The sequence below is a fragment of the Aricia agestis genome, chromosome 17 (assembly GCF_905147365.1).
Source record: "Aricia agestis chromosome 17, ilAriAges1.1, whole genome shotgun sequence".
Classification (NCBI taxonomy): Eukaryota; Metazoa; Arthropoda; class Insecta; order Lepidoptera; family Lycaenidae; genus Aricia; species Aricia agestis.
The window spans coordinates 12,752,778-12,887,703 of record NC_056422.1 but is presented as its reverse complement, the minus strand read 5'-3'; the positions used below and the strand labels follow the sequence as shown (position 1 = coordinate 12,887,703).

Sequence of the window (134,926 nt, the reverse complement as noted above, 5' to 3'; positions counted from 1 at the left end):
CTTTTTGAAATTATGTAATTTATTAAGTATTTATTGATGTAATAAGCTAAAAAAGCTATTTGTGCCTTTGATTGTGAAGAATTGATTGAAATTTTACAGATATTTAACATTATTTGTTTAGGAATGGCAAATAGTAGTATGTCTTAAGGTACCATTCCGATCCTCGAGGCAAGCGACCGCGACTGATAAAACTTCAAATAAAATAATAATAATACTTTTTTCTTCTTACCACAAAAGATCTAAACATTTATTGAACAGTTGTTTTGAGACCATTATGTACAGTTTTTTTCCAATCAACTGTTCAACAGATGTTTAAATCTTTTGTAGTAAGACCGTTTGTGTTTAAGGTACAGCTAGAAAAATGAAAATCTTTGAAGGTACAACACAAATTAATAAGCATGCACCCCCATGCTGATTAATTTAGCTCTGTTTCTAATTCTTATTCCTTTCGTCGATCGTCCTGAGATTTTGCCTTTTTTTGGTACTTATTAACTAGAAATGCGTAGGTACAGTGTAATTTTTTTTGGCCAGTAGGGCCACGATACACCAGTGCAGTGTGCCGCGGCACATTTTGCGGAACACTGCCGTAGAGCAAAATGTCGCTTGCCGCGTGGACCGGGAAGCCAGTATTAGGCTGGTATAAATAGTCAGTACTCAAGATGCATCTCGGTCTTAAGACACGGTTCAGGCTCTGTGATTGGTTGGCTGTCAAAATTTGATCCAGTCACAGAGCCGAACCGCGTCTTGAAACCGGGTCGCATCTTAAGTACTGACCAAAAATACGGGCCTTAGGATACAAAGGCAATATATTTATTTATTTATTACCACAAAACTTAAACCTTTATTTCATCTTTATTAGGTATACGGTAAAATAAACCTATTTAATAGTAATAAACTATCCCTTACTAATAAAAATATTTACAATTTCCACAGTGACTAACTATACAAAATCTTATTGTCTTTGTCGGGCTTATTGGAAAAGTTTCATGATAGACAGAGACGCAGCTATTCAATTGCTATATAGAATAGCTGCGTAAATGTTTATGGAGAGGAGGAGAGAATATAATATTTTATTTGCTAAAATTCCTTTGCTTATAATATGTGCGTAACATAATATTTTTTTGATTTTTAATTGTTATCAACTTCGAATAAAACTGTGAGCGGTTATGCTATGTCTTATTTGATAATGTTGCGTAGTTTTGTACTTGTATATAACGTGGTAACTGTATTTTTAGGCTGTGTTCGTTTGTGTAATAATTTTTTACGCTTTTTAAAAGCAATATAATAATTTAAAGATCAGAAGAATGGTACCGTAGAAATGTATTTTGTTTGCGACAGAGTAGAAACAAATAGAAAATTCAGAAACAACTGACATGACAAAGAAATATATCATTATTTATTATGTAATTTGACTTGGCATAATTTTACTCGTCCGAATAATAGAGAAGCATAATATTCAAGCTTACAAAGTATGCCAAACAACGAGAGACAAAGAATTTCGCGAAACGAATAAATATTAATTTCTTGTCATCGTGTCTATTCTACCGTAGAACCTACGAATAATAAAAACTAAGGAAACGTAACTCCCATACTTCAACCGTTTTAAATTTGGCTCCTTTTCGAACACTAAAATATGACAATTTAGATTTTCGCCAAGGTCGTATCCCAGGTAACGTATCATAATGTTGCGCGCCGGACGACATTCTGCGCGGTTATTGTCATTGTCATAGTTATGAAACAATTAATTGTCAAAAACGGATAGTATTATGCAGTATAATACACCAAGCACATCTACCTACTATCACGAAGAAACGAGCACATAATTATTATTTTAAAATCAAACATTTTCCTCTGATACTTAAGACATCGATAATAATAAAATATACAACTAGATCCATTTCTGTGTATACATGTAATAATTATGAACAAACCTTGTACGACTCGGGTGAATCTAAAACTGTCCGAGCACCTAGAGAAGATGTTATCAGATTACAAAAATCTATGTGCTAAATTATTACAGAATGAAATTAAAAACTTACTTATTTTGTAAGTACTTATAACTCACAATTAATATAATATTTTAATAACAGTTAGCAGTTTTTTATTTTTGTTCATTTACAATGTTAATGTTTGGAAATACTTATTTGTTTTTGTCGATTGAACGTAATTTATTACATTATGTTTTTTTGTTTTGTACTAAAAAATCCGTAAAGAAATATGAGAATACCCATATCATCTTATAACGCATTTAGTATAATGTCAGCCAGACCCTAAAATTACGTTTATGATTAAATTGTTAAGTACATCTTGCATAACACTGTCCATGGCGACATTGTAAAAATTTTGTGGTAATTATATTATTTTTTAATTATTGCACTTTTAGAATAACATGTAAATTTAATAAGACAAACACAAAGAGATCAGCTTAATTTTATGCAAATACCCTAGCATCCAACATAAATAAACCATCTTTTTTTGGGTTGACAAAAATACAAGAAATTTAAGCATAGGTAATTTTAAACAATTCACTTACAGATGAAAGGTTATTCCTGTATTAAAAGTCGTATCTGTATGATTTCTACACCATTTCACAAAGCATTTAGGCATTTTAACAACAGAAATATTATAAAAAGCTACGTAAAAAGTAAGTAAACAAACCTATGTAAACAAAATATTAAAATGAGTTAGACAAAATTGTCATGTCAACCTGGTTGAAGGTCACTCGAGTATATATACACGAAAAATGTGTACCGAACATGCATAAATATGCATGTATTCGGGTCACATTTTGTAGCCTTTTGGTGCACTTTTTTTGACGGCGTTACTCTTCCTTAGTTTTTATTATTCGTAGCGTAGAACGGAATAATTTCTACTGCAATGAAACTATAATTATGTCATGCATCCTTGACATAATTATAGTTTCTTTGTTATTGAAAAACTATAGATGGCGTTGTTTTTAAACAATTTTGTTAGAAGTAACTATTAAGCTTAGTTTGATTTGAATGTTCAAATCAAACTAAGTGCAAGACTAAAATAGAAGATCGTTTTATTTGGAGTGCATATAGTCCAAATGGACGGTCCGTGTATGGCTGGATTTATGTACTTGTAGTAGTTATTTAATCTTAGAAAAGCCACCGTTGATAATTTGATTCAAGTTTTTTTAATTATGGGTTGTATAGTTAAATTATGTTTTCTTATGGTTTTTGAAGTTCCATCTCCCATGATTTGGCTGGTATGAGGATTTGTATATAGGGATACATGAATATTGTTATAATTTATTTTACAACTGAGGCATGCTTTTACTTAATCTATGTCAAAAAGAAATTATTGTTCCTATAATACAATAACAATAATATAAATAAACAGTGGATTATCTTCATATTAGATCTTCCAAATTGAGTATACGCATACATAGTGTAGTTATAGACATCTTGAAGTAGCAAATGCAAGGTAACATCGCAAGCATAGTAAAAGGAGGGGAATTAAGTTATCTTCATACAATCTCGGCGGTACCAGCCTGTCAAACTCGCCGAGATTTCGTTGTGTGCCGTACGTGGCGACGCATTGATACTATGGCGCACACATACAAGCCGCGCGCGGTGCCTTTGTATGAAGATAACTTACTTCCCCTCCTTTTACTATGTCGCAAGCGTGTAAAACTTATCTCTGTGTTAAGCGAATTTGATTTCAAGGACATAGCTAAGTTAAACTACTATATATTTATACTGTGATACGATAATTCGGATTTTGTTATCCCTTTGAATATAAAAACAGCATTTACTTGAAAAGTGCGCCTCAGTTCTAAAAGTTGTTTCGTGGTTGATTTTGCGAAGCTGCTGTATTTGAAAATAAAGAAAGTAAAACTAAATTGCCTTTTTCTTACTAGTATAAATTTTTGAAGCGTTTATTTTTGTGTCTAGACTCTAGACCCGGTATCCCCAACCCGCGACCCGCGGGCCGCTTGCCGCCCGCCGGGACTTTGTGGCCCGTGTGATATTAAACATAAGGCAAAATAACGTAAAGTCTTTGAAGAATGTTATTTTTAATCCTAAAAATTTTTTTTTGCGGCCCGCGACACCAAGACCAAAACATGTTTGTGGCCCGCATGAAAAAATGGTTGGGGACCACTGCTCTAGACTCTAGAGGTGTGACATACAAAAACTTACGTGCTCTGTACGTTGGGCTGTGATGGAAAAAGCGATTATTATTAGGACGTGTAGAGGGGCATATTTGTCATTGTGTATGTGTCCATCATGGCCGAAATAGCTGAGACCCTTAATTGGTTGCTTTTAAGCATTTGTGTATTAGGCCATAAAAATTTGTTGAGTTATGAATGTAGTCTTGTTCTAAATCAGTGGTATTCAACCCTTTTTGCATACAGGTCATAAACACGTTTTGGTCTAGGTGTCGCGGGCCGCATACAAAAAGTTTTAGGGCTAAAAAAAACGTTCTTCGAAGTTAGCGATTTAAATGTGGAAAAATTTTCACGACTTTCACGACAATTTTGCACTATTTTAAAGCGAAGAAATTAAAAAGTGGCATCATCCCTTTCAAATCAATCTAAGAAAAAAGGGATGGCACTACGATGTTGCCACTTTTTAATTTCTTAACTTTTTTGACAGACTTTAAAGCTGTTCTAAATGATCTAAAGAACATGACTGCATTCATAACTCACTACGTATTTTTTTTGTGGGATCAACCCTTTGTTTTTACTCCGTGGATCATCCCACAAATTCTTAACAGCGTCCTCCGTATTTCATACTAATTAACAAATTGATAACAAAGTATATCTATCTACTGCATAATATCATTTTTACTGATAGATCCTCAAAACTATAAATAAAAATGGTCCACCTAAATATTTCATTCGTACTTTGGCAGGCGGCTTCAAGACCTCGATTTTAATCTATAATATTGGTAACACGATAAAAATTCTGGCATTTTCTTCAACCGTGCCGAAGCATCTGCATCTGTAAAGAAGGATTTTTTTAATAACCTAATTAAACCTAATTCTTAGTGTTGCAACTTGCGCCAAAATTTTGTTTGCAGGACGACTATTGCTTACAAACATTACAATCAGGCGATCTGCCTGCTCGATTGCAATATATTATTGTTACGGTACATGGTATACGGACACGTAGTGCCATCTAGCGACAAACCAGCGAAACTTACCGAGGGAACACAGGCAACCTAAATCCCCTACTCAATACTGGATGGAGTGAGATGCGCAAGAACATACCTTCTAGAAAAGTCCAACATTTGTTTACGTGTGTACCGGTTTATTTTGTTTATGTTTATTGTGGTACATGCTCGAGCCTCCTAGAAAGTTCCCATACTTGTTTACTTGTTTACGTGAATCGGGAACTTTCTGGAATTCGTCTCGCCATATAAAAAGCCGCAGGTAGACGGCCCGTCAGTTCAGTTCGGTTCGAGCGATCATCAAGGCGATTTCGGAGTGACAAGTGATCAATAGTGAGTGAACCAGTGAAACCTTCGACTTGGCTACGACCTAGGACAGTGATAGTGCTTATAGTGATTGGACCTAGTGATTAGTGTTTGGACTTAGTGTTAAGTGTTGTGACCTAGTGTGTGCTTGTGTGACCTAGACTCAGTGAATAAAGTCTTCAAGAGAGTCAGCAGGTCTTTCTCTCCAAATCCTTCGAACCCTAGCACGTAACATTATGTATATTTAAATCACGATTCTCGAAACAAAGATTTCTCTTGTGACTATAGAACTAGATTCTTATGAATAACTATAATAAATACTTAGAAAAATATAAAAAGTACCTTTTTTCTTCTCGAGTGCTTCTTGAGTCGGGGTTTTCTGTGGTTTTTCTTCTTCTTGTTTTTGTTCTTTGGTTTAGTCTTCTTGGGAAGCTTCGCGTAATCTCGCAGAACTTTCATTAAACCTGGTAACGTAAAAATGTGTTGCTGTGATCACTATGTTATATCTCAGTGTTATAAAATATAAATATACCATCCTCTCAAGCCCCAAGCGGTCGCATGCGACCGCGATAACAAGAATACCAATAGATTTCCAAGAATCCGCGACCGAGGGAGTCCAACCATAAGAAAGTTATCACAAATTAAAAATAAAACATTATATTGCAGTTGATATTAATATAATTTAAATGAATATAAGTAGGTACTTAGATTTGAGAAACTTTATACGTGGGAGAGCCATGCTTCGGCACGAATGGGCCGGCTCGACCGGAGAAATACCACGTTCTCTCAGAAAACCGGCGTGAAACAGCGCTTGCGCTGTGTTTCGCCGAGTGAGTGAGTTTACCGGAGGCCCAATCCCCTACCCTATTCCCTCCTTCCCTACCCTTCCGTATTCCCTTCCCTTCCCATCCCTACGCAGCCTGCGCTAGTACATCGTGCGCTAGTAGATACCGTTATTTCTGGTCAATTGGGATAAATCTCAACTTTATAGAGAGTTTGTGAATAATTTTGATAGAAAATAATAGGTATCTACCTAAAAAGGATTTCATTACTTGAGTCTTGTCAAAATCTTTAGAAATATAAAATAATGGAATAAATTATAAACATTGAGAATTATTCACAAAATACTAAAATATATGCAATCCCTTTTCACCCACAATTAGGGGTCATTGTGGACGCGATAAATGTTAATAGGGAAATCGCCTAGGGCTGTCCCATGTCTATAAATTGTAAATCTATAAATAATAGTACCTACCTACCTATATTTTATTGTATTTTTCGCCATTTAATTTATGTAATCTACCCCATAACTACCCCGCCAATAAAACTAGAGAATGACATAATATGGCATTAAGTCCGCCAATTGTACTTTAATTTTTGCAATAAAGAATAAATATATAAAATATAAATGTGAAAATAACTCATTTCTATCTAATCATTTAAAAAATATTTTAAATGATTAGTGCCAACTGCCAACCATACAGAGGCGTTCCTATAGCTGTCAGGACTCAGGACTCAGGAGTGGGAAAAAGCCGTTGAGATCGAAATAATACCAAATTGAGCCGCAAGTCGCAACACGATTTTGCGCTACTTAACTTACTTAAGTAATATTATTATGTCGGAACTCAGAAGTAGCAAAAGCTTTGAGATCGAGCTGATTTGATTCTTGACTCGATTCTGATTCTGTCGGGAGTAAGGATGCAGGTTAGCACAACTTTAATATCGCCACACAAACTACCTACCTAGGTACCTACTTATTTGCTTTATGAGGAGGTATTTTTAAAGATCTATTTGCATTTTGTCGGGCGGCATTGTCTATAATGAATCTGTCATATGCCACAAGTGTACGATGCATGCATCATGCATGCCATGACGCATGTTACATGACATGCACATAACATCTCGACTAGAGGAAAGCGTTACACTTTGCTGAATGTTAACGAGCGCTTTCTTTCACGCCTTTGACTTAACTGTTAACGGTAGCACAAATTGCGAATAAATTGTGGGAATTAACATAGACGCTTGTCTAAAGAAATTTTAATCTTATTGCTGTATGTATTTTTACAATGTTATACTTTGTTAAGGGCCTGTTTCACCACTTCCTGATAAGGTTATCCACCAATTAACTTGACAGATCAAGTATGGAGAATCTGTCAAAAAAGTTGTGAATAGCATATTAGGCAATTTATCAGAAAGTAGTGAAACAGACCCTAAGGCCGGTATAAATAGTCAGTGCTCAAGATGCATCTCGGTCTCAAGACACGGTTCAGGCTCTGTGATTGGTTGGCTGTCAAAATTTGGACCAATCACAGAGCTGAACCACGTCTTGTGACTAGGTCACATCTTAAGTACTGACTATTTATACCGGCCTAAGTCTACCGACCTATTTACATCAATTATAGTCATGCTCCAAAACTATTAAGTATAAAAGGTGTAAATAGCTAAATGATAACACCTTAGGCCCTAAAGGGTGTGTACATGTCCCAGGATTTTAGCTAGTTGCAGCATACTTGTTTCGAGAAGATCTGGTATATATCGAAACAAAAAATCATGAAAATTTACTTTTATTAATCTGACTCAAAATATATTTTGTTTTCAACACTTCATTTTGCGCAGAGTAGGTAACACGTTTTTAATTCCCACTTGCCAGGAAAATTGACGTTTATCTTCTAGGGTCGGCCGTAGCCCCCCCTGCCCCTACCTGGGTACGCCCATGGGTGTGTATATTATGTTCATTGTGTATGTAGAGTTCACTGTGAAAATTGCAGCGCTGAAAGAGTTAGGTACTTTAGACTTCAAATTTTCTAAAAAAGTTGTAGTAGATACTTACGATATAATTGCTTACTTACTTTGTTTTGGTACATCCTGTAAAAGGGCTAAGATAATATCAACAGAAAATAGCCCTTAAAAAGATTCCTATCATAACAAAAAAATAGTTATGTACTCGTACTTACACGTGTGAATTATCTGTTATCACTTATCGCAAGAAAAGTACCGAACAAAAATTTCGGGAAGTACGTGTGTATTCTATCTTTACATCAAGGACGTGGTATAGCCGGTAGCCCTTAAGATGCCCGGATACTGGAATACCGCTATTTAACCCTGGAAAGATAGTCTGCGTAAAATTTACGCATGCGTTTTCGAATAATTGCTCTATCTTTCTAATTAGCGCGAATCCATAGCTGTGCTTTTAGGACATCTCATTCGTCGCTGGGAGCTGCCCAGTGGCATACTTATCAATAAGGTAAGTGCCACCGATTTCGAAATATAACGACCGCGTGAGTCAAAATTACGCATGATTATCTTTATCGTGACTTTTATGATTATGGCTTATATGACAGTTTTATTGTGTTTCGTTACTTTTAATACTTTTTATCTTAACTAACATTACAATATTATTTTTATTGTTATTATATATAATATATATCACAATGGGGAGTACCAATTTAGATATTATACATGATATTCTGGCCGCTCTTATGCAAAGTGATGAAGAGCTTCCTTACGAGGACACCGACAGTGAAGTAGCGGACCACAAAAGTGAAGATGAAGTACAGAGTGACTAGAAATGATTATGTATTATAATCAAGCAAAAGTTGGCGTTGACACGCTAGATCAAATGTGTTCTCTAATGTCCTAGATAAGGTAGGACATCTGGCCTACGGCTTTATTTTATGGAATGATAAATATTGCCTGCATTAACGCATGTTATGTAATTTACAGTCATAATGTTAATTGTAAACGATTTCTCCTTTACAATTAACATCAATGTGGCTCTCTGAGTAGCATAACATTTATGAAAAATCTTAGCTTGGGACTGCCCTATATGTTTATGCGTAGACGCTTAGAAGCACCAACTTTGAAGAGATATTTGAGATACAATAACTCTTATATGTTGCCAATTGAAGTGCTTGATACATCCGAAGACCCTAATAATGAGTCAATAGCAAAAAAAAAAAAGGATTTATGGTTGTTTTTTCCCTTTTGAAAAAGGAGAAAGGCAAATGTGTCCTGCAAAAACTGTAAAAAAGTGAGCATATCTAATGTTGATATGTGCCAAAGCTGTTTGTAACTTACTTATATGTAACTTTATTTTCTAAAATTATAAAAAAAACTTACTGTTGATTTTCTACTTAAAAAAGATACAGATCATTAAAATAAAAAATAAGTCTTCATTAGAAAGAGTAAGTGTAATACTATTTTATTGATTTATAGAAGGAGTTTAAAGTTTTGATTTTTTTAAATACAAATAAAGGAGTTTTAAAAATTATGTGCAGTATTAATTATTCTAATATATATGTGTTTACGTGATAACATATAATTCATTAAAATAAATTAATAAACCTAGACCTACAACCAATTCAAATACATGCGTCAATTTTACGCATGATTATCTTTTCCGTATTGCAAAATATGATTATCTTTCTAGGGTTAAGATCTTTGTTAGCGCAAAAGTGTGCTCAAAAAAACTTTATCGACTTCTCCCACATTACAAAAGAATAGTAAGTGTGGATGAGCGCTACCCCGGCAAGTACGCCATAAATCATAATATATCTAGCTATAATTACTATGTCAACATACTGCTAAGTAATTGGAGAATTTATATCATCAGTATGGAGTTATAGCAATGTAAGTAGTACAATTATGAAGTTACAAAAATATTATAGCAGGAGACTGGTACCTACTGTAACTTGGTTAGTCTGTGTGTGAAAATTTCTTTGAACTGCCTATACTGTTCCTTCATGTTGAAAGAATTAAAATAGCAACCTAGGGGTTAGTTTTAATCTACGTGTTGTGAAAGTAGACCGGATGAGCTGCAATTCTCAATGTTAATGCAGGTAAAAGTTACAGAAGACCCTCAAAGTGTCTGACACCACAACCAAAATAAACAAACACCATGTTAAAATAAAAACTTTATTAAAAACGTTTTATTAAAAAAATAAATTATTAGTACATTGCCCAGATATTTACAATATCACATTAAAATTAATAATACTGATACATGCATCTAGAATGGTTTTTAGTAAGAAAAAAATACATCTTAAAAAAGTTGTAAAAAATTCACCAAGCATAAAAAATATGCATGAATATTTTGGCACACATCTAATTTGCAGTATTATTCAAAATGTACGTGTAAATGCCTGGTAAACTTCTTTAGGAGATAGAAAAACGTAACAGCTCTAATAGAACAAGATACCGAACAAGCTAAAAATTTACACAGTTAGAGACTTTGAAGGATCATTATTAGAAGCATAGATTGCATATTAACAAGTGGAACTACTATAAACCATCACCGTGATGCCCATTATTCGTTGTCCTTACCTTCATAATCAAAGTCGAGAGGAATGGGTATAGACTCCACTGGTATATACGAGCTTCTCTTTATGGAAATATCGCTGCAGGCGAGGAAGTTCTCCTGATCTCCACACCCTAGACCCTGGGTTCCATTCTTGCAGTCTCCCCAATTGTTTCCAGCGACGTACCTCCATTGCAGGACGCAGTGGTCGCAAATGAGATTTGAAGGTAAGCGGTAGTTGACGTTGAATTTTCCACCATTGGGTGGATAGTATTGGGTGCCTCCTTCTTCGAGTTCTATAGGATTAGCGTCAAAACAGTCCTGGTCTATGCTGTAAGGGTCTGGGCAGATCTTGAAGATCCAGTAGCCCTTGTGGTGGGCGGTGATCTCTACTGTGGTCGAGAATATCTGGCCGGCCTCGTATTCCGCGACTATGGTGCCCTGGCCGTATCTGCCGCCGAGCTCGTGGGTCCGCGGAGATTCCATGTCGTAGGGGTCCCCGCAGATGCCGCATCTGGAAAAGGTTTGGAGTTTTGGTATATGAATCGGTCTGGTAAATATGTAAGGCTGCGTTGTTCACGTTACTTGTACTATTATCTATTCTGTTACGTAGGCCCTATAAAATTTGTAGGCAATAGTCAATACAATTTCTTTACTAATAAGGAATAATCTAATATATAAAATTCTCGTGTCACAGTTTTCGTTGCCATACTCCTCCGAAACGGCTTGACCGATTCTCATGAAATTTTGTGAGCATATTGAGTAGGTCTGAGAATCGGCCAACATCTATTTTTCATACCAAAAATTATTTATATGGCAAAACAACGTTTGCCGGGACAGCTAGTATTATATAATATTATTCCTACTGAATTCATTAATAGTATACTTAGAATTAATTTTAGAGAAAGGAGCAAGACATGTTTTAAAGCAATTTCCCATAGTTGGTTATTAATGAGCCATACCTTGCTATTGTAGAGTTTGTACTCTACAATGTAAGCATGGGCAAGTCCCTTGAATTATAGACTATTCACTATAGAGTTCACTGTAGCATGTTTAAAACCCTTTCTCTGGCTCGAAAACTTACTTTCCCCCGTTGACACTGTACTGGTGGTAGAATCCTCCGCAGTTGAGGCCGTCATCATCGTAGTTGGGCTGCGTGGAGAAGCCGAACCGCCACATGGTGCCGCGCGCCGGCGGCTCCAGCACCCTACCGTGGCCAGAGACTGACACGGCGGTCGCCGCTAGCGCTAATACCTGCCACCACATCTGGGAACAAAGGGAATAGTCTAGATCACAGACATAGATCAAGATAGATACCGCATGCGGCATCCATAGAAAACGAGCGTGCCACTTTTTTACTACCTACTGTGACGTACCGATGATAAGAAACGTGTCCATTATCAAGACCAACGTTTCTATTTGAATTTCTACAGCTCAATACGGCATTTTTCGACACTTAGGCCTTTTTAAATTTCAGATTAACGTCCGATTCTGATAGCAGACTAAAGAAAAGACTTTCGAAAGACGAGCATTGCTCGTCGTTTGGGAACGCGATATATGCGGTATCTATCTTGCTCTAAGTCTGAGGTCTAGATTCTGGAACAATGTTTCCCAACCTTTTCAGCCACGGACCCCTAGGAAGTAGAAACTCAAGCACATGAATAATAAAAATTAAAATGAAAACCAAAAAAAGGGTTAATAATCTATGCCCAGAGATGACACCGCGGACCCCCAAATATCTGCTCGCGGACCACAGGTTGGGAAAAAGTCTAGAACAGCTATACTCAATCTGTGGCCCTCCGGGACTTTATCAGTGGCCCGCCCGCGTGTAGTTAAACCATTTCGAAATTCACACCCAGCAAAATAGAGGAAAGTCGTAGTGAAAATCGTAAAAAAAAACCACTTCAAAATCGCTTATTTTAAAGAACGTAATTTTTTAACCTTACGAGACCCAAACGTGTTTGTGGCCCGTATAAAAAAGGTTAGTACCTGGATGACCGACGGCGTTATTAAGTAACACGAAGTCAATGAGTGTTTGCTATACCGAGCAAAGCTCGGTCATCCAGGTACTTAATATAAAGATACAGTTAGAAAACTACAAAGTAACATAACGTAAGCGATCGTAACCCTTGCAGTGCTATATCGTGTGTTCCGAATTCCGATCCGATACACATTGGACACGCAACGGTTACGTTTTAAATTAATTATTATAAACAACATTTATTGTAAATGTAATAAGTCGGAAAGGGGAAACATACTTGATACTAGTCATAATATTATACTATAGCAGCCATGGGTGTATAAGGGAGGTGTCCTGGGGGTCCGGACCCCCCCCCCCCCTATTACTATCCATCTTACTTGTCCAATTTCCACAATAATATAATAAGTTGTGACAGTCGTCATAACAGCGAAACTATACGGAATATGGGGATGGGTGCTAAGAGGGAAAGACGCGTCTTGCAAGTCTGAATGCTTCTCCCAGCATTGCTTCCGCCAGCACTTGACGATAATGTTATCAGGGGCCTTCACAGGTTATAGGTAACTATTTTATAATAGTTTGTTTTATGCACTTTCGATAAAAATATAAAGTAGAGTTATTTAGCACACGGAGAGGAAGATTATTGGAGTTTACAAACACTCTCGGAAACTACTTCCTTTTGCATGTAGTGTCAGTCACGTTTATGTTTGACTAAATAAATGCTATTTGAAAATAACAGTGTGCACCATTTTTTCTGCATAAGTTAACTTGTTTAATCTGCTATAAAACTATCTTAAAATTGATATTAACAACATGATAGTAACCATAATATATGACAAAATAAAACGCAAGTCACATCAAATGTAGAGTCAGTCACATATGGAATTGCCCTATAGATATAGATATGTAAGAACTATTTTTAAAGTTGCAAAATGCAATATATTATGTTTTTCCGCAGGTAAAGAAATGTTAGTTTTAAATTGTAAGAGAGTCTTGTTATTCTATAGTATATAAGTAATTTGCCGTTTTCTACGCAATTGCAATTACTTTTTAGGATTCCGTACCCAAAGTTTAGTGCTAAGACTTCGATGTCTGTCTGTCCGTCGTCGGTCGTCTGTCTGTCTCCAGGCTGTAACTAAAAACCGCTATAGCTAGACTTCTGAAATTTGGACAGATTGCGAATTTAACAACAAATACTGACAATAAAATAAAATAAATATTTGAGAGGGGCTCCCATAAAACAAACGTGATTTTTTCGGCCTTTTTTGCTCTATATCAATAATGGCAACAGGCACGTACTTGAATTTTTCACAAAGTCCTTTATTATAATATGTGTACTTTAATATTAAATTATAATATTAAAACAAAATAAAAATTTAAGGGGGCTCCCATACAAAAACACAAGTTTTGGCCTATTTTTCCTCTATAACGGTACGAAACCCTTCGTGCGCGTGTCCGACTCGCACTTGGCCGATTATTTAATAAATAGGTTCTACATGTATAGTTTTAATAAAATTACCTTATACTTTGTAACTTGAAATCACTTTCGGAAGATGTTTTGTGCAAAAGTAACGGTGTTTCTCTGATCTCGGATTCGCGATGGTTTTATACACTAACAAGTTGTAAATCTTTATCTACCGATACACTATCTGAATCAAAGCAATAAGGGAGGATTATGTCTATTACTCAATTCGAGATTATATCGATTTCAAAAGAGTTCGCCGACGTACCTACGTCATTCAGCCCGCGTGTGGAACTTTCTCAGAAATAGTTTCGGGATTTTCCTGATTCCTATACTTAATCCTTTATTTTGATCAAAATGTTAATAAAAAATTTAAAGTCGATCGTGTGCGGGTGTCGATATTTAAACTTAAAGAAAATTATCTACGCAGTACGAACATATTATTTGTATATTAACTACTATATTATATAGGTATGTGACGTATAAAATACGTACAGGTGATTAATAAAATATAAGTAATAGATTATAGATTCCTATTGTCATAAGAAAGTTGCATCATTTCTAATCATTATGATTCAGAAATGGGAAGGAAACAAATATTAATATTGCTCCTTTTCTACAAACAATGAATCTAACGGAATTTCACATACTCAGTTTATATCTGGAATCAATTTTGCAATAAACTTTATGTTTCCGGCATGATATCTTATCTAATCTGACCGATTCAACATTTCATTGACCTGACGAACACGGTTCTAACGTGACTTAAAGCTTGTTCAAGAATCTGACATGTCACGAGAAAATAATAACGACTTACGATTTCCTCATGACATGTCAGACTTACAAAACGCGTCACGCTTATGCGAATGTCCAATTCCTTGATTGCGAATTTATAACGCTACAATAATTAAATTAACTAAAAACTAACAATAAAATATAAATTTAAAAGGGTTTAAATCATAAACATTTTAATAAAACGTAATACTTTGGCTGTAATTAATTTACAAACTCACCTCCAACAAAAATCTTTATCATCGAAACATAAGTATAAACTAGGATAACAAACATTTTATTTGAATAAATTGTTAGTGAATCTATATTAAAAAGGTCTGAACCGAACAATTTTGTTTCTTGATATTTATTTCCAAAGATATCTAAAAAACACATGAAAAATAACATAGAGATAAAATCCACCCCTCGAAACTACAATTTTATGCTAAGCTAAAATGAATCTTATTGCGATGTGTACACGACTTCGGTTGTGTGGTTATTGGTTTATAATAGGAAGATATAGGAATACGAAGTTCACTGGATCATCTAGATTCTAGTTAGATATTTAAACAGGCCTAGATTTAAGTATAATTATTGTCTTTAAACCTACTCTAGTCCTTTTACAAAAAAATAAAACTGAACTTATAGTTATAGGTACCTAACATTCAATCGCTATATTCATCCTCAGTGATATATTTGTTTGTTTGCCTTGTTGAATTTTCTAAGTGAGGTTATTCAAAAGATTCCAGGAAGGAATTAACTATTAAGTGAAGTGTTGATAAAGTATAGTGTTTGTAATAAACAATTTAAGTATTGTAAATGTTTTGTAGATAACAAATCACCTATGGATAAAAAATAATAAATAATAATCCATCAATAGCAATATCATAAATCCGAAAGATGTTACTTTTCCGAGCTTAAACGGCTGGAATGATTTTGATGAAATTTGGCGCAAGGTACTTTGAGTCTTGAGAGTTGAGAGGATATCGGATAAGTTTATCACGAGAAAGATTACGGTTTCTACGTGATAAGAAAGAACTTAAGCAAAGGGTATAATAATAATAATAATAATATAATAATAATAATAATATCTATAGACGCTTCACACCACGTCAGTCTGGCCCCGTGCTAAGTACCTAAAGGACTTGTGTTACAGGTACCAGACAACGGAAATATATTTAATACTTTATACTATACATATATTTAAGATTTTTATTATATCATACATATATTTAATACACATCCAGACCCGGGAACATTGAAAACTTTTTGTCCCGTCGGCGGGATTCGAACCCGTGACCCCCGGCTTGAGCTACCGACGCGCTCACCACTGAGCCACAGAGGTCGTCAAATGACAATATGACAACTAAAAGGCAGTTAACATTACAAATCTTTAAGATTTTTGTTGTATTTTGTGCTATACGAAAACATGTTTTTATCGATATCAATTCGTAGCGCGTCAACTGTACTAATGCAGTTTTGTCACGCATAATAAGTGGACCGAATAAAAGTAGATAAAATGTAATAGACGACTCATTTCCTTTAAATCGCCCGACACCATTAATTTAAATATAAGATGTTTTAATCCCTCTCACAACTTAGTTTACTACAAACTCATTTAAATCTCCCTCACGACTTAGTTTTATTTAGTTTAGTTCAGGTTTAGGCTCTAGCTAGAGACAAAATATATTTATATACTAGCTGTCCCGGTGAACTTTGTGTCACTTTAAAACCCTCCCTGGACTTCAAGGATTATTTTAAGACTAAAATTAGCAGAATCGGTTCAGCCGTTATTGAGTTATAGCGTTACTAACACAATTGGAAATCCATTTTTATATATATACTAGCTGTCCCGGTGAACTTCGTGTCACTTTAAAACCTTTCCTGGACTTCTACGAATATTTTAAGACTAAAATCAGCCCAATCCGTTCAGCCGTTTGCGAGTTTTAGCGCGACTAACACATTTGGAAATCCATTTTTATATCTAAGACTAGCTGTCCCGGTGAACTTCGTGTCACTTTAAAACCTTCCCTGGACCTCTACGAATGTTTTAAGACTAAAATCAGCCCAATCCGTTCAGCCGTTTTCGAGTTTTAGCGCGACTAACACATTTGAATATCCATTTTTATATATAAGAATATAGATAACATATTATGTTATTCATAAGCTTAACTTTAAGAAACGTATTAACTTATTGATTACTTACTGATTACTTATTGATTAGGGCCAAGATCTGTTTTAAAAGAATATTCAAATTGATCACAAATAACAATCTTTCTTATAACTAGATAAGATTTAGATACTATTATAGATGGAAAATTCTTTTTATAATTAACTGAACTAGAAAAGTTATGGGCAGTTTTTATGCTTACAGTAGGTTCCAGATTCTTACAACCTACGGTTCATATAAGTATCAAAAGATACACAGAATGCATGAATTGAAGACAACGCCAAAACAATGGTTCAAACCGCGAGTCAAGTACCAAAAGTTCATAACATCAAGATCTGTGATTCGTCTCATGATTTAAAATATAGTTTCGAAAATATCTTAAAATATTATTTGCCATAAATGGTCCTGATTTCACTTTATAGAACATGTCTGTATGTCACGTAGCTTTCTTTCGGTACCAAATTAATTGTCGCATCATTAAAAAACTCGAAAAACAACAACTTTCTTCTGTAGCTAGCGTATGAAACTTAATTCCTCTTATAGTAGGGGAGGGGAAGGTGCTAATCGTGTAGTCACTCGAGCGTCATGGAGACCTAGTAGGTTTTTTAAATTAGATAAAACTGATAAAAAAAAATAGCGGTGGGTTCAGAAACTGCAGCCATTTTAAAGTTTTGAAAAAGAAAATATATTCCGAAAATTGCTCATTTAGGTAAATTAATAAATATATTTTAGACAACAAGGACTAAATCATTTAGTTTAGTGCAAAATAAAATATCTGCGAAGCTTAGTTAAGAAAATATGAAGCTTTATTTTTTTATATTTTAAAATGTCCCTATAGTCTTACCTAAGCTTTGAATCGTCAGTACTTTATATAGAAGCTTCTTTGGGGTATACTAAACATAACCTATCTGACAGATCCAATATGACATTTCAATATTTAAAAAAAAAATTAACCCACCGCGTGAGAATTATCTGATTTCTATATACCATGATAATTAGACACATGTCGGAAGCCTATACAAGCTTAATCTGACACGCTCGAGCTTGTCCCGAAATCCCCTCTTCCCCTCCCCAACTAATAAATATATTTCATAACTAGACGACGCCCGCAACTCCGTTGCGCCAAAATTCGTTTATCGTGCGGGAACCGTACATTTTTAGGACATAAAAATTAATGGCGGCTATAATAATGCTACCAATTTAAATGTCACGTTGGGCCGATGATCAGAGAGTGTACATTTATTTGTAGTTTCACTAGATTATGTTTACACTTAGATCATACCTATTAAATTTTTGTACTAGATCAAACTTAATTAAAATACAGTATACTTACATTTGTGATATAAAACTAAATACGATATATATCAGATCTAATCTTGGCAAACTAAATAGACACCATAAACCGAATCTAATGTGTACTTATATAAAGATGCACCACATATGCCAGGGGTTGAAAACGGGGCAAACAAACGCGATAATTATAACATAACTCTCCTAGCAAAATTGGGTAATGTTTTACGTACGCCAGGTAATGGCTGAATGATTCTCAATGAAACTTTGAAGGTTTATAATTATTATCTACGACATACTAATCCCTTTGTACATTCGAATTAATCAATTTAGAGCATCTAGCTATTTGTAGTTATCAGCTGATGGTTAAGGCGCTATCACATTAGACCGACTTTACAGGTTTCTTGTTTGAAACTAAATTATAATAATAAATGCCTCTTACACCGGTTTCGGTACTAGCTATGCAGGATTAATTTTATATAGTGGCCAAGTGTGTGCGCAGAAACACTGAGCATTATCTGCTTTTACTCTCGTTACCTAATGGGACGGAAGACCGACACGACTGGCGAGAGATCAGGCGCAGAACTTTTTATGTGCCCATGGATCTTTCTTGTCAGACAATATTCAGGTGATCAGCGTGCAGTGTCAGAAAACAACATTTTTCGAACCCACCCACCCACTATCTCGAATTAAGAACCACTTTATCAATGTAAGTCACCCTTTAAAACTTACATTTATATACTATACTTACTAATCTGTCTGTCTGTCAGTTATCTCTACATGCTTAAGCTGCTAAGCCGACTTTAATGAAATGGTATACCTTGAGTCTCGGGAAAGGACGTGGACAGTGTTCATCTCGAAAAATGTTGGCGTAACGGAGTTACTGGAGTCATCTAGTTAAGAGGGTACACCAGGGGCTAGAGAAATGAAAAAAGTACGTGTAATCTCTATAGCTGTCTCCCTTACCTCAAGCCTATAGGTACCGCAGAACGCGATAGAGAACTGCAGAAAATCAACGATTCGCTGTCCCCTGATTCCTTCTCCAAAACTTAACCGATTTAAGTACTTTTTTCATTAAAGATTAAAGAAAGGCCAAGCTGTATTCCTAGGTTTTTTTTTGTATAATCTAGCCAAATCTGTTTTCTGGATGTTTGAACACAGCGGAAAATCTGGCCATTTTTTTGGGTTTTTGAACGTTCATATCTTATTTAATAATTAAATTATATTAAAAAAAAGAAAACATAGGGACATTGTATTAGTGGCCGTAGATATTCAGGAAAAAAATTATAACTCTAATAGCATTATCCAGGGAGGAAACAGGGGACAACGTTTGTATAAAAAAAAGGGCGGTGTGGACTCCTCTTAATACTGAAAACAAGAAACTCATGTGCAGTAGAGTTCTGTAAAACGGAAACAAAACATAAGTGCCAAAGACTTTAAAAGGATTGAAGTATTTTACTAGTACTAGTGATAAGTTTATCGAGCTAAAACATTTCATATAAATAGCAACTATCCTTGTTGTAACAATATAATCTAAACTATGTTTGATTTTATCTAGTCCATAAAAGTTGTAATCTTTGTTTGTATTTACTATTTTTTTTGTTTTCTAATTCAACTCTACATTCTTGCATCGATGCCGTGTGCTAAAATTTTAAAATCATATAAATATTTCAGTTACTAATTTTTATAGTTTATAAACTTTGAATAACATCACAACTTATTAGCATTATAGTTTAAAATTATAGAGCTACTTATACTCTATGTGTTATGGCATCTAGTGTTTTGTTCCTGTCACACAAGTGACATTTTTAATTGGATTTAAGAAGACAAAACACTGTATAACTATACTATTCAAAGCATATACAGCGTTTATTAGTAAGGGGGTTAGTTTATATGGTGAAGGAGTGCGTGGGGCTAATTTTATTTTCAAATTATGCTTTTACAAATAAAACATTACACACACTACTATGTGCACACTGCACACTACCATCTTTTTTAATGACAAGCCTATACATACGAATTTTGCTCTTTTGTTTATGGTTGAAGTCTGTTGTCAAATTAAAAATGGATTGTTGTTTTTTTTATTAAATCTGAAATAAGTAGTCAATACTTTAAACGGGGCGCCGAAAGAAGAAGATACTTAATTCGAATTTCGACCATTGCATTGGGCGATCTCTAGTAGGTACACTTTTATTCTCTACCCTACCAGGTACGCTATAATCTATTATTTATCAACATCTAAAAGTTTAAACTTACCGTTGGCGAAAATCATTCAAACTGATGACTAACTGTAGCCTTAAGCACTAATCAAACAATTAATAATAATTTATTTACTATCACAAACTATTAATTCACTAATACTCTATTTTATAACAAAACATAACTATTTAATTCAATAAAAACACTGTCATTTTTGTACCTGTACATTTTTATCACAATTTAACACTAGTAGATAGCTACACTACTATAAACTAAAACTAGGATATATTTTTTAAATTTAAACAGTATTAACACTGTTTATACAGTTTTTTAAAATATTAATCACAATTAAACACTCTTTCTCACAGTTTAACACTACAGCGGCGCGCGCAATTCTCGTCAGTAGTAGTGGCGCGGGCGGTCCAGAGCGAATTTTCTGAACGCCTTTCTATTTAATTTTGTGCCGTCGGCTTTCTCCAAAATCGATCTGATGAGCTCCGTGACTGCAGACCACAATCTAATTATAACTTTTGTTACAACCAACATAACAGTTGCGTATTCCATGACGTCTTCAACTGGGACCGGATGCTCCGAATGGAGGAGGTTCTTTCAGGTGACCTAGCTGCCTGCTAAATGCCTAGAACTCCACGCGAGTCTAGAACTAGCGAGTTTAAAATTGTAGTATATACTGGGTGTAACATTAGGGTGCGTGGAGTTCACTGTGAAAGTAGCAGCGCTGAAAGAGCATACTTTTTTATGATTTATATGGGCATCGTGCATCGCCCCCGCGTCTTGAATTTGCCCATACAAAAGTTTAAAAAAGTTCCTCTTACAGCGCTGCGACTTTCACAGTGACCTCGCTGCGACTCTAAACGGGGTACTGTAAGTTTCGCAGACTTTAAACGGGGTACTGTAAGTTTCGCAGACTTTAAACGGGGTACTGTAAGTTTCGCAGACTCTAAACGGGGTACTGTAAGTTTCGCAGACTTTAAACGGGGTACTATAAGTTTCGCAGACTTTAAACGGGGTACTGTAAGTTTCGCAGACTTTAAACGGGGTACTATAAGTTTCGCAGACTTTAAACGGGGTACTGTAAGTTTCGCAGACTTTAAACGGGGTACTATAAGTTTCGCAGACTTTAAACGGGGTAATGTAAGTTTCGCAGACTTTAAACGGGGTACTATAAGTTTCGCAGACTTTAAACGGGGTACTATAAGTTTCGCAGACTTTAAACGGGGTACTATAAGTTTCGCAGACTTTAAACGGGGTACTATAAGTTTCGCAGACTTTAAACGGGGTACTATAAGTTTCGCAGACTTTAAACGGGGTACTGTAAGTTTCGCAGACTTTAAACGGGGTACTGTAAGTTTCGCAGACTTTAAATGGGGTACTATAAGTTTCGCAGACTTTAAACGGGGTACTGTAAGATTCGCAGACTTTAAACGGGGTACTATAAGTTTCGCAGACTTTAAACGGGGTACTATAAGTTTCGCAGACTTTAAACGGGGTACTGTAAGTTTCACAGTGAACTCTTTATGTATAAGGGACCCATATGCACCCTAAAATATTATCACTTAGTTTTGTTACACCCTGTTTACTGACTTTTGAGTCTGTAATGATAAATGCTTGGGTTCCAGGATAGTCAAAACTTTAAATGTATAAGGGACCCATATGCACCCTAAAATATTATCACTTAGTTTTGTTACACCCTGTTTACTGACTTTTGAGTCTGTAATGATAAATGCTTGGGTTCCAGGATAGTCAAAACTTTAAAGAATTAAATGTCGTTTAATAGCTTATCATGTTTGATATTAATCCCCTCCTCCAGTCGTGTTCCTCATGTCTGAGGGTCGTGACCTCCCCCTTCCATGACCTTCCTTCTAATGGTCTTACGCCAGCTGTTCCTATCCTCGGCCACTCGAAGAGCGTCGTAGACGGTGGACTCAAGTGTGGTGCGGATTTGATCGGACCAACGCATGGGACTGCGACCTCGTGGTCTTTTTCCCTCAATCTTGCCAGTTACCATCAGTTTTTCAAGATTGTCTCCTTTTTTTCTGGCTATGTGTCCGAAATATTCTAAAATGCGTTTGAGGCAGATGGTAGAGAGTACTAGAGAGCCTTGTTTTTATATTTAGTTGAGCCAGAATGGATGCGTTGGTTCTGAATGCAGTCCTTGGAATTCGGAGCATTTTTCTCCAGCACCATATCTCGAAGGCGTCGATACGTCTGCGATTTGCAGACTTCAGAGTCCATGTCTCGGATCCATAAAGAAAGATGGAGAATATGAGCGTGTGCACAAGTTTCGTCTTGGTTCTTAGCGACATCTTCCTGTCACGCCAGGTTTTATGCATTTGAGACATGGCATTGATATTAATAAAGTTAATTAAAATAATTTTAAAACTGTACAGTGTTTTAAAACTGTACATTGTTTTATGCTACTTACATATAGCGCTAAAAGTTTTAGTTACCTATACCTTCTTCATTATTTCTTAAAAATCAAACTTGCCTTATGTTGCATGTATAGATAATATAATAATTGATCCCTAAAACAGAAGTAGTAGGTACACATAATATAATTATTATTATGTGACACAGTTACACAATTAGTTATTTAATAACAAACAGGGTGTAAACAAAAACGTGTGATTAGTGTTCAGGAAATGTTTTCCAGGCTAAGCTATCTTTTATCTAGATTATAACATTTGTTACACAGGGACAACACACATAGATCGAAATCAGTGCAGTCTGTCTGTATAATGTTCTTATCTCTGATAATATGTCGTTGCCGACGTTAAAAATAATGGTCGGTGATTGACCGCACCTTGCAGTCGACACCGACAGCAAAATGCGGTCGCAGCACGGCGATCTGCAGTTTTCATACTACGACAGCTGCAACTTGCGGTCCGTCTATTAGACCAGCCTGCCTAGCATACGCCAACGAGATATCTCACTTTCGAGATAATTAAAAACTACTCGACAAAACTCAATAAAAATGTGTTATTTCGATGATAGATCTACGCGAGAAAAAATATTTGTCATGCTAGGGTCAATAGAGATGAATAGACAAACCATCAAACACCGAGGAAACATGTAGAATGAGATATCTCGTTGGCGTATGCTAGGCAGGCAGGAACGCCACAGCGATGTGGCCAGCGACGTAGGCATAGCCATGGCGACGTCACTGGCCACATCGCCATGGCGCCGGTGAGGTATGGCTCTTAATAATTTGTAGTATGCAGCTTAAATGTCAAAAATTTCATTTAATTTACAGTTAAGTAATTAATATTCATTCCTGAGTGCGGGAGCTTTACTATTCGCACAAGTCATTCCTATACCAACCATCCTATACACTGGTCCACGACGGTCGAGCCGTGGACTACATCAGGAGCAAGACCCACTTCGTCTTGAGGGTCGAGGGTTTGGAGTCCCGCCACAAAGTCAATTTTAGCTCCTTTGTGGTGAGGGTCCCGATGCATCATCTACCGACCTTCGAGAAGGAGGAGTTCTGGCCGATTGGAGTCGTTTACAGGAGGTTCCGAGGACGACTTCCGAACACGCAGACAATACGTGTTTAGTGCTTAGAGTTAGTTTTAGTATAAATGTTATGTATGTTAGTCTATAAGGTATATATAATATGGGCCAAGATGCCTGATTTAAATAAATAAATAAAAAAAAAAAACTATAGTTTCTTTCATCAACTCTTTCAGCTCTACGCCTCATTAAGGATATAAAGGAAATATAAGTTGCAACTGCAACGCATATCATATAATTAAGTATATTATCGTGTTTAATACCTATGACTATGTTGTATGTCTTCCGTGTTCAGTAGCTGATTGACTGAACTCATGTAACAATGAAATATGTTATTACATAAAACAGTAAAACAAACGCGTATAATAAATATCTATATTATAACATTTCTTGTCATAATTTACAATATAATGAACACTTCGTAACTACATATAATTTATTTTATAATTTTAATCTGTAACATGAAAGACCTAAAACAGTAATTGAGCTATGTTGATGTTGCTATTTCAATTCTGCAGGCGTAGGTATGGTTGAAGTCAGACCTGTATTTTATGGTTAATTAGGTAGTTAGTTAGGTAGTTAATTAGGTTATATGTTTGTTTTAGTACTACTAATGAGAGCACTGCTATGTTATTAATTATCATTGAAAATTAATATAAAAATTCTAAAAAACACAATTGTAACAAATAGTAGACCTATAGGTCTACCAGAATCTGATGGCAAATTTTGACGGCAGATTTTCAAAAAATATCCTTGATCAATTAGATAAATTTTTAGATTTTCATGTTTCACACACAGAATCAGCCGCTTTAATGAAAAAAAGGATCAATTTTTTTTTATTCTAATTACCCCGGCATTGCTAGAGTCTAAGTTAATTTTCCAGAATCTGATGGCAAAAAGTTAATTTCTCACTTTTTGCCATCAGATTCTGGTAGACCTATAGTAAGTTCTATTGAATAGATAAATGGTATTCCAGTGCCCGTTTACATTGGATTATGGATAGGATCAGTGGATTGGAATGATGTAAACCGGCTATCAAACTGGAAATTACTTGTATTTATAGTCATTTATTACATAGTACGTATCATAAATTAAGCTCTTCAAACAATAATTTTTCTAAAGAATTTTCACGAATAACAAATAATAATCTACAAAAATGTAATTATTTATTAACGTTTCTTCTAAAAATAACCAGTATGCCACTACAAGAACGCAATACACTTTACCTAAGTCCTAAAATTAAAATCACAGTCAATGAACTAAACTTTACTAAGAATTATTTAGCTACTGTAAGAAATGCGGGAACCTAACGTGTTATAATTTTAAACACATTAACGAGATATTTTAATGAACCTTTTAGACACCTCCAAAGATTGAGCAACACAAGAAACAAAAGAACTCTAACGCTATAAGACAAGATCAAAAACGAATTTCCTAAGTTAAGCATTAAGTACACATTTAAGCCAAATGAACTAGAAAAAACTAAAACTATTAACGTAAAAAGAAAAATAAAAATACTACAAGCTAAAATTGAAGAAAATAAGTTTAAGTCAACATTTTACATTAGGGTAAATTTCATCAAAAAATCGGCAACTCCTAGCTTAAATCGATAAAATTAAGACTTAGTTCTGGTAACATCACTGACATTTACGATTCGTTGACTAGAGGTTTCTTACAAAACTATCGATGGAAACTTTGATAAGTATTTTTACAAGGTAGATTCACAATGGAGTACAGCTCCTAATCCATTTGAAAACGTGAGACAATTCCTAGCATTAAATAATAAAATTAAAAAGAAGTCCAAAAGCAACAAAGATTCTTCATAACTATTTGTATGATCAGTCACTTCACTGAGTTAATGTTATTTTGTATCTTCAGCAAACTTTACATTACTTGCATCCGTATTTTTATTACTTGACTTCTTAGTTTCTTTCTCACCACTGTAATTATGATCTTTGGAATCAGATTTTGTGTTAAATTCTTCGTTGAGAAGTTTCTCGAATTCAGATGAGACTTTGTAAATATTTTTCTTCATGGTTGGATCTGGACATGACTGAAATAATACGCATTTTATGATACGCTGCAAATCTACATAATACATAATATTATGTTATAACTTAGAAGTCATTTATTACCTTTAGGTACAGTCGAACATTATGGAAAATGCGTCTAAAATCTTGTACCACTTGCTCGTACTCGGTATAAGCAGCATTGTTGAGCTTGGTTATTATGTCATGCAGACTCATCGGCTGCTTTACTATTTCGTAAAATCTTGGCGCCTAAAACATCAAAATGATTATCAAGCTTGAGAATAACTTAACGATTTATCTAGGTAAGCAATTAAAAAAAACCTACGATTCGTATGTCCATGTCTTGTTGAATAAATGTTGTTTCGACGTTTTGCGATAAATTTGTTATGATCGTTTCAAATTTTTTTACCACAAACATTGATAGCGGTTGCTTCTTCTTTGCATGATACCATGTGCCAGGAGCTATCGTCTTAGTTTTTATGTTTTTCTTCTGGTTCGTATCTTTAATACAGTTCCCACATTGGTCAAAATTAGAACACCGTGTACTTGTTTTTCTTACTTTTTCGTCTTCTTTTATTTCATATTCACATTCTTCATTTTCACGTTCATCTTTTTTAGATATTTGAGAGATGTTATGTACAGACGCGCACCATATTTTCTGAGTATTTCTAGTCGTTACTATATTCGACGCCTCCATCAAATCATCATCTACAATTTCGAAGTTTGTTTTATAATTTTCATAAGATTTATCACTTCCGGCGAGTCCAAGTGCATTGTATAGCCTAGCAGTGTCAGACCTACTGTCTTCGTTTTTAGAGTCAATTAATTTTGGAGCAGACTGTTTTGCTGCTTCCCATGCTCTATCAGAAGTCATAGAGTTCTGAATGTCCATCTTTTGAACATCCAGATAAGAGGTTGAAATGTTAGTAAATTGAGCTTCGTTGAGTTCGTCTGATCTTTTTGGTACCAGGCACGGCCAGGATTCCAAATTATATTTTGGTTGAGGAGCTAACACGACCGGTGACAACAATGGTTTAGCGCTTTTATAATTTGAGTCGTCAACAAGATCAATCGGATCTTGTAGGGAGTTAGTGGCAAAAGGAGGCATGAGATCAGTCGACTTTATGGGCACTTTGTAACTGCCCGGTTTCATGTACACCTTTGATATTTCGTAGCACTCATCATGTTCGTTTTCAAAGTATTGTATGGGGCCAGCGATAGTGTTCGAGATGTTCAGAGTGTTATTAGGAACGTGGGCGTTGTGAGTGTGATGTGCTATAAACTCACTTCGTTCCTTCTGTATCATCTGACCCCACGTAGCAAAAAAATCAGTATCATCCTTCGTGTCACCGCAGCTGTTATTTTTTGGCATGTAACATCCTCTTATCTCCGTCGTAGCCATACTCGGTATTAAGGTTTTTTCAACATGACTCAACGGTATCATTTTGGCTTTAATTTCCATTTCGCGACTCAACATGCTATTGAAAATGGGTGGAATCGGTACCTTGCCAAGCTCAGCGTCCATTTTCTGTTTAAGTTGGGAGTAGAGTTCTCGTTGATCAGTTTGATATATACCTTCCATGGCTCGAAAATCAGCGTTCGTAATGGTCCAAGACTGTCGCGGCTTTGCTTCTCTGAAATTACTTACATCACATTTTGGTTGTGATTTTTGAAACGTTTCGTAATCATTCAAATCGTTTGATGAGTAAAACGATTGAGACGATGTCGTGAGTACTGGTATTTTTTTGTAACTCACTCCCGGTCGATTCGACCACTGAGTATCGGGAATATTCTGCGAGGTATTTGTCATTTGACTTTGCACCCAAGGAGGTTGCAGTGCATTGTAGGGAGCGGGGGAGGTACTGGCTGCGCGCGGTAAGCAAGTATGAGACTTGAATGTTGGAAATTTGTTCTGATTTTGATGCCGATTTGGTGTGGGGTTGGTGGCATAGTAATTTTGTGTAAAACTTTTTTGCTCCAATTTGAATCCATGATCTAGGCACTTAAATGTTTTGTAAATGTGTGCAAGCATTTCTTCTGTGACTGCTTGCCATTGAACAAAACATTCGCGTATATTTTCGCTGTAGTATTTGTTTTCAATTCTAGCGTAGGTGTCGTGTTTCTCACTCAGTAATTCCTTAACCCCTTTCCATCCGTCAAGTATTCTTACGAATGAAAATATAAAGTTCTTGATTACCCATGGTATGCCTTGAGAATGAAGATTAGCGACTGCACTGTCTGCTTTTTGGACGTTGGATCTAGTTTTGGCGCATATGGAATGAATATTTTTAAAACACGGTCTGTTGTGGTGTGAAATAGCAATATTTTCAGCATCAGTACAAGCTTCAATCGCTAGCTGAACAATTCTGTTGGGTATTTGGTCCAGAGAGTTGATTTTGTCGAGAGCTGTAAGAAAATAATCAGACGGGCCTGACGACTGTTCCCTTTCGTCGTTACTCAAACGTTTTTGAAAGGTACCTTCGTTTGCATCGGGTATCGTGCAAAGGTCCGATACCATTTTCTCTCCTTCGGCATAGTAATCGAGACTCGATGCAGATTCCGAGGAAAACTGAAGTCGCTTGGGACGATCGATGTCAACGTTTTCTTTACCTCGCTCATGAGCGCGGGTGCTAGAGTTGTAGAAATTCTGTTTATCTTGACTTTTAACAATTTTCTTCTTAGCGCCTGTACCTATAGGCTCTAAATGAGACCAGTTAGTTAGTTTGTCAGCATTCGAACGATCAGCCATCACACTTTCTTAATCGAACAGCGATGGCTGAAAAACTTGTCAAATTACAGTGTATCCTTTGGGCGATCCTTCACGTTGAATTTTGCTCGCCTCGATGTTCCTGAAATATTAAAATGTTTATATTGGGTATTATTCTTTGATCAATTGATCTTCAATAGGACTATATTTTGTTTAGTCATTAGGATACGAAATAAAAGTAAAACCCCATGATCCTGAGGCTTTTGGGATGACATTTGAAAATTTTTGTTTGACATTCAGAGATCACGGAATTGTAATCTAGATGGTATCCTTTTCTCAAATATTATTACTATTAGCTTTATTTCTGTTGTCTTCTAGTAGCGCTTTCTAGTTATTATTTGATATAAGGCTACTTACATGATGTAGCATTCTTTTTTCAGTTACCACAAGTCGTATATTTTGTAGAGCTGTTCCGAAAACTTAGAAATATCAAGAAATTTTTCTAATATAACTTAACAAGGCTAAGTCCTTGGTTTAGTTCCTTGGTTTTGGTTTGGTTTTTTCCTTCTGGATGTTTTCGATTGAGAATCCTATTGAGATACAAGATACTACTTGTCCAAAGCATATGATTTTCTTCAATTTTTTGTTGACGTATTGTCATTCGATTTTTGCTTTTCATCATTTGTCAATAAATTACTTTTTTGTCCATAAAGTATATAATATGCAAAATAGGTACTTGTAATTGATTTAAAATCAGCGTATTATTATTTTCCATTGTACTAAAACTAGGTATAGAAATCATAGACATAATATATACTGTCGTAATAGAAATAACCAAAATCCTACATTTCACTTATATACTTATGAATTTATTTTAGGTATTCCAATCTATACATTAAGTATTTTTTACTTTAAATGTTCTCTTCGTCGAATCACAACTTAACTTTAGGCTAATCATTATAATATTCTTTATAACTCTCTATAAAATCTTTCTTTCCCTCTCTACAAGACCAATGGTAGAAAATACTTTTAAAATGAACAAATTGAAAGTCTCTAACTCTTTAATTATCACTCTATTCATTCAGATTCAAGAGCAGCAGTATGTATCTTTATTGGACACGAAGAAAGCGATGATGGATATGATGATGAAGGCGATGTTGATGGTGGTCTGAGTGGAATTGTTGCAGAGGTTGGTGACGCACGAGCACACCTCTTGGTGACCGCCGTAGCCGGAGCGGTGGTAGCAGGAACCCTGGAAAAGGTTGGTGTAGTTTTTAGTGTATCAGCATGTTTAACTATAGGAGGTACTAGCAAAATTGCTTTGGTCGCCATGCCCAAAAGTGACTTAAGATCATATTCATCGTCAACATCAGTTAACTTTTCTTTTTATTTTAGTTATAGTATTCATTATAGTATGCTTTTTTGGCTTTAATTCTTCTCACCAGTTTGGTTGCCGAACTGGTAGAATGTTGTGTGGAATGATCTGTATTTTTTTTTTTATAAAACATTAGATTTTTTTACGGCGTGATTACTACATGAGTTTGATGTGTTGTTTTTAGCTTTGTTTCATGTTTTCATCTTATTCATCCAACTACTCATCTATAACTTACTTATAACTTACTCATTCAAATGTTTTTCTGCTAATACCTTATACTTGCTCTCATCCCATCCACAACTCCTAATGACTCTCGGTGTCGGGAGCTGTCCGTTGACCTCGTGGTCTACATGCTGGATGATCTTCCGGCACAGGGTGTGTGTGACGCCGCGGTCGTGCTCCGAACAGTTCCGCTTGAGGCTGTCCGGGAGAACTGCGTTTGCGCACATCGAGTTGAGCGCGCTGTTGCACTCGTAGCAGACTATCGCTGAACCTTGAGGAAGATTAGAATTTTTAATAGAAATGTTTAGTCAAGTTAAAAAAAAACTTGATATTCACCTTTTACTCTGTTTGATACGATATTTGTGTGTACTTTATACGGCCTCTCCATGATGGATTGATGGAAAGGAAAGGAATGGTTCGTGCTATAGACAACTTCACAATCATGGTTGCAATCACGAGCCAACGCGGAGATGACGTGGAGAGTCTTCACTTAGCCTTGTTAAGTCAATATTAAATATTCATGGAGAAATTTATACGTTTATGTCTTTTAAATTAAGACAGTGAGTTCCATTGCATTATTTTAATAGTGAGGAATTATGGGCTGAATACGAAGATTCTTAGGAAACTTTTGGAGGCTTTTTAATGTTACTTAAAGTTTTTAAATATATTCGAGACTAAAAGCAGCCAAACACTACTCATGTATACTTGTTGACAGTGACGGATTAAGACTACTTGATGCCCTAAGCATGCCTGCCCTCAATCTCAATCTGTATGTCAACTGGATTAGTTTTTTCCTAGAAACTTTTTTGGTGTTGTTTTTTTTGGTGACGTAAGAGTGAGATGTGATGCCCTAAGGACGGATGTTTTTTGTCCTTATTCTGGTGCCCCCTCAGATGCGATGCCCTAGGCAATTGCTTAATTTGATTAATGCTTAATTTGACTATTATAATGGCTTCAAAGATGTTCGAAGTGTCTTAATTATCGAAACAGCTGACTGTGTGTGTAGTCAATACTCAATAAGGACGCAAGGAGCCTTATTAGAACATAATGATATGATATGTGAAATGAAAGAAATGTATATGTGATTTGTTTACATATACATCAAAATGACTTGAAACGTTCACGTGAGAGAGCCATGCTTCGGCACGAATGGGCCGGCTCGCCCGGAGAAATACTACGTTCTCACAGAAAACCGGCGTGAAACAGCGCTTGCGCTGTGTTTCGCCGAGTGAGTGAGTTTACCGAAGGCCCAATCCCCTACCCTATTCCCTTCCCTACCCTTCCCTATTCCCTTCCCTTGCCATCCCTACCCTCACCTATTACCCTATTCCCTCTTAAAAGGCCGGCAACGCACCTGCAGCTCTTCTGATGCTGCGAGTGTCCATGGGCGACGGAAGTTGCTTTCCATCAGGTGACCCGTTTGCTCGCTTGCCCCCTTACTTATTTCATTAAAAAAACGGAGTATACTTTCACGTTAAAACAAATAGCTGCTTATGGTTCAGCTTTTGGAATAACTTCGTTTTTTTTTATCCGCTGAGGAACTTAAGTCATTGATTGCCATGAATATAGATTCCCATAGAGTTTATTGCCATGAATATAGGAGCTACGAAAAGCAATGTCCATTACAGGCGCGGCTGGCCTGTGTGCGACCGCTCCCTCTCACAATTAACCGCTCATATATTGACAGACAGACAGATCACTTATTATAATATGAATAACAAATAAAAAGTCAAAGTTTTGCTTATGCTTCATACTTAAGTAAGAGAGGTGCAAGAAAATAGTGCCAGGTCTAGCTTACTAAAAAGTAGGCAATGCATAAATGCTGTTATAAGTATGTAACAATAATTAAATGCTGTAATAAGTATACAATAATTAATGTGTAGTACCTATGGATCTTAAAAGTATTAGCTCTCAAACAGAAGCTAAGTAATCTATATGTGAATAGAAATCAATTTTGAATAACATTAAGTTTTTAAGTTCATTAATAAATAAAAAAAGAATCACTAACCATATTCGACTAGTCCGATGAATAGAAGAAGGCCATAAGAGTACATCTTGCCACGTCCAAGCCCGAACCGACCGGGGTCAAACGAGCCCAAACACTGAGTTGCCCCAGCTGTGTCATTCAGGAGATTGGCAATTGAATATATAACGGATGGTGTCAATTTGAGCTGATTAGGACCATCTAACCCGCATTAGGAAGGATATCATCTGTTGTTAGCATCGGTAAATTATAGCTAAAAAAAATTCGCTGTCAAAATTTGAATCGGGAATTCGAATTTTTAAAATTGCTTTTTTTAATAAATATTTTGTGACTATGAATAAAACAGTACAGATTTACTAAAAACGTTTAATAAATACTCACATTTTACAAACACAACAATAAATGTATTTTACAAAAACAATTTAACAAAAGCCAAAACTTTACATGAAACTCATTTTGCGCTTAAGATTTGCAATAAATATTTGTACATCAGTGGGATTGGTGGTCTTTAAGTGGTCTGAACAGCAATAAGTAAATCTTAGAAAAAAATACATTTACATGTGGTTCGTATATGATTAGGTTCTAATATTCTCTTTACTATACTAAGTTTCGTTGTAAACTACTTTCATTACTTTGTTAAACTAACAATTATTTTGTAAAACCTTATTAAAAGTACTTTACTGAATCGTGTGTGCTAAAATTATAATTACAAAATGTCATCTACATTTTCAATTTTCAGATATTTGAAAATAAACTTGTTACTAAGACCACGATTGACTATGACCACATATACTATATGACTATGTAAACAGGTGTAAGGGCAGTGTCATTATCATCTATTTACACATAACCACTAAACCTCTAACCGCCCTCATTCGCGCGGCCGTGTGACACACATACATACACACAATAAATATATTATTATATATAGTTTTTAGTGCACGTAGCTACTTCTTTCTACTCTTCGTGAACATTTAAATTGATCTGTCTACTGTAAACCTCGCTTTCGTTGATATGTTTTGCATTAAGTAGTACGATTATTACTATTAATTCTGTATTACATTACTATATATAATACATTTTATAAAGTACAAATTATTAATTTTAGATTTTCCAGGGAGACTAAGAAACATCCCTGGATGGAATCATTGCAAAGAAATGTACCTGTGTATCTTTATAAAAACATTGTATAAACTATAAGCTATTTTCAAATTTCATTTATAATACATTACTTATTACAACTCTCTAAATTTAATTTTCTATGCTTATCCCTTTAGTGTGTCAATTTCCAGCGAAAACTACCATCACCTATCAAAAGAAATAGCCGCGTGCATTCTACAACCTTCTAGAACCCCCCGAGAACCTTCTAGAACTTTCTGGAATCATCTAGAACCTCAGGATGGCCACGGTGAGCAGCATGAGCGCTGTGGCGGCGATGGGTACAGTGGCGGAGTTACACCCGTCTTCCAGGCACGAGCACACCTCCTGCCGCCCACCGAAACCGGATCTTTGGTAACACCGACCCTGGAAATATAACGTGTATTAGATATGTTTTTTTTATAATAATAATAATATCTATGGACGCTTCACACCACGTCAGTCTGGCCCCGTGCTGAGTACCTGAAGGACTTTTGTTATGGGTACCAGACAACGGTCAATTTATTGAATACATTTATATATGATACACATATTGTATGACCCAGGAACTTTGAAAATTTTTTGTTCCGTCGGCGGGATTCGAACCCGCGATCCCCCGGCTCGAGCTACCAACAGCCCACCAACTGAGCCACAGAGGTTTGTAAGGCGTATGTTTGGTATTCATACTCCTCTATTAAAATATGTTTGATGATCTTCAAATATATAAAATGTATTTCATGATCTACATTCTACAGGTTGACAGTCAAAAATTAAAAAAGAGTTAATTTTTGAGAATTTTGTGTGAGCATTTTCCATATAAACGTGGAAGTAAAAACTCTTTCAGCACTAGAACATACACATTATCCCTTTTTTTTACAACGTGCATATTAGACTCTGGAAATTAAGAAAAGCGGCGAGTGTATTAAGTGTGTGTGAAAGAGTAAGAAACATTTTCTTTCCTGCTTATTATTTAAGGTGAGGATAAACCCCAATTTGTTATTCCGCAACTTCCGGTTTACCTAGTTCCAATATAATAACGAAGTTTTAAAAAATATGAGGTATAAAGTACAATATTTAAAATACCTTAAACCATAAACATTTTAATAAAACTTAATACTTTGGCTGTAATTAATTTACAAACTCACCTCCGATAAAAATCTATTTCATCGAAATGTAAGTATTAACTAGGATAATTATACATTTTATATGAATAAATTGTTAGTAAATGTATATTAAAAATTCTTTAACCGATCAATTTTGTTTCTTAATGTTTATTTCCAAAGATATTTAAAAAAAACATGAAAAATAGAGAAGATCCGCTCGACTGACTACAGTTTTATGCTAAGCTAAAATGAATCTTATTGCGATGCGTATACGCTTGGTCTTTGGTTGTGTGCAAAGTTATCGTTTTGGATTGAGATTAATTATTATTATTCCTTGTTAAGGCTCCCCGCCTTAACAAGGAATAATAATTGGCATTTGGGAGTGCTCGTAGAGGCTCTACGGCGTAGCGGCTAGGTGTCATTCGGTTAGAAATGGCTCCCTTTGTTAATATAAAATGTTTAAGCAGGATTACAACCTTTATATACTAGAGGGACTCTAGTTATGTGGATGCGTAGTTATAGTAGCAGAGGCCGTAGCCAAAGTCCCTTTTGTTAAAACAATGACGAAATTCGTTATGAAAATGTATGGGTTTTTTGACATTAGTCTTCGCAAGTGAAATGTCATTTAGCGATGACTTATGTCATACCGCATACATTTTGATAGCGAATTTCATCATCGTTTTTAACGAAAGATACTTAGTCTTAGCGGCCAGTATGTTTATTGCTTTCCTTATCGTCAATAATTCATTACTGTACTTATAACTTTAAACCTAAACCTAACTAACTGTGGTGCTACGCATCATTTATACAATTAATGTTACAAATTATCAGGGCTATTATCTATTGATCATTTATAAAATCAGCTAAGATAATTAGGCGCTACGGTGCAGTGCCGCGGTGCAACAAATATAATATCATACATATTATATTACATAATAAAGACTATCTTAAATCATTCCTATTAGTTTACCATGAGTGGACTAGATCATCGAGGGCATGCCAATGCCTGGTATCCATGGCAACAACCCTGAACGCCTAGTATTTGTATTTCGATGGTAAATGTTTATTTTCGCTAGCATGAAATAGATCGGCAGATCATAACTTATATTTTTATACCGACATTGAACTAAAATTTAGCGCAAAAATATCTAGGCCCAAAACTCATAATATGTTTTGCCTTATAATAGGCAAAGAAAGCCAATCAAAATATCATAACATTGGTAATTAGCTTATATGGAATTGTAAGAATGTATACTCACAGCAATTAAAATGTTTTACGGATTATATTGTATTATAGTCACTAATTCCGATAAAATAAATTGATTAATGTTAGACTAGACGTGTCTTGAAATTCCGTTTGGACAGAAATAATTTATTGCACAAGAACCTCATATTTTTAGTAAAACTTTTCAGGGTCCAATCTCCAGATTTAATTTCATATATTAAATAGGAAAGCTAAACTTGTTACGTAATATAACTTTACGTTTTTGCTTAATTTAATGGTTAGTATGTACTAAGTAGTACATACTATCAGAGAAGTTGATTCCTAGGCAGATGGCGGACCTAAGTAATTTGGTCGCGTTAAGTCAAACCCATCCGACCGACCACAATTCACAGCTAACACTTAAGGCAACGCCTTGATAATTTGGCTGTAGCGATATCGATTTTTCTCAGCAATGACTATAGCTAAGAAATTAAAGTTCATTGTCAGTATTCATCATGTCTTTGTCTTTGAATTACCCATAGCATAACACGATTGGTCAACTTTTATAACAAAGAATAATTATTCAAAAAGACCTCTGTAAAAAAGGGATTCTAATTTTGCCAACAGAGGAGAGTGGTTCAAGCATACACTTTAATTTGCCCATAGCTTATATGAAATATATTTATGGTTTTTAAATTACGCGACAAAAACCATTTTGTCGCTTACGCACTTTCCATTTCTTGCTGTTCTATTTCTTGGCCGGCCCGGCCTCTCATAGAAAACAAGCATTCTAACACATATCCAACACGGTTTTTTACTTTAACGCGGCGTCACCTTAATTGACATAAGCCAACCAAACGACGTAGGTCCGTCAACTGCCTAGAAATCAATTACCTCGGGTATACAGAATATCAGAGAAGTTGAATCATAGACAGATGGCGAATTTATGCAATTAGGTCACGTTATATCAAACCCAGCTGACGGATCACGAATAATATTTTGTATTGACATAACCCGACCAAACAACGAAGGTCCACCATCTCTTTCTCACCTTATAGCTGGTCTCGTCCCACCCACAGCCCCTGATGACGCGGCTGTCCGGCGGCATGCCGTTCATCTCAAACTCCACGACCTGGGAGATTTTCCGGCACATGGTGTCCTTGGGCCCGCACGGCAGCCGCAGGGAATCCGGCAGCTTGTCCATCAGGCAGCGGGAGTCGTTGTGGCTGTTGCATTGGTAGCAGTTTATCGCCAGCCCTGAGGGAGAGGAATTAGAGTTTATTGCCAGCCCTGGGTAAAAGGAGTTAGTATTTATTGCCAGCCCTGGATGAGAGGAATTAGTGTTTGTTGCCAGCCCTGGAGGAGAGTAATTAGTGTTTGTTGTCAGCCCTGGAGGAGAGGAATTAGTGTTTGTTGCCAGCCCTGGGGGAGAGGCATTGGTGAGTATAACCCCAGAAATTAAGCAACCCTGGGGTAGAGGAGTCATTAGAGAAGAACACAACCGAAGTAAGAAGGCAACATTAAGAGTCCGTATACGAAATTTTGCCGAAATTTTGAAGAAAACGACAGAAATAATTAAAATTCTATCCAATTCGAGGAAAAAGAAAAAAAAAAACAAATTGTGCCAAAAAAACACGATTCAAAACAACCTAAATCTCACATTATATTACTCGCCGCAAGACTAATGTGAGGTTTAGGTTGTTTTGAATCGTGTTGTTTGGCACAACTTGCTTTTCTTTTTTTTTCTTTTTTCTCGAATGGGATAGAATTTTATCTATAGATTATTTCTGTCGTTTTCTTTTTATGAATTACAGCTCCAAGATGCCGAAATTAACAGCAATTCTTTGCCCATTTTCTCTAAAATTTTGCCGAGTTACATATTTTTTTACTCAACTATTGCATATTAAAGTGGTAAAAAGTAATTCCAACATTCTATAGACGACTTTCTCAACAGTACATGTATTTTTTTCATACCGTTAAGACGTCAATACAATCCATAAACAGGTGATACTCTAAACATTTTACAGCAAAAATCACAAAACTGTCGCGGGTTTGAGTTGGATTATTTAAAAATACTTAAAAAAACAAAAATCTAGCTCCAACATTAGATTATAATTGAAATGATCTTACATGTTGTGCATTAAAACTTATAGAAATATTGTATTTTAAATGTTAAATCACGTCTGTTAATCAGCGAAATCGGCAAGATTTCGTATACGGACTCGTAACAAGCTATTGTATACGGTATTTTTTTTAATTGCGGCGCGACCGCCCCGCTATTTTACATAATATAATTGCTGGTGTTACCTTTTTCTGTAGTAAAAAATTTTTTATAATCGCGATCTGAGCAATACAGCGTCTCATCTTGTTTGAATGTAAACATTTTAAGTTTGTTTTGTACAAGCCAGGAGAAATATGATTCACATAATATGTTTTGAAAAATCCTTGGGCAATTTAATTGCATCCTTATTAAGCGTTGTTCGGACAATCATGTTTGCAATCATGCGGCGGTTCATTCGGACAATGCATGCTAATTGCGGATTGTCTTTTAAACAGAATGATCCATCCTTAGTTAGTCGAAAGTTGCCTGGCCCTTTGTCTCTAGCCAATCTTCTCTTATAATTTATTAGTCCTACTAAATTACGAAAGTGAAATAATATGAAGGAAGAGGCTAAGGCCGGGTTTCCACTAACGCGGAGCGGGGCGGAGAGGAGCTTAGCGGTGCCCGAATTGACCAATCACTATGCTCGAAATCTCCGCTCCGCTTCAATGGAAACAGCCCGAGCGGGGTGGAGCAGAGCTGATGGCATATTCATAATGAAAATACAGCGAGGCGATGCGGTGCGGAGGACAAAGAGCATTGGGTTGCAGAGCGGAGGACAGCGGTGCGGTTCCATTTCCCTTTTTCCACTCCACTCCACTCCACTCCGCTTCAGTGAAAACACTGACCACTTTTCACCGCTCTTCACCGCTCCTCTCCGCCCAGCTCCGCGTCAGTGGAAACGCGGCCTAATCATGTATCCAGTACATAATGTTACGCTTTAACTAGAACACTTTAAGGCGAGGACAAACCCCATTTTGTTATTTATTGACTCCCGGTTTACCTAGTTCCAATATAATAACCAAATGTGAAAAAATATGAGATATAAAGCACAATATTTAAAAGGGTTTAAATCATGAACATTTTAATAAAACGTAATACTTTGGCTGTACTTAATTAATTTACAAACTCACCTCTGACAAACATCTTTATCATCGAAATAGTAAGTATTAACTAGGATAACATACACTTTATTTTAATAAATTGTTAGTCAATCTATATCAAAAAGTTCTGAACCGAACAATTTTTTTTCTTAATGTATTTATTTCCAAAGATATTTAAAAAACACATGAAAAATAACATAGAGAAGATCCGCCCTTCGAAACTACAATATAAAATTGTAGTTTCGAAGGGCGCTCAGCTAAAATGTTCTTATTGCGATGCGTTTAACGCCTCCGTGGTCTAGTGGTACAGAGCGCGGCTCATGACTCGGAGGTCGTGGGTTCGATTCCCGCGTTGGAAACATGTTATTTCCAAGTTTGGTTAGGACAATGCAGGCTGATCACCTGATTGTCTGATAAGTAAGATGATCCATGCGTCGGATGGGCATGTAAAAAGTCGGTCCTGCGCCTGATCTCTCGCCAGTCGTGTCGGTCTTCCGTCCCACTGGGTTATGAGAGTAAAGGAATAGAGAGTGCTCTTGTGTACTGCGCACACACTTGGGCACTATAAAATTACTCCTGCGTAGCTGGCCTGGTTTCAATGAAACCGGCCACCGTCACCGAAACCGGTGTGGGAGCTATTATTGCGATGCGTACACGACTTATGAAAGAAAGAAAGAAAAAAAATTATATAGACTTCGGTTGTGTGCAACATTATCGTTTTGGAATTGAGGTAAGTCCCCTCGCCTTCAAATATTTCCTGCGAATTCTAGTCCAATGAAATGACATGCCATCTAAATTTGTGTAGGACTGTTAGGACATATTATGGTATAGGCGGTATTTATGCTAAGCATGGTTTTGTGTTTGATGAATGGATTACGAGTTTTGATGAAGCTAGTTAATCCAGCTGGATTAACTAGTTATAGTTAGTTCTTAGTCCTATTCTTCAAAATACTAGCAGTATTTGTGTAATGAACTAGTTTTTACTCATCCTTTGCCTTGGTGTGCAGCATAATTTAGGCAGACAAATTGCTTGTATGCTTTTTATTAGGATTCCTTATATTCCCATGTTTTTGAATTTTCTTTAATTAGAATACAAACAAAATTATTATTTTAAAAGTTCCGAAAGAGTAAAAGGTGTGGTGCTAGTTACTTTAACTACTAATAATTTAATTTACAAAAGAACAAACAGCATCTTTAACTTTATGAAATGAAATAGTTTATTAAATCAAGTTACATAGACTCATTAGTTAGTAAAGGCTTATAAATTATGTTAGTAAAATTATCTTTATAAGTTTAAATAAATAATAATACCTATTTTGAGTACATTGTGCATCACCTCTGCTCCATACCGTTAGATATGGCACAGCAGTGACGCACATATGGACAATCGAGTCGACTAGCTATCATAGCAAGAATGCTGTTGGTACTCCCCCTCACTTTATGGTTTCTAAAATCCACATTTATAGTTATAACTTATAGTGCAAAAAAATATATGCTGTAGGTATGAGCCAGGATATTAATTAAAGAGCGAAAGGTATGCTGTAGTCGAAGGTATTGTAATGATTTTATTGTAAAAAACTGTTTCATATTGACACCCCATGAAAATATTCGTTATGAAAACTTTCAGTAAACTTTTAATTTCAAAAATCCTGCTCTAATCGCTTTCAGGATTAAACTTTGGCCTGAATTTCTCCATTTTGGCAACCAACATAGAAACATCCACACTTCAGAATTAATGAGAATGGATGATACACGTTCCACAAACCTTCGTGTAGTAAACTTAAAACCGCCAAAACCAGGAGCGCTGCCGCCATTTTGTCCATCTGTCAGTCCTGTGCACGCCGGTTCTCACTGCTCCGCACCGCGCGCGTGGCCACCGTCGACTGAATGGGCCGACGGGTTTAGATGTTTAGATATCTGATTCTTCTCTACTTATCCAATCGTATCGAATTAGCGTTAGGCATTTCATTGTCGTGGCTAACTGCCGGGAGCTGAGCGTGATCGGCTCGAGCGAAATAGGTCAGGTTGTACTAGTTCTTGTAGACTTCTTCTTTTTAACTTTGTCGTAACTTAACGTTTACTAACTAAAGAAATTTATATTAAATTATATTTAAAGTGAAATCTTATATTGAAGAAACTAATAAAATTCCATCTACACCAAAGGTAGAAGCTAGGTAGAGTTCTAGCCCTTTTCAGGAAAAGTTTTCACGGTAACAAGGCAACATTTTTTTACTTTTGTTTGAGATGTTTCGATGGAAAATAAAGTCACAACTTTCAATTTTTCAATAATACATTCGCAATGCACTACTTCTGTTGAGTTTTTTTGAGGCAAAACTCTACGATAGATTAAATAACTGCGAAAGTTATATCAAACCTTTTGCCATAGAGGCTACAGTGTTAATAATTATGGGTCATGTTAATAAATTTCTAAGTTAGCCTCTAAACACACTAGGTAGAAAATACGCGACCGAAGTTCGGCATAATTACGCCTTTAATCTTTTTTAAATTACCGATGACACACCATGCCGAAATCAACGATTCAATCGAAAATATCGAAAAAAAAATCTGACTGTACAGTCAATCGCTGTAGGCAATCTCTCATGGTTATAAGTTATAGCCAAATTCTACGGTTTCATGAAATCTCTACATTACAGTCAATCGTTTCAGACGAGTGGTTGTGTAACCACAAGGTGACCTGAAAGGTCCTAGTAACCGCCGGAGACACCACGCCTGCATTGGTACAGCTTCATATAAAGCTGTAAGCTAGGATATAGCTGGAGCTCATGAAATTATATTTAAATATATTTATATATTTAAATATATATTTAAATATAAAATTCTCATGTCACAATGTTAGTTATCGTACTCCTCCGAAATGGCTTTACTGATTTTCACTAAATTTTATATGCATATTCACTAGGTCTGAGAATCGGCTACTTTATATGGCAAAACAGCGTTTGCCGGGACAGCTAGTCTATATTATATTAATACTAGCTGTTGCCCGCGACTTCGTCCGCGTGGACTTTATTTATAGTTGTTCCCGTATATCGATTGAGTCGTTTACGCGCAAATCAGAAAAGTATATTGTGCAGTAACCGTACATTTTCCCGAGACTGAAAGTATTGCCATACCAAATTTCGTCAAAATAGATTGAACACTTTAGGCGATAATCATTAAAGTTTATTGCGCGGGAACCGTACATTTTCCGGGACAAAATTAGTATTCCTTGTCCGTTCCCAAGACTCAAAGTATCTCCATACCAAATTCCATCAAAATATATTGAATAATTTACGCGCTAATCATAAAAGTATATTGTGCAGTAACCGTACATTTTTCCGGGACAAAATGTATCCTATGTTCTTTTTCGAGACTCAAAGTATCTTTATACCAAATTTCAGCAAAACGGGTCCAGCCGTTTACGCGTGATGTCGTGACCACGCGAAATATAACGAAATTTAGATATATAGAGATATTTCACAGACAAATTAGTCTACAAATAACAGAGAAATTGCTCCAATAGTTCGTGAGATAAGCCCTTTCAAATAATTTCCCCCGTTTTTTTTTCCACATTTTGCTCTATTTCTTTGCTCCTATCAGTTAAGCGTGATGAAATATAGCCTATAGCCGTTCTCGATAAATAGGCTATCTAACACTGAAATAATTTTTCAAATCGGACCAGTAGTTCCTGAGATTAGCGCGTTCAAATAAGCCCTTTCAAATAATGTCCTTCATTTTTTCCACATTTTCCTCTATTTCTTCGGTCCTATTAGTCTTAGCGTAATAAGATATAGCCTATAACGTTCCTCGATAAATAGGCTATCTAACACTGAAATATTTTTTCAAATCGGACCAGTAGCTCCTGAGATTAGCGCGTTCAAATTAGCCCCATCAAATAATTTCCCCCGTTTTTTCAAAAGTTCAAACAAACAAACAAACTAACAATCTCTTCCGCTTTATAATACTAGTATTGATACGTATGTGAGCAAAAAACTTTGGACCAAGATGCCTGAATTAAATAAATAAATAAAATAATATTATCATCAATAAGTCACAGTAGGTAGGAAAAAAAATGACACGCTCGTTTTCATACAAATGGAGGGACATGCGGTATCTATCTTGATCTATGTTTTTTTTTATGAAATAAGGGGGCAAACGAGCAAGCGGGTCACCTGATGGAAAGCAACTTCCGTCGCCCATGGACACTCGCAGCATCAAAAGAGCTGCAGGTGCGTTGCCGGCCTTATAGGGGAGGGTAGGGAAGGGAATTGGGCCTGTGGTTGTCGAATTAAAAATGGATTGTTGTTTTTTTTATTATATCCAATTATATCATCTGAAATAGTCAATAATTTAAACGGGGAGCCAATATTTTGGGAATAGAATATTAATAGCATTGAAGGAGTTTTGCCGGGAATGTGAAAGAGTGCTGTTGTGTTTTTGTATTATTTTCCTAAAATTGTGTTAACTGGGTTTCTAATGTGTAATATTGGTGGAATATTAACCATTAGATATTCGTTATCGTGCACAAGTGTAGGCAAATGATGCAACTTCCAGAAACGTGTTTTTTTGTGTTCCCTCCAAAACTCTGTCCAAAGCTTCAGTAGTAAAGCGTCTACCACTTTACTGAATCGACCGACATGACTCCTTGACTGCTTTTACTTTAACTTAGACTTTGACTAGAATTTAGACATGACGATATAGTAAAACGATGAAGAAAATTATTATAGGTGGAATATGGTTTTCCCGCCATATTCCTGACCTTTTTACCTTGTCTGTGGCACACCGCACAACATACACATACTTTGTGTCAAGTTGCCAAAAAAGAAAGAAAAATAGTGAAACGTAAGTTTAAGGCCGAATTGGGACCATTGGGTGATCTCTAGTTGATTTAAAAAGCTGTAATCTAAGTAGATTTTAATCTAATTTAATCAGAGTCAGTTCAGCGGTTTTAGCGTCACAGTCAGACACATTTTCGCATATTTTATAATATAAATAGAACTAAAAATGTACTATAATAAGTAGCTCCTAACTTTTTCTATGGGCTTCCCTTTTGTCTGTCGAAATTACTTTACTAGTATCAAGGCCCTAAACAATAAGGTAATTCTCTCTGTATTTTACTATGTTATGTAAACATAAACAGACTCTTAATTGAGTATGCAAAGAATCACAATACAAAAATCTAGATCCCGCCAGCCCCAAGCCAGACAAGTGCAGGTGAATTAGGGACAGACTTCCTGCTGCCGCGCCGCTGTTCAGTTGCTGGCGCTAGTTGATTATATCTGCAATTTAATTACTACGTTAGTCCCACTTTTATTTAAATGAGCTGTCGTATTTATTATGAACTACATCCATCCATCCTAATATTGTGACGTGAAGTGTCTCTGTTACCTCTTGACGTTGACAACAGCTGAACGGATTTTGATGACCTTCGGTTTGTGGATGCTCTGAGTCCCAGGAAACGACATGAAATAGTTTTTGTTACGAAATTAATTCCTGCCCGAACATAGTTGCGAATTGCCAGCAACAGCTGTAGTTGTCAGTAGAAAACAAAGACCTATACCTAGTAGAAAATAAGTCTGCCCATCTCCCTATCTGTCTGTCAGTGACTGAGAAGTTTGATAGTCTAGCTAGGAGTCTAGTATGCAAATTGTTTCTAATAGAAGAAAGGCACCCAAAGCTTTTTTTAACAGGCTGGAAGTAGGCACCCATAATTATTCTAATTGAATTAAAATCAGAAAACTATTGGAGGGCCAATAGTTTTTTTCTGAATCATTGTAAAACTTGGTACACCTGATGCTGCTGATTGAACCACCAATTGGTGACGCCATCAACAACGAGCTCCATCCTGTTGTGCCGTAATTGGGCACGAGCACCAGGAACCAGCTGCTTTATCTTAGACACGGAAATTACACATTTATTTAACTACTAGCTTTTGCCCGCTTCAACCACGTAAGGATCCCATAGGGACAGTGTGAACCGGTGGTAGGCACCGTAGATCCGACGTTCAGAGAGTTTTTTTTATGAAATAAGGGGGCAAACGAGTAAACGGGTCACATGATGGAAAGCAACTACCGTCGCCCATGGACCCTCACTGCATCAGAAGAGCTGCAGGTGCGTTGCCGGCCTTTTAAGAGGATTCCACACCGCCCTTTTTTCCATACAAACGTTGTCCCCTGTTTCCTCCCTGGATAATGCTAGTAGAGTTATAATTTTTTTCCTGAATATCTACGGCCACTAATACAATGTCCCTATGTTTTCTTTTTTTTCATAATTTAATTATTAAATAAGATATGAACGTTCAAAAACCCAAAAAAATGGCCAGATTTTCCACTGTGTTCAAACGTCCAGAAAACAGATTTGGCTATATTATACAAAAAAAGCAAAACATAGGAACACAGCTCAAGCCTTTTTTTAATCTTATTGAAAAAAGTACTTAAATCGGTTAAGTTTTGGAGAAGGAATCAGGGGACAACGAATCGTTGATTTTCTGGATTTTCTGCAGTTGTCTCTATCGCGTTCTGCGGTATAGGCTTGAGGTAAGGGAGACAGCTATAGATATTACACGTACTTTTTTTTCATTTCTCTAGCCGCTGTTGTATCCTCTTAAGAAGGAATGCGCTCTCTTCTTGGAGATTTGCAGGTCGTATAGATCCGGAAATACTGCTGGTGACAGTTCGTTCCAGAGTTTTACGGTGCGCGGCAGAAAGTTACGTGAGAAACGCACGGTGGAAAACTGCCACTCATCAAAGTGATGAGGATGGTATATTTTTCGCGTTCCGAACAATTCTTCAGAGCACTCCCCGTGATACAAACGATAGAGGATGCAGAGTGAAGCTACATCTCGGCGGAATTCTAAGGAGTCCAAGCTGTTTGAAACACTATGTAGTTATGTCTATTGTGCTATCAACAATTCGAGCGGCCCTTCGTTGGATACGATCCAGAGGGAGCAGTTGGTATTTCGACGCCCCTGCCCAGAGATCAGAACAATCCTACTAGTCCTACTAATATTATAAAGGCGAAAGTTTGTTTGGATGTATAGATGTGTGGATGTATGGATGTTTGTTACTCTTTCACGCAAAAACTACTGAACGGATTTTAATGAAACTTTACAATAACATAGCTTATACATCAGAATAACACATAGGCTACAATTTTAACCGACTTTCAAAATGGGGGAGGTATTATGTTTGTTTTCTTATGTTCAACGATTACTCCGCCGTTTGTCAACAACCGATTTTTAAAATTTTTCTTTTGGTATATAGTGTATCATCCCAATTTGGTATTATATTCACAAAAGTGGTGATCTGATGAAGGATCCATAAGTAATCGAGGGAACTCCTCAAAATTTATAGGGAAACATGTGGTGACTTCGGTTTCGTGAGAAGTTTTCTAAGCATATGCTAACAACAAGTAAGATTTTGCACCGAGGTATACCTGGTATACCGTGGTTCGGAAGGTGCTGAGAGAACTCCTGATTCTTTATAGATACGAGTTTGGGAGTTTCAGCGTTGTTTTAAGAACGGAAAGCATAATATGCTACTATGCAAATTACATTCATCATCATCATCATCACTACCATATTATACCATGCATCCTCCCATGGTTATGACTCATGAGCCTGTAATGACCCTGTGGTACTTTCAGTCTTTTAGACCGAGACTCGAGTTTGAGAATTAAAAAAAAATCTATAAGTACCTACCTAATATTATAAACCTGAAGAGTATGTTTGCTTGAACGCGTTAATCTCAGGAACTACCGGTTCGATTTAAAAACTTATTTCAGTGTTAGATAGCTCATTTATCGAGGAAGACTATAGGCTATATATTATCAGGCTAAGACTAAAACGACCGAAGAAACTCAGGAAAATGTGAGTAAAACAGGGGAAATATTCGAAATTACGAACTACTGGAGCAATTTTTATGGCAATATTTGGCACAGAAAATAGTAGACCAAGTGAAGGGAGTAGGGACATAAGCTATTTTTAGGGAAAATCTACGGTTTCCGTAAAATTCCTAATATACGCGGGCGAAGCCGCGCGGGACATCTAGTATTCCATATGAGGCCGAACCTGCGCCTTGTAGAGTTGTAGGCGTTGGTACGGACTGAAGTACTTCTGTTTAGAACACCAAGCTTCTTCGAGGCTAACTTTTCCTTACCCTCTAGATGATAATATCGAAACTGGACTTCGCTTGAGAATGTTTGAAAAAAAGTATTCTTAATATAAAAAAATGCGTTTGAGTTTTTGTAATAATATACGAGGGCTGCTATTTATGTATCCGGAATTAAAAAAAGAAACAAACATATATCATTTAATATGGTTTTATTGCTTTTCAAAATATTCGCCGCGATGATCGACACACTTTTGCATACGCTGGAACCAATTTTCATAGCACTTTTTCTATTCTGATTGAGGTATCTCCAAAACGTGCATTTTGAACGCATCAACAGCCTCTTCGCGGCTCGAAAAACGTTGACCACGTAATTTGTTCTTCGCGTATGGAAATAAAAAGAAATCGTTAGGTGCCAAATCAGGGCTGTACGGCGGATGACCAGTCAATTCGATCTTTTGACCCTCCAAAAACTGAGTTGTTTCAGCTGAGGTGTGACAGCTAGCATTGTCGTGATGTAATATGATTCTGCGTTGTCGGTTGTCCTTTCTTATTTCTTCAAAGACTTCTGGTAAACAAATGGTCGTATACCATTCAGAATTAACCGTTTTACGATTCTCTAATGGCACTGTAGCCACATGTCCATTAATTCCAAAAAAACAGGCGACCATTTGCTTCAAAGTACTTTTTGCACGAGTAACTTTTGTTGGTTTCGGCTCATCTTGGAACACCCACACCGTTGACTGTTGTTTAGTTTCGGGGTCATATGCATAGATCCAAGATTCATCACCTGTGTAGATATTATAAACGGCTTTTGACATACCACGGTTGTATTTTTTTATCATTTTTTTGCACCAATCGACACGAGCCCGTTTTTGATCGATTGTCAAGTTGTGCGGAATCCAACGCGAACATATTTTTTTTACAGCCAAATGTTCGTGTAATATCTTATGTATGCTCGTCATACTTATGCCTAAGGACGCCTCTATCTCGCGATATGTAACATGACGATCACGCATTATTAGTTCCCGCACAGCATCTATATTTTGTGGGACAACAGCTGTTTTTGGGCGACCTTCTTTATTTTCATCCGTGAGCATAGACCGCCCACGATTAAACTCACTGTACCAGTGATAAACAGTGGTTTTTGATGGTGCTTCATCTCCAAAAGTTGCGAGAGATGAATAAAGCACTGTTGTTGATTTTGCCCACGCCGAAAATCGTAGTAAATCATTGCACGAAAATGTTCACGCGTTAAATCCATGGCAAATGAAGACACGCAATTTTCAAAATGACGCCACAATGGAAAAATAATTGACAGTCACATGAAACAAAATGTATTCTTCAACCAAAGAGTTCTATTTTCAAATGTTGTAATTACTTTTTAAATATTGTTCTTGTAAGTGGCCAGTTCCGGATACATAAATAGCAGCCCTCGTATATCTGTAATAATATTAGAAATGCGAAAGGTTGTCTGTCTATTACCACTTCACGCTTAAGAGGATACACCAGGAGCGAGAGAAATTGAAAATAGGTATTTGAAAATGTATTGCTGTCTCACCAATCTCAAGTCCCCACCGCAGAGCGCGATAGAGACAACACGACAAAAGTTCTAATAAAAGAACAGAAAATCTTCGATTCGTTGTCCGCTGATTCCTTCTCCAAAACTAAACTGATTTAAGTACTTTTTTCATTAAGAATTAAAGCAAGGCTTGAGCTGTGTTCCTATGTTTTATTTTTTTTGTATATTCTAGCCAGTTTTGTTTTCTGGGTGTTTGAACACAGAGGAAAATCTGGCCATTTTTTCGGGTTTTTGGACGTTCTTATCTTTTTTGATAATAAAATTATTAAAAAAAAGAAAACATAGAGACATGCTAATAGTGGCCATAGATATTCAGGCAAAAAATCATAACGGATAATGCCGGTAGGCATTATCCAGGGAGGTAACAGGGGACAGCGTTTGTATGGAAAAACGGCGGTGTGGACTCCTCTTAAGCGGCTCATCCGATTTAGATGAAATGGTATGTCGTATGGAGATACTTTGTGAGACGGTAAAAGGCAAAGGATAGTTGTTGACGCGAAAAAATTAATACAACGGAGTTGCGGGCATCATCTAGTTTTGAAATAAAAAGTAGTCTGATTCTTTGATTAGGCCAGTCCAGTCAGAGAATAAAAATATAGTAATAGAACCGTTTAGTTACGTCTTGTTTATTTCAGTAACAACCAGAAATACTAATATTTCAGCCTTTACGTAGATATAATTATTTAGATACAATGTAATATTGATAATATTGTTTGAAAAAATTTAATCCAGGCGCAAGATTATATAATATAACTCTACTATAAGAAAATTCATCACGATCTGTTGAATACTTTTTGTGTCAAAGATTAACAAACTTGCACATTTGAGATTTAGTAGTAAGTATATTAATATAGTCTTACTAGCTGTCCCGGTGAACTTCGTGTTACTTAAAAACCTTCCCTGGACTTCAAGGATTATTTTAAGACTAAAATTAGGAGAATCGGTTCAGCCGTTATCGAGTTATAGCGTTACTAAAATTGGAAATATCTTTTTAGGGTTCCGTACCCAAAGGGTAAAAACGGGACCCTAGTATTAAGACTTCGATGTCTGTCTGTCTCCAGGCTGTATCTCAGGAACGGCTGACTTCTAAAAAAAAATTCCAGATGGCCTGACGGTTCATGCCCAAGAAATGCCTTATCAACGTCAACAAAGTGACCTATGTTATTCCTCGTGGTAGTTCGTGAGCTTTTTTTGAGGTTAAACAAACGACAAACTCTTTATATGATCGAATTCTACGATCTGGATTTAACATCACCGTAGTTATATAAGGTACAGTCCCCCGATGTTATATTTAGACTGATTGGCGGACAGCGGACGCCCACTTCCCTTCCCGCTGTGCAGGTAGCTGTTGTCAGGTAGTTTCAGTATTTATTGCACAACTGTAGTCAAGTAGGTGCTTGCTAATACTTTTACCACACTACTTTAAGTAACTTATAGGAAAATGATTCTGGTATAAAGTATTAAGGCGCACATTCAATTCGTTCGACCACAAGTTACAACAAATGTACCAGCTAATTTTATCGTGAGTTCAGTCAATGTCAGAATACCTGAAGCTTTTGGGACTGGTACCGACTTCAAAGTAATGAAGGCTGTAGTATGTACAGAAATAGTTGAGATTTAGATGAATTCTGAAAAAGGCACTATTATAGAGTAAGAGTTATTTAATACTTTTTAGTTCATATTATTATTGTCTTTGCCTTGGAAGTCGGTTTTAATTTTTTGTTAAAAATAATGAGAGTATTTGTTTCCATACAAATTTCAAGGAGTCCCCTCGATTCCTCCTGGATCCCATCATCAGATCACCACTTTTGTGAACATGGTACCAAATTCGAGTTAAACCCTATACAGCACAAAAAGAATTTTTGAAAATCGGATCACAAACGGCTGAGTTATCGTTGAACATACAAAAAAAAAACATACAACCGAACGTATAACCTCCTCCTTTTTGAAAGTCGGTAAAAAGTCAAAACATCTAAAAAATTTACCCTGTACAGTAAATTATTTAATTACTTAATGTTGAATAACTGAAATAAAAATAAAATTTATAACAGTCTATTAGATTTTCGTATTCCAGTACAGTACATTTACTGGATTACTATATAATATACTAATAACTAGCTGACCCGGCAAACGTTGTTTTACCATATAAATTATTTCTAGTATCAATATAAAAAGAAGCAGTAGCATCGAGGAAGTTGATTCCTATGCAATTGACAGACCATCGTTATTTGGTCGAATATGTCAATTCAATGTTAATTGTGATCTGTCAGCTGGGTTTGACGTAACGCAACCAAACTACTTAGGTCCCCTATTTGCATAGGAATCAACTTCTCTGATAGTACTATCAGAGAAGTTGATTACTAGGCAGATTAGGGACCTACATAGTTTGGTCGAGAGATCATCAAAAGATCACAACTAACATTAAATTGACATGATCCGACCAAATGACGTTGGTCTGTCAAGGAATCAATTTCCTCGATGGTACCAAAATTTCATTATTCATTTCTCGGTTGAGCCGTTTTGGAGGAGTTCGCGCACAAACACGAAAATTTTATATACTTAGTTAGATAGTAATGATCCTATGAACCTTCCAACCCTCAGCATCATTGTCGTGGGAGAGCCATGCTTCGGCACGAATGGGCCGGCTCGACCGGAGAGATATCACGTCCTCACAGAAAACCGGCGTGAAACAGCGCTTCCGCTGTGTTTCGCCGAGTAAGTGAGTTTACCGGAGGCCCAATCCCCTACCCTTTTCCTTTCCCTACCCTCCCCTATTTGCTTCCCTACCCTCCCCTATTTCCTTCCCTACCCGCCCCTATTACCCTATTCCCTCTTAAAAGACCGGCAACGCACCTGCAGCTCGACCGATGCTGCGAGTGTCCATGGGCGACGGAAGTTGCTTTCCATCAGGTGACCCGTTTGCTCGTTTACCCCCTTTATTTTATTTCAATAAAAAAACTGTACTCAGTCGTAATTTATGAACATAAAGGTACTGAACATAATTTTATGAATAGGCCCTAGGGCTGAAGCTTTGGAAGGACCCTACCGACAACTTCTTACATAAGCCACCTCAATTATTGAAAGTCCACCTACTTTTAACACCGCTCCTGAAATGAGAACTCGGTGGAAGCATTCAGTTAGGAAACAGCGATCTCCGGGCCCAGCGGTTCCTGTCTAGTCGCTTGATGGAAAGTGCCCTAACCCAATTCTATCACTTAACTCTGGAATCCACTCAGACAAACAGGACACACGTCTTATTAATGTTTCCTCTCCAGATCCGATGAAAACCAAATGATCCCTTTGTTACTTTTAACACACTACACTGCGCGTCAATGCAGCTATAAGACCAGTTATGCTGTACCCATCGCCAGTCCGCCTCTAGCTGTAGTCGTTAATACTAATAGTAAATTAAATTTGTAAATAAATTAATAGTAAACGAAGAAATTGCAACATATGTAATGTGTTATAAAAAAGTAGCTGTTTGTGAAAGAAAAAATAAAGCGCCTGAAAAAATTGCATAGCAAAAACGAGTAAACGTGAAATATAAAAATAGAGGAGGAGGTTAAAATTGAACAGGCGTATAAAATGGTTTTAAGGAGTAAAATTACGCTTCCCTGGTTGTGTTCTTCGCTATGTACATCAGATCATGCAAGTACTTTTATTATTTACTTGATACTTAAAAGTAAACCTTACATTGTTAAGCTACAACAAATATAACAAAAGGAAACATTTTTAAAATATTTTTTCCCACCAAATTTCCTTAATTTGTTTAAAACAACGGTTTTCCCAGCTATTTTTGGACGTTGTTTTGTAATTGTTTACATTTCTTAAATAACTTGATAGGAAAAACAGTGGTATTGTTGATTTACATTCATACAGTAGCTAGCGCCAGTAACGCTGCACTGGATTCGGCGCTGCGTTTTATCTATTGGCGGACCAATTAGTGCTACAATCTTGCAGCGCACTTATAATATAGTATGTAGTGTGTCCCTTACATAGAGTTTACTATGAAAGTAGCGGCGTTAAAAGAGCGGTTTTTTTGTTATTTGTATGGGCAAGCGCCCCAGCCAATTTTTCCATACAAAAGTGAAAAAAGTAACTCTTTTAGCGCTGCTTCTGTCACAGCGAGCTCTGAGGCCATACCCTAAAGTAATGATTACTTAGTTTTGATACACCACGTATAGGACAGCTAAACTGCATATATACCTACCATTTCGTTCGCTGAAACTGGGAGATCCTTTGGGACCTCTACACATAATATACGATTACGAATATGTGGTATGTGCTTCACGTGACCCACCTTCAGCATATGAATTGCATTCGACGACCTATGTCACCAGGGAACTAAAGTTTTCAAAGTTCCTGGGTCATAGATGTGTGTGGGTTATATAACTCTGATAGTAAATCGCCCAGAAGCCCCATGTCCAGCCCCATGTCCAGCCCCATGTCCAGCCCCATGTCCAGCATCCATGGCTCCTACTGTATACAATGCAAGCCAGTTACTGTCCCAATGTCAGTCAACAAGTGTTATTGACAACAAGCGGCTTATTCCGGAACATGAGTCTGTAATTAAACACGAATTAAACACTTGTTGGGGTCAAGAGCACTTGGCCGCGGCACTATCAAACGCTCTTATTATAAATGCGAGGACTTATTCTGGATGAAAATGTATTTTACTACATACGTTTTCGCATAAATTAGTTTATTGCAAGAGAGCTCTTTAATTTTCGACAATGAAACTTCCTGTACATTTCTACAGAATAGTTTTCATGGACGCAACTTATCGTGAAGATTGTACTTATTTAATTCTAAATAACTCGACAAAAACAGAGGGGTGTAATTATAAGTTTGACGTGTCTGTCTGTCTATGTGTTTGTTTGAAAGCTTACATGAGGCACTGCAGTTGTTATAAATAATTCATCATCGTCAGAATGATGCTCACTGTTGAAAAAATAAAACTAAGGAAACTCGATCCCCCAATCAAGTGCTGAACGTTTTTACGGAAGCTCTAAAGAGTCCTAATGGCTTAATAACGTTTGTTAAACTTGACTATTGAGTCATATGATACTTAATTAGAGATAGAATATTTTATAAAATGGTTACTTTTTTAAACACAATTAGATTGTTAATAAAAATATGAATTTCTATTTGGTAAGCAATAAAGAACATTCTGTGCGTTTGTAAGAAACAAATTCACAGTTATATTTCAGTGTAGTGTAGTTGTCCTATAGTATTTCCACGATATCCCTTCCCTGTGTCGTGTTGACATGGGTAACTATCAATAAGTAGGTAAGGGTAGGGTAATAACAATATAAACTTCACTTATATGATAGGAATCCATATGACAATAAGCTCTCCAAAAATCTCCTGGACAACCTCTCTACGATCTCTCCCGATTTTCTGGTTGCTACCCAACCACAGCCCTACGCAAGTTCAACAAACTACAACAATGTACCCGATGTATTGTGTCAGAATAAGGATGTTGTAGTGGACACAGCATCGCCACTCGGGGCGCGCGGCGACATGTTGCAATACGCGGTATTCGTCGTTCTCGCGATCCATGTTAGATTTGGTGAGTTTATTAATGAATCGTCAATGATAAATTATAAAAATAAAGGCGGTCTTAAAGCTGCTAGTTAATCTGTGCAAAGAATATTGAAATTTATAATAAATTAATAAGAAATTCAATTTAATTCGGTTTTAGTTTCCACTTCACTATCACTTACTGTTTAAATTACAATCTAATAAATTCCCCCTTAAACCCCGACTGTTAACTAAAAAATCTAAATTCTAGGGGATGATTTTAAAATAAATATTTTTTTCTTCCGGTCACTTGTTTAAGGAAATATTATCGTTTGCTTATTTACATAACAGTTATGGCGTTTCAAAACTCGATAGTTAAAAATTAGAATTAAGGGAAATATAGGGGTTTGTATAAATAAGCTACAGTGAGCAATAGTATACTGCAACTTCTAAGACAGAGAGCCTACCGTCCAGACACTTCTAAGCAACTAGTGGCTAGCTGGTCTGGACGGTGACCTAGGGCGTAATTTTTTAGTGAAACGCATCTCTATATTTATTTGAAAACTTTAATAATTAGGTTCTCCGTTACCACTAAGGAAGATAATTTCTCCCAGGCTGTAGACCCACAGCTCCCCACAACAGCATCATCCCTTCGTCATCATAAACAACTACTCTTCCTCAGGTGCATCAATCCGCTGCTACGATTGCAACAGCGCCAACAACAGCATGTGCCTGGACCCCACTATCTACGACACAGAGAGCGTACAGAAGTACCTGCGACTCGCCGACTGCGAGAAGAACCTGGTCGCCGCGCCCAGAGCTGGCCAGAACATGTTCTGCCGGAAGATTATACAGACCAGTGAGTAGTAGAAGCAAAACGTGGTAAAGTTCGATCTGCAGGAATTGTGTGTGTGTTATTTATGTGTTGTAACAAAATACCAAATACCAACTCACTTCTATAAGTGAGACGTACAAGTAAACAAATTCAAAACCCTGTACCGAAAATCCTGCAAATCATTATTCTACGGATGACTTGTCAATAGAAGAAGGTAACATTTAGCAATATAATTAGATTTTTTTATACATAAAATACCTGTACCTATAGGTATTTCATAATTATTACAATCTAGCCTAACTAAGACTAATAGCAGAGACCAGTATATATTTAATTCCTCTTTGCTAATAGGTAATTTTACGTTAACTTAATCTGCTAAGTAGAGTATTTATTTGTTTCTTGCGCTGGTTCTTCTCGCCAAGGTATTTTCCGAACCGGTGGTAGGTATCGTGTGGACAATTCTAAAAGAGTTGGTTTCTAAGCAATTTGAAAACGGTGAAAATTCAATGAATACGTTATTTAAATGTGTTTCACTTACCAACAACATCCCTAGCAGAGAGTCAACAAGACAGCCCCTCACCAATCGCAATGAATAAACTTCGTCTTAACTTTTGGATTTTAAAAATAAAGTAAACAAGTGTATGTACTGTTTAAAGTAAATCAGTGACTATTATTACTCATATTATCTGGGGTTATGCTTATCACGCGGAAGATAAACACCGTTTATTATGTTTACAAACAAAACAACTTAACGATCATTACTTTACTTACTAGTCATTAACATCAAGAACTTGGATTGCAGTCTATTATAATTATTTTACTAAAAATAAAAATTATATAAAGTCCAAATAACCATCAGTATATAAATAAGTCTATGCAAATAACTAATTATATCTCTCTTTTTCTTTCTCTTTTTAACGACTTCAAAAAAAGGAGGTTATCAATTCGACGCGTATGTATGTAATATATTACCAGAACTGCCCAGTTTTCGTATATGTTAGTCTATATTAGCGTCTGAACAAATGTGCCAAATTTTAAAAGTGTATGTATGTATGTATGTTTTTATGTTTGTGTTCGCATATCTCTGGAACCACCATTACGATTTCAGTAATTCTTTTTTGTTGTACTAGGTTTTGTTCAACTTAGAGAATAGTGCAAGTTTCTTCAAAATCGGTTCAGTAGTTTTGGAGATAGGTAGTTTTAATTCTCAATTACGTACAATTTTGAAGTCGGTTTTATCTTTTTAAAATACAGTTATTATCTATGTCTTTTTCTCCTAATAATCACAAAACAAAAAACTATTAATACAATAATATGTAAAATTTTAAATGTCTCAGCTTGTAAACTTCTACGACCTACGTTCCCGTAATATTCCCGTACCACCTCTACGAAGTGCGACGGGTTCCCTGCTACGCGCCGCCGCGGCGTAGCAAGCTGGACTTGCAAGGGAATTCGGGACTTTAAAGTTTTACTTGTTGTTTGTTTGCTATAAAAAGGCATTCTTTACGTCTACCTTTGGGGGGTGTTGTTAATTTCCACATGAATTCAAGACGAAAACGAAAATCAAGCACGAAAGTATTCTTTGCAACGCGGGGTGCTGTTACGGTTGACAGATTCACTTGCTGTTTTCTTTAATAATGCCCTAATTTTGACTTCCGATACATTCAAGCAACTTTAATTCATCTACAAAGGCCACAAACTCAATTAATTCTGTCCTCCACTTGTCCACAATGGCCAGGAACGCCTAAATAATCAGAAATCCAAGCCACCTTCCCACTCTCTTTTAATGTTCTCCACGAAGGCCATTTAACCCACTCTCTCTTCCAGTCCACCACAAAGGCCACAAGTCCAAGCCACTCAAACTCTCTCTCTTGCAGTCCTCCGCAAAGGCCACGAGCCGGAAGTCCGCGTGACGCGGGGCTGCGGCTGGGTGAAGCACCACCGCGCCTGTTACAAGGCCGACAATGAAGACCACCTGGAGACCGTCTGCCAGTGCTTCACGGACCACTGCAACGCCGCGCCGCGTCACGTGGCGGCGGTGGCGACGACTGCAGCGCTGATGATCAGTTTGATGTGTTATTAAAGTTGTGTATTTAATTTGGTCTTTTATTTAATATCTGCTAGTCTCATTTCAATCACACAATCGAAAGATGACCCAGATAGTTATACTGCGCCGAGCACTAATGTTTTCTTGCTCTTGTGAAACAGACAGGCAGTTTTAGGCAGTTTTACTGAAATACTTTACTCTCTCCATCCTGCAATCGACCTTTTATACCTAAATACTTACTCCCTTACTAATAAACGCTGTATAAGCTTTGAATAGTTATACAGTGTTTTGTCTTCTTCAATCCAATTAAAAATGTCACTTGTGTGACAGGAACAAAAATATTCAAAGCTTATACAACGTTTATTAGTAAGGGGGTTAGTTTAGAGTGGTCTTGCCTGTGAGTAGGGATTATTGATGCTCAGAAAATAATGGGACACACTTCAATGGACTATAAAAGCAAGATATTGAAATATTTCTCTCCTGCAGAATCTATGATGTGAATATGATTATGAATTATGATATTAAAGCCGAGAATGACGTGGATGGGATGACGATGACCACCTGACACCTGGAGTCCGTCTGTAAGTGCTTCACGTACCACTGCAACGCCGCGCCGCGTCACGTGGCGGCATTAGCAACGATGATTATGATGATATAGCTTGATTGATTATTGTGTGTTTAATCTGAGGGTTTTTTTGTCTCTGTCATTCATGCATTCAAAATTTACTGAGATAGTGAGACTGAATGACAGGCCTCTTTCTCATGCACGTAAAAATATTGACCCAGATATTAGTGGGACATATTATATAGTTCGGTTAACGGATGACTCAAAAGAGGATAGAGATTGCTTGAGCGGGAATCTAAGCGATTTCTGCTGGAACTTATTCAGGGTGATTAGGGACAAAACATACTAAAAGTCCTCATGTCTAGGAGGTGAGCCATAGGAAGGGGGGGCCACAAAGGTCTAAAGGGCATTGAGTAACTTTGTATGGACCTGTGGCGTCATTTTTTTTTTCCAGCGGCCAGGGATAAAACCAATATCATTTTGTAGCACTACGTTAGAGAAACATATATTAGTAATAAAAATTGTTCTAAGTAATATCGGAGCTGAGCTACGATTATTTTTGAATATAAGTATTTTTGCGCATTATTTTCACAAAATCATAAGTAATTAACGTTACTTTATGGAGCTATCCTTAACAAACAGGTGTAGAAAGGGTTTATTAATCTGTTGGATATATATTTCTCACTAGCTATTGCCCACGACTTCGTCCGCGTCATACATATTTTCACACTGGGTTTAACTCTCGTCCGACTAAAATATAGCCAGACTTGAGATTATATTAAAATTTCATTAGACAGTGGTTTTCAAAGGGCCGGATGCAATATTTGGCAATTATAATAATTGTTCTTGTGTATTAATGTGTTGTGGGTAAAATGACTCTAGGGTGTTGTTCCCATAATATAATGTGGATTATTTCCACTATTTGGCGAATTTCGGCCATATGCAGTATGAGTTATGACGCCGGACGCCACCTTTCGGCAGAATTTTCAGTCTAGCTTTTAATCTACTTCCCGGCTCATTATAGAAGTTGGTACGTAAAAGTTGCCGATTTGGTGAGTGGCTGCTAGATTTGAAAATGACGCCAATATTACCCAAACCCCTTTTTGGTTTTTCGTGAATAACTAAAAAACTATGCGTTGTAACAAAAAATATATGATGACATTAAAGCTTATTAAATTCTCTATAATTTAGATTCTATACAGTTTTTCCAAATTCTCATCAGTTTTCGAACTACACGCTCAGGAAAAGTGAAAATTTAAAAAAGCATCATAAGTAGACCGTATAGGCCGCGGCCTATATGGCCTACTTATAAATCCGGAGCTGGTTCAGCGGCTTGGGCGTGAAGAGGTATTAGACAGACCTACAGTAACTATGTTAGTCTTTTAAAGACTCATGGACTATAATGGGTTTGATAAATATGATACGTGCTTAACTGTGTTACTAATACTATGAGCTACTTATATATTACCACAATACAATTAATCACAATATGCGTATCATAATGAGAGGTTTGACGAACAATGTTCGAACAAAGTAAGGGAAACGCATTGTATGTGACAAGCCACCGCGCTTCCGTAGTGGGTAATCTAGGTGAATCTGTAAGCGAAGGACATCTAAATAAGTATTATTCTAGTAGATCAATCTAGGAAGCGTTTTAAGAGGTTTAGAAGGTGTAAAGATCGTGATCATGTCGATTGGATTGGCTGTAGAGCGTTAATGAATATAAATGTATATGTGTTATATTATATGTTATGTATTATAATCTAATATTTAATTAATAAAACTTTTTCAAGCAATTATTGAAAATTAAAATAAAAGCAATATTAATTTAGAAATTATTAGCGCCATCTGTTGTAAACAATATAAACTGTTTAGTGAAGCACTTCATAGGGTTTCATATTAGTACGTGCTTATTCTAATAGATGGCGAAATGTGCGAGGTTCAAAGAAACTCATTGCATCATTGATTTTCCAAATTGGCCATAAATTTTTCAATATAGCAAATTTAGCTTGTTTTCTATCTCAGTAATCTAATTCACAATAAAGTTTTGTTTTATGGTGATAAAAGAGTTGAATTTTTAATAATCTGATTTCTAATTTCGCTTTCAACGTTAAGTCAGGTTGGCCGAGTGGTCTAAGGCGCCAGATTTAAGCTCTGGTTCCCGAGAGGGAGCGTGGGTTCGAACCCCACACCTGACAAACGTGTGTTCACTTTTTGTCTTTTACTTCTTCAAGTTTTGGAATGAGAGATAAATATGTATTATTTTTCGCAAATAACTTTTGCAATGGTGTCATAATATTTATGAATAAAAAAAAGTACTTACCTAATTTAAATTTTTACCTGATTAAAGTAAATAATCTAAGCTTATAAATCTATATCCTACTAATATTATAAAGGCGAAAGTTTGTTTGGATGTATGGATGTATGGATGTGTGGATGTATGGATGTTTGTTACTCTTTCACGCAAAAACTACTGAACGGATTTTAATGAAACTTTACAATAATATAGCTTATATATACATCAGAATAACACATAGGCTCCAATTTTAACCGACTTTCAAAATGGGGGAGGTGTTATGTTCGTTTTTTTATGTTCAACGATTACTCCGCCGTTTGTTAACCGATTTTCAAAACTTTTCTTTTGGCATATGGGGTATCATCCCAATTTGGTATTATAATCACAAAAGTGGTGATCTGATGAAGGATCCATAAGTAATCGAGGGAACTCCTCAAAATTTATAGGGAAACATGTGGTGACTTCGGTTTCGTGAGAAGTATTCTAAGCATATGCTACCAATAAGTAAGATTTTGCACCGAAATATGAACACCGAGAACTCCAGATTCTTTATAGATACAAGTTTGGGAGTTTCGGCGTTGTTTTAAGAATGGAAAGCATAATATGCTACTATGCAAATTACATTCATCATCATCATCACTTGGTAGTGATGACCATATTACACCATGCATCGTCCCATGATTATGAGCCTATTATGACCCTGTTATTGTTACTTTTCATAGTCTTTTAGATCGAGACTTGAGTTTGTTAAGTGATAATTTAACTAACAAAAAAATCTACACTTAATATTATAAACCTGAAGAGTATGTTTGCTTGAACGCGCTAATCTCAGGAACTAATGGTCCGATTTTAAAACTTATTTCAGTGTTAGATAGCTCATTTATCGAGTAAGGCTACAGCCTACAGGCTATATATTATCACGCTAAGACTAATACGACCGAAGAAACTCAGGAAAATGTGTGAAAAACGGGGGAAATATTAGAAAGGGACGAACTCTCCGAGGGACGAAAATCTCACGAACTACTGGAGCAATTTTTATGGCAATATTTGGCACAGATAAGTATAGAGTAGACCACGTGAAGGAAGTATAGCTATTTTCATGGGAAAATGTACGGTTTCCGTATAATTCGTAATTTACGCGGGCGAAGCCGCGCGGGACTTCTAGTAAGTATATTATATTAATACGTGAGCCAAAAACTTTGTATCCCTTTTGACGAAGACTGGGGAAACGTAGGTGAATTAAATTTTGCACAGTTATAGTTTATATGGTGAAGGAGTGCATCGAGGTAATATTATTTTGAAATTATGCTTTTATCATACATATTTTTAACAAATAAAATATTTCACACACACTACAACACACACACTAGGAAAATGACAGATTTTTGAGTGACAAGCGAAGACATACGAATTATACTCATTTATTTATGGTTGAAGTCTGTTGACAACAAGGTAACAAATTGAAAATGGATTAAGTATAGTTTTTTTTTTAATCTTAGACACTATTAGACTATTTACACGGTCAGTCTGGGTCCTGGGATCAGCTGAGTAGCAGAGACATGAGTTGAAAAAAATATGATAGTCAATATTTTTTACAAAATATAGGTAGTAAGTCCTAATGTCGTTGAAACTAAGGTCGAATTTCGACCATTGGGCGATCTCTAGTACCATTAAATACTAAATATATTAAGGACCACTCATGGACCCACACAGTGTGTGTTAAATTAAAGGTAATGCTTATTGCTTAGTTATGAACTTTGTTTTAGCTTCGTGGTTATGAATAACAGAATAACGTTTCTTCAATCTTCTCGATCTGCATTTGTTATGGGAAATTTAAGGAACTGTTACGAACCCTTAATCCTTTCAGCCTCGCCCTTGATTTTATCAAATCAGTATTGACTATTGACTATATGATAAAGTATAAGCATTATAAACAAAGCTTATATCAGTGATAATAAAATACCGTAGATAAACAATACTAATACATCAATCATAATAAATATTGCGATTTGCGACCATGATGTCAATTTGTTATGTAAACGACGCGATGTTATAATTGATGTTATGTTTTTGTTATTTTCTAGAAGTTATACACAGCGAAACTGGTAAGTAAAAGTGTTGGATTCAAAATTCTCATAACTTTATTTTTTTTTATAAAATTCGGGGGCAAACGAGTACGGGTCACCTGTATGAAAGCTATTGACGTCACCCATGGTTACAGGCAACATAATATTTAGAAGAGCTGCAGATGCGTTGCCGGCCTTTCAAAAGGGAATACGCTCTCTTCTTGAAAGTTAATGAAGGTTTGCAGGTCGTATTGATCCGGAAATACTGCTGGTGACAGTTCGTAGTGCGTGCGTTTGACAAATTGAAAGTTCCATGTGATTCATGTTCCAATGAACTTGTAAGAGTTGTAAGTAACCGCAACGCAACCGAAACTTCGTTGCTACTCGCTGATCGTTCTTACCTCTATAATAGAGGTCGTATACAGGAAAACTTTCAGCTTTTATGAAATTACGAATGTCTGGCTTTCGCTGGCACTTACTCTCTTAGTAAATAAAAAGAGACAAACCATAGTAAAATGGACAAACACCTAAAGGCCAGTGCCAAATTAATATTTTGAGAGTAGGCCATTTTATATCCGATGTCCTATGTAGGTATTACGTAATCTCAATTCTGTAGGGTCTATACTATATATGGACGCTGCCACCCATAGGCCGTGGCCGGTGGCCTATAACGGCCTATTTATAAATTCAGGGCTGCTAAAGACTATACATAGACTGCCAAAACCATTATTCTTTTGACTTGATAATGAAATAGAAAGTGATAAACTCAATCAAAATAAGATAATAATTAATAACGATCAATACAATTTTTTTCATCTATCGAGCATCGACAAGCAAACTGCGCAGTTACCACGGAAAACTACTAACATTTTATCTTCCGACTGTACGATAAACATTTGACTTGTAACTTTATGTCAATACTCATAAAGTTCTAATTAAACAGAGAAAGAGTTGTCGCCAGCAGTGTACATGTGCGTCAAGCGATTATGTACTTTAGTACCTTACGACAGGAGCGATAGCCGCATGATGGCCAGTGTATGTATGTACAGACATATTTTTGTTTTTGCCCCAAATATTGCACACACACAACTACAGTGTAATAAACAACGCACATCTCGGAGTTGTTTACTTTCGTTGGTATTTCCAAATTATTTTTAATTTCATTTCTGGTGAATTTGTATGATGATTGACGTCGCAACAGGTGTTTCTATGACGTCATAATATTAGATGATGAAGCTTCTTTAGGATCCAAACAATCCCTATGGCAAGATGTTGTTATAGCCACTTCCGGTCTTACCACAAAAGATTTAAACATCTACTGAACAATTGTTTTGAGGCCATTTTGTACTGATTTTTTTTCTAAGCAACTGCTCAGCAGGTGTTTAAATATTTTGTAGTAAGACCGTTCATGTTTAACCAGAGACTAGAATATGGTTTATTAACTATCTTCAACTGCCCTATATTATTAACTAGCTGCCCCGGTGAACTTCGTGTCACTTAAAAGCCTTCCCTGGGCTTCTACGAATATTTTAAGACCAAAATCAGCCCAATCCGTTCAGCCATTTTCGAGTTTTAGCGCGACTAACACATTTGAAAATCCATTTTTATATAGTATTATATAGATATTAATTAACCTTTTAAAGCTACTTTTAACGTTGGGCTTTGGCCCATGATGGATAACTAAAAACCAGGATTTAACCATTGTGATTGCGAAGCTGTCTATTACATGGACGGTGGACCAGCATACAGCAGCATTAAATTATTGACTTGAAATAACCGACGCATTAACATAGGTCAGCCACCTACTACATAAAATTTTCTGATGTTCCATTAGGTGACGATTTTGGGCAAACTTTGACGGATATGCTTTACGTTGGTAATCGCTTGTCCATCACGATTCAGGGCCCAAGTTGGGGAGGTTTCAAACTGGATGTTAACGTATTTAGTGTATGTCATAAACAGCGCCCGATCCAGCTATTTCGCCGCTCCGGGCAAAATAAGTTGGACTCGCGTACAAAGGCCACCGACGCGACGCGACACCGCGCCGCTCTCAATTTGCCGCCCCTCATTTTTGCCGCCCCGGGCAATTGCCCGGTTTGCCCCCCCCCTAGATCGGGCCCTGGTCATAAAAGGCTTCTAGTTTCTACATCTATTTTTAAACGAATCCAATACAGTTACATAAGACACGCAGTGCGTCAGAAACCAGTTACCGCCTCACGCCCCTGTGAGTTCTGTGACTCATGTCACTTACCACGTCATTTGTGGGTTAACGGTTCCCCCAAGGTCATATTATAATGACGTGTTTGCCAGTTACCTGGTAGTATAGTCAGAGACTAGACATACTTACAGTTTTCTTTATGGTATATTATAATATCGACGAGTATCGGTCTAGTTAAATTTTAGAAAAGCTAAGCTTACGGCTGCACTTTTGGCTGCACTCAGGTCTCAGAGACATATCAATTTAATTAAGAGTTTGAGTCATATTGGCAGTTGGCACCATTTCCCTCGTTTTTACATACAAAAAGTTCATTCAACCTATTAATGTAAAGAACGCGGTGTAGACAAACGAAAAACATTTTCATGCCAAATGCCTAGACGAAAAATTGTATTTAAATACGACAAAATGTTCGTACTAAAAATTAATTAATTCCCTAGAGTCTTGAGAGTAGAGTTAAGGTAATGACTTAATGAGTAATGACTAATGACTAATGAGTTAAGGACTCTACAAGACCTAAATCTAAATAGCCGAACTTTACAACTATGAACTAACACACGATCTTTCTTCTATTTAGTCGGTAAATTATTCACTATAATAGAAAGCTATTTACTAGACTCCATAATAAGTCCAAAAATCGCCCAAGTGCGAGTCGGACTCGCGCACGTAGGGTTCCGTACCATTATAGAGCAAAACTAGGCCAAAAATTGTGTTCTTTGTATGAGAGCCCCCTTAATTTTTTATTTTATTTAAATATTATTATTAAATATTAAAGTACACATATGTATAATAAAGGACTTTGAGAAAAATTCAAGTACCTACCTGTTGCCATTATTGATATCAAATCAAATCATTTATTTGCAGAATAAATAGGTGAAAAGATGTTACAGATTTATAATACAGGAGGTGCAACTTATTCTAACCTATATGAGGCATGCAAATTATTATTATTGTCAAAGTTCAATTACATTATTATATTATATTTCTAAGTTACTGGTAAAATATTTCATTGAGTATCTATGTCAAATATTATAATTTATATATTATTATTATTTATTATTATCAAAGTATATTACATAATATATTATATTTCAAAATTACAAATATTTCATAGTGTATTTATATCGAAATTATAATGTTATTTAATAATAATGTATAAATTTTATTCTATGTTCATATTTTTTCAAATCATTTAATATTACAATCTAATAAAAATTTATTAATACTATAGTATGCTTTTTTAATTAATATTTATTTTACTCGCTTTTTAAATATAAGTATGTATAGTCTCTATTTCTACAATGTCTTTTGGAAATTTATTATATAGGTAATTTAATTGATGTTCCAAGGTAGTTTTTGCTCAGTAAAGCTAATTTTGCTGATGGATAGCAAATTCGATGTTTATTTCTGATACTTGTAAATCTTTCATAGTCATTTAAATTACGTTTTACAAACATTACTGTTTCAAGAATGTACAAGCAGGGGAGAGTAAGTATTTCCAGATTTATAAAGTGGGGCTTACAGCTATCTGTTCTCTTTATTTTGCATATGGCTCGTAGACATTTCTTTTGGCTTTTAAATACCAAGTCTTTATCTGCCGAGTTTCCCCAGAACATAATACCATAGCCAATGATGAAAGACTCAAAGCAGATATGTTACTACCGCGCGCGTTGTGAAGATTCAAATACGGCCCAATTGGGCCGTCTGTTGTTTAGTCTGCATCGAGCACAGTCAGGAACGTGCCGCGTCTTGTCTTACCTAAATAAATTGAAAATGACGTCGTGTGTGTTTCGAAAATGTACCAATTAGGACTTGAAAGTAAACAAAACACATGTAATCTCTTACCACATGTCTTGATTGCAATAAATACCTCGATTATTTACATTTTCAATTATTTTTTCGAACAATCTGTAAAAAATCGAATTTTCGTCATAGCTCAGGCGAAGAAAGAGACAGCGATATATTCGACGTTTAAAAATAGAACTGTCTCTTTTATGTTAATGGTTTTTCGTATCTTTTGTTTCACTTATCTGTCAAATTTGTCAATGTTTGCAATTTTGAATTTGAAAATTGTTCGGAAGAGATTTAAGCCGGAAAATAGTATGGACGTAACATATCTGTATAAGTAGAATATTATTGACCATAGCGCAGTACCGATTCAACTTGAGCGTGATATGCAGTGACTAAGGTAGGTATGCTTACAACTTTTTGCAACATATAAATTGCATACGACAATTTGTTTACCTTGCTACAGATATAACTGCAATGGTCTTTCCAATGTAATTGGCTATCTACTACTAGACCTAAAAATTTTGCAACATTCACCTGTTCCATTTTTGTATTCATGTAAGTTAAATTTAAAATTTTATTTTCTTGCTTGTTCGTTCTAAAGTACATTAGATGGGTCTTCTCGAGATTAATTTTTAGATTATTTTTATTAAGCCATTCTATTATTTTGTCCAATGATTTGATTATTTCTGAATTCAAGTTGTCATTATTTAGTCCCGGGAAAAGTGCCGTGCTGTCGTCAGCAAATAGTACTATTTGTTGTTCAATTGCTTTAGGCAAGTCATTTATGTAGATAATGAATAAACCCGGTCCTAATACGCTACCTTGTGGTATACCGATCGTCACTATTTGTGTTTGTGATGTGTAATATTTTTCCTTCTTAGTAGTAGGACATATTCTTTTAATTTTTGTGACTTGTTTCCTATTATGAAGGAATGATTTAATTAATTTAAGTGTATTTCCTCCTATTCCATAGCCGTATAGTTTGTCAATTAAAATATCATGATTTACGTAGTCAAACGCCTTTGTTAGGTCCATATATAAGGCACATGTGTTGGTTTATCGATTTGTTTCTTACAAATCCTATTTGTTCCTTACATATAATATTAAATTTATAAAAATAGTTGTACAAATTTTCGTTTATTAATTTTTCATAAATTTTAGAGAACACTGATACTAAAGCTATTTGTCTATAATTTTTAATAACTTCTGGATCTCCTTTTTTAAAAATCGGGGTAATTATTGTGGTTTTTAGTCGTTCTGGATAGACCCCGTTTTCAATAGATAGGTTATAGAGATGACATAAGACAGGTGATATGATAGATGAAACTTTTTTAATAATTTTTGTAGATACACCATCATACCCGTACATACATATGGAGTATCCTAATTTCATTACATACGAAAAATATTGTTTGCAGATGGTAGATTTTGAATATTATGACTGTTAGTATTTTGGGTGTTGCTTGTAATCGGTTCTGTTTGCGTGCATTTTTCAGAGGTGAGATATAGAGCAAAAAGGGCAAAAATATCACATTTGTTGTATAGGAGCCCCCCCTAAATATTAATTTTATTTTGTTGGAGTTACAGCCTGGAGAGACAGACAGACAGACAGACAGAAGGACAGACAACGAAGTCTTAGTAATAGGGTCCCGTTTTTACCCTTTGGGTACGGAACCCTAAAAATGATAATAATGATAGAAATCAGCACAGTTTATCGGCTATATTAGGTAGCAACAGATGTTGCTAATATCACTCTTAACTACGACAGTATATTATATGTCTATGCAGTATGCTCTTAACAGGACAGCACAGGTGTTGTCGATAATTAGCTAAGTTAATTAGCGTTACTAACAAGAAACTTATACCGCGCTGACACACTGTTACTTGTTAGCACAGTGTATCATAAAACCTACTTACTACTTAGTAACTCTAATGACGCAGGCTTTATTACTTTAGTTCTTTGATTATATACTACACTAGATAGAACCTAAGTCGCGCGATTCCGTCGAAAAAAATTGTGCCCAACTGTTGGACACAACGCCGCGATTCGCCCGTCAGTGCTACACATAGTCGTACACACGAATCAATCCCGATCGATTTATCCTATTTATCGGGAGGTATGTTAATAGGTGGCAGCATTTTGCACACACATATAGACATATTGAATGACATAACGCGAGTGTAAAACAAAGCGGTCACGCACACAAGCATAGAAGCTGGCCTGTTTTTGCGAGCGTATTTCTTAGGCGACGCTCTATCTAGTGTAGTATATAATCAAAGACTTTAGTTATAACTTATAGATGGTTATAGTAATCTATATACAGTATACCAGGGGTATAAGTTTATGCCAGGGGTCACCAATTAGTTTCACTCGGGGTACATTATCAGGATTGAACCTGACCTTCGCGGTCCGCACATTTAAAAAAAATATATTTATTAAGCAAAAGTAAGTAATTACGGAAATTACAAAGATGATGTTTGAAGTGAAACTTGTGCAAGCTATTGATATTAAGTAAATCCTGAAGATGTTTATCAGTAAGTCGAGACCGAAATTTATTTTTAACGAAGTCCATCTTCGAAAGTGCTCGGTCCGCACACAAAGGTTCGGCGGTCCGGATGCGGACGGCGGTCCGCCATTTGGTGACCCCTGCAGTATACTATCAGCAATCAGCATAATACAGGGTTAGATACACCCTGTGTTTTGTATTTGTTATAACAAAGCATAGTGAATAGTGATAATACTTTACGGTGTGTATGTGTTCCTAAAATAGCGTTCATTGTAAAAGTGGCAGCGCTGAAAGGGCTTATTTTTTTTGTAATTTGCATTGGCAAGCGCTCCAGCATGAATTTTCGGTCGGATTATTTTACTGTATGTGATAGTAAGGCTGCCGCGCGGCTCGTTTTAGTATAGAAGTCACGCCAAAGAATAGATACATACAAGTGTCAAGTAGTCGCGCGGCTGCCGCACTACTCGCGACTTAATGTGAAGGCAGCCTAACGCCCTCTGCTGACTGCTCCTTTGCGTAATATTCCCTATTACATTCGCCCATGAACCTACATCTAGGAAGTCGCAACTTCTGCTTGTTTATGTCATAAAATACCAATTTCTTATTACAAGGTGCTTCCTTAATTATACCTAACTGGATAAATATGTATGTAGGTATTTTTTATTGTTTCATATCAGACGACATGTCAGAGGTTATTTAACTAATCGTCGCTCTTTTTAATTGGTAAAGACCTTAAAAAATGAAAGCCAAAATAATATTTACAACTAGGTATATCTAAATTCTGAAATTCTGAAACTGTCGGCTTCAAAAGTCAAAACACAACTCGAATTAAGAAGTTCTGCCCAAATTCGGTAATTCTTGAATCTTTAGATATATCCAAAGTTTCTTAGAACTGAAACTTTAAAACGGAATCCAAATAAAAATTACACAATAGGTATGCCGAATGAAGATATTCTGCCCAAAAAAAACCGGCCAAGTGCGTGTCGGACTCGCGCACGAAGGGTTCGGTACCGTTGACGTAGACCAAAAAGTAAGCCACAAATTGTGTTTTTGTATGGGAACCCCGCTAATTTTTATTTTATTTTAATATTATTATTAATTATTAAAGTACACATATTATAATAAGTATAGGATTTTAATAAAGGAAAATTTCAAGTGTCTAATTAATTGTTACCATTATTGAAATCGAGCAAAAAAGGCCAAAAAAATCACGATTCTTGTATGGAAGCCCCCCATTCATTATTAATTTTATTTTGTTTTTAGTATTTGTTGTTATAGCGGCAACAGAAATACACAATCTGTGAAAATTTCAGAAGTCTGGCTATAGCGGTTTTTGACATACAGCCTGCTGAGTGCTGACAGACAGACGGACAGAAAGACAACGAAGTCTTAGTAATAGGGTCCCGTTTTTACCCTTTGGGTACGGAACGGCGGAACCCTAAAAAGCAGTGTCCCCAATCCCTAAGTGCCGTCATCCCGGTCTGTCCGGACACCGGAACTGCCCAATCTCGTCCGATTGTGACTGACAATGGCAGCTGGTGGTGCCATTGCAGCATTGTGTAAATTAAATGGACTGCCCCTCTATCACGAGCTCTTAAAGCCAGCCAGAATACTGACTGGCTCGCATTTTGGTACCATGACCTCTATTTTCCAGCCAGTTAGTGGTCACGTGATACAAAACTCACTTCTCCATTGTTAACTGAGTAATAATTTCGTATCATTTGGTATCATGACAACACTTCTGACATAAGCTCGCTTGCTTTTACGTCAAATACAGCAATTCAATAAACACCAACCAACGAGTAGCTTTTACTGAATAGTTTACATTTTAGTAATTTTATTAAGTACATACTTTTTAGTCTTAAATTATATTGCTATTTAGTTGGTTAGTTACTTAATAAGTTATATTTTAGTCTATAGCATATATTTTAGTGAAAATAATTCGTTATTAAAACCAAAAAACTAAACATTCGAAGTGTCCAAATTTTTGGAAAACGATTAAGTATTCTCAAGTTAATCACGAAGTGATACATAAGTAAAGACGTAGAGACCTTAGTAATCCATTTAGTGTTAGTGAGGTTTCAGAATAATAACATAAGTGAGGTGTAGTATATTAGTACAATATACCTATATGTCTAGTCAACAATAAGGTTTGCATTTGTGCGATGAGCTAAGACTGCATTGATTTAGTACACAAGAAACACATACAAGGTATAAGGAACACAAGTGTTGTGTATAATTACTTTAAAACAAGTAAGTATGAATTTTCACCAAAAACCTACAGGTACAATCTTATAGTTGCATTGTAGGTTTTTGTGTTATTTCACAAACTATTTCCTTGTAAACCTGAAGTATTTTGGTATATGCATGATAAACACTGCACCAAAGAGGTAAATTCAATATTAAGTACTTACTTTTAACAAGAATTTTCAGAACACAACCTTTTAAACTTTAGATGTATGTATAACATGCTCCGGATAAACATTGACACACCTAAACTAATAGAAAAGTTAAATAATTGATAATATCATAGAATCCCAATTAGCTAAATTCTCATATGAGCACTTTTTCATTTATAACTTCTTCTCTTGACTACAATATGGTATTACTTATATGATGGGAATAGTGTAAATCACTAAATTTTACTCAAAAACAAAAACCTACATTATAGTACTTTTCCAAAAAAGACTTACTTAATAAGAATTGCATAACAAACATATGGAACTTATTGTTCATAAAACATAATATTATCATAGGAACATATATTATTATGTATTACCAAAAATACTTTTGTACTTACCTCAATAATAATAATAAGTAAGTATTAGTTTTATATTAAATTAAAACTTAAAATACATGAGGACTTACTATGTACTTCTTAGGAACCTATCTTAGGAGCATTTCGTACAATCTTTTGATTGCAGTAGGTCTTTGTGTTATTTCACAAACTATTTCCTTGTAAACCATGCATGATAAACGCTGCACCAAAGAGGTAAATTCAAAGGTATTACTTTCTCAATAACAAGAATTTTGAGAACACAACCTTTGAAACTTTAGATTCATGTATATTCACGAATAAATATTAACACACACACATACACCTAAACTACTAGAAAAGTTAAATCATTGATAATATAAAATCCAAATTAGCTAAATTCTCATATGCACTTTTTCATTTATAACTTCTCTTGACTACAATATGATATAATATACAATGGGAATAGTCACTAAAACTCAAAAATATAATCCTACATTACTTATAGTACTTTTTCCAAAAAGACATAACAAAAATTGCATAACAAACATACTTATTGTTCATAAAACATAATATTTTCATTGGAACTTATATTATTATTACCAAAAATACTTTTGTACCTCAATAATAATAATATTAGTTTTATATTATTACATTAAAATTTAAAATACATGAGGACTTTAGTAAGTCCTCATGTATTATACATTTAAATTTAAAATACATGAGGACTTTAGTAAGTCCTCATGTATTATACATTTTAAAAAGATGTGGTCGTTTTAGGGACCTATCAGACAGAGTGGTCATGCGTTGAAGCATTTGCGTTGGTGACTGAGGAGCAATTCTGACACATTCAGAACTCCTCCTGTGTGAGTATATAGAGATACTCACACGGGAGGCATTCTACAACATAATACAACACAAAGAACACAAAACCCTTGACCGCTCTCTGTCTGAGATATCCCAGGCAATTTCCCATAGTTGCAACTTGCAATGCAGTTTCTAATTGTTATTGGTTTGCCAAATAAAAGTCTGAAATTATAATATTGTTTTTATCTTTCATCAAAAGTTTGTATTTGAACTCCTTTAATAATAATAAATTAATATTTACACAAGGGATATTTGATTCATCTTCTTTGATTTTAAGTGACAAGACCTTGTTTAAGATTTCCGCTGTATAAATATTTTTATAAGTATAATATAAAAGAGATTTACCACTTGCCTATCTGATACTAGGTTGATAATAAGATGTAAGACAAATATAGTACCTATTGATGAAAGCTGTGTATGAATATGTATCTAAGGTAGGTATATTTAAGTGAGAAAATAAATGAAAAAACATTTAAAAACGAGTATTTATTAAATTTCTTTTAATTAAAGCTTTTGAGTGAATATATATTATCTTCCTAGGACTTTGTCATCATTACACTTGCAATTCTTTATTATAAAATGTAGTACTTATAGTATCTCAGTGTTAGCAATCATCCTTTATCCTGAAAAATATTTGGTTCAGCGTACACAATACTAATAATGTAAAATGCCTTACAAGGCACGAAAAGGGGATTATTAAACTTATAAATTGCCTGTTTATGTTACAATAATACCTATTTGAAAGCTCAAAAAAACGTAGGTGTTCAAGAATGAGTTCAAGTTCAACAAACTATGTTCAACTCATGACATCAACTCTGTTGTAATGCATGTAATTGTAATCCACAAGTTTGATGCATTTCTAAGACTTTTTTATGGTAGATTATTTAGCGTAGGTATCAAATAGGTATAGGATATAATAAACTTATCAATTTCTTGCATATAACATAATCTCTATAAACTTAATAACAATATCTAATTATCTTTTTTTTTGTCTCCTTCTTCTTCTTTTTTTTAATTGCCGACTCAGTTAGTTGCCAATGTCAGAGAATTCTTTCTCCTCTAGATCGCCATGCTTGTGATAATATAAACATGGAGTGTTATTTTCTCAGTGTTTTCATAAAGGGCTTATAAAATACCAAAAAAATATAAATAAAACCATTTACACATTTATAATAATTACCTTTAAATACAATAAATCGGTGCAAAAGTAACTATTCCTACATTGACCACGTTATATATTAGAAAATAGTATATTTTATAATAAAAAATATCAATTTTTTTTAAACTATATTTTCATCTTGATTTACAATTTTTCCGTTAGTAGTTATGGCTAAGCCATTTCAATTCCTAAAAAAAAAAACAATTCCGTGAGTCAAATTTGACGTTTGTGTTTGACATTTCTTAATCCAGTTCAGAGACAATTATTACAGGTTACAACTTACAACCATTCAGAAGTAAAAGTTGTTATGATGCGAAAAAAGAACAATTTACTTTACAAGTGTTTTCTGAGCTGCGCGGATTAGCTCAGGTTTTGACAAAGTTAATGATCAGGCCCCAGGGAATGCATTAAGACATCGTAAAATGTTAAATAAATTACCATATTCTGCACTGATAAGTACACAAAACATGTGCTGTTTTGCATTTTCGACTACTAGTCTATACTTAATATTATAATTGGGAAGAGTTTGTTTGTTTGTTTGAACGCGCTGGTCCGATTTGAAAAATTATTTCAGTGTTAGATAGCCCATTTATCGAGAAAGGCTATAGGCTATATTTTATCGCGCTAAACTAATAGGAGCGAAGAAATAGAGGAAAGTGTGGAAAAAACGGGAGAAAGTATTTGAAATGGCTTATTTGAACGTACTGGAGCAATTTTTTATGTTATTTGGCACACATGAAGAATAGACCACGTGAAAGGACATAGGTTTCTTTATTTTGCGCAGAAATGTACGGTTTCCGTTACATTTATAAATTACGCGGGCGAATTCGCGCGGAACATCTAATTGGTACAAAAGCCTTGGTCCCTTCACCCTTGAGATCCCAACTAGCCAGGTTTCAATGTACATAGATATTAGCTACCTGTCCTTCTCTGCTGGCAAGAACTTTTGAGGCGTTCAATAACTCCTAGTCCGTTACGTAGATGTTGAAAACTGAAAAGAATGGAAAACCCATATTGTGTGTAATGATGTATTCCAGTCAGAGCATCTGTGCACAGGCAAAGTTAGTGATGCAAATTTTAGTTAAAACTTCGTGGTAGAATATGCTGCTTGGAGTGTCGCATGACGGTTTCTGTAATTAGTAAATACATTGTCGTAATTTGCTCGACTGAACTTGTCTCGCTTTAAAACATTGCATCATTCTTTATTACCTACTAATAGTAAATTGCTTATGTTATTATATTATGTTGTCCTCATTGTATGCGGTTAAAACCGCATTCATCATTAGCATAGCCACATTTTAATGGTTATACTTATAATACAAGTAAATAAAAATATATAAGTAAGTTTGTTTCCAAGTACAAAAATAAAAAACATTGTTTCTAAATAGGTTCTGTAGACACTGATCCCACCAAACACATTTTCATGTAAAAATGTTGCCAAGATGAGAACAATATAGTTCGTGGTGTCAAAAAGTAGTGAGATCTCATGTAGAGCCAAGTTTCTAACATTACATACTCAGCCCTAAATCTAAAAACCTTAATTGTACACTAAAGCGCGGCAAAATATTTGATAATAATATAATGTGTCAGCCGTACGAGAAGAATCTAAAAACTCTACACATTAGTCAATACCGGTGGCCTGGCCATTTTAAAATAAAAGTTATTAAGTACAACAGAAAAGTAATATATATTAAATTCAAAGCCCATAGCATGACGAATAACAAAATGGCCAAGACACCGATTTTGACTAATGTGTAGAGTTTTTAGATTTTCCAAAGAAAATAATTTCATTCATACATTGACCTTATAAACGAGAATTACATCTACTGACTGTCATACAATCCAACACGTTCATCTCACGAAATCTAACCACGGGGAGAGGGGGGATCAGAAAATTTGTAAAAACACCTTACGTAATTTGTGGACGCCCCCTTGCTGCTTTAGCATCAAATAAGTACTAAAAACAAAATAAATTGAATATTTTGGGGGGCTCTCATACAACAATTTTTTGCAATTTTTTTCTATTGATAATAATAGATGTCGCTGCTGGTCGTCTACATCGCGATATAGCTAGCATGAATAGTTTCATATTACCTACTTGTTAATGTACTCTAGTCAATAAAAGATGTCACTGTTGGGTATCTGCATTTTTACATCGCACTATTGTTTGACGCGAAGATGTTTGATAATATAGCCGTTTAACTTTTAGGTACAGATTTCATATTTGAACTAACCGAAGTCGGATGTAAGACGTTGTTAACATCCTAAAAATTAAATATTCGCAAAGAATTATTGCTGAGGCCTGAGGACTTCTCACTACGACTATAGTTTGAACTTACATATTTTTAGGACGATTTAAGGCCTAGAGTCTACAAAGTGAAGTAATTATGAATATAAGGAACATAATATTATAATAATAATTATAATATAATAACTATTATTTATTTAAAAGAGTTACAGAATTATTCTGTACTTAATAAAAATTACCACATGCGTTTTTATGAAATTAAGGTGCAAACGAGGATGTACACTCGCAATATTAGAAAAGTTGCAAGTGTCTTGTCAGGATCGGTTATATAAAATTAGGGGACAAACGAGCAACAGGTCACCTGATGGAAAGTAACTATTGTCCCCGAGTTGCCGTCTATTTAGAGAGAAAAGTTCTCTTTCCGTTTTTAGGGTTCCGTACCCAAAGGGTAAAAACGAGACCCTATTACTAAGACTTCAATGTCTGTCCGTCGGTCCGTCAGTCTGCCTGTGTGTCTCCAGGCTGTAACTCAAAAACCGCTATAGCTAAATTTCTGAAATTTTCACAGATTGTGTATATCTTCAAAATAAAATTAATATTTAACGGGGGCTCCCATACAACAAACGTAATTTTTTGCTCGATATCAATAACTGCAACACATAGGCACTTGAAATCTTGATGAAATACTCAGTTATATTTGTGATTTAATAATCAATAATAAAATTTAAATAAATTAAATAATTAAGGGGGGCTCCTATACAAAAAAAACACAACTTTCAGCCTATTTTTGCTCGATTGAGGTACGGAACCCTTCGTGCGCGAGTTTAAGAGGATACAACAGCGGCTAGAGAAATGAAAAAAAAGTACGTGTAATATCTATAGCTGTCTCCCTTAGCTCAAGCCTATACCGCAGAACGCGATAGAGACAACTGCAGAAAATCCAGAAAATCAACGATTCGTTGTCCCCTGATTCCTTCTCCAAAACTTAACCGATTTAAGTACTTTTTTCATTAAAGATTAAAAAAAGGCTTGAGCTATGTTCCTATGTTTTGCTTTTTTTGTATAATCTAGCCAAATCTGTTTTCTGGACGTTTGAACACAGTGGAAAATCTGGCCATTTTTTTGGGTTTTTGAACGTTCATATCTTATTTAATAATTAAATTATGAAAAAAAAGAAAACATAGGGACATTGTATTAGTGGCCGTAGATATTCAGGAAAAAAATTATAACTCTACTAGCATTATCCAGGGAGGAAACAGGGGACAACGTTTGTATGGAAAAAATGGCGGTGTGGAATCCTCTTAAGTGCCAACCCACACGTACCACAACCACACGACATCGCAACGACAAAATGTCGTCGAGCTGTGGTTACGTGTGAATGGTGTCGCTGCAGCATTTTGTGGTTGCGTTGTGGTACCGATAAAATGACGTTGCGAATTGCGATGTGGTTGCAACGTGGTTGCGACGTGGTTGTGATGTGGTTGCGACGTGGTTGCGTCATGTGCAAGTCGAACTATTGTAGTTCGACTCCGTCTTTTATAGCGGAAACACGTCTTGCCCAAAGTCATGGATTTCGAAGAGGACACTTAAGTGTTGCTATCCTTGCTATATGTATTATTGATGTTGATTGTTGATGTATGATTGATGTTTGTTGTATGTAAATATTAAATATTAATTTTGATTTGTCCCCTTAAATATTAAATTTATTTTGTTTTTAGTATTTGTTGTTATAGCGGCAACAAATATACACAATCTGTGAAAATTTCAGAAGTCTAGCTATAGCGGTTCTTGAGATACAACCTGGAGACAGACTGACAGACGGACAGACAAAAGTCTTAGTAATAGGGTCCCGTTTTTACCCCTTGGGTACGGAACCCTAAAAAAAGATTATAATAATATTATTATTATATTTAAAAAAAACATGAAATAAAAAATATATGGCAACGAAAAATGCGAATAACGAAACGCATTCGTGAGTAACGTTTCGTACTAGATGGCGAACCCGTTACTCAGTACCAACTTTTGCTTTGGAAGAGCGCGGGCGGCGTGTCGTTGCATCGACGCAACATTGTGGTTGCGATGTGGTTGCGACGTGGTTGCGATGTGGTCGGTATTTTACAAGTGGTCGACAACGACTGCAAATTGTGGTACGTGTCAATGGTCCAGTTCATTTACAATACGAAATATACGCCCGACCACGTCGTGTGTTTGTCGTGTGGTTGCGGTTGTCGTGTGGTGGTACGTGTGGGTTGGCCCTAACATGCACTTGGCCCATTTTTTATGAAATTGGGGAACAAACAAGCAGACGGGCCACCTGACGGAAAGCAACTGCCATCGTCCATGCGGTCCATGGACACTGTAACATTAGAAGAGTTGCAAGTGCGTTTTCGCCCTTTTTATGAAGGAATAGGCTAAGGGAATAAGCAGAAGAGAACAGGGATAGGGAATAAGGTATAGTTCAGTTGGGCTTCCGGTCTCCGCTTAACTCGCTAGAAGAAACACAGCGCAAGCGCTGTTTTACACCGGTTTTCTGTGAGAGCGCTGTTTGACGTCGGTTTTCTGTGAGTCTGTGGTCTCACATGGCTAACACGTATTTTTTTATTTGACACAAGAAGTATTTTATACTCTATTTTTAATTTTGTATTTAGCACAAGAAATAACTTATATTATCTCATACTAACATCCCCCCTCTATATCAAGGGGATGGGATAGGTTAGGTTGGGTTTGATAATTTTTTTGTTGTTTCTGTACTAATAGTAGGTTACATACCAAATTTCAGCTTTCTTACACTTCAGGAAGTACCCTAACAATTTTGATGATCGGTGAGTCAGTGCCAGAAATTTGGGTGTTTGGACACCTATAAAATCTAAAGTATAATAGTAACAATATTCAAACTTTGCGAATTTAATTATTTTACTCATGTCAATATATCTTGAAAATTTCAACTATCTGGCATTATCCAAACCAAAGTTAAGAGGGTTCAAAAATACGACGAAACGTTTCGAGAAAAGGTAGGTAGTGCCCATGCGCGCTTCCCTTGGCTCATCTTGGCGGGGGCACTTCCGTGCACCCAGATTTAATTCAAAACCACGAGAGAAGACACAAAACATCACATAAAAGTTTTCTAAATCGTTATTCGACCCAATTTCAAACTACCTAAATATAAATTCCAAATGGGTACAATCACTAACCACTAATACTCAGAACATTTTACCGTGTAAGTATTAAAGGACACTCCCACCACTTCCACTAATTTCGAGCGATAAAGGGCTGGAAATATACGCCTCACCTTGCGAGGTCAGAGGGCAAGGAAGGTCACGAATTCACGATCGATCCCTGATATATTGTCTTGATAACAAAAGTACACGCTGGTTTCCGAGAACCACCCTAAGCCGGTTACTGAGAGCGATCAATAGTGTTAACCTTGAGATTGTGGAAATAGAATTCGCTAGAAGAATCTTGCATTTGCGACGTACATTATCTACTTATCTATTGTAAGCATAGTAATTACTATTTAGGCTTCAGGTTTTGAGAACTACCTTTAGCCGGTTACTGAGAACGATCAATAGTGTTAGCCTTGACATTGAGGAAATAGAATTTGCTAGAAGAATCGTGCATTTGCGACGTACTTACTTACATTATCTTCTTACGTATTTATTGTTAGCTTAGGCTTGAGGTTTTGAGAACTACCTTATACCTAAGGTAAAAGCACTAATGGCAGACGCTTTAAGGAAACATAAAACATTTGAATGTTATAAAATATATATTTAAGAAAATAGAGGATTGATAACTTCTTCCATGTCTTCAGTAACTCTTACAAAATAAAACTATTATACTTAATTATTCTCTGACAAATCAATAAAAAATATATTATATTATTGGTCTTTTTGTAAACTTAGTCATAACAACTAATAGATGACATCACAGAAAACGAACATCACTAATAGTAGACACCAATATGAACTAATAGTTGACATAGAACATTACATTACATTTTGCATTTTTCCTATTATTAGGTCTTTATTTGCCGTTTTTTTTTAAGATTTCATTTACTTCATCATAGTAACTACATGCATATGAAATATTATCCACGTTGTCTCCAGATTCTATCCATTCTTCTTCCATGCTGAAACTATCTTTCCTCTTATTTTTATTTTTCATATTTTTTTCCTAGTAAATTTATTTTCAGTCTTTAGTCTCCATGCTTCTCTTGCCTCTTCTTTTTTCTTCTTTCTTTTCTCAGCTCTCTTTTTACTGCTAAAAAACTAAAGCAATCGAATTTTAGATCACTAGAAGGTCTAATATGTCCATTTTTAGGTACAGTAGTTCTAATTTGTTAGTTTGTTAATAGAATTATATTTTCAGAGAATAGTGGTGATATTTGCAGTAGAATAAACTACAAAATAACTTTAGTATGTATTGCAAAACTAAAAGATGAGATCTATGTCATCTATTAGGTTTTTTAAATTTTCAAGAACTAATAGTAGACATCCTTTACTTATATTGTTAGGGAAAATGGAAAAATATCATAAATAAACATTAATTAGTGTATACAACATGACCATTAATCCAATGGAATCAATAGTAATTACAGAAAATCAAATAAATGTATTCAAAACTTACGTGCAAAATTTCGCCTTCCTTAACCTATTTGCTAAGAAATTGCCGAGCGCGTGTAGATGTGGTCACATTATTTACGAAAACTAATCCCATTTTAAAATTTTGTTCCCGAAGGCGTCCCAAATATATTTTTTCACATCAACAGATAGCTTGAGAAGCTTATAAAATTTATAGTGTTGAGAAAAATTAGAGTAATTCTTATTTTTATGGTATTTTTGTCGTAAGTGTCATCTATTAGTTCCGAGTCTACTATTAGTGCTTTTACCTTATATTGTTTAGCTGCTTCGATTTAAAAAATTATCGTAGGAGAATCATTTACGCACAATATGAACACATAGCAAGAACGAACGGTCTTTGGACGGTTTTATGTGCGATAGCAATTATCATATATTGTCTAGGTTTCTAGAATATTTACGTTTACCTAGTTACCCATTTGAAATTATGGTAGGTAGAGCTCCAGATTCGTGCAATTGCAAAATTTCATTGCAAACGTTAGACATGAGTCATGGTTATTCCCATCTTCTAATTGCCTAGCAGCAGACGATCACAGTAAAATATGAAAATATGTGCATAAAAAATCGGCCAAGTGCTAGTTGGACTTGCGCACGAAAGGTTCCGTACCGTTATAGAAACAAGGCCAAAAATTTGTATGAGAGCCTCCTTAAATTTTAAATTTATTTTAATTTAAATATTAATTATTGAAGTACACATGTATGATGTTAAGTTACTTAAGTACATCATACATGTGTACTTCAATAATTAATATTTAAATTAAAATAAATTAAAAATTGAAGATTTCGTAAAAATTTCAAGTGCCTATCTGTTGCCATTATTGATTACGAGCAAAAAAGGCCAAAAAAATCACGTTTGTTGTATGGGAGCCCCCTTAAATATTAATTTTATTTGTTTTTAGTATTTGTTGTTATGACGGCAACAGATATACACAATCTGTGAAAATTTCAGAAGTCTAGCTATAGCGGTTATTAAGACGGACGGACAAACAGACAGACAGACGGACCGATAGACAGACAGACGGACAGGCATCGAAGTTTTAGTAATAGGGTCCCGTTTTTACCCTTTGGGTACGGAATCCCAAAAAATGAATGACTACCATCGTCACACTCGATCATGATGTGGGATGGTGTTATGCTATCAATAGACAGCAGTACGCACGTTCCGTCGCTGCACGTGCGCGCTGCGCCTGTGTGCGCGTCACATGTTTGTCGCCAGACCTTGCGCACACACGCACGCCTGCACGTGTGTGCTTGTTTTGACGCTGGATGTAGCGGTGCGGTTACGGTGATGAGCGGAGCGAACTGAATGTCAGCAGCGTAATGTGATTAATATTATTGCAGTTTTTATTTAATAAAATAATATATTATTTTATATCTTTATTTATTAAACATCGACGAAAGAAAATCTTCATATAGCTTCTCTGGAGACGTATCGTTGAAAAGCGACTCAGGCAGGCTTGCTTATTACAGCTTTATAGCATCTGTTTTCTGGTTCATATAAAAATAACATAATTTATGGAATATCATTTTCATCGTATAAAGTATTCTACACTATTAGTTATTTACTTACTGAATAACGAAATATTTTTAAAATACTTGTAATTAATACGCACATACTATATTGTTGCCATATTATGTTGTACAATTTAAAAATTTGACAAAAATATAACAGCCAAGGAATAAACGAAGTCAATATGACTGCGTTTAGCGTTTGAGGAACGAGCATTCTGCACTCCCTACCCCTAGGTCGTAAGCTCAACATCGCTTTCTGCTACGCTCAACGCGCACCTCAACAGCGTGAACGTTCTGGAAATTACGCGAAACGCACACAGACTTACCTCACTCACTCACTCAAAATCAATTGAATGACGTCCGCGGGGAGAGGGGGGGGGCGAAACAAAATGAACGTTTATATAAACCGCGTCGACGCCAACACAGCCAGTTTCTGTTACGACACAAACGCACCAAGACTTTTCTGAAGACAGTTCTACCAGCAGACCGGCGATAGCCAATCAATGGGTGAGTAACCTTGAATACCGGCTTTAACATAAACAAATGTTACGAAATAGGGCCAATGCCCATGTTTCTAAAGTTTTCTAGTGTTTATCCAAGAAACTCTATGCATTAGCGCATTTCATTGGCTAACAATCACGGTTAACCAATCAACAACGCTGTTAAAAACAAAAAAGGTAAATTCCTGACTCCTGTCAAAAATCCTAAGAAACGAGGCATATGTTCTTATTGTAGCCTATAGGTATTGTACATCACTTCGAGGGCTGTTTTTACTAAATAGTTATTACTAGGAATGATGTATCACACTCCTGACCTTCTTCTTTAGCCATACCTTCTTCCCTCTCAATCGAGAGGCAGACGATTACTTCTTTAGTTTTCGGGCAGATTTTAATGTACTAAAGCCTCATATTTTGTTTTTCTAGTTTTGGCATATTTTGTATATAAGTACATCTTTTTTCCCTCTTAATCTAAAGACTTATGTACAGTTTAACAATTTACAGAAAGTCATTCTTTTGACTAAAACCTTAGTCTGAATATTGATGTCCTAGTTTTGTAAATTGGTTTACCCTCTTTGTTTTCATTGATCGTGTTTTATCTTTATGCGTCAGCAGCAAAATATACTCACTCATAACATAAAGTAGTATAGATGTATTCAAGTTCGTCGTTTATCTAACTAGGTTATTCCTAGCATAGCTAAAAAAACATCCTTTAGAATAGAATGAAACTAAAAGATAATTATTACTTATTATCTTTTAGTTTCATTCTATTCTAAAGGATAATTCTGATGTTTTGCAACCGTTTAAGCGTTTGGTGCGAAGAATAAGAAAATTTTTGCTTTTAGATGTTTTTCTACTCCAATTATGAATAGAAAATAATAAATTCTGGAATTAAAATAAGTGTTTGCGTATACGATTTTCCTTTTCGGTATTTTTGGCCGTCAGCCAGTCTGCCGGAAACTACATTTGGCCCAAAATCTATATTTAGATCGCGTGAGCACATTTCATGTTGAAAGTGCGTCATTCATGAAGCCTTATACTTTGGTACAGCTATTGATTTAATCTAAATTTAAACGATATCTTTTTAATAAATTAATAACAGATTGCCTAGGTTCTGTAGAATGCATCTACATAGCTAGCATTTTGCAATTTAACACGACGTGTGTTTAATAAACGCTATCCGCGATAACCTCAAATAAGTTTGCGACCTTATTGTACATACTTATAATTTATTTTTTATTTTCTTTGATAATTTAAATTAATTTCTAATTATTAAATATTCACTCTGTAAAAATAAAATAGAATAACAAACATTCAAATGTGGATAGGAAAGTATTGTCTATGTAAAAGTTGTGTATTGTGGACTTCACGTAATTTATTCCAAACAAATGCGGTATAAATGACATCATAATGTGGTGCAATAGTTGAGGAAATGTAGCCATTGCCTAAACATACAGCCTAAAATTACTATGAGTGTGAGTCACGGTTACGTACGCGTTAGAGAAGAGAATTAGGTTCTAGGGTTTTATTTGGTCTGAGTAGGTAAAGTAAATATTACTATCGGTCGGTAAAAACAGCATGTTTAGTAAAAAAATACTTAAGCCACGCTTAACTTTCTTTGAAAGAGGGTATTGTCCCAAATATATTTGGTACCAGTCGGCCCTATTATGCGTCAGGCTTTGACTCACAATGTTGCTCGATGAAAAAGGTCGAGGTATTTGTACCTGGGTCTCGTTTGCCCTTTGTCTACATACGAAGCCCAAGGGACTTGACAGGCTTCTAAAGCCCTTTTGTATTGAAACAAATCAATAGAATCAAGGACAAGGTTTTGTTAGGAGTTTAAGCACCCTGCACCTTTAGATGTTTACCTGGAAATAAGTACTAATTGTCGTTTTGTTTGGTTTCAGATACGTTAAATATAAAACCGTTAAGTAAGGATTATGAGCGGTCTCAGGGGGCAGTGGGCGAGACCGCTCGGGAGGTCCAGGCAGCTCCCCTGGACATCCCCTCCACCTCAAGCGAGGAGCGCGCCATCCGCCGCGTCATGGGCCGCTGGGGAGCCGAGTGGTTGAGCTGACTCGGCTCCGAGACCCAGAAACCGGTCGGCATCCAATGGCCGGCCACCCACCCCCTGCCGCCGCCGCGTTGGGGGGCGCCGCGCCCGGCCCTGAGCCTGTCCTTGCACCAGTACGAGGAGCTGGTCGCCAAGGCCGAGGCGCTGCTGAGCCGACTCGTCATCGCGGAGAACTACGACTCCGTTAACAACTTCATGACCCTCTACGACGCGTACATGGCCTCGCCGGACCAGTCCCTGGAGGAGTTCTTCCCGAAGTACAACCCGCCCATCAGGGCCCACAAGCATACGTGCGTGGGTCTCGGCATGGAGGTGATGAAGCGCCTGAAGGTCCTAGAGAACGATTTTCCTGGAATCACCAAGTCCATGATGTTAGTCTCGTGCGACGAGAACATCCAAGATCTGCTGGACTACACCACGTCGTTCCCCGGGCCCCAGGGCTTCCTGATCGAGACGGAGAAGGACCACGTCATGTTGGCCATCCAAGTGAAGGTGGCCGGCAGACCGGGTGTGTTCCTGTCGGACTTGGGCTACCACATCTCCCGAGTCGTCACCGTCATGGCTGACCGTTGTTACCCACATACCGGTAAGACTTCTTTTATTCACCCTATCTCTTAGCCTCAAAATTACTTTCGGTGATCGTAATTTACAAAGAATTACCTCAATTAGCGGTTGGCGTTATTCCGAAATGCCATTGGCCAGATAGTTATTTCTTCAATTTGCTAACAAATCCTCTACCTTTCAGGCTGGTTCACCCAATCGGACGAACCGCACTGCCGCAAGGAATACAACTACCAGTTCAACATCCACAACAGCAGCTACGTCGAGTGGCACGAGAGAGAGACGAGAGGAGAGACGGTGAAGGAGCGGTTGTCGCTGGTGTACGTCGCGCGACCATACCTCACCGCGGTCAGCGTTACTGAGAAGAGAAACCTGGTCTGGGACTTAAGGTTAGTAGCATCCAAATAAAGAAAGGATCTACATAAATCTGGGTCCGAAACTACGTCTACTACATATGGAAGCAGTCAAATAGGTTTATGAATAAGTTTTATGGACAGCTTGATTCTTTAAGATTCTGGTTCTTTGCTAATAATTAGTAATTACATACAGTTTACACCAAGCTTTACACAAGGAACACAGAATTAATTGTATTTCTTCCATTACAGGAGTCTTCTGGCCAGGAACGCTAAAGGCCACCTCACAGCGGGTATTTACTTCCCGCTGAAACTGAAAGACCAGCAGTTCACCATGTTCCTTGATGGTACCAACGGAAAGACAAGGAAGAAGTTGAAGTTTGAAACCTTCTTAGAATTACAAAAGGTAAGAATCTACCCGTCGATCTAGCCTATAAAAATCTTTGAGATAGTAAAGAAATACTTATTTTAAAGTTTAAAGCAATTAGCAGAGTAATAGTAGATACATTTACCTCTTAGTAACTCATAAAATCTATAAAAAAAACACATTGCAGCACATGTGCCCGATAAAACAGAATCTCTCTGTAAACAAAATTTGATAACGCGAACTGTAAATAAAATTACAGTCGTGATAAAAGATATAAACTATAAAGAGTAATGCCCATCCATCAACTTTCGTCCTTGATGAAAATACTGCAGATAAGCAAAGTAATTATTGAACACACAAAAATAAAATAAAAGCCACAGCAGATCCATAAACATAGAAGCTCTTCCATTAAAAGTAAAAGTATTTGGTTATATGTATAAATAGGTTCTAAATTATTCCTTCTTTCCAGATCCCAGATGAAGTAGTAGACGAAGTGGAGCAGTGCAATGACCAACTGCATTTGAGAGATGGAGAACTCCTCTCTATCCTGAAGAAGTTGGCAACCATCATGGCCGACGAGGAGTACATGTCTGAACTCCAAGATGTCAACCAGAAGATCGTTGAACTCTCTGCTGGGAACTAAACCGGGCGAGGTTATCTGCCATTAGGACTAGCATCATCCCATCTTTGAAATTACTGGAGCCTTTCTTGAAAAGAAAGTTCCTATTTTGACTATAATATTATGTATTTTGACAAATCCATTTATTCATATACTGTATACATAAGATTTTTGACATATTTATATACTTGCATGTTGGGATAAAGTAGTAGATGTAGTTTGATATTTGTAATATCATTTCTCTGACGAGTATCGGCTCAGGCAATAGGGGAATAAAAATTTAAAAAATATTTGGTGCTTTTAATTTCCAACTCCTTTGCATACATACTTGTTTTGTTTTATTTATTTCTTATTCAAGCTCTCCTTCAAAAACGCTTTTACATTAGAAAAACAAAAATTATATTTCAAAGAAAATATTAGCTTTCTCATGTTTTTAGGAACAGAAACTTATATTTACTTACCTATTTTATTCGAAATCCATATACTTATTAAGTTTGTCTCCATTCGAACAAACTCGTAGTATCTTCCATTTTACTTGCTGTGAATGGCTCTCATTTTATTCTTATTATATACTTAAAGGATGTCTGGCATAATACCTACATAGATTTCCTTTATTGTGTTTTTAAGTTTAGTTTAGTTTCAAGTTGTACAAATAAATGATTTTCTATCTATCTATCTATCTTACTGGCTCCATAAGCACTTACAGCAGGCTTAGCATGGCCACTGTAGAAATGCGACAAACTGACAGATTCCCTAATTAATCCATCACTTTGTCTCCTTTACCCTAAGAATAGACCTTTCTATGGTGGCTATTCCTGCTGATGTGTCATAAAAACAGAATGTATATTTTTTCTAAAGGCTGGTTTTACAGTCACGCGTTTCGGCAGCGCCGTCGGAGCGCCGCGCGTTCGAAGATGTATGGGGGTAGTAGTAGCGTTTTAAAGTCGCGCGCTTGAGCAGCGCCGTTCGTCCATACGTTTGTTACAGCTTTGAACGCGCGCGCTCCAACGGCGCTGCGAAACGCATAACTATAAAACCAGCCAAAGAGTTAATAGATGGCGCTTTTAAATCACAGAAACAAAATTGAGTAAAGCAAAATGTTAACCGTTAAATTTTGCTATTAACGTCATTCAGGCGCTTTTAACAGAAAATAACAAGAATACAAGGCTATCATGAGCTACAAGACTAACCGACGTATTTAGAGACATTTAATTATGAGTTTTACAGATAATGTTTAGGTCAAAATTTTAAATTAACTAGAGATCGCCCAATGGTCGAAATTCGACCTTAGGAAGCGATAGCGGAAGAGGATTTATTTATTTTTGAGGATGAGGATGAGGAACGGGTGAGGAACCTAAAATATTGCGGAACTTCCTCATTATGAGGAAGCGGAAGAGGAATCCTCAGCAACCCTAGCCCCTATGCATAATCCGATGACGTAGGTCCATCAACTGACTATGAAATAATTTCTTAGTTGGTACATAACATCAGCCTGAAGTTCCTGAACTGCAGGGCTAAAATGGTCGCTTTGAAGTATCATGATATGAATCATAATATGATTCATTTTTCTAAAATCGCAAAATGCAACTTTGCTTGCAATTCATTTCTGTATTTTTGTACTGATTTGACATTTGTCAGTTTCACAGTTTTGACAATTCATTTGCTGAATTGATTGAGAGGAATTGCTAAATGTGGCCATTTCAGCCCTGCTGAACATTTTACATGCGTCAAATGCTGTATAAATATAATATTTAAGTATATCACGTATCACAGGTGTTTCAAAACTAGCATGTTAATAAAATTAACTACACTTTACACTTGTGTGACGTGCTTCCTCGTTTCATATTGATTCTATGAGCATCTCTGTCTTCACTGCATACTATAAACATTATAATTATTATTTATATCTACAGCATTTACCCATTATGTTATTTTTTAAATGTTTTAAAATTGATTTGGTAACAATAGCTTAGCAGAGAAATTCATATTTTATAGGCAGTGGGAGGACCAACATTATTGGCAAAGTTAGACGATAATTATATTCTGTCTGTTTGATGTTACAACCCAACCAAATACATTAGATACGCTTTTTGTCGGTGAATCAATTTCTCTGATAGTGTAATCTATTTGACGAGTATTTGACTCTAGCTGTTGGACTTTAGTTTATATAGTAATTAATAATAATAATAATCTTTATTTAAAACTTTTAGCATCTGATACAATGTGTAGTTATAATATGACCTAGGAGTACAATACAGTTGTATATGAACTTACGAAGACAATAAATAACAGACTTTACACATATTGTATAACTTTGGCGCCTGCACTAGGCTGATGAGCCTGTCCTGCAGATCACCAATATATTTTCCTTCTTTTAGACATATAGTTTAGTTAAGATTTAAGTTTAAAAAACAGGTATAATATTTAAAAAACAAATAAAAGAGCCTCTCATTAAAGATTTTAAGTTTTAAGTGCGCGCTATGTGTGTGTGTGTGTGTGTGTGTGTGTGTGTGTGTGGCTGTGTCTGTGTACTCGTACGTAGCAATTGTTCTTTTTCTTGATAATCTAGAGTTTTGAGCCAGTTTTTAACTTTTCTTTTTACTTCTATTAATGAACTATCTTCTAGGACGCATTCGTTGTTCCCGTACATCCATTCAATAGTTTACGCGCAAATTATACAAGTTTATTGTGCGGGAAAAGTATTTTTTCCGGGACAAAAATTATCACTTGCATTTCCCGAGACTCAAAAATCAAAATAGATTGAATAGTTTAGGCGAAAATTATAGAAGTTTGCTGTGCAGTAACCGTACATTTTTCCGGGACAAAATGTATCCTATGTTCTCTTTCGGGACTCAAAGTATCTCTATACCAAATTTCAGCAAAATCGGTCCAGCAGTTTACGCGTGATGCCGTGACCACGCGAAATATATGGATTCATTTTTAGGGTTCCGTAGTCAACAAGGAACCCTTATAGTTTCGGTCTATCCGTCAGTCCGTCTATCTGTCCGCGGTTTTGCTCAGAGACTATAGGACCTATAAAGCTGTAATTTGGCATGAATACACACAATATTAATGATGCCGATGAAATGGTACTTACTTACATAAAATCTTTAAAAAAAAATCATGGTACCCTGCCCTACATATCAAGCGGCAGCGGAATGAATATTTTTTTTCGCGCCCGACCCATCGTGTGGGGTGTCGTGTGGGGTAGTCTCTCAAACTGCGGACAGACAGACGGACGGACAGACCAAAACTATAAGGGTTCCTTGTTGACTACGGAACCCTAAAAAGGGGAAATGCCTCATAAAAATATCAGTTATCCCTAAAGAAAACTATATTAGTTCCATCACATGCCAAAAGATGGCGCTACAAACCGCATTTTCTAAGTTATTCGAACTTAATCGATTAGGCGTAGAGGCAGTAAAGGTTACAAAGACGCGTAATTATATACGTCGTTATGCGACATCACTTACGCTTGCCAAACGTGGACCTTTGACTTTAAAACACGTAACAGAATCGAGACCACCCTAAGACATATTGGAGAGAAGCCTTTTAGGAATAAAAATAAAAGACAAAGTGAAAAATAGCGATATTCGTAACAGAACAAAAGTTAATGACGCTCTACTATTTTCACTGAGACAAAAATTTACTTGGGCCGGCCACATTGCTAGATACACGGATGACAGGTGGACCAAAAGGGTAATAGAGTGGACTGGACCGCAAGGTAAAAGAGCCAGAGGCCGTCCGTGTGCTAGATGGGCAGATGAGATAGTCGCGACAGCGGGACCAAGATAGTTAACAACCGCCATGGACAGAGATGAGTGGCATTCTTTGGAGGAGGCTTTTACCCAAAGGGGGTCCGTACAAGCCTAAATTTAAATCCTTTATTTTGTTGTCCTTAAAAATTCATTAAATAAATCTCTATTATTATTATTATTATTATGCGACAGCACTATCCAGATTTCAGTCACGCATTATTAAATTAAATACTTAAATGTGTAAGAATTGGCGAATACGAGGCGCAAAAAGTCCGGCGCACAAAAATTCCGTGTATAATCGGGCAGACCGCACTGCGCTCAGCGCCACGTGGGGCGCGTGGCGTCGCGCCGCCGCACAAAAAGTGTGCCAAAAAAATTGAACGTTTGCTTCAACGCGCGCTCGCAGACGGCTCACGGCGCACACTTTTAGTCTGCGATCTGCATTTGTAGTGACGTAACGTACGCGATCTATTACCATGGCGCCAGAGATCGATATAACCATGTTAATTCAAGAAATACGAAACAGACCAGGAATTTATGATACTTCTAAGGCAGAATATCGTAATAAACATTTAAAATCAAAATTGTGGGAAGAAGTGTGCTGTAATATATATTCAGCTCCTGTTTGGACATCGTTGACGTCTAAAGAAAAAACAAAATACAGTAAGTTTAAGTTTTTATTAGACTACTATACTGCCAGGGTACACTTCACATAGTAGCAGTGAAGTAGTTCGTTAAATACTTTCTCGTTTCTATTCACTGACATCTATAATACACTGGATCGGCAATCGCTATCAATAAAATGTTCTTTGAAGGTCGCCATATTGGCGCTGATTGCTATAGTGTTAGCAGTAGTGAGTGTACTTGGAACTACTATTTTGCAAATGGCCGTTGCAATTTGCTATGTAATTAGTTCACAGTACGCTCACCGGTGGCGCTTCAAATCGGCAGTAAAAATACCTGTCATTTTGTACGGCATAGCCAGTCCAGTGTACTATAGAGGTCAGTGTTTCTATTCCATTATCTGTCCCTCTCACACCAATATTGTTTATATTATTATCTTCGAAAGGGCAGTTGTACAACGTGTCTTCAAAACAAATACCGTCTCTTTTTCTTATAAAATTGTGAAGAATGCACCCTGCTTTTTTATGGCTAGTGGTATATTTACGTCTAAACCCCTTTGAAATATTCTTATCTCCATTTACTACATAAAATTCCAAAGGCTTCCTACCATTCTTCGTGCTCTAGACAACCGGTAATTAAAAACCGGCCAAGTGCGTGTCGGGCCGCGCAATATAGGGTTCCGTAGTACCGCTAGTGCAGTGCCAAATGGCAAAAAACGGAACCCTTAACACGTTCAGACCGGGGTGTACCATCGGTGGAGCACGGAGTACTCGCTGACAGGGCGGGGTGTACCACCGGTGGCCACATCACACCTGACTTTTAATGTACTAAGAAATTCGTGCCGCCTTGAAAGAGAGTATTGTAATTACCGTTCCCGCCCTGTAAAATCGACAAAGTTTCTTAGTGTATCTCAGGAGATGGATATAATTTCGGGAAGTCAAAAAAAAAACAGGATTGAAAAATTGTACCTATTTATTAGGAACAAAATATGACAAAATCACGATAAATGGTACGAAATGCAAATTCTTTATGCTGGATGAAAAAATGTTCATTTACAGGAAAACTAAATCAAACATGAAAAAAAATACAAAGACACTAGCTGTTGCCCGCGACTTCGTCCGCGTGGACTTTACAGTCGTTCCCGTACATCGATTGAGTCGCTTACGCGCATATCAGAAAAGTATATTGTGTGGGAATCGCACATTTTTGCGGGACAAAAAACATTCCTTGTCCCAAATTCAAATTAGTATCTCCAATCTCCATGCCAAATTAAATCAAAATAGATTAAATAGTTTAGGCGAGAATCATAAAAGTTTATTGTGCGGGAACCGTATATTTTCCGGGATAAAAATAATTCCTTGTCTTGTACCGAGACTGAAAGTATTGCCATACCAAATTTGATCAAAATAGATTGAATAGTTTAGACTTTAGGCGATAATCATAAAAGTTTATTGTGCGGGAACCGTATATTTTCAGGAACAAAATTAGTATTCCTTGTCCTTTCTCGAGACTTAAAGTATTTCCATACCAAATTCCATCAAAATAGATTGAATGGTTTACGCGCAAATAATAAAAGTGTATTGTGCAGTAAACAGTTATTTTTCCGGGACAAAATGTATCCTATGTTATTTTTTGGGACTCAAAGTATCTTTTAAATAACAAATTTCAGCAAAATGGGTCCAGCCGTTTACGCGTGATGTCGTGACCACGCGAAATATAACGTTCCGCGCAGCTTCGCCCGCGTATTATATATTTCACAGACAAATTAGTCCACAAAAAATAGCCTATGATTCTTCACGTGGTCTACTTCTTAGCTGTACCAAATAACAGAAAAAATTTCCAGTAGTTCATGAGAATAATTTGCCCTGTTTTTTTTTTTCACATTTTCCTCTATTTCTTCGCTGCTTTTAGTCTGAGCGTAATAAAATATAGCTTATAGCCTTTCTCGATAAATGGGCTATCTAAGACTCAAAGAATTTTTCAAATCGGACCAGTAGTTAATGAGATAAGCGCGTTCAAATAAGCCATTTCAAATAATTTCTCCCGTTTTTTACACACTTTACTCTATTTCTTCTCCCTTATTAGTCTTAGCGCAATAAAATATAGCTTATAGCCTCTATCGATAAATAGGCTATCTAACACTGAAAGAATTTTTCAAATCGGACCAGTAGTTTCTGAGATTAGCGCGTTCAAATAAGCCCTTTTAAACAATTTCCTCCCGTTTTTTCCACACTTTCCTCTATTTCTTCGATCCTATTAGTATTAGCGTGATAAAATATAGCCTATAGCCTTCCTCGATAAATGGGCTATCTAACACTGAAAGAATTTTTCAAATCGGACCAGTACTTCCTGAGATTAGCGCGTTCAAACAAACAAACAAACAAACTCTGCAGAATTATAGTATAGATATAGATAGTATAGATTGATGGTACAGAACGAAAATTATTTTTGATGAATCGTGTTGAAACAATCCAAACACATTGGTTTGTTGTCACATGCAGAGCAAAAAGTATTCACGCGTTTTGATTTTTTTTTCTAGCCATTGCCGCAGATTCGGTTGTTGTAATACGGTCATGACAAGGGCCTGTATCTCTTTCGGGTATTTCTAAGCATTCCTTCGGTTTTCGCTTACTTATGTTTTGGCTTCCGTTGAACAATCGGCTCACCTTCCTCTTCGGCGTCATCGGATTGATTATCATTGCTAGACTTGCTAATCATCTCTTTTATAATTTGTTCCCGGAATTCTAAAATAAGTACTTATTTTCTTTCCTTCTCAAAATTTCTGGTGAATAACCTAAGCATTTACTTACATTGTGCCACAAACAATCTCGATGATACGTTTGCGGTACCACTTTAGGGTTTTTCTAAGGCTGATATAATACTAAGCCATCTGATCTGTTACATCCACGCGTGATGAGTGATGAGACAAAACAATAATTGACCTATTATAGGATTATTAGATCGTTAGAAAGAGAGAGAATGCATAATCGTTGGCCATGGCCACCGGTGGCGCACCCCGCCCGGCAGGTCTTTTGGTTTATGGGGCGGTGATGTACCACCGGTGGCCATGTGAAGATTTGGCCCGTTTGGATACCACAACAGTTCATGAAGTCCCGGTCTGAACGTGTTAAGTACCCCGTACACGGTAATTCAGCATGACCATTCATTTACGTGAATTACATGCTGCATGATGAACGCGCTGTTGGACGCTCAAATGGCGGTCAGGAAAAGGCCTGATTATGTGTGATGAAACTGCAAAGGCTTCATCTCCCAAAAAAACAAACGGCATTGGTGGGAAGTTTTAGTTTATTCGGAAGAGTTACTTTACCATCCACAATTTCTTTCTCAAGTGTGGAGTTTTTAAATACGTTTGAGACACTGAATTTTCATTGTACACAATAAATGTAAAACTGTAATCGGCATCAACAACTGCCATCAATACTGTAGAAAAGTATGACTTGTAGTTGTGTTATTTATTATTACAACCCGAATTTGGCGGCATCTGACGTATGTGCTTTCCATCTACCGCTCCCTACGAATAATAAAAACTTATTATTCGTAGACCGCTCCTAAACAATTATTAGGAAATTGAGTCGTGGAATTGTTTCGCAATCTCTAGCCATCTCTGCACCGTGAAAGCAGGAAAGCATTGATTATTACATAGATCCCAAATTGATGTACAGGTTTCGTTAATTATAGAACGAATAGTAGATGCGCCGATCAGATACCTAATCTTCTTCGAGTTCGATGAACGACGATCCTCGTCCTAAATACTTACCTGCAAAAAAAATTAAATTAGTTCAAAAAATATAATGAATACTTACCTAACTTTTAATAACCTACATACTATATTATAATTATTATTTTTTTTTTTATAGGGAATGATATACAGTTGAAGTGGAACTCTTTGAGAAGTTGCTTCCGAAGGGACCTTAGTGCTCAAAAGAATACTCCTTCTGGAAGCGGAAGAAAAAAGAAGAGAAAATATATTTACTTTGATTTACTGCTATTTTTATTGCCATTTACTGCGGTGGAGAATAATGAACCTTCTATCGAAATCGAACAAAGTGCGGAATCATTATACATCACCGTGCAGAATTCACACACTGAATCAACTGATTTTAAACGACCAAAGACGCAACCGAAGAGTAGGACCAATTCTGACGATGAGGAGTATTTAGAAACACTAAGAGAAGGCAATCAACTGAACAACAACTTGCATAATTCAGAAAACAGAACAATCTTAGGCGATATCGATGAGGATGAATCATTTCTGCGGTCGCTTCTGCCTTACGTCAAACAATTTTCTCCAGACCAAAAGTTGCAATTAAGAATACAATTATTACAAACAGTTTTAAATTTTAAAAACTCCTTAAGCAGTTCAGAGTTTAGTCACAATCAGATACAGCAAGTGTTGGATGTACCAAATGAACATAGAATAGCTGTAACCGATTCATTGATGGACTCAAATATGTCTAACCAAAATGACACTGCTGAGAGACCGAATAGAGCCTTCTAACTACAGGACATTGCAGAAGATTCGGAATACGTTCCTAGACCAATCTTGTTACAACAGTCAAGCGACTCGTCATAATATACGGGTTCACCTGTTCATAGAGATTACGTATCAATAATTTCTTCCGAAAATGAATCGGTCTTTTCTCTTGGCGACGACGACGTTGGCGAGGTGTAAATTAACTACATATTATTATGAAAATATAAATAAAAAATTAAATAAAGCCTGATTGTAATTTTAGAAAATTAGTTAATCCTTAATTTTACACTAAAGCGCGGCAAAATACTTGATAATAATATAATGTGTCAGCCGTACGAAAAGAATCTAAAAACTCTACACATTAGTCAAAATTGGTGGCCTGGCCATTTTAAAATAAAAGTTATTACTTATTAAGTACAACAGAAAAGTAATATAATTATTAAGTTCAAAGCCAACGAATAACAAAATAGCCAGGACACCGATTTTGACTAATGTGTAGAGTTTTTAGATTCTTCTCTTTGAATTGATTCTTCTCGTATGGCTGACACATTATATTATTATCAAGTTTTTTGCCGCGCTTTAGTGTATATTTAAGGTTTTTAGATTAAGGGCTGAGTGTGTAAGGTTAGAAACTTGGCTTTACATGATATCTCACTACTTTTTGACACCACGAACTTGTTCTCATCTTGGCAACATTTTTACAAGAAAATGTTTTTGGTGGGATTTCATTTCTTTTTGTAAGATTGTTTATGTTGTTTTTTCTTTTAGTTCATTTTTTCTATTTTTCTTTGGGTGTATTTCTTTTGGTTTCCGTACCCAGAGGGTAGAAACGGGTCCCTATTACTTAGACTTCGTTGTCTGTCTGTCTGTCTCCAGGCTGTAACTCAAGAACGGTAATAGCTAGAGAGTTGGAATATTCATAGATTATGTATATCTGTTGCCGCTTTAATAACAAATACTAAAAACAAAATAAAACTAATATTTAATATAATAATTATGGGGGCTCCCATACAACAAACGTGATTTTGCCTTTTTTGCTCTATATCAATAATGGCAACAGGTAGGTACTTAAATTTTTCTCAAGGTCCTTAGTTAATAAGGGCTCCCATACAAAAAAAAAACACAATTTTTTGCCTAATTTTGCTCAATTAAGGAGATGGGATAGGTTAGGTTGGGTTTGATAATTTTTTTGTTGTTTCTGTAATCTGTACTAATAGTATGTTACATACCAAATTTCAGCTTTCTCAGACTTTAGGAAGTACCCTAACAGTTTTGATGATCGGTGAGTCAGTGCCAAAATTGTGAGTTTTTGGACACCTATAAAATCTAAATTATAATAGTAACAATATTCAAACTTTTCGTATTTAATTATAATTATTATACTCATGTCATAATATCTTGAAAATTTCAACTATCTGGCATTAACCAAACCAAAGTTACGAGGGTTCAAAAATACGACGAAACGTTTCGAGAAAAGGTAGGTAGTGCCGTTGCGCGCTTCGCTTGGCTATCTTGGCGGGGGCACTCCTGTGCCCCCAGATTTAAAAAAAAAAAACCATTTTACGTAGTTGCAACAACCACTGCACCTTAAGTCCCGAAAGGATAATAATAATATCAAAATTTTTAATTGTCATTTAGTAATTAAGCTCCCAATTGTGATTTAGTAATACATAGATAAGTATATTATTTTTCGTTTTCGCCAGACAAATTATTTTAGATTCTTGCTTAAGATGATTGTCTGAGTTCATGGTTAAAGTTTTCGGGTCGATTATATGGGAGAATAAGATATAAAATAGAATAATACAGGGTGTAAACTGTAAAAGACAGTCCCCCGAAAACTTTAACCATGAACTCAGACTATTATCCTAAGCAAGATTAATTTATTTACAGTGGTAGCGCTAGTTAGGCTTTTTTTAGAGAAAACAATAAGTACAAAATTTTTTTTCGTAAAAATTTTTTTTGACGTTCCTTACGTGACTGACAACGTTTTGTATGGAAAGACGATTTATTTTTATTTCTCAGAAAAGAAAATCCCTCAGTACCCTTGCTCCAGAATAAGCTTATGTTAGACGTTCATGGTTAAAGTTTTGACTGACTTGCTTGCATGGTTCAGTTTAACCGTCGCGTCGCGTCGGCGCGGCGTCGTTAGTCGTACTACTTGTCTCGCTTCCACGTATAGCTCCGTTTCGTTTTTGCGACGTTGCCGCTTCACAGCAAACGCTTTTATATGTATATGCACGATTTTACGGCAACCATTGATCTATAAAACTGTATATAGATCAACAAAATGTCACCCAGTGTAAGAAAAAAAAACGTTACAAGATCAACAAAAGCCGTGTCTGCCGACTGCGCGCTAGAGACTGCTGCAGATTCAGGCGGTGCGCCTGAATCTGCAGCAGTCTTAGAGCGCGCAGTGTCGCAAGGAGGTGAAAAAGTATATCGCACTCTCAACACACGTTATATTGAAAAAGTAAAAAAAAAGTTATAAGGGGGTAAAGGTGGATCAATGTATCACTAGATATTTTTAGTAAGAATACACGGTAATGAACAAGAATATTCGGCATCTACCGGGATTTCGTGATATCCCTGATATCCTCTTTTCCCTGCGACATAATAATATTATATTATATAGGGTGTACCGTGATCTAAGTGATAATACTTTAGGGTGTGTATGTGTTCCTTGTAGAGTGTTCACTGTGAAAGTAGCAGCGCTGAAAGACCACATTTTTTTCACTTTTGTATAGGCAAGCGCCCAGGCGTAACGAGTTTCCCCATACAAAAGTGAAAAAAAAATTGGTCTTTCAGCGCTGCTACTTTCACAGTGAACTCTTTATAAGGAACACATACACACCCTAAAGTATTATTACTGTAGTTTTGTTACACCCTGTATAAAGGTACTTGGCTATTATCATGATAGGTCTTCATCGTAAAGTGCTGGTTCAAGAATCAAGACAGTGGCGTGGGAAGACGGGCGAGGAGAGAATAGTAAGTACGAAATAATACAACCTTAGAATCTCTCTGTTACAGGGGTCACCAAATGGCGGACCGCGGTCACAAACCGGACCGCCGCGCGACCCATTGTGTGCGGACCAAGTCCGTCCGTCCGTCCAAGACCAATAATCCAATCTCATAATCTAGAAACATTGTCAGCTGTTAAGATGAAATCAAAGATAGAAGTTATCTGAAACTACTTGTAACTGTCCGGTTTCGACATCTATCTGAAATCTGTCTAGATAAAGATCGAAATACTATAGAATCATGTTTCCCGGAAACCACAATAGAATCTGAACTGATATTGTGAAATTTCACGTCAACATTAGATCTAACATGATCTAACAGAAATGTTGACATTGCACAAAGCCAGTAATGCCAGAGTAGACAGAATTATAGAGTATACTGACTTAGAACTGATGTTGAAATTTTTAAATTTGACGTATTATGACGAAAATCGTCGCTAGGGTTGTTAAATTGTTACCTACGAATTTAAAACTATGACATATTCGCTGGACGTGTTCCTCTTCGGTCGTATTGTTGTTTGTGTTTTGACACATGCGATTAAAATTGTCAGAATCCAATTTTGAAATCTTTATTTTAAATATTTAAAAATAGATTATATCAGCCAGCGCGAGGCACATTCCGTTCATAATCCTAGTGAAACCCGACGAATTTGACAGATATTGAAACCTGTCCGTCTCTTTGCAGTCGAACTACTGGTCGTTATGTCTATTGTGGTAATGCGGTATTATAAACACTTCAATGTTTTGATATCAACTATAAACTGTATTTTATAGTGTTAGATGTTATGTTTTGTGCAATTATGTGCTATTTTTACGACAGTCATAAGTCATGACATAGACTAGGAAGTAGGAACTCGATTAACGGGGTTAATTTTAATATTGTCGTTAGACATTCGGATATTCGAAAATCCGGATAATTTAATTTTGAAGAAAAGCGGTTTCGATGTAATGTACAGTTATATAATATTATGACGTTTTTGTTGAAAATAACACAGAAAATCAATGTTTATTAAGAAAATATACTATTTCCGGTAAATCACGATTCACGAATCCGGGTATAGGTATTAGGTACAGGCTATCTAATATATAAAATTCTCGTGTCACAGTTTTCGTTGCCATACTCCTCCGAAACGGCTTGACCGATTCTCATGAAATTTTGTGAGCATATTGAGTAGGTCTGAGAATCGGCCAACATCTATTTTTCATACCAAAAATTATTTATATGGCAAAACAACGTTTGCCGGGACAGCTAGTATACTATAAATTTACTGAGGGCCTAATAATCGAGTTTTTATTTATTCATATAGCATCTTCAATGAAGTGTGGATCTACAGCGATCACCAACCACAAAACCTTTTGACACTATTAGAGGAGTGTCTAGGGGAAAATAGCCTTATTTTATGTAAACTGTAATGCTTGGTGCCCACAACCTAAAAAAATGTAAAAGGAATAGGAAATTACTTCTACAAAAAATGAAAACACTATTTTTGACGCAGTACTAGACTTAATTAAGAAGATGAAAATAAAGTCGATTTCAGCAAATGTTTACTGGTATTTCCCAATGTCCTATTTTATAGTCTTCAAACGTACGTGAGAAGATAGAGTCTACATTATGACTTACATACTAAGTAAACTTACAATATCATTTAATATAATGAAGAAATAGCAATCCGGGGATTCCCTGATTAAACGATTTTTTAACAGTGATTGTCCTTATGCCTTATCCTCTACTTGAAGCGAGATTATTATCATCTTTTGTAAGAAGTTTGCACAAGTTTTTACTAGACCTGAATAATTTTATTGCAACGATTTGCAGTACAATTTTTTGGTGTTGCATTGATATTTGAAAAGCGTTTAAGATTAGATAATAATAAAAATCAAATTGTAAAGTCCCTGGCCGAAGAGCCAGCGACAGTCTTTCGTCATTTTATAAAAGTTGAAAGTTCTTCTGTACGTGCCCTAGGCTAGGAACGAGTGGAACGGCCGACTATGGAGTTTTGGTTGAAGTTACTTTAGGTGGTATCAAGTTGCAAAGCTACAAAATAGTACCTAACTTTCGTTAAAGTCCAATCTTTTTAAAAATAAATAATGTGAAAAAGACATGACAAAACATAATCCAGTTCGGACTAGTGCTAATCGTTTATCGCTGTCAAAATATTTAGCTTTATAAAAAATATTTAATCCAAGATTAATTTTAACCCAGAGTGCCGAGTTGCCTGGGATAAATCTCTCTTAGCTTATCCCACAAGACGGTGAACTTTAAGCCTTATAGTGCCACGTGCTGATAAGGAGTCCAAACTGTGCAATGTCAAACACGAGTCATGATTGACTCGTATGACCGTTGTTTATTTTGCTACTAGGTCATACAATACGTCTTTGAAGTTACATTATAGATATCTAATCAGGTACGCCCAAAAATTGGATAAATAGGATTCTCTAAAGGCACTTGGCATTAGATAATCAAAGGTGAAAAATGAGTTTCACAGGTGACAGGAAAATAATTTTACATAAGCGCAGGAACATTTTTCCGGGATATCATTTGTCTTTGGGACTCAAAGTAAATCCATACCAAATTTCAGCAAAGTTTGTTTAGCATTTGAGTGTGAAAACGCAACAGACAGACAGACAGAAAGACAGAGACAGTTTCACATTTGTATTAGTATGGAAAACATATTTTTGCGGTTTAATATTCATCATAGAGTCTGCAATTCAGATTTTTAGGATTCTATCATCTTTCATTTAACGTTAAGAAAAATTCTTTAGACAAAAGCGAGACCACTTAAATTTTTTAGAGATCCGTAGGTACTATGTATATGTATGTATTAGCATTAATTCAAACATTTGCACTAAACCGTGCCGACAGTAAAGGTTTTTCATTTCACTTGTTAACCTTGCATTGAGGTCAGATCAAAGATTTGTTTTATTTTAATTATAGCTCTACAATTAAATCGATATCATTCAAATCGATCTAGGATTTTAGTAACTAGAATAATTAGTTTAACGAGTTCCTTAAATTTTTAATTACAAGAAGGGACGAAAATGATGAAACGCTACATCAAGTCATCTGAAACATCAAGAAGCGAATACAACTTTTTACTTAAGCCAGTTTTTCCTTTTTGTATTTTTTAGTTTATTTATTTTTTAGTTGTGATATTTCATAATATTTTATCCTTATGTGAAATGAGCAGCCTGCAAGTGACATTAAAATGAGAATTGCAAAATTATAACAACTTAAGAACAAAAATTTTAATAAGTTTTGGGTAAATAAAATATGTAGTTCAATTTTATATAGAAGTGTGTAATGTGTAAGTATATCATATATTATGGGATATAACTATGTAATTTACTAATGAGATTGTAGGTCTTAAAGCTAATTAATAAATAGATAATTGATCATTTCCTAATTAAAAAACCCTGACGCTCACTAGCTAGCCAGAAGCCATTAACAAAGTGCAAACAATGAACAACATTCTTAGAATTTAACATTTTTCATCGCTTTCGAGTCTAGACGTATCGATTACACAAACGCAAAAAAAAAAATACAGAAAACATTAAACAATCGTCAAAATAAATACATGAAAATATCAAGTGTCGATCGTAAAATGTCGAAACTCGTGTTCGTTATCGTCACCGATAGGATCACGTTGTATGTAAACGTGCTAGTATTTCGCCTGATTGTTTACTAGAGTCATTCACAGCTTCCGTATGCTCGTATGGCGACAGAGGAGTCAGCTGTGAGGGGAACGACCCCAAACGCCATGCGCGGTTTAGATACGGCAAACTTATTCGATTCAAGTATCGATTCTACAACGTGGAATTGATTATAAAAATGCTAAGACCGAGAATGAAATAAGAAATGTAGTAAAATATGCATTTGACTTTAGATTACAAGGATACGTTTAGTAAAACAGAGGACTTAGGATACTACCCTGCGGTACACACAAATTTTGTTAGAAAATAACAATTTGATTTCGTTAAAATTATTTTAAAAAACAAATTTAGTACGCGATTTAAAAGTTATGAAAGATTCGATAAAGATTTTTAGCTTTTTTCTCTTATTGGACACGCATATTAATATCAAATGCTTTCTATAGGTACGCGTAATTTAGTATGAAAAACTATGGTACGTAATTGCCAACCTTGAATTATGAAATAAGAACCTTGTGTTAATTAAGATTCTAGCTTCGCCAAAATGACAAAAATATACTTAGTCCCGAACTCTATATTTTTATTAAACGTTTCGAGATACAAAACGAATAAGGGAGAAAATCACAAATAATCCCATATTCAGCACTTTCTTGACTTGACAATTTTGGATTAATTGAAAATTGAAATGAAAATATTAAAATTACCTAGAGTTGTTGCTCTACAATTTGCGTAGCACAAAATGAATTCCTTATATGGGCAATTTCTAAGCGATTATAATCGATTATTCGGCACATCACTATAATCGTTAGTATAATAACGCTGGCAAAATAACATCGAGCGCTCAGTTCGCCTGAAGTCGCGGAGAGAGCACAGTGTGGATAGAGCGCGCCCGAAAGCAGCGTCTGTTTTTCTTTTTTATTTGGCTTCTAGCCGTTGTATGGGTGAGTTTTGTTGCATTTATGTAAACAAAACTAGTTTAAGTTGCTACTGTGACGCTGTTTTTCGAATCCGTCGTGTACCTTCGATATAAACAGCGCTTTCCGCGAAATGAGTGTCGTGCATTGTATTTTGTGTTTATCTAAATTAGAATCGATTGTTTGGGAATTCCTCTACTAAATTCTCTGGAATTTCGGTATCTACGTGTAAGGCTGCTTTATGTTTTGAAGATTTTGGTAAATATACCAAATGACGTGCGTCATGTTTCGAATATATTTTAAAACAACATTTTTGTACTCAATGAAAAATGAAAAAGAAATGTATTTATAAAGGAAAAAGACGAAAGTAAATAAAAATTTAGAATTGCGTATGACACAGTGTTATCACAAAATGGGTGAATACTTTCAAAAGACAATGCAATTATTTGTTTAGTTCCTCAAACAAAACAAAGTAAATGAAAGGTCGAAGATCAAAAACATGAAAAATTAATTCACATTGTTTTAAGCGTGTACAGCTGATATTTAGATAACTAATGATAGAGAATAGATAATATTTTGTGATACAGTAAAGATCATTATTTAATGATAAACTAAATATTTGCGTAATTATTACAGACAATGAGAGTGAAAGTGTTTAAATAATTACCCATTTCACTATCTGAAAAACGTAATTTTATATTTTTCATACTAAATATGCGTAACAAAGACAAAGTTTAAAGTAGTGGAAAAAAAAACTCCAGTACAGGAGTTGCGCAATATTTTTTAACATTAAACCGTATTTAACTACGTAATGTTATGTAGAATACCGTGACTCGTGAGTCCGAGACAAAACATTTAACAATCGTGATGTAGTTTTACTGATAGTGTCAATATCAGAATACGCAAAACATATTGACAAAAAAACGGACAGTTTATTCCTAAAATCTATCAGTTTTTCTAATATCTATAATATAAAATTGAGTCGCTGAATGCTAAGCGCAAAACTCGAGAACGGCTGAACGGATTGGGCTAATTTTAGTCTTAAAATATTCGTAGAAGTCCAGGGAAGGTTTTTAAGTGACACGAAGTTCACCGGGACAGCTAGTTTTTAATAAAAATAATCAGTAATCACTAATCACGCTTTTGATTTAAAATGACATGACTGTACAAGTAAGTGTACATCAAAATGAACAAGAATTTCCTATAACAAGTATTTCACTCGAAATAAATCGATTCGCAAAAGTTCAGCGCTTATTGGAATGCGGATTGTGGAGTAATCGACAAATATTTGACTGACATCCACGTGGGTAACACCCACGGTTGTAACACCCACATAGGGTTGCCAACTTTTTTCACGAGAAATGAAGTACATTATAAAAAAAAATTAAAACTCATTTATATACTTATTTATTCTTTTAAGTACACTTTTAGAACTTCTCGCAAAACTTCGTCGTCGTTTAAGTTTAATACTTCCAAAGGGTTCACATTAATAATTATGATGATGAAAATATTATTTGGTATACTTAATACTTTATACTCATTTAAAAGTAAACAGTATAATTTAGTGAATAACAGTATGAAACAGTATAGTTGGCAACCCTTAACACCCACATGGGTGTACACCCACAATAAAACATAATGTCACGGGTAACTCCCGAGACCTTTCCCCCACCGGGACTTACCCTGAAACATGAAACTTTTAATGTTGTACATTTTAATTTCGTGTAAATGAGTTTTACAAATTAATTACTGTATGTCATAAAATATATATTTTTTTATCCATATATAAGTACTTATATAATATCAATAATTTTCTTTTTTTAATTTTCTTAGCCTCTTTAAAACTCGAGAACGAATGTAAATATTTTTATTGCTAAAGGGGTGTCCTGGGTAGTACAACATCAACAATAATATACCTATTTTGTTAACAAAAACGATACGCAGAAAATCAAGAGCATCGCCATTTTAGTTTGTTCGGTGTCTTTACAAAGAACTAGGAAGTTAGAAGCTAGTATTCTTGCTTAATACTGGATATTATTACCATCAATTATTACAATTCAATAACCTTGCCTGTATCATCATTAATTTAAATTATTTTATGATTAGAGCCTCATTTAAAGTGTCCATAATCCATAGTTACAATTTAATCTTTATCATAATACTAGCTGTCCCGGTGAACTTCGTGTCACTTTAAAACGGAAGGTTTTAAAGTGACACGAAGCTGGACTTCTACGAATATTTTAAGACTAAAATTAGCCCAATCCGTTCAGCCGTTATCGAGTTTTAGCGTTACTAACACAATTGAATATCCATTTTTATATATAGATTTGAATGAAGACCTCATGTCAATTCAGTATCAAGTTCATATAGTTTATCCAGACATTGTAATTTGCACCCGTTTATTGGGAACAGCTGACTGGGCCGAAGTGGTTTACTCCGGTAGCTGTTATCATATGACATATCTGTGTCACTGTCAAACCACTTGCCTGACAACAAGATAGTTCACACTTCACAAAATATTTTAACAATGACTGATAGTAACTTTGTAGAGCAAGGTTTATTAGGTGAAAAAATTATTGGCATTCGTAACATATCTAGGTTAGACTTTTGAAGCAGTCTGGGCTGTTACTAACCGTGTATGAAATATCGTGCCTTCTGATTCATATTTACAAACAAAGAAAGAGTCAACATCAAACCAAAGATTAAGTTCAAACTCTTCTTCTATTCTCTTGCGCATTTTGATTGGCGCGAACGTCTGTTATATCGTCAATTAACCAATCAACAAACGCTATTGGAAATAACTCAAAAACCCTACGTACGGCCATATAATAACTCCCACACCGTTTCGGTTTCGATGACGGTGGCCGGTTTCATTGAAACCAGGCCAGGTACGCAGGAGTAATTTTATAGTGCCCAGGTGTGTGCGCAGTACACAAGAGCACTCTCTATTCGTTTAGTATCATAACCCAGTGGGACGGACGACCGCCACGACTGGCGAGAGATCAGGCGCAGGACCGACCTTTACATGGCCATCCGACGCATGGATCATCTTACTTGTCAGACAATCAGGTGATCAGCCTGCGTTGTCCTAACCAAACTTGGAAATAACAAGTTTCCAACGCGGGAATCGAACCCACGATATCAGTCAATAGCGACGCTCTTAACCACTGGGCCACCGAGGCGTTACGGCCATAGTACACATGACGTCACTAAAAATGGAAAGTCCGATGACACGGAGTCACATGTCACGTGCAAGCTCTACACGTGACACGTGTGTGAATGTCAGCGGTTTTCCCTTTACTGACCAAGGTTGCATACAAGTTAGACAGTTTGTCCACCGCCGCCGTCAACGGGACGTCGCCGACAGAAATTCAAATAAAATGTCACTTTATGACCTAGTATATGGTTTCATATTGCTCTACGCCACAGGCCGACGCAGGGCCCGTACTAGTGGATAAACAGTGAAGCCAAACGAGCGTAATTTTGTGAGTCGTGAGTCGCAGAATTTCGGTCGCGTAAACATCTTTTCATACAAATTATGACTCACAAATTTACGCTCGTGCGAATCAAACAGGACTTTTGTATGAAACTGAATGCAACAGAATTTCTGCCTGCCGAAATTCTGCGACTCACAACTCACAAATTACGCTCGTTTGGCCCTTAGGCTCAAGAGTTGTACAAGCAATCCATACTAGTATAAATGCGATGTATATGTCTGTTATCTCTTCAGTCTTCACGCTTAGACCGATTTTATTTCGATGTAACTTGGTATGGAGATGCTAAAAATCTCGGTAAGTAGTATAACATGATTATTTCCATGAAAAGATGTACTGTCCCCGAGCGATAAATGCATTTCCCCGCGAACGAGGTGTCGAGCATCTAAGACGCCAGACAAATGCCGTTATAATAACTGTTTAGTTGCTTATTATACAAAAAAACTAAAGACAATTATTATTTTTAACAAAAAATTAAAACCGACTTCCAAGGGAAAAACAATAATAATATGAACAAAAAGTATAAATAACTCTTACTCTATATTAGTGCCTTTTTCAGAATTCGTCTAAATCTCAACTATTTCTGTACATACTACAGTCTTCATTACTTTGAAGTCGGTACCAGCTAATTTTATCGTGAGTTCAGTCAATGTCAGAATATCTGAAGCTTTTGGGACTGGTACCGACTTAAAAGTAATGAAGGCTGTAGTATGTACAGAAATAGTTGAGATTTAGACGAATTCTGAAAAAGGAACTAATATAGAGTAAGAGTTATTTAATACTTTTTGTTCATATTATTTTTGTTTTTACATTGGAAGTCGGTTTTAATTTTTTGTTAAAAATAATAATTTCACTCTTTTTAGTTACCTATCTACAAGATAAGACTTTATGCGTAAATAAGCACTACGAATGTTAACTATTCACATTATGTTACTGTAAGCGAAATTGTGTTAAATGCTTGCAGTTATCTAAGCGATGCTGCAATTTAAAAACTTTTATCTTTAAATGTTCAGGAGTTCTGTTCAGTGCCTTTGGACCAAGAGACACCTTCATATGAACTTTCTCTTATTCGTAACATATGTTTAAGTTACTAGAAACAACATTTTAACCGCTATGAGTCTTTTGATAAATTTCAAGGGTTTCCCTCGATTGCTCATAGATCCCATCATCAGCTCACCACCGAACGTGTTACCTCCTCCTTTTTGGAAGTCGGTAAAAAGTAAATTAGACACAAAAGACAAATATTTACGTATAAGAGGATAAGATATGAACAATGAAACCTGTAGACGAGATAAAATATGCAAGAAAGGTAAAACGCAAAAAGGAATAATGAACTGACACAACATTAAAGACATACAAAGGTACATTTACCTTTAGGTGGCTCGGGTAACGACACAGGGTTAATGACTTTACTCGCCCATAATGGAAAACATTTTAGGGTTGATTGAAAGGCAAAATGCCTAGGTATATCAGAGTGATCAAATTCTTTCGATTAAGGTTCAAAATCCTTTTCCATTATAGTTCGTCAAGACACTTCTAGATTTGACTCTTTCACTCGGGTTAACTTGGCGCTAGCGGTCGTTGACTCCCTGTCAAAAACTTGTCATTTTCCATATAAACCGCGATTGACAATGAAGTGTCAGATATTGTCAATCGTGGGTTTATATGGAAAATGACAAGTTTTTGACAATGAGTCAATGACCGCTAGCGACAAGTTAGCCCTAGTGGAGTATAGATGACGTCTGCAAATTCGTCGCATCAAAATACGTTTCCGAAAAATGTATCCTTTCCCGAAACTCAAAGCATCTCCATACCAAATCTCAGCAAAATCGGTTCAGCGGTTACAGGTAACAGACAGACACACTTTCGCATCTATATTAAGTAATATTATAAAGCGGAAGAGTTTGTTTGTTTGAACGCACTAATCTCAGGAACTACTGGTCCGATTTGAAAAAAATTTTCAGTGTTAGACAGTCCATTTATCGAAGAAGGCTTATAAGCCTTCCTATAGGCTATAGACTATATTTTATCACGCTAAGACTAATAGGAGCGAAGCAATAGAGAAAAATCTGGAAAGACGGAGAAAATTATTTGAAATTGCTTATTATCTTAACTACTGGATATTTTTTTATGTTATTTGGCACGCATGAAGAATATACCACGTGAAAGGACATAGGCTATTTTTTTGCGGAAAAATGTACGGTTATTTCGTTTAATCCGTGAAATTCCTAAATTACGCGGGCGTAGCCGCGCGGAACATCTAGTTTAAAATATTAGTATGGATTTGTAAAGAAAAAAAAAACAATACGAGTTACTTTCGTCTCAAAACAAAGGTTTTCTTTTAACCGACTTTTGTTGTACCAACCGTAGCTTGTCTGGAGATTGCGAGTAAACCTTGGATTGCTCGCCCTACTTACCTACAAGAACATCTTGATCGATGTAGAGTCAGCAAAAATAGTTCAAGGAAATACTTTTTGGCCAGATTTGTTACATAAAATTATGTCTAAGGACTTTATTTGCTTATCCTGTAGGTCTAAAGGTCTTCACAATGGTCCATGCTGAGCCACTACAAGTTATCGCCATTGTGTAGACGAGGTAATGGTGTATGATGGCGGACGATGGCCAGTGGATTGCCAGGCAGTAATGAGCCATGCGCCATAGTGTTTAACACCAAGTGATCGTGGTCTACAGTTCACGAAGGCCTGCAACGTGGGCCACAATTAGACAACTTGTATTTTTCATCGTCGAAATAACGTTGTAGCTTGCAGCATGCTAAACGCAGCCGGCAACAGAGCCATGGCTTTTTTTTAATCAAATTAGCATACAGTATATGGCAATAAAAGCGTTTGCCGGATCAGCAAGTTGTAACACATGACCTTTAAATTCCCAATCGTCTCAAATTTTTTTTTGTTATCCAACGTAGAGCATTGTCATATTTTATCGTGGTATATTACGGTGAAATGTGAATGGAAACGTAAATTACCTTGCAGGTAGATAGAACATGTTAAAATATTCTGAAGGTTGACAAGCAAGGCCATTTCAGTACCGCTCAAAACGATGCAATTTTCGAAATTCATTTAACTTAGGAGCTGTACCTAACCATTAGTTACCTATTAGTTAGCTACGTCGAGTACCTTTACTTAAACCATGGAGTAAATATAATCATGTATAATCCGTCTATGCTTAAACCTATCCTCTTGACATAGTTTCATTGATCTTTAATAATTAACATTCTGTCTGTATATTGTAAAAGAGGCTGCTGAAACACCAAAAGATTAACAAGGATTTTTACCAATTATTCTTTTAAAATCTTTTGACCGTGATCCCTATGCCAAAAAGTCTTTTCGGAAGAAAAAAGAAATCGACACAATTTATTATACTTGCGCGTGGCTACCACATTCCTACAAGATGTTGAATTAAAATCGATAATTCTTTGGCCAGTAGTTTTGGCAATGGCCTCGCCCATCTTGGCACCTACATACACTAACTGTGGACTAAAAACTAGGTCAGGTTTTAAGCTAACCGCCTGCCAAGTTTATACCGCCATATTTTTATAGTGGCATTATAATATTTTATTACACAGAAAAGGTTGTGGGCCTTGCGGCCTGTTTCGCCATTTTAGTAATTTTGAAAATAGAACTCAAATAATATTATGGTCGCTCTCGCTTTCATCTTTCGAACTAATCAAGGGATTTTGCTGCAGTTTTCTCAATAGACAGAGTATGTTATTAAAGCGAAAGAAATATACAGGAAGTAGTCGATTTTAATCCTAAAAGAAAGGATTATTTGGTTAATTTATTTAGTTATTAAGGATTGCCTAAAGCTCTGGTTTCCTCCAAAAGCGGCGCCGTCATGCAGCGGCCGCACTACAGCGGTGAATGACGTCACTGGAACGTTGTCCATGTAAGCAATATGGCGCGGTTTCCTATAGAACGATAATAATTGACACCGTTCTCTAGGAAACCGCGCCATACCGCCCACATAGATAACGTCATTCACCGCTGCATCACGGCCGCAACACGATGGCACCGCTCTTGGAGGAAACCTGGGGCCGTACCACGAAACCGTTTTGAGACTCAAACAATCGGACGAGAATGCCGCGTCCTGCTCTAACAAACGTGAAATGACGTTGTAAGAGCAGCGGGGCTAAAATGGTCGCTTTGAAGAATCACATTAAGAACCATAATATGTTTTTTTTTTTAAATCGCAAAATGCAAGTCTGCTTGCAATTCATGTCTACAACTCGACAAGTCTTTAAATGAACGTGTCGAAAAAAGGAACTAATGCTGCCATCATACAAAAACGTAATTTTTGACAGTTCTCCTTTACGAGCAACGCCACCGCCCACGTTCATATTTAACCTTGTCACACTGTAGTAATTCGTACTAATTTGACATTTATCAGTTTGACAGTTTTGACAATTCATTTGCTGAAATGATTGAGAGGAATTGCTAAATGTGACCATTTTAGCCCCGCAGGACGCGGCATTCTCATTCGATCTTGAGAGTCTCAAAATGTTTTCGTAGTAGACCTACAGAGCTTTAGTAATTAAGGGTAGATAGAATTTGCCGTCGTGAATAGATTAACATTCAGCCACTATAAAAATAGCTGTTACTAAAGCACGTGGCAAATACCTACCGTAAACAACGTATTTAAAACGTAATAAATGTTTGGCAATTAATTCGATATGATATGGCTTCTGCAAGTTGGCTCAAGATGGAAAAATAAAGGCAATAATGAACGCCTACAATATCAAAGTTGATTTTGCGTAGGTACTGTAGAAAACTCTACAAACACTATAGCAGGGGCAACCAAATGGCGGACCAAGCATTTTTGAAGATGAACTTCGTTAAAAATAAATTTCGGTCTCGACTTACTGATAAACATCTCCAGGATTTAATGTCAATAGCTTGCACCAATTTCACTCCTAACAAGCAACAAAAATTTACACTTTTCTCATTGATATGTTTAAAAAAATACCTTTGTAATTTCTGTAATTAAGGACCTAAGTACCTTTGTTTAATTTTTTTTATATATAAAATGTGTGGACCGCGAAGGTAATTTCATTTTTTAAAATGGACCCCGAGCGAAACTAATAATTGGTCACTCCTGCGGGCTAAAATGGTCGCTTTGAAGAATCATATTATGAATCATGTTATGATTCATTCTTTTAAAATCGCAAAATGCAAGTCTGCTTGCAATTCATATCTTATTATTATTATATCTTTAAACGAGCAATTCTTGTATATATATTTATATATAATTGGAATCTCGGAATCGGCTCCAAAGATTTTCATGAAATTTAGTATATAGGGGGTTTCGGGGGCGATAAATCGATCTAGCTAGGAATCATTTCTAGAAAATGTCATTTTAATTGGATACCGAGCAAAGCTCGGTCAAACTGCTAGTTATCTAGTAATACGTACTAATTTGACATTTGTCACTTTGACAGTTTTAACAATTCATTTGCTGAATTGATTGAGAGGAATTTGCCATACTTGACACTGGCAGAATGTTGCTAAAAAGCGATTGTTTGCCATTAATAAAAGAAGAAGAAGAAGAAGAGAGGAATTGCTAAATGTGACCATTTTAGCCCCGCTGCTCTAAAGTATTCACATGTCTAATTGTCTACACAGACCGCTCATGTTGGTGGATTTTGTTCGCAATCGTGGACAACCAATATTGCAAATGAAGTGAAAAATCGATAACTCAACGTTTCTTTAATTTTATAAGAGATTACTATAAAACTAGACGCTATGCTAAACGTAATAAATTATAAATGCAAATAAATTACGTAAAACTTTGCAAAATCTAATGGTGAACTAAGAAGTAAAAGTAGGACATTTCGTAACTTCTAACGTCTCAGTAACTTTTGTACTTACTATGTAATAGCTCCTTTTAATATTTAAAGCCCTTCTAATTATGCTAGGTCACGTTTGTGCAGCAAAATAGGTCAAGAAACGATAAGAAGCTCGATTCTCGTACCTCGAAAGTTCGATGGCTGGATGTCTAAGAGACATACATATAAGAATCGGGCCCTCGACTTTGACTGAGAATTGAGAGAGAAATTATTATTGGAATTAAATTAATTAACTCTCTTTGATTGAACTTTGCAGGAACAAACAAAAAAGTGTTTAGTATTACTATGCAGAATAATTATACTAGATCTAACTATCCTTTAAAAGCCATTTCGACGATCATTTAGTTTGCTGGGAATATTGTAAGGGTGTGAACTATGCACTCTACATAATATTATGACGTCATAATGACCTTTACAAGTTGATTTAACAATCAAAAAGCTCGCCCTACTAAAAACAGAAATCAAGGAAAAATTATTACAATAGCAAAATTGGCACTTAAGCCAGGCTGAAATAAAAATTATCCACAATAATACCTTTTAGAATTTAGACGCTTCAGGCCACGCCGTAAATACTAGGCTACATTAGGCACTAGGAAGTAATTTAAGGGCTTAGCCCAAATGGCCTGAATGTAACCACTTGAACTGGCGCGGTAATTGTCGGCTCACGTGCTAGTTGTTGGCACAGTAACCTACATACCTAGAACACAGACTAAAGGACGCCCGGTACTAACTGTGAGGTTATTTCGTTAAATAAGTAGATAGCTCATTGTTTAGATATTTTAAATGTATATTTGAGTATAAATGGAATTTGATTGTATGTTTATGTGCTACGAAAAGCAATAAAATACTTGTTATACCGATTTTCAATTAAATTTAGATATGTAGAGTTAGGCCAAGGTAAAAGAAATTGAAGCGATATGTACGGTTTCTAAAGGTTTTCTTTATGAGCAAAGAAACAGACAATTAAATACAGAAAACCCCTAAATATAAACTTTTCCTTATTAAAATCTTGTGGAGCAAGGAAAAATTTGGGTCTACCCAAGAAGTAGAGTTTAATGTCTTGGACCGGAATGTCCGTATTGCAATTTTAACCGCTTACCGTGCGATATTTAGGTCATGTTTCACGACTTCCTGATAAGTAACGAATAAGCTATCCAGCAATTAACTTGACAGATCAAGTATGGAAAATCTGTCAAAAAGGTTATGAATAGCCTATTCGGCACTTTATCAGAAAGTTGTGAATCAGGCCCTTATTCTCGCGAATTTATTCATATATTTTTTATCGGTAATGCGAATACTCCCTAAAAGATTCTATGTTACAGATTTGCGCAAAAAGTCCGCGCGGTTAAAGTTCGCAGTGAGGCAGGCCCTTATTATTAGGCCTAAAAAACCACAAAGATCAGTTAAACCGTCAATATTAGTAAAACTCAAATATTCGATCTTGAACCTGCAGTTCTAAAATAGCGGTGAACTAAACTATGTAGTGAATAGTGATGTTGCGTGAACGTTAGTTTCATTCTCTATTATTAGTTTTTCCGCGAAGTTATATTAGCATTACTGGAACGTGAATCAGACAGTTCAAGTATGACGTAGGGCAAAGGGCGTTATAATTTGCACTATTGGTAGTTATTCCAAGGTCGTATGTTTGTTCGTTTAGACTAGTATATTGTGTTCCTATTGTTTTTTATGATTCGTATTTAAGCACTCCTTAACGCTGTGAGGCCTATCTAACATCTCTATTAAATGTTTTTAAAGAATTTATTGAAATCTGAAGAAATAACCCTAGTCTTCTACTCCCTAGTCTCTTTACTAGTTCTTTAGAACTTAGATCACTATTCACGCGTTGGATCAACTAACATTCGAATTTTGATACGACTTAGGACAAAGACTACCATGGAAGATGATCCCATCGAATGGGTACATAAAAAGATAAAAAGGCGACCCTGCCTATCGATCGTCGGATTTTCGCTGGCTTACAGATTAGGGAACAGATAGTATAGCAAACAGACTTGGAGCCCATAAAAATGACTCTACCGATTTGAGGCTACGTAGTTATGATGCGAACGTTCAAGTCAGAGAGCGGTCACGCGGTCAAGCGTTTAAGCGGTAAGTTTTGCGTCCTTTGTGTTACATAGATATACTCACAGAGGAGGCGTTCTGACCGCGTCAGAATTGCTCCTGTGTCGCTCGAACGTAGAACGCGAACGCAGAACGCTTGAACGCATGACCGCTCTCTGTCTGATAGGTTTACGACTTTGGTAAATAGGACTTTGTAGGTACGTCAGACCATCTGGTGATTATGCCGTCAGCTGTACACAACAATACCCATTGTTTCCTTTGATATAACTGTGGTTTTATTTTTAGTTTTTACTCGCGAGTCGTGACGTCATATTTTACCAGACACAAAAATGTTTGGCCAAAACTGTTTACTTATATATGAGTTTAGTACTTAATCATATTTTTATGGTATTGGATTTCGAAAATAAAGTACGACAGGCATTATGCATTTTTTATTAAATTAGGGATCAAAAAGGCTATGAAATTAAATGATGTTTAATCTTATTTATAACGATAAGTAACTACGTAATTCAGTCATAATATCTTTAGATTATGCAGATAATTCTCACTTGAAATCTGAACAAGGCCGCAGAGATAAAAGTGTCAGATTATCCCGATAACGTCTAAAAGTTGACTGTTACGACCTGTTACTACTTACGACAGTTTTCATCGCGAATTTATTTTCTTTTGAACTTTGATATTAAAGCAATTTACCTACCTAATCTACTAAGTATTAGAATTGTTCAGGTGTGAGATATTGTACTGTAAAGTAGCTTCGAATCGTCAAAATTGAAAATAAACCTCGCATCAAAAACGCCCATTTAATCAGGGCCTGCTAGCTCTGAAATAGAGAAATAGGAATAGGTACGTGACATATTATAAAAGTACAATGCACGAACAAGTCCAGTTGAGAAACAGCGTTACAGCAACAAAAAATGATAAATAAGTTGCGTTATAAATTAGTTATAACGCATATTTTTATGTAGCATTATGTGGGAGAGCCATGCTTCGGCACGAATGGGCCGGCCCGACAGGAGAAATACCACGTTCTCACAGAAAACCGGCGTGAAACAGCGCTTGCGCTGTGTTTCGCCGAGTGAGTGAGTTTACCGGAGGCCCAATCCCCTACCCTATTCCCTTCCCTACCCTCCCCTATTCCCTTACCTTCCCATCCTTACCTTCCCCTATTACCCTGTTCCCTCTTAAAAGGCCGGCAACGCACTTGCAGCTCTTCTGATGCTGCGAGTGTCCATGGGCGACGAAAGTTGCTTTCCATCAGGTGACCCGTTAGCTCGTTTGCCCCCTTATTTCATTAAAAAAAAAAGCAATAATTGAGTAATTACTAATTAGTAAGATAAACCAATATTACAAAACAATTATCTTGGAAAGTAACACGGAGGCAGCATCGCTTAGATCATAATACCTATGTCTTATTTCAGAGCGTGAAAAACCAACAGTAGTGTTGTTGGAGTGTAGTTCGTCGCTCGCTCGCTGTGAGCGCGACGAGCGGGCGCGCGATGACGACGGGCCGGCGACGGACGCGGCCGCCCCCGCGGTCGGCCGCTGGGGCGCCGAGTGGCCGAGTTGACTCGTTTCGGTGCTGGGCGACCGCGAGCCGCCGGACCCGACCCCGTTGCCGCGCCCGCGATGGGCGCCGCCACGCGCGCCGCTGCGCCTGACCGCCGCCGCGCACTGCGACCTCGCCGCCGCCGCCGAGGCCGCGCTGCGGGCGCTGCTCGGCGCGCACAACTACGACTCCGTCGCCAACTTCGTCGCGCTGCACGACGAGTGGGAGCGGCGCGGGGAGGCGCTGGCGCCGTGGTTCAGGGAGTACGCGCCGCCGGTCCGCAGCGGGCGGAGCACGTGCGTGGGGCTGGCCATCGAGCTGGTGCGCACGTGGCGGGAGCTGGAGCGCCAGTTCCCGGGCTTCGCGTCGGCCACGGGGCTGGCGTCGTGCGAGGAGGCGGTGGCGGCCGTGGGGGACTACGTGACGCAGGGCGAGAGCCCCGAGGCGGTGGACAACGCGGAGAAGGAGCACGTGATGGTGGCGGTGCGCGTGGTGGTGGACGGCCGCGCCGGCGTGCTGCTCGCCGACCCCGGCTACCACGTGCCGCGCGTCATCACCGTCATGGCCGACAGACAGTACCCGCACACCGGTTAGTATACACACATCAACTACAACACAAGTAGCAATTTTACGATTACTCGTCGCTAAATATCCTTGTTCCTTCAACTTTAGTCAACCTGCTTAGTGATTAGGTTAGAAGATAAATTTCACCATAATCTTACAACTACCCCTACCCCTCCAACCTCCCAACCATTACTAACTGACCAAAATTTCAGGCTGGTTCACCCAATCCGACGAGCCGCACTGCCGCAAGGAGTACAGCTACAGCTTCAGCCCGCTGAACCCCGGCTACGTGGAGTGGCACGAGAGGGAGACCCGGGGCGCCGTCGTCAAGACCCAGACGTCGCTGGTCTACGTCGCCCGACCGTACATAGACGCCGTCAACGTCACGGAACGCCGCAATCTCGTTTACAACTTCAGGTTGGTTGTGCAACTTCATGTTGTAACGATGGTTCTTCCAGATCCAAAATCAGAACTATCGCTTCTTGCAGAATGTCGTTGAGAGATGGTTAATTAGGCCTTGTAGAAGATAATAAATGGACTCCTGAAAGTTAATTCGTGGAAAATTCGCTCATTAAAACCTCCCAGTATCATCGTAAAACTATGACCAAGCCAAACTTGGCAACAAACATACAAGGATCAATGCCTCCGCTACCATATGTCCAATGTGTGTAATGCACACGGGCGCCATCCTCTAGGGGCGCCAAATCGCCATCTTTAGGGGCGCCAAAACCAAGGACCCAAAAAATTTGCCTAAAGGGGCGCCAAAATCCTTTTTTTGCACACAGGCGCCAGTAGCCCTTTTAGGGGCCCTGACAAGGATCATAATATCTTCTGCGTCAGCAGGGTTTGCAATTATTTTTCGTTGAGCTTTCGGGAACACCTAACCTGAAAATGACCAAGGAAAGGTGTCCCACAAAAGAAACAACTGCCTGACAATCGGCAGCTAAATCCCTGCAATCTCTAAGCATTCTCTGCCATTTCCAGGAGTCTTCTATCACGGGACCAGAAGGGCCACCTGGTGGCCGGGCTATACTTCCCCGTGACGAGCCGCAAGGACGCCAGCTTCACGCTGTTCTATGACGCCGGCGGCGAGAAGCCCAAGACCAAGTACAAGTTCAGCGCCTTCCACGATCCTAAGAACGTAAGGAACTTGACTCAAACAGGCCATTTTTTGGGCTGCATGCACCAAAAAGATGACGTCATTGTCCCGTTACGCTCATTGTCGCGTTCCGCTAGCAAGAGCGCGGCACGAACGAGAGAGAGGCATGATCGGCTCGAGCAATCGGCTCAGTTCGTAATTGTCATGTCAAACAACCGTCCGTAAACGGACTTTACAGACAACCATTTTTTAGGGTTCCATACCCAAAGGGTAAAAACGGGACCCTATTACTAAGACTTCGATGTCTGTCCGTCTGTCTGTCTGTCTCCAGGCTGTAACTCAAGAACGATAATAGCTAAAGAGTTGAAATTTTCACAGATTATGTATATCTGTTGCCGCTATAACAACTAATACTAAAAACAAAATAAAATTTATATTTAAGGGGGGCTCTTTGTCAAGGCCATCAGGCCATATTGCATGTGGCAGTATAGACTGTAAAATCAGATAAAAAGCGTAGAAAATGCATTATTCACGATATAATGCGTTAAACAAACAAAATATTGTATCATGGTGTACCTAATTTGCATAGCTAAATGATCATTAAATATTAAGTAGGACAGACAATTCCTTTGTTAAATATTAGAGTCAACTTTCTAATGACTACCAATTTCGTTTGGAGACGTGTAATTTGACAGTTCTGCAATTTGTCTTCCATTGTTTTGCAGCTATTATGCATAATGGCATGTTACCGTATAAAGTATATGTTTGCCATTATGTTATGTCATAACTCTACGATACTTAGCTATTACTATGAAGATAATAAAACGACCCACAGGCCACACTTTAATACCTAACAAAATATGAACTCTTTTATTAACCGACTTTCAAGAAAAGGAAGAGACGACATACTGGGTCTTTAATTTCGCAATTTTTATCCTTCTAATCCTTTAAGCACGCATTTATTAGCTTAGGCTGTATGTATGTAACGGAATCTTTGAGCACAATTTTTACCTATCTCCATTAGTCTAATAGCTAATTCATTCGAAACTTTGCAAACTTACGTATGATGCAATAATTTTTTAAAAACGCGTTTTTTTTAGTTTATTTTTTAACTATTATTATATTATTTCAGATCCCGCCCTCACTGCTGGAAGAAGTTGAAATATGCAACTCGCAGATGAACTACAAGGAGGGGGAACTACTGAACATCATATTTAAGTTGTCCAAAGTAATGTCCTCCCAGCCATTCATAGACCAAGTGCTCGAGATCAACGACGACATCTGCCGCATGTGCCTGTAATGGCGACGACAAAATGGCGGCGATCACAAAATGGCGACGATCACGAAATGGCGGACAACATAGCCGACGGGAACGACATCTTCCCGCATTTATTTTATGTTTTAGATTTAATCCTAATTCCTACCATATTTTAAATTTTTAACCTACATATTTTATCTCGGTGATGGAGAATATATAACCCTATTAAATTATCATTTTGAAAATTTTCTAGCGTGTAAATTTTGTTTTACATTCTTATGACCCTATTATTTTGAAATATAACATATTTATGTTGATTCGGAAAAGTTGTTTTATTTCCTTATATTATAGTAAGTACTAAATGTTATGTTGATGAGGAATGAAAAGCAACATTGACTTAACCCTTTATTAAAAGTATGAATGTGTTTCCTGACACTTGTGCTTAAGTGGATACACTAACCTTAAATATTTCTAGATACTAAATACATTTTATAACGAAAATTACTCGAATTCAGTTATAATTAATCATTTGCATCGCAATTTCACTGCTCGAAATCTCGATTTTACTTTTAAATAAATGAGAAAAAGTTTAAATTCATTTAAACCACATTGATCCAAACAAAATATACTAAGCAATACGAGTTATTTCTAAAAATCTCACTTACCTATGATGAAAAACTACTTTATCTACCAATATTTACACATCTATTAGTAATATAATATTTAGCTTAAAGGCTAGATGATCGCATAAAGTTAATATACCTAACGGAATAGAGCAACAATCTCGAGCTGTCAAACGAAACCGAAATTGATTTACGTCTGTGTGTAAAAATTTGTTTACGTATACACTTACGCAAGCATCTTTCTAAGAGATTAAAATGTCAACGTGCCGATAAGTGCCAACGGGACGTCAAACAGATGAAAAATATTGGTTCTGCTGTCATGTATCTCGCGTCTCTTTTTACCACGCGGTGTTACTGATAGTGACATCTCGCTTGCTCAGACCTTTGTTCCTCTATTCCGCTAGGTATATTAACTTTATAGATGATCGCTAAGCAATAGGCATACCTACACGTCAGCAGCTAGCGGTGAGACGCTTCCCTATTTTAGGGCGCTTTTCCTGTCATGCGTGCTATCACCCGCGCGCGGATCTAGTCCGCATGCTGGTGACAACAAGATGTGTGTCTAAACACACCATGCCGAAGATACGTGGCCGATATTACGTTCCGACGCATTCGGATGATATGAAACACGATAAGAGCCGAAATTACGCGGCGGAAATTCAGTTGCGTAACTTTGTCCGAGTATTCAGTATCGCGAACGCCGCCGAATTGACGCCGAAAAAAACATTACCGCCGAATCGCTGCCGAACTTACGCTCGACCGAAGTTCGGCTGTACGCTATAACGCGTAGTAATTTCGGCATGGTGTATCATCGGTAATTTAAAATACATTGCAGGCGTATTCTTGCCGAACTTGGGCCGCGTATCTTCGGCATGGTGTGTTTAGACACCCGTAAGAAAAACATCAGGACGCTGTTAGCATTCGTGTACTAGCCCACAAAAAATTACGTATTGAGTTATGAATGCAGTTATGTTCTTTAGATGATTTAGAACAAGACTGCATCAACAACAAAAAATGTGGGTTAGGACACTAATGCTTAACAGCGACCATCTACAATAATTCTATAAATTACTAGCTGTCCCGGTGAACTTCGTGTCACTTAAAAACCTTCCCTGGACTTCTACGAATATTTTAAGACTAAAATTAGCCCAATCCATTCAGCCGTTCTCGAGTTTTGCGCTTAGCAACACATTCAGCGACTTATTTTTATATTATAGACTAGCTGTCCCGGCAAACGTTTCTTTGCCATATTATTTTATTGAAGTGACTAAATAAGTACCTATGTCACCATGGCATCGTCCATCGCTATCCCGTCACACAAACAATGGTCGCCGTCAGTCTCGAGTTGCAATAATTTACTATTATTTATTCAACAAATGCACTTATCATTATAATAAGTAGCCGATTCTCAGACCCACTGAATATGCATATAAAATTTGGTTAAAATCAGTAAAGCCGTTTCGGAGGAGGACGCGGCCTAACATTGTGACACGAGAATTTTATATTTGTGATAAAATGATAGGATGCGGGCAGCTAACATGCGGACCATCCGCGCGCGAACGGTAACACGCATGACAGGAAAAGGGCTCTTATTTTATTTCTTTATATTGAGAAATGTCTACAAACCAACTTTCAACTTCTTAAATTAAATACTGCTTATTATTTATCTTTTATACATCACCCGATCATTAAAAGAGCCCGTAGGGCTACTACGAAACTGTTTTGAGACTCAAACAATCGGACGAGATTGCCGCGTCCTGCTCTAACAACGTCATTTCATGTTTGTTAGAATAGGACGCGGCATTCTCGTCCGATTATTTGAGTCTCATAACAGTTTCATGGTACAAGGCCTGTTTCATAATCTAAATGACAGATAGCTTATCCAGAAGTTTCGTAGCTGCTTACTTTATACTGAGTGCAAGAAACAAAACATCAGAATAAGCAATATTATGAAACTATGATTTACAAACAGGTCCTTAATAATATAAACATAACTAATGCTACCACTACATACACAAGGACTTAAATTATCATTCAAATGACTAACTATATACTATAATGGGATTTATGTCTAAATTATATTTTACTTAACTACACTCATATGTCGGAAGTACTATAGGGGAATCTTATACATAAGCAGGTAAAGTGGTCTTATAATTTTTTTGTATTATAAATTATAATAAAGGCAAGCTAGCAAATGACATGTCATATTATCTCACATTTTTTTCAACCGAGACAATCTTATATGTAAGGGTGGCCATACACGGGACAATTATCGTAACGATTTATCTCCTCGATGTTAAAATCGAAAGACAAATTGTACGTGTGTAGCAATATCGCAAACGATTTTACGTTCAAAAGATCGATTGGACGATTTTCTTGACGATCGATCGAAACGACAATTTTTTTTTTTTAGGAGAATAGGGTAGGGGATCGGGCCTCCGGTAAACTCACTCACTCGACGAAACACAGCGCAAGCGCTGTTTCACGCCGGTTTTCTGTGAGAACGTGGTATTTCTCCGGTCGAGCCGGCCCATTCGTGCCGAAGCATGGCTCTCCCACGTATAAAAAATTGTCCCGTGTATGGGCACCTTAACTTATGCGTAAGGCTCAATTCACACCGGAATGGCAGAAGCGCGGCGAGCAGTTTCAGTGTCATATGATTTTAAACTTTATCTTCATTATTGTAATACATAGTATCGCTTGAGAAATCGTCGCCGCCGGCGGCCGCAAAAGGCCACGAGCGGCCACGAGCGGCCACGAGCGTCCACGAGCGTCCACGGGCGGCCGTAGATTTCTCAAGCGATACTACTTATTACAATAAGTAGGATAAAGTTTAAAATCATATGACACTGAAACTGCTCGCCTCGCCTCTGCCATTCCGGAGTGAATTGAGTCTAACAGTCTCTCGGTAGCGAACTAAGTAACTTAGTACTAAGGAGATTTCGATGAAGAAAAAAGCGATCGAGCTAGGTGTTATTCTTGGGTAACCCACACATTTTTTTGTTATTATTTACGTAATCACAAACAAAGCTCTTAAATTTTTATATTATGAACAGATTAAATACACTACTAACAGGCTTATGAATAAACAATCCCTCACAGTACTCAGGTAATAATAAGAGTAAGAAATACTTTTTCATACTTTATTGTTGGATTTAACAGTTCACAAGTTTATTAAAAGTGTCAATTTGAATGAGGATAGCCATTAGCCATATTTGTGAGTATAATGACAAGGATTTAAAAACTATTTTATAGAACTACCCCCTTGGCCCTTACTAATAAAAATTTACGCAGCGTATAACTATTCAAGGTAAAATGTATTTTTATATAAAATTACGGGGCAAACGAGCAACCTGATGGAAAACAACTACCATCGTTTTCCATCAGGTGACCCGTGACATCAGAAGTTTGTCCGTGACGTTTTCAAAATGTCACACAGATGCAAGCATACCTTTTATTTGTTGTGTAAATATAATTAGTAAGGGACTAAGTATATAAAGATTATTAAATATACCGAAATAAATAGAAACGAAAAGATATCTTACAAATAAATAGATATTTTGTCCAAGAAAAAAGTTAAAAAACGCAAAAATGGAGAAACAGAAGAGAGATAACAATTTTCAAACATTCTGTTTATCTTAGTAAGTAGAAAAGATACGTTCGTAGATTTTTTTATCATATCACATAATATGAATTTTAATTTGTAGATCACGAACTTTTTATGCATCGCAAGTCGCAACAGAATATGTCAAAGCCAGTTGAAAATCTTTCCTATTACAATACATCTACTATGAGATTTCTTTTATTGTTTTCCGTACGGGCACAGCCCAAAGTCATATTATTGTTAGATCACTTATTGTTGCGAGTGTTTTCTAGCTTATAGGTAGGACAAGGAACCTAAGATTTACTATACCACAAAAAAACACTATCGAGAAAAAGTATCCTAGACAAACGTCAAATCAACGCTATACGCTTAAACACTTTCAATATTTTAGTACTAAAAGGTTTTGTCCAAACAAGTCGAAATATCTTTTTGTACGCGCAAAATACATTCCGTCTTTGCAAAATCATAGAATGGTAAACAAACAATCCGTATTATACACTAAGATAACTTAGATACAGCAATAAATTATTCTGCGCTATGATTGGTCAACATTTTGTCACAAGTCAATGTTGACCAATAACAGAAGAGTAAATTTTCTAATCGAGTCAAACGAAAATTGTGAATACGTCAGGAGGTAATTTAATTCATTGTAACATTCCGAGGTTATCTAAGGTCTACTTGCGTTAGTCTGGGTTCAAGTTAATCGTGCATTCTCTTTCATTCATCGTATATTGTATGAAAGAGAAAGCATGATTAGCCATAACCCAAACTTACACAATAAAAGAAAATGGGTAATGCTCACTGCAATCTTGCTATAGTCTAGGAGCCACAAAGTAGTCTAGGAGCCGCAGAGTAGACTAGGGACTAGGAGCTAGTGAGTAGTCTATGATTCTCAGTTTGTAGTCTAGGAGCCGATGAGTAGTCTAAGAGCCGATGAGTAGTCTAGGAGCCGATGAGTAGTCTAGTAGTCACGGAGCTATAGTGTAGGAGATCAGTGGGTGCGATGAGAGCGATGACGGGGCTTCTGCCTTTGGGGGTGAGCGCCTCCGTACACTTCGCGAACCCCAGAGCTGAAATCATATAACAATAATAACTCTTTTGTTTAACAGTCGGGTAAATAAACGAATGGCTTTGGAAGGCATACACAATGAATAATTGAAGCAAGCTTCTGTTTTGAAAACTTTAAAATTATATCGATGGGGTATTTACAGATGTTGTAGCCTTGATGAATAGTAAAAATAACATTTTTTAATATACTTTCAAACATCTTTTTTTAGGTTTTCGTTTAAGGTCTTAGGAGAAACTTTTTTTTGTGTTAAAGAAGGCAGGTCGCTGTAGCCCTGACGTCACTGCGACCCATGAGGATCTATTGTGACTCATAGGAGAAGCTTGACTTTCTATTATTACAAATACAGAACAATACAAATTAACGACTAAAACATATCAAGCTTGTTATAAAAGCAAATAAATTACATAGTATATATCCGAATATTTTTTTGAATGCCAAGTAATTCCAAGAATAAAATATGCATGCTGCAGGCAACTACACTACATATCATAGCGAAACATATGTACAGCATAGTAGATATAATATTACTATGTATATTAATAGTAGTAGCGCCTTCGCCAGGATCTGAAAGAGTTTAATTTATTAATCTTAAAATTACCACTTTGTGAATTGAAAAAAAAAAACTGCATTTGTCAATTTGTCACAAACGAATGCAATGTTTCAGAGAAGATTGTTGTATCAATAAAATATACAGTGTGTAACAAAAATAAGTGATAATACTTTAGGGTGTGTATTGGTCTTTTAGCGCTGCTACTTTCACAGTGAACTCTCTACAAGGAACACGTACACACCCTCAAGTATTATCACTTGTTTTTGTTACACCCTGTATTACGTTAGTGAGAAGATTTATTTTTGTGTGTTATTGAATATATTTCTGTAGTATTATGATAATATGAATGTGTGGAATGTAATGTAGATGATATTCTGACAGTGGTAGGGTTATGTTAGCGGTTAAGGGTCATCGCACATTAGGCCGGGCGCGCACTAGCGGCCAAGCCGCGGCAGCCAGGTCGCGGCGGCCATCGAGATAGATACCTTAGTATGAAACCGCCATAGACGACGCGCACCTGGCCGCAACGCGACCAGCGGCCACACCATACTTTCGATGGCCGCCGCGACCTGGCCGCTAGTGCGCGCCCGGGATTAGGTACACCGATTCGACACTAACCAAACTCACAGTACGGCGCACTCTCATGTCCTAAAAATATATTATAATTATAGCTTCTGTGGCGGTACCCACAATTCGTCTAACATTCCTGCATCGCGCTATCGAAGTTTTCTGAACGCGTCGGTATATATAAGACAGCTGAGATGTATCACGTGGGCTTCGGCCTGAACGAGCATATCACCTCGCTCGGTCGGAAGATCTCTCTTTATGGCCACCACACACATATTCCCACACTTCCATTAATTGCATGCCACTCTGTGAGTTGGGGTGGTGTCGAGACGGGGCGATGACCTTTATGATATCTCACTTCAAAATCTCCATGTTGGCCCAGGAGGCCTACTACGAAACCGTTTTGAGACTCAAACAATCGAACGAGAATGCCGCGTCATGCTCTAACAACGCCATTTCACGTTTGTTAGAGTAGGACGTAACATTCTCGTTCGATTGTTTAAGTCTCAAAACAGTTTCGTGGTACGGCCCCTGGATGGACCAAATAGGAAGGCACTAAATAGCCTCCACAAGTTGTCCATCTTGACCCAACATAGCGGTCCTAAGTATAATGTTCGAATACATTTATTGTGGTAATATGCTACATAATATAATATACCTGTCAGTGAGCGCAGAGCGGAGAGGTCGTCGCGCGCTCGGCCGGTGTCGCGCCACTCTCTCGCTGGGCCTGCAAACTCTACGCTACACTACAAGCCGTAACTACGCGCCTGAGATGGGCCCTCTTGCTCTGACTAAGCCTATACTAGCTTGTGATTACGCCCCTGATATAGGCTTACAGCTGCTTGCTCTAAGACAAGCCTACAAGCTACGTCTCTATGTGTGCGTGCTCTTAGTAGGCCCACGTTTGAAATTCGTGGCTCGCTAAGCATACCCTACGCTGCTGACATTTCAATACTTAACTTATTTTATGATATTTCAATACACACTTGATAAATGGCATGCCTCGCCGACTCCTAATATAGCACTCTGCACTTAGATTATATACACAGCTAAATAATTTATACTGTGCAATAAAAGTTTTTCTACTGTGCACATATTACAGTAAAAAGTTTTCCCATCCATAATATAGCAAAAGAATATCAAAAGCAAAAGCAATGCATGCTCATTTTTAAAAAAGAACCAAATATACTTCTTATATGTATATCCTTTTTAAATTAAATAAATTATAAAATAATCTATACATCTATACATATAAATAAAATTGGAGTGTCTGTTTGTAATATTGAAAGAACCGTTTTTTACTACATGCATAATATGAATCTATATACGCTACATACACCAAAACAACATTTTTTACAATTTTTGTCTGTATGTCTGTCTGTCTGTCTGTTTGTTCCGGCTAATCTCTGAAACGGCTGGAGCTATTTTGCCGGGCCTTTTTTTGGTAGATAGCTGATGTAGTAGGGTGTAACTTAGGCTACTTTTTAACCGACTTCCAAAAAGGAGGAGGTTACATTTTACTTTTTTCATTTTTGTTAGCGGACTATCCATCTTTGTTATTATACTATGTTGACGCGGACGAAGTCGCGGGCAACAGCTAGTATACAATATACCTAAATCTAATAAGTAATCTAATAATCATAACCTCTCTTAATATTAACGTGATAGTATTGTTTTAAAATTACATGCTAAAAGTGGCTGAATAAATTTTGATATCATTGAGATCATGCCGAACTTCGGCCGCGTATTTTCGGCCTAGTGTGTTTAGACACTAATGGTTGTCATCATTAATGTCTTACTCGTCACAGCAAATTTGCAGTAGAACAAGTGAAGCTGGCAAACAAAACCGGAAAGTCCAGCAGAGTGCGGTATTTTTTTTTTCGAATCGTCTTCTCTTGACCCATCTGCGTTAATCCCTGTTAATATTTTCAATCAAAACCGGTTAAAAAGGCTTTAAAAAGTCAATTTTCAAACAAAACCGGATTATTTCAGTAGTACTTAGTACTTATTTGATACTCGTTTTTAAGCCACTGTGTAATTTTTTTTTCGTGTAATTAGATTCTGTTCGCCAGCTCCTCAAGTTCTTTACATATTCAGCCACTTTCGCCTCCACTCAGTGACGTATCTACCTGGCGGGCTCGGCGACGGGGGGCGCGGGGGGCGCGGGGAGCGCGAGGCGCGGCGCGGGGGAGGCGCGGGCGGGGAGCAACGCGCGACGCGATGAGCTAGAGGTGTGCATGCCAGCTCGCTGTTGGAACTCCCTGGGACATACAAAGACATTGGTTCGTAAGTGGCGGACCTACGTTATTTTAATTATATATTATAATACGTATTACCTACGCTAGTATAAATTGACACTTAAGGTGGTTGCACCAGAGGCATGGTTAAAGTTAAAGTTATGGTTATAGTTAAGGCTAATTTAATTTTAACCTTAACTTTGACCACAGAATTTGACAGAAAGCGTTGCTGGTCCGACAAGGCTTTATAAGAACGTGGGCGGGGGCGCTGCTGGTAAAGGAGAACTGTCAAAAATTGCGTTTTTGTATGATGACAGCGTTAGTTCCTTCTTTCGCCGCGTTCATCTATAGCCTTGTCGAGCTTTATGGTTATAGTTAAATATGGCGTCTTGATGGCGTCCATTTTTAACTTAAATCAAAGATTTGACATTTTGCATTGTAGTTAAAGTTACAGTTATAGTTAAAGTAAGTTGGTGCAACCCAACCTTAGGGTTTGTCCACAGTCACACTTTATCATTTTCTCGTATATCTCCGTCGCGTAACATCGAAGCGTATCATGTTTGCAAGTGTTAACGCAAAATGATCGCGATCATGATACACTTCGCATCATGATTAACCGCGTATCACGATCGACAGAATGATCTAGTATAGACGCCTTTTGATGTCTATACTCTGGGAGTTCTTGACTGAATCTCGTGCAACACGATCTAATGATTGATCGATACGAGGATCGGCGATCAAGACATAGTATCTATAAGTATGGACGTGGTTTTTGGCCGAACCTGCCTTTAAGGGGAAAGTGTACCTGTCGAAGTCCTCAGCTTCGTCTTCATCAAGGTTGATGAACTCCTGGCGCTCCTCCGCATCACCCGAGTACACGTTCTGTTCGCGCTCGATCACGTGCGCGCGCTCGCCGATGTGGTGCCCTGGGAGTACAAAATAAACTTTAGTCACTACGCAAGAAGGTACACATTGAATTGACAGACTTGCTCACCGATGTGGTGCTTTCGAGTTCAAAACTTAACTTTATTCACTACGCAAAAAGATACACATTGAATTGACAGACTTGCTCACTATAGTTTGTGCGTTTTAAGATGATATGGGTGACAGTTTTCATATTCCTTGCTACGGGTTTTTTTTACAAGAAAACAAAAAAATCAAAATGTAATAAATTATATTCCATCTAAGTACAAAAACAAATGTTTCCTATAATTGTAAATGAATAAAAATGAAAAGTTGCTAAATGCTAAATTATTAATATAAAATTATAAATATTAACTGTGAAATAGGAGTATAAAATTATTGTGGCGGCCATCTTAAATCGCCGGCACCACTGAAATATCAGTACGAAATCGATAATTTGGATTGCAATTCCTTTACGAAGTGATTCGATATTTTTAAATTATCGATTAATTTTTGTTAGGTAAGTTCCCTACTATTGTCAATTATAATGTGTCACGCATATTCTTAAATATGCGTGATATCTTTAAACGAGCAATGTCATTTTATTCGTGTTTTATTGTATACCGAGCAAAGCTCGGTCAAACAGCTAGTATCATCATAAAACGCACAAACTATAATGTGGTTCCTTGGAGATTACATACTTCAAAAATTAACTTCATTTACTACACAATAAGACTACACAAGTGTTGAGATGCCTGTTTTTTTGAATTGACCATCTAAAAATGCAGCTAGCCAGCAATGGCTATGTGAATTTTTATTGACATAAACATATTGGTACCTGGAGGGCTTTTGGGTGTTTCAATGTTCGAATATTATACACTGTAGATTCTATAGTCTGTATTCTATAAAAATATAGGCCTTAACATTGTAATAACTAGTTTGATGAGATGTTTAAACATTTTACATATTTTTGCCACCTTTTATCAGCTTGATGTTAATAGCTTTGCTTACATGGTGTATGCTAATTGAAATATTGTGCAGTTTATAAAAGCAAAAGTTTAGAAATAATATGAGATCTGTCTTATTTAGATATGTAGTACCTGGATGACCGAGCTTTGATCGGTATGGCAAACACTCATTGACTTCGTGTTACTTAATAACGCCATCTGCTGGTCGTTACAACAATTAGTTTTAACAAAATAGTATTATTATTCGCCAATAGATGTCAGGAACAGTCACATTTTTCAGTTTATCGATTATCGATAAAACACAAATAAAAAGACATTTTCTGAAAATGATTCCTAGCTAGATCGATTTATCGCCCCCGAAACCCCCTATATACAAAATTTCATGAAAGTCGTTGGAGACGATTCCGAGATTCCAATTATATATATATATACAAGAATTGCTCGTTTAAATATATAAGATTTGCTTAGGCAAATACATATCCATGAAATAAAATAACAACCTATTTCAAAAACGGCCTTACTGATTTTTACCAAATTTTATATTATGCATATTCAGTAGGTCGGAGAATCGGCTACTGGCTACTTTTTATATTGATAAGTGCATTTGTTGAATAATACAACTCGAGACTGACGGCGACCATTGTTTGTGCGACGGGATAGCGATGGACGTTGCCATGGTGGTGTGGGGTATGCGTGGTGGCCAAAAGAAGATCTTCCGACAGAGCGAGGTGCTATGCTCGGTCAGGCCGAAGCCCACGTAATACATTTCAGATGTCGTATATATACTGACTAAAAAATGTACGGTTCCCGCACTATAAACGAATTTTGGCATCATCTAGTATGTAATAAACATATTTCAAAGTGGGTATTATGAATACAATTTTTTAATTAAGGGTCTACCATGATGGCTTACCGGCGGAAGGAACTCGCCTTGTCTCTATCACACTATATGCAGCAACTTCTAAACAAGCTACCCACAGTGGCGTAACTATAGGGGGGCAGGGCTGGCAAAATGCCATGGGCCCCGACCCAAAAGAGGGAGAGCCATGCTTCGGCACGAATGGGCCGGCTCGACCGGAGAAATACCACGTTCTCACAGAAAACCGGCGTGTAACAGCGCTTGCGCTGTGTTTCGCCGAGTGAGTGAGTTTACCTCAGGGCCCAATTCCCTTCCGTATCCTCCCCTATTCCCTTCCCATCCCTACCCTCCCCTATTACCCTATTCCCTCTTAAAAGGCCGGCAACGCACCTGCAGCTCTTCTGATGCTGCGAGTGTCCATGGGCGACGGAAGTTGCTTTCCATCAGGTGACCCGTTTGCTCGTTTGCGCTCTTCTTTCTATAAAAAAAAGGGCCCCGGCCCAAGAGGCCGTGAGGTCAGATGTTTTTTATTAGTAACATGACGATTTTTACTGATAAAACAGGTCCCGTGACAAATTGGTGGCCCCATCAATTTGCCACGCGCCCCGGATGTTGTAGTTACGCCGCTGGCTCCCCAATACTTTATCAACATACTTACCAATAGACATCTTCTTGACACCTGTCCTGGAGTCCTGTAGTGTTTTCTGTGTCTCCTTCACACCATTTGGTCCAATTTTAGTTCTACTTGTTGAACTGTACACCTGAAATTGATAATGTAATAAATAACAACTATTTTATAAACATGTAGGTAGATTGGAGAACTGTCATACAAATATTATAAATGTGAAAGTGTCTGTTGGTCTGTTTGTTTGTTACCTCTTCACGCCCAAACAGCTTTTAACCGATTTTGCTGAAAATTGGCAAGGAGATACTTTGAGTTCTGGGAAAGAACCATGCATTTTTCAGGGATAATAATTGTATATGTAAGTACTACTACTTTTTATCCCAGAAAAATGTACAGGTATAATATTTCAATTATACACAGAAAAGAAATAAAGTTCATAAATTAAATAAAGAAGTATACTGGAGACGAAGGGACAGTAAATTTAATCATGTATAATGCTAATCCAATTTTAATCAAGACTGTTAAAATCTTTAACCTAATTTTTTTCTTTTCCATTTGTATCTATAAATTATTGATTTGGTAAAATGTATACTAAATTTCTTGGTTCAATAATGTTCAAGACAAATTGGATCTGTCTTTTAATCAATAAATAACCCTAAATAAAATATTTATGCAATGAATAACTTATATTATAACTTTCTGCTGTGCACTGTAAATCTCTGAACCAAACTGTCATCTGCAGTATTTCTGGATCAATACGACATGCAAATGTGCTGCTATCAAAGCTTCCAGCATACGGGCTGCCCGAGAAATTGTGTAAGTGGGTCACTAGTTTCTTAGCAGACAGAAGCATAAAGATCGTAGTTGACGGCGAATGCTCGGAAACTCAGTCTGTTAATGCTGGTGTCCCTCAGGGCTGTGTGCTATTGCCTACTCTATTCATACTGCATATCAATGACATGTTACAAACCAACGGCATTCATTGCTATGCAGATGATAGTACAGGTGATGCTGTATATACCGGCTCCCCTAGTATTTCTCGGCAAAATGTCACTGAGAGTCGAAACGAACTTGTGTCTAAGGTGGAGAATTCATTGGAAAAGGTCTCTGAATGGGGTAGACGTAACTTAGTCCAATTCAACCGCACCAAGACACAAGTCTGCGCGTTCACCACTAAAAAGTCACCAATGGTCGTTTATCCTTGTTTCGAGGGCACATCTTTAACCATCTCCCCTAGCATTGAGATACTTGGCGTCAACATATCGAGCGAAGTCCAGTTCCGACAGCATCTTGAGGGTAAGGCCAAATTAGCCTCGAAGAAGCTTGGTGTTCTTAACGGAGCGAGACAGTACTTCAGTCCGGACCAACGCCTACAACTCTACAAGGCGCAGGTTCGGCCTCATATGGAATATTGTTCTCATCTCTAGGCAGGGGCGCCAAAATACCAACTGCTCCCTATGGATCGTATCCAACGAAGGGCTGCTCGAATTGTTGACTGCCATAGTGTTTCAAACAGCTTGGACCCCCTGGAATTATGCCGAGATATAGCTTCAATCTGCATCCTCTATTGGTTGTATCACGGGAAGTGCTCTGAGGAATTGTTCGGAATCATACCACCTGCAACTTTTCGTTATTGTCGCGCGAAAAACATACCATCCTCATCACCTTGATGTGTGGCAGTCTTCCACAGTGCGTTTTTCGCGTAACTTTCTGCCGCGCACTGTAAAACTCTGGAATGAACTGTCACCAGCAGTATTTCCGGACCAATACGACCTGCAAACCTTCAAGAAAAGAACGTATTCCCTCTTAAAAGGCCGGCAACGCACCTGCAGCTCTTCCGATGTTGCGAGTGTCCATGGGCGACGGTAGTTGCTTACCATCAGGTGACCCGTTTGCTCGTTTGCCCCCTTATTAAATAAAAAAATAAAAAAAAAAACCTTCAAAAAGAGAGTGCATTCCCTCTTAAAAGGCCAGCAACTCATCTGCAGCTCTTCTGATGTTGTGAATATCATATTATACATAGTAGTTTAATTACCTGAGGGGTGCCATTTGGTCCACTAGACATCACCACAGTGCTGCTGCTGAATGAACTTCCGGACGAGAGCGGGCCGTTGGTCATATCTGCTGTGATTGTACAGAACATCATTAACATGCTTAGAAAAAAAAGTATATTTACAAAAGAAATTGGTTAATTTTCTGAGCATAAAATTCATAAAGACATAGTGTGTTTATATGTCTGTCTTTATATCTGCTGGCTTTCTAAGCTTCAGCCCCACAAAAGAAATTTATTAAGTTTTTCTCGAAAGAATAAAAAAAGTAATAAGAGATTCTTTGGATCTCAAAAAAAAACATAGGATAGTGTAATATTTTGCCATTATAAAGATGGCAAATTATTACACAAAATTATTTATACAAATATCATCATTGAAAGTGAAACCCACAAGTTTCCCTGATGTTTAAATGTGGAAGTCTGAACACTAAATTACATAAGGAAAAATTGTCACAATCACATGATAATGTTTTTATTTAATTAGATTTTACATAACTATACATGTTTATAATATAAAATAAGGAACACTAACATATTTACTCTGTTTAGAACCAACTCAATGGTAAAATAACTGTTTAAAACACATCAGTATATTAGTAACATGACACATATCCTCATCTTACAGTTGAGACATTAACGCCTCAAGCCCAAAGTGGTCACTGGCAACCACGATAACAATAGAATAGCTATTGTGTCTGGATTTCCACGATCGAGGTATTAATGAGTTAATATAACTACTACAATAATTCATTATAATACCTGAGAACAATCTGTTTATGGGCATTTGAGGCATAAAGGGCATGAGTGCACCTCCATGTCGGGGGCCTCCGATAGCCAAGGGTCCATCATTCAGCATTCCGAAGGGATCTGAGAACATGGAGCTCATGAAATTGTTCATTTGCTGCATGTGCCTCATGTGTGGCCTGAAAAGAAACATTAGTAACAAAATGAGGTGAAATTTGACACAACAAATTGACACATGGTAGATTATCATGGGTACGGTAGTAAATCGGTAGGGAAATATTGTTTAAGACTATGTGTTACATAAACTTGAGGCTGTTTATGAATTTATACTCTATAAAACATACCCGAAAAAGGGGTCATCTTCCACATCTCCCATCAAGGAGCCGAATAGTGACATTGTTTATATATTTTATTGTGGATTTCTTGAGTATTCCGCGGGAATTTACGAGTCAGAATTTTAAATTTTATGATGATATTTGATAGTTGTTCTTGGCAGTTATATCAGCACTATTGATTGAAACTCGCAGACAAATAGAAATCTCTAGCAAACACAAAAAATTACATTCAAACTTCAATGATCAATCATTCGCAAAACAAGCAAAAAAAATTATTATGGTACAGAGTACAGAGTACAGAGTACAGAGTACAGAGTACAGACTACAGTCTACACTCTATTCCTCTTCCGCTTCCTCATAATGAGGAAGTTCCGCAATATTTTGGGTTCCGCAACCGTTACCGCATCCTCATAAATAAGAATTAAAAAATCATCTTCCGCTATCGCTTCTTCAAAATTTAAGAGGAATTTATGAGGAATTTCACTGCGCGTCGCGTATCCAATCATGGCAACGCACACGTCAAAGCGCGAGAAGTGTATCATTCACTCATCTTTTTAGGGTTCCGTACCCAAAGGGTAAAAACGGGATGATTTTTTTGGCTTTTTTTTTTGGCTCGTAATCAATCATGGCAACAGGTACGCACTTGAAATTTTCACAAAGTCCTTAATTGTATGTGTACTTTAATGATTAATAATAATATTAAAATAAAATAAAAAACTAAGGGGGTCTCCCATACAAAAACACAATTTTTTGGCCTATTTTTTCTCTTTAACGGTACGGAACCCTTCGTGCGCGAGTCCGACTTGCACTTGGCCGATTATTTTTGTGTGCGTGTGTTGTGTGTTTTACTGAGCTCCTCCTTAAGAGGAGTCCACACCGTCGTTTTTCTATACAAACGTTGTCCCCTGTTTCCTCCCTGGATAATTCCGGTAGAGTTATGATTTTTTTCCTGAATATCTATGGCCTCTATTAGCATGTCCCTATGTTTTCTTTTTTTTTTTTCATAATTTTATTATTAAAATAGATAAGAACGTCCAAAAACCCAAAAAAATGGCCAGATTTTCCTCTGTGTTCAAACACCCAGAAAACAAAACTGGCTAAAAAATACAAAAAAAATAAAACATAGGAACACAGCTCAAGCCTTGCT

The 134,926-nt window shown here is 36.7% G+C and overlaps 7 protein-coding genes and 1 non-coding gene across 13 annotated transcripts; 5 read left to right on the top strand and 3 right to left on the bottom strand.

The window, feature by feature from the left end:
• Positions 1–10,488: 10,488 nt before the first annotated feature.
• Positions 10,489–18,606, bottom strand: LOC121735538. Of its 2 annotated transcripts, none has more exons than XM_042126386.1 (3): positions 18,456–18,606; positions 11,826–12,007; positions 10,489–11,255 (listed from the first exon to the last, which is right to left on the bottom strand). In XM_042126386.1, exons 2-3 carry the CDS (start codon positions 12,005–12,007, stop codon positions 10,751–10,753), a joined length of 687 nt encoding a protein of 228 aa, XP_041982320.1. In that variant the 5' UTR covers positions 18,456–18,606; the 3' UTR covers positions 10,489–10,750. The 2 variants fall into 2 exon arrangements, with proteins under 2 accessions (XP_041982320.1, XP_041982319.1); XM_042126385.1 differs by lacking the exon at positions 18,456–18,606 and adding an exon at positions 14,239–14,305.
• A 7,069-nt stretch (positions 18,607–25,675) lies between these two features.
• Positions 25,676–41,045, bottom strand: LOC121735688. Its single transcript, XM_042126589.1, has 10 exons — positions 40,874–41,045; positions 36,956–37,161; positions 33,850–33,984; positions 32,485–32,671; positions 30,527–30,747; positions 29,968–30,131; positions 28,996–29,021; positions 26,498–28,929; positions 26,278–26,421; positions 25,676–26,195 (listed from the first exon to the last, which is right to left on the bottom strand). Exons 1-10 carry the CDS (start codon positions 40,929–40,931, stop codon positions 26,004–26,006), a joined length of 3,765 nt encoding a protein of 1,254 aa, XP_041982523.1. The 5' UTR covers positions 40,932–41,045; the 3' UTR covers positions 25,676–26,003.
• An 11,282-nt stretch (positions 41,046–52,327) lies between these two features.
• Positions 52,328–57,250, top strand: LOC121735542. 2 transcript variants are annotated; one of them, XM_042126392.1, is made up of 3 exons: positions 52,328–52,443; positions 55,001–55,177; positions 57,031–57,250. In XM_042126392.1, the coding sequence occupies exons 1-3, from the start codon at positions 52,428–52,430 to the stop codon at positions 57,234–57,236; spliced, it is 399 nt and encodes a 132-aa protein (XP_041982326.1). In that variant the 5' UTR covers positions 52,328–52,427; the 3' UTR covers positions 57,237–57,250. The 2 variants fall into 2 exon arrangements, with proteins under 2 accessions (XP_041982326.1, XP_041982325.1); XM_042126391.1 differs by lacking the exon at positions 52,328–52,443 and adding an exon at positions 54,283–54,367.
• Positions 57,251–59,879: 2,629 nt separating this feature from the next.
• On the top strand, positions 59,880–59,963 carry Trnal-uaa. The gene has a single exon. It is a non-coding gene; the product is annotated as a tRNA-Leu (tRNA).
• A 22,251-nt stretch (positions 59,964–82,214) lies between these two features.
• On the top strand, positions 82,215–86,576 carry LOC121735532. Its single transcript, XM_042126375.1, has 5 exons — positions 82,215–82,322; positions 84,220–84,972; positions 85,132–85,336; positions 85,553–85,706; positions 86,137–86,576. Exons 2-5 carry the CDS (start codon positions 84,582–84,584, stop codon positions 86,308–86,310), a joined length of 924 nt encoding a protein of 307 aa, XP_041982309.1. The 5' UTR covers positions 82,215–82,322; positions 84,220–84,581; the 3' UTR covers positions 86,311–86,576.
• A 3,796-nt stretch (positions 86,577–90,372) lies between these two features.
• On the top strand, positions 90,373–95,407 carry LOC121735535. The gene is made up of 2 exons (XM_042126379.1): positions 90,373–90,707; positions 94,547–95,407. The coding sequence occupies exons 1-2, from the start codon at positions 90,521–90,523 to the stop codon at positions 95,185–95,187; spliced, it is 828 nt and encodes a 275-aa protein (XP_041982313.1). The 5' UTR covers positions 90,373–90,520; the 3' UTR covers positions 95,188–95,407.
• A 20,338-nt stretch (positions 95,408–115,745) lies between these two features.
• On the top strand, positions 115,746–118,705 carry LOC121735687 (the record flags this gene model as incomplete). Its single annotated transcript, XM_042126588.1, has 4 exons — positions 115,746–116,310; positions 116,498–116,702; positions 117,270–117,426; positions 118,517–118,705. Coding segments are annotated over 4 exons (1,095 nt in total), but the record flags the coding sequence as incomplete, so codon positions are not given.
• Positions 118,706–122,615: 3,910 nt separating this feature from the next.
• LOC121735536 (myeloid leukemia factor) lies at positions 122,616–134,044 on the bottom strand. 4 transcript variants are annotated; one of them, XM_042126382.1, is made up of 9 exons: positions 133,789–134,044; positions 133,460–133,623; positions 132,686–132,774; positions 130,684–130,786; positions 128,101–128,221; positions 127,188–127,319; positions 125,717–125,785; positions 124,474–124,505; positions 123,864–123,942 (listed from the first exon to the last, which is right to left on the bottom strand). In XM_042126382.1, the coding sequence occupies exons 1-8, from the start codon at positions 133,839–133,841 to the stop codon at positions 124,478–124,480; spliced, it is 759 nt and encodes a 252-aa protein (XP_041982316.1). In that variant the 5' UTR covers positions 133,842–134,044; the 3' UTR covers positions 123,864–123,942; positions 124,474–124,477. The 4 variants fall into 4 exon arrangements, with proteins under 4 accessions (XP_041982314.1, XP_041982315.1, XP_041982317.1 ...); XM_042126380.1 differs by lacking the exon at positions 124,474–124,505 and having other exon boundaries at positions 122,616–123,942; XM_042126381.1 differs by lacking the exon at positions 124,474–124,505 and having other exon boundaries at positions 122,616–123,942; positions 132,686–132,771.
• Between the last annotated feature and the right edge of the window lie 882 nt (positions 134,045–134,926).

Coding starts and splice junctions, on each gene's coding strand:
- LOC121735538 (XM_042126386.1), bottom strand. CDS start 12,007: ATGTGGTGGCAGGTATTAGCGCTAGCGGCGACCGCCGTGTCAGTCTCT. Junction 11,256..11,825: donor TACAGTGTCAACGGGGGAAA/GTAAGTTTTCGA, acceptor AACCTTTTCCAG/ATGCGGCATCTGCGGGGACC.
- LOC121735688 (XM_042126589.1), bottom strand. CDS start 40,931: ATGGACAAAATGGCGGCAGCGCTCCTGGTTTTGGCGGTTTTAAGTTTA. Junction 29,022..29,967: donor GATACATACTGCTGCTCTTG/AATCTGAATGAA, acceptor TTAATATTTCAG/GAACATCGAGGCGAGCAAAA. Junction 26,196..26,277: donor ATGTTCGACTGTACCTAAAG/GTAATAAATGAC, acceptor GTATTATTTCAG/TCATGTCCAGATCCAACCAT.
- LOC121735542 (XM_042126391.1), top strand. CDS start 54,319: ATGTTGCAATACGCGGTATTCGTCGTTCTCGCGATCCATGTTAGATTT. Junction 54,368..55,000: donor CGCGATCCATGTTAGATTTG/GTGAGTTTATTA, acceptor ACTCTTCCTCAG/GTGCATCAATCCGCTGCTAC. Junction 55,178..57,030: donor CCGGAAGATTATACAGACCA/GTGAGTAGTAGA, acceptor TCTCTCTTGCAG/TCCTCCGCAAAGGCCACGAG.
- LOC121735532 (XM_042126375.1), top strand. CDS start 84,582: ATGACCCTCTACGACGCGTACATGGCCTCGCCGGACCAGTCCCTGGAG. Junction 84,973..85,131: donor CCGTTGTTACCCACATACCG/GTAAGACTTCTT, acceptor TCTACCTTTCAG/GCTGGTTCACCCAATCGGAC. Junction 85,707..86,136: donor CCTTCTTAGAATTACAAAAG/GTAAGAATCTAC, acceptor CCTTCTTTCCAG/ATCCCAGATGAAGTAGTAGA.
- LOC121735535 (XM_042126379.1), top strand. CDS start 90,521: ATGGCGCCAGAGATCGATATAACCATGTTAATTCAAGAAATACGAAAC. Junction 90,708..94,546: donor TAAAGAAAAAACAAAATACA/GTAAGTTTAAGT, acceptor TTTTTTTTATAG/GGAATGATATACAGTTGAAG.
- LOC121735536 (XM_042126380.1), bottom strand. CDS start 133,841: ATGTCACTATTCGGCTCCTTGATGGGAGATGTGGAAGATGACCCCTTT. Junction 130,787..132,685: donor GACCAAATGGCACCCCTCAG/GTAATTAAACTA, acceptor TATCAATTTCAG/GTGTACAGTTCAACAAGTAG. Junction 128,222..130,683: donor TGTCAAGAAGATGTCTATTG/GTAAGTATGTTG, acceptor TTGTACTCCCAG/GGCACCACATCGGCGAGCGC.